The sequence below is a fragment of the Passer montanus genome, unplaced genomic scaffold (genome assembly GCF_014805655.1).
Source record: "Passer montanus isolate IOZ18808 unplaced genomic scaffold, ASM1480565v1 scaffold8, whole genome shotgun sequence".
NCBI lineage: Eukaryota > Metazoa > Chordata > Aves > Passeriformes > Passeridae > Passer > Passer montanus.
The window spans coordinates 2,828,711-2,966,604 of NW_024373256.1; the positions used below are offsets into that span (position 1 = coordinate 2,828,711).

The 137,894-nt window shown below is 54.2% G+C and overlaps 5 protein-coding genes and 1 long non-coding RNA gene across 8 annotated transcripts in view; 3 read left to right on the forward strand and 3 right to left on the reverse strand.

Annotated features, from left to right (window-relative positions):
• Window positions 1-1,293: 1,293 nt before the first annotated feature.
• On the forward strand, window positions 1,294-11,995 carry DHRS7B (dehydrogenase/reductase 7B). 2 transcript variants are annotated; one of them, XM_039731926.1, is made up of 7 exons: window positions 1,294-1,384; window positions 5,828-6,003; window positions 7,481-7,596; window positions 8,257-8,467; window positions 9,093-9,185; window positions 10,458-10,610; window positions 11,247-11,995. In XM_039731926.1, exons 1-7 carry the CDS (start codon window positions 1,365-1,367, stop codon window positions 11,450-11,452), a joined length of 975 nt encoding a protein of 324 aa, XP_039587860.1. In that variant the 5' UTR covers window positions 1,294-1,364; the 3' UTR covers window positions 11,453-11,995. The 2 variants fall into 2 exon arrangements, with proteins under 2 accessions (XP_039587860.1, XP_039587861.1); XM_039731927.1 differs by lacking the exon at window positions 1,294-1,384 and adding an exon at window positions 2,058-2,262.
• Window positions 11,996-15,489: 3,494 nt separating this feature from the next.
• On the reverse strand, window positions 15,490-24,108 carry TMEM11 (transmembrane protein 11). Its single transcript, XM_039731928.1, has 2 exons — window positions 23,961-24,108; window positions 15,490-16,421 (listed from the first exon to the last, which is right to left on the reverse strand). The coding sequence occupies exons 1-2, from the start codon at window positions 24,023-24,025 to the stop codon at window positions 15,905-15,907; spliced, it is 582 nt and encodes a 193-aa protein (XP_039587862.1). The 5' UTR covers window positions 24,026-24,108; the 3' UTR covers window positions 15,490-15,904.
• A 1,771-nt stretch (window positions 24,109-25,879) lies between these two features.
• Window positions 25,880-36,939, reverse strand: NATD1 (N-acetyltransferase domain containing 1). The gene is made up of 3 exons (XM_039732268.1): window positions 36,725-36,939; window positions 30,148-30,266; window positions 25,880-29,154 (listed from the first exon to the last, which is right to left on the reverse strand). Exons 1-3 carry the CDS (start codon window positions 36,819-36,821, stop codon window positions 29,038-29,040), a joined length of 333 nt encoding a protein of 110 aa, XP_039588202.1. The 5' UTR covers window positions 36,822-36,939; the 3' UTR covers window positions 25,880-29,037.
• Window positions 36,940-40,689: 3,750 nt separating this feature from the next.
• MAP2K3 (mitogen-activated protein kinase kinase 3) lies at window positions 40,690-70,892 on the forward strand. Of its 2 annotated transcripts, none has more exons than XM_039732266.1 (13): window positions 40,690-40,772; window positions 57,457-57,489; window positions 57,869-57,938; window positions 59,702-59,750; window positions 62,156-62,269; window positions 62,971-63,090; window positions 63,240-63,356; window positions 63,497-63,548; window positions 64,351-64,478; window positions 65,049-65,126; window positions 66,901-67,040; window positions 67,740-67,785; window positions 68,165-70,892. In XM_039732266.1, the coding sequence occupies exons 1-13, from the start codon at window positions 40,757-40,759 to the stop codon at window positions 68,246-68,248; spliced, it is 1,047 nt and encodes a 348-aa protein (XP_039588200.1). In that variant the 5' UTR covers window positions 40,690-40,756; the 3' UTR covers window positions 68,249-70,892. The 2 variants fall into 2 exon arrangements, with proteins under 2 accessions (XP_039588200.1, XP_039588201.1); XM_039732267.1 differs by lacking the exon at window positions 40,690-40,772 and adding an exon at window positions 52,458-52,912.
• An 8,653-nt stretch (window positions 70,893-79,545) lies between these two features.
• On the reverse strand, window positions 79,546-82,362 carry LOC120513339. Its single transcript, XR_005630248.1, has 4 exons — window positions 81,765-82,362; window positions 81,530-81,678; window positions 81,110-81,401; window positions 79,546-80,628 (listed from the first exon to the last, which is right to left on the reverse strand). It is a non-coding gene; the product is annotated as an uncharacterized LOC120513339 (long non-coding RNA).
• A 23,541-nt stretch (window positions 82,363-105,903) lies between these two features.
• LOC120513069 (ATP-sensitive inward rectifier potassium channel 12) overlaps window positions 105,904-137,894 on the forward strand; it is a 34,848-nt gene continuing 2,857 nt past the window's right edge. Inside the window, exons 1-2 of the mRNA XM_039732048.1 lie at window positions 105,904-107,065; window positions 134,973-137,894. The exon at window positions 134,973-137,894 is cut by the window's right edge and continues 2,857 nt beyond it. Of these exons, the coding sequence (XP_039587982.1) occupies window positions 135,131-136,420 (1,290 nt within the window). The 5' untranslated portion in view covers window positions 105,904-107,065; window positions 134,973-135,130 and the 3' untranslated portion in view covers window positions 136,421-137,894. The remainder of the gene's footprint in view (window positions 107,066-134,972) is intronic.

Consider the following 137,894-nt stretch of genomic DNA (forward strand, 5'->3'; position numbering starts at 1 on the left):
ATATGTGTAAATAAAATTATTGATTCTTCCATTTCATTACATATTGTCCCTGAAGTCAAAAAAGTGCATTATCATCCTTCCTTTCAGACAGTAATTTTTAGGAAGATTTTGAATTATTTTCTCATCTTCTCCCTGAAATATTGATCCCTTACTAATGATGAATTGGCACTGAAGCTTAGAATTAATTTCAGTGTTTTCCCTATTAGAAGAGAGGACCAGAAAAAAGTTACCATAAAAATTGGTGATAAAACCACCTTTCAAAGAACTGCTGCAAAAAGCTGTCCTTTATCTCCCTGCTGTCCACAGGGAAAGACATCTGGGATTAACTTGGAAATGTTTAAATATCTCTGACTCCTCTGTAAATGTCCCTTCAGCTCTTAAAACCTTCACAACGAGCTGCAGGAACTCCCTGTGCCTTTCCTTCCCCAGGGCAAGGGCTCTGACACGTTTGGACTTTGGGCTTTTGGGATCACTGGGGCCACTTTGTGCCTCTTATCAGAGCCAGGGGATTTAAAGCTGCACAACCTGCAGCACATCCAGGCCCCGTTCCTGCACAGAAAATCAGAGAAATCATCAGAGAAATCATCAGAGAAATCATCCGAGAAATTGGAGAAATCTGGGGTGGGTTTTTCCCCATCACGGGTTTGAAAGAGGCTCTGCAGAAATGTCTCTTTTCTGCTACAGGAATTCACTGCTGTTCCTCACAGTCAGCCTTGCACAGCCCTGTCCTGTGCCAGTGTCACCCTCACAATGGGATTTTGGGGTGTCCTGTGCCAGTGTCACCCTCACAATGGGATTTTGGGGTGTCCTGTGCCAGTGTCACCCTCAGGTTCAGGGTGGGATTTTGGGGTGTCCTGTGCCAGTGTCACCCTCACAATGGGATTTTGGGGTGTCCTGTGCCAGGGTGACTGTGCCAGTGTCACCCTCAGGGGGAGATTTTTTGATTTTGGGGTGTCCTGTGCCAGTGTCACCCTCAGGTTCAGGGTGGGATTTTGGGGTGTCCTGGCCATGAGAAGAAACCTCCCCGTGCAGCGCCCGAGCTCTGAGCACAGAGGAGCCTCCGTCCCTCCCTCGCTGGCCATATTGCAGAGCAGTCCTGTGCCGTGCTGAGCAGGGGCTGAACGCGCCCCACAGTCCCTTCCAGCCCGGCCCCTCGGGGGTTTTGTGATTCTGGCGCTGAGCGAACGCCCACCGCGGGGAACCGCGAGAGCGCGGAACCCCTGGTTGGCGCCGCCGCTCCCCGGCCGGGCGGCACAGGCGGGAGGACAGCTGAGGGCAGATGCCCTCCTGTAGCCACTTCCGGTTGGCGTCAGGGGGAGCGGAGTGCGGGCGGAAGCGGCCGGGGCCCACTTCCGGCGGTGGCCATGGTGACGGCGGCGGGCAGGTGGGGACAGGAGGGGACAGGAGGGGACAGGGAGGGACAGCAGGGACACCCGGGAGGCCGCGGGCTCTGGGAAATGCGGGAGAGCTGGGGGCAAGGCGGCGCTGGGCGCCGGGACAGAGCTCACCGCCGGCACCGCCATTATAAATCGAATTAGCGATAAATCAGGGGCGCCGCCCGCCCTCACGGCGGCCCTTGGCTTGGTGAATGTCGGCAGAACGCCTTCTTCGGAGCCACAATGTCTCGGTTTTGCGAGCAGGCCGCCTGTGTCCGTGTCCCGCCCGGCAGCAGCAGTCCGTGTGGGATCAGCCTGTGCCCGGGCACGGAGACAACGAGAGCGGCTCCGAGCACCCCGGGCCGGCCCGGGGGAAGGACCTCGAACCCGCCCGGTTCCACCCCGGCCAACGCCCCCGCTGCCCGGCTGGATTCCCGGAGGTTCCACCTCAGGAATTCCGCCCGCCCAGGCGGGGTTTGGGTGCTGAACACGGAATTTTCGCCCTCTCGCTGCCGCGTGGGTTGGAGCGCTCGGGCGGGTGCTGAGATCCGGCAGAGGCTGGTGCCTGGCTGGCAGGTTCCTTTGGGAACTCCAGCTGTTCCAGCTGTTCTCCCGCTTGTCCCTGTTTGGGTGAGCAGCTCTGCGTTCCCCTGAGGAGCTTTCCCTGCTCTCGGAGCGTTGAGTTCGCTGCTCTTTTCCCAGTCTGGGCTTGCTCCGAGGCTGCCCTGCCCTGCAAAGGTCAGAGCTGCGCTCCCAGCGTTTGTTTTTAGGCTGGGCTGGCACCGGGCACGGCTGGGCTCGCTGCCAGCTCCGCTTTTAGCTCGGGGCTCTCCTGCTGCTGCAGGGGCAGCTCCAGCTCGGTCTCTGCAAGTCAGCCCTGTCTCAGGTAGGACCTTGTGCTTTCTTCACCCCCTCGAGCCTCCGGGGGCTGGGCTTTTATCCTTGGGAAAAACAGGGGGTTTTCCCCCTCCTTTTATCCCCCCAGACATTGGATTTGGGGTTGCAGCCTCCCAGCTGGTGCCACTAAAGGACAGTGTGATTCTGGGAGCCTGGAGCTGCACAGTTTTATTTATTATTTATTTATCATTTATTTATTATTTATGTATTATTTACTTATTATTTATTAATTAATTATACATAATTTATTAATTATTTATTGTTTATATTAATTTATTTATTTTAAAATATTTATTATATACTCATTATATACTTATTATATATTTATTAATTAATTATTCATTATTCATTATTTATGATTTATCTTAATTGATTTATTTTCATTTATATTCATTATGTATTATATATATATAATACATATACATATATATATATACACATATATATAATATATTTATTATATATTTATTTATTTATTATTTATTATTTTCAGTTTCACTCCCCCCTTGCTTGGGGAAGCTTCCAGGGGTTTGGCTCTTCAGGGTCTGGTCTCACCCTTGCAGCCTTGAGCTCACTCATGAATGTCCTTGTTCCTTCAGGAACCACTGTGCTGGCTGGTGTGGGAGAACACCCAGTTTTGTTTAAAGGGAGAGTTCTGGGTTTATTTTGAATTGGATAAATGTGATTTACTCTGTGGGAAGCCTTTGAAAAGCTTCCTCCCCCTGTGTTTGCTGGCACTGTCAGTGTTCCCCTTTCTGCCCTGCTAACCTGCAAGTTCCAGTGCTGCCCTTTGGGATGGGGAATTGGGAATGTCAGCTTTGCTTTGCAGTTAATGAGCAGAGGCTTCTCCAGGCTGCAGTAACCATCACTGACAGAACAGAGGGCTTTTCAGTGTGGATGCCCAAATTACTGAGCAGAGGTGACAGCAGCAGGAGGCTGAGCTGGGCTCCCACCCTCACCCCATTTCAGTGGCACATTTTCTGCCCTGGGGCACCTGCAGTGGTACCTGGAGTTGGGCTGTGAGAGGAGCAGATCAGAATCAAAGCAAAGCTTTTGCTGTAGGTCTGGAGTGCTGCAGAAGTTCCTCTGTCCCAAATGATCTGTTCAGCTGGGTTGTGCTCTCTCTCAAGTCTGACTGAAATGAGATTTTCTTTGTTTTGGGGCTTTTTTAAGAGGCCATTTGAGCACCTTGGAAGAAGGCACTGCTTCTGCATGCCGATATAATATGATATAATATGATATAATATAATATAATGCAATGTAATAGAAAATATAATATTTTTATTATCATCTTAATTATATTCTATTAATTCTATTGTATAATAGATAATATTATATATATTATAAAAGAAATATATTATTAATCATTATTATAATATGTATAGGGATTTCCATCTCTGACTGGCAACTCCTTCTCCTCTCCCTCCTCTTCCCCATGCCATATTTCCCTCCCCAGAGCTGTTACCTGTTGGCTCAGGCTGCAGCCTGCAAGCTGCCAGAGCAGGCTGTTGTTGTTGGTTTGCTGCAGCCCTCAGGCAGAGTTGGACACTCTGCCCAGTTCCTGTGTGTGACACGAGAAAAAGGAAATACAAGAAAAGATTAGAAATATTTTTCAGATCTGGGTGTGCTTTAGTTAGGGGAGGTGTCAGGAAAGGCCTCTCTTCTCTTCTCAGTTACCTTTTCCCCTGCATTCCACGGGATCCACAGCAGGATCCACACATTTTTCCAGTGCCCAAGAAGGCAGTGCCAGTGCACGTGTCAGCTCCCACTTGGGAAACAATGAAAGGGCCTGAGCGTGGGCTGAGGGGATTTTGGTTCCAGAATGTCCTGTAAGGCCAATGTCAGCACAGCACCTGTTGTCCCTGCCCACACTTTGTGCTGTGAATCTCAAGAGACCTTTGAGAGAACTAAAAAAGGGGAATCAGCCTTTTTTGGCAGCTGCTGAGCATGAACTGGAGAACCTTCAGTCTGGAGAAGTCTGAGAGAACCTTCTCACCCAGCCTGAAAATGCAGTGGCCTCGTGTCAGAACACCTCTGTCCCAGGAATTGTTTTAGGGCAGATCCATTCTCTTCTGTCACACGAGCTGTCCCAGTCCCTGGCTGCAGAGCAGTGCCAAACACACCCTGTGTGCCCTCCCTCAGCACAGGATGCTCTGCAGAGCTGAATCCTCCCTCTGGGTTTCTGCTCTCCCACTCTGTGCCCTTTCCCACTCCCTGAGCCCTGAGGAGCTGCTGCTCTGGTGTCTCCCTGCATTGTCCACATGGAATCCCACCAGGAAGGACCTGAGACCCACACGAGTCACTTTGGGAATGGGAAGCTCCAAAGGAGCCCAAGAAGAGTTGTGTTCTAACTTGGTGGCTTTGTTTTTAGACCTTGCCAGGTTTATGTAGAGCTGCCTTTATGTGTTATTTTATTGTGTTCCAGCTGTACCCCCAGAAATAGTTATTTTATTCAGTTCACTACTATTTCAGCAAGCTGTTCACTGAGCAGCTATTTGAGGAATTCTCTCCAAGCCCCTGATGGAAGAGCCTGACATTTTCCACATTAGCTCTGTTCCCTGGCATGCAGAGCCTCTGCCATCCCCTCAGTGACACTGAGTTCTGCCTCAGCATTGTAGTTACCTCTTGTTTTCTGCTTCTCATGCTGTCCTTTTGAAGGAGCACAAGTTGTGTCCCAGAATTTCCCAGTATCTTCCCAGTAAAGCCTGTCTTGCAGCTCAGACTGCAAGAGTTCAAACTCTGCCTGCATGAGAAAGGAGAAGGGAAGGGAAAATTCCCTGGTGTTTGGTTCTGACTTCATGTGTGACCCAGAAGATTTCAGGAATGGGTTGTAATTAACTTTACTCTTAGACCAAGCTTTGATAAAAGCTCAGGGATATACAGAGGGAAAATCAGTGGCCCTTTCACAGGAGTCCTACTTGCTCTTTGGCCCTTAGTAAGCTGTCACATAAACTACTCCCTTGAAGGAATGGCTTAGCAAGGAGATTAGGGCTATGCCTTGGTATCAGAATCCCATTCCAGGATGAGATTTCAGTGTGTTAAGCAAATTACTGGCTCAGAGAGAAAACCTGGAGCCTCCAAAAGACAGACTGGCTTGTATCCATCTGGGATAACACAGAGTACCTGATCTCTGGCTTGGAGATATTCTGGTACTGGCTGTTCTAGAGAAGTCTGAACAGTTTTATACAATCAGAAAAATGTGGAGAAATATCCCAGCCCTGAGGAACTTCATCACAAGAGGGTGAATTTAGGGCAAAACATGGGAACAGCATCCCTGAACCCGAGTTTGTGACATGACAGCTGACAGGATGCAATGCCAAGTGTCCTGCTGGGATGTTCACATTACTATTTCAGTGCTTAAAACTGGGTACTGATGTGAACTTTCCAAAACCTAAATGAAGGGATGAGAAAATCTGCTGAAGCTACAGAGGCACCTTGGTGGATTATTGGTGGTCTAAGACAGGGTTAAAAAAATAATTTCAAAGTAGTTTTCAGGCCTTTGCTCACTTTCCTCATGGTGAAATGACCTCTTTCCTTTCCTCCTGTGGCTGCAGGAAGCCAGCTCAGCAAGGAAAGCTGATGGATTTCACAAGCACTGTCATCGTCCCGCTGCTCTTCGGCAGCCTGGGCATCTTCGCGCTCTTCCGGCTGCTGCAGTGGATGCGCACGCGAGCCTACCTGCAGGACGCTGTGGTGCTGATCACAGGGGCCACCTCTGGCCTGGGGAAAGGTATGGACCCAAGCAGGGCCCCAGGGGCAGCACAGGCAGGGGGCTGTGGCAGGAGCAGCTCGTGGAATAGAGCAGGAACGAGCTGGAAGTTCCTGTTGAGTGAGTTTTGAGAGACGCGGCTCCCACCTGAATTGTAACCACAACCAGTGTAGATTTGGGTGCAAGGAAGTCTCAGCATTTGGTACAAAAAAATTAAATCACCTTGTGTAAACTGGAGCTCATCAAAGCAAGGAATTAGATGCTGTTCTTGTGCTGTCAGGGGTCTTTTCCCTAAATCCTGAAAAAGCCAGGAAACCAAATTGATTCTTTAAAACCTCCCAGAAGTGGTGTTCTGCCTTCATGTACTTCCAGCTGCTCTGCCAAACTTTCCACTCCTCCTTTTCCCTCACTCTCAACTTAAGGTACCTTTCATGGTACAAATCCATCCACTCTAAAGTCAAGCTCTTGGCATTATTAACACCAGGGAGTATTTTTTTCCAAATGGAACTTAGGTTTTGCTTCAGTGGCTACATTCCCTAATTCTGCTTTCTGTAATTGCTTTAAAAGCTGCCTGAAGAGAAGACAAGGTGCTCTCTGCTATCAAGGCCTTTCATTAGGATGAGTACATTTATAGAACAAATAGAGCTTTAATTGATGCTGCTTTTGCATGTGAGTTTGTCCCTAAGGACTGGGGTGTTCAGGGACTGGCCAAAGGAGATGAACTGGTTCTCTCTGCCTGCCTCAACCAAAGAGTGGGAGTGGTAAAGGATCTTGTACTTCTCATCAAGAAGAGAGGAAATTAGTATTCCAGGAGAGACCTTCCAGCTGGAGCTCTGTCTGTGCTGTGGGCTGTAGAGACTTCCACCACTGTACTGTAAAGTTTCCTCTCTTTTTGACTCATTTGCGACATCTTCTACAACTCCCCCTACTTGCAGTTATTAATACACCAGACCACCTCTAATTACTGTGTGTTCATTGCCATCCACTGTCATCCCTGTGCAAACTAGCAGTTTGTCCCTCTGGCTCCCAGAAGGGACAGGAACATGGAATTAAGAGGACAACAGCCTGGCATCTCTTCTCCAGGCTTTTCCCAGTGAAGAATGCCACCTTGATGAAGGCATTAAACCCCAGGCTCCCTGAACCTCTGGAGGTGTTCATTAAAACTGAAACTCCTAAGACCTGTGTTAGATGACACACACAGAGTAACTGTGGTTAAGAAAGGCATAAAGTCAAAAATGAAGAGGCAAATGTGACCAGCTGAGGGGGAGGATGTGTGAACAGCACAGCAAGTGTCTAACCAGCACTAATCTGTGAGCACAGCAGCTGCTCATGTGTCTGTCACAGTCCCAGGAGAGTGGGACGTGGCTGTGACCTCTCTGTCAGTCAGCCTGGCCACACACAGCAGCAGCCAGCAGCACTGGGAGCTGTCACTGATGTGGAGCTGTCCTTGGGCTGGCACTCATGTCCCTGCTTTTCTCTCTTCCTTGCTTCTCCACAGAATGTGCCAAAGCTTTCCATGCAGCGGGCTCCAGGCTGGTGCTGTGTGGCAGGGACAGTGAGAAGCTGAAGGAGCTGGTGCAGGAGCTCTGTGCCGTGAAGAATCACCGCAAGAACGTGAGTGTGGGACAGCACACGCCAGGAGCCCGGGCTCACGAGGCCTGGGTTTCTGCTGGGGCTCTCACAGGAGTTGCAGAATTGCCTGTGGGTTGTTGTCTTGAGCAATAGGAAAAACGCAACTCTGTGGTAAGGGATGGATGCTGATACAGGAGTGCATTCAGCTGGCATGTGATTCCTTGTCAAAACCCCACAGAAGAAGCCAAGAAGCCATCTTGGCTAGAAATGAAAGTGAAAGCACACAAGGGCAGAGTGTCCAGACCCCTTACACCTGCACCTCATTCACTGAATCTGGAAAAGTGACTTTATTTCTGCTTTTTTTATGTCTGTGCCTGCTGACTGTGGCTAAGAAAGATACTGCTGGCTTCTGCAGAAAACACATGGGTTAGGTTTTGCCTTTTTCACATGCATTTCCTTTAAGACAACAGGAAACTTTAGTAGTTGAGGAACATCTCCCTTGTCCCTTTCCCAGGCTCAGGGATAAGGAACAGGCTACAGGAGCAGAGAAAGATGAGCACAACCTGTTTCTGCCATGAATTCCTGCCACATGGAGCAGGGTCTGCATGGCCCTGCTCCTGTGCCTCCAGAGCTGGGGGATGCCACCATGAGCTGGCACACCCAGCACTGAACTGTATTTTGCTAACTTGAGTTTATTCACAGACACACGAGCCTCACACCGTGGTGTTTGACCTCTCAGACACCAAGGCTGTGGTGAATGCTGCTGAGGAGATCCTGAAGGCCTCGGGTCATGTGGACATCCTGATCAACAACGCTGGCATCAGCTACCGAGGCACAATCGTGGACACAGGACTGCATGTGGATAAGAAAGTGATGGAAACAAATTACTTTGGGCCTATAGCCCTCACCAAAGGTACCTGTGGTCCACAGGATGTGGCTGATGCCTCTGCAGACCAGCACAGCCTCACTTGTGTTTGTCACTGTACCTGGTACAGCACAGGCTGAAGGGAGGTTTGGGGTTCTGGGCAGGCCTGAGGGCATGACTCTGTGGGAAATACCCCAGTGGAGATGATCCCTGTTTCCATCTCCTGACTCCAGCCTGGCAGGGGCTTGGGAAGAGGTCCAGTTATCCTGTCAGCACTGACAGAACACTGGAGGACATGGTGGGGGTTGCAGTGGAGCTGCAGCTCTCCTGGGAAGCTTTGGTCACACAGAAAGCTCAGCCCAGAGCGTGTCAGCTGCAGGAAATGGGAAGATGTTCTGGTGGCAGGAAAAGCAAATCCTGCTGCCCGCTGTGTGGAGATCAGAGCCACCACAGCAGCCCTTGTGCAGCCTCTGGCACAAGGAGTCTCCTCACAGGTGACCCTCCCAGGCAGAGACAGCTTCAGTCAGGGGCATCCCAAGCACTGTCCCCACCCCTGCACTGAAGAGGGATCTTGTAATTCCCTTCAGCATCTCTGAGTGCTCTGAAAGCTTTGATTCTTGACAGCAGCAATGGCAGGACTCTTGTCTGAATGGGTCTTTTCTGTCTTTGCTAGCACTTCTCCCCTCCATGATCAAGAGGAGACAAGGCCACATTGTGGCCATCAGCAGCGTGCAAGGCAAAATAAGCATTCCTTTCAGATCTGCATGTAAGTACCTCCACAGAAGATGGGAAAGACATATTTGGGGCACCAGGCTGAATAAATACTTGGCTCCTGCTTCCACATTTAGCTCTCCATGGAACTGGCTGTGTGCAGGGAAGGCAGAGCTGTGCATCACCCTCAATGGGGTCACAAACCACTGACAGCAACTCTTAAATACAAAATATTAGCTTTGTCCTAAAGTTTTTAAGGGATGGAGAATATGTTTTGAAAACAGCTTGATTGTCCTGTCTTGAGAGTCACTACAATTCCATAATTTAATGGTATTTTATCCTTGTCATTTGTCTGCATTATCTCCTCTAAGAAAGCAGGAATTTTTGATTTTAATAAATTATGAAGTGCTATAGTACAAACAGTGCCAGAACAAAATCCTAAACAATCTTGATCCGGCAAACTCTTCATGCTAAATCTGTTATGACAAGGAATATTGGTGGGATTACTGAAAAAAAAAGCCCTTTAAAAGATGGATGAACTAAGATGAGAGCATTTGATACACAAGCCTCTGTAAATCACTGAAAGTGAACACCACAAGTAGAGTGGTGATGGCATACAGTGAGCCAGGAGTGATGCTGAGTGGGGGAGAGCCTGGAATGTCTGAGCCATGGGGTTTTGCAGGTGATGTGGGTCCAATTGCTGCAGGAGAAGTGTTCTGAGGAGCTCCCAGGGTGCTTGCACAGGGACCAGAGGCACGTGGATGTGGCAGCAGGAGCTCAGCCCTTGCCTGGGTCCCTGCAGGGTGTGCAGCCTGTGCTGAGCTGCCTCTGGTGCTGCTGGTGTGCTGGTGGCAGCCACAGGCAGTGACCAAAAAGAAGGAGTCACTCAGCCATTTAAGGGGGAAAATCCTGCCCTAGGCCACGCTTCCCTGCTGTGCTGCCTGTGTGATCTGGTGTTCCCTTTGTGCAGCCAAGCCCTGAACCTGCCCTGCAAGTCCCCAGTGCTCAGGGCAGCCAGCTCTGCCTTCCAAAGGCTTTGGGGCTCCTTTATCAGGAGTGGGAGGCAGCTTGGGTTCACTCTGCAGTGCTGTGATACTAAGCTCAGGATCCCAGCCAGTTTTGAACTTGAGTTTACATTTTGTCTTCCTAAATTGCCTCTGACTCCCACTGCCTGTTGCTGGCATTCACTAAACAAAAACAATCGTAGAGGCTGGAGAGCAGCTCTTGCTGAGGAGTGGCTGCATTGCAGTGAAAAATCCATTCAGAAAGTGACAATCCCTTCAGCCCTGCTCCCCTCCCTGGTGCACAGTCCTTTTCCTTTTTCCAGATGCTGCCTCTAAGCACGCTACCCAGGCCTTCTTTGACTGTCTGCGAGCAGAGGTGGAGCAGTATGACATTGAAGTGACAGTGGTGAGCCCGGGCTACATCCAGACAAACCTGTCCCTGAACGCTGTCACAGCGGATGGATCCCGCTATGGAGGTGAGGTAGCACTCAGTGCCCCTCCTGGAGCATCTCCCTGTTCTCATGGTGTTTCTGCAACACTCAGTGCCCTTCCTGGAGCATCTCCATGTTCTCATGGTGTGTCTGCAACACTCAGTGCCCTTTGTAGAGCATCTCCATGTTCTCATGGTGTGTCTGCAACACTCAGTGCCCTTCCTGGAGCATCTCCATGTTCTCATGGTGTGTCTGCTACACTCAGTGCCCTTCCTGGAGCATCTCCATGTTCTCATGGTGTGTCTGCAACACTCAGTGCCCTTTGTAGAGCATCTCCATGTTCTCATGGTGTGTCTGCAACACTCACTGCCCTTCCTGGAGCATCTCCATGTTCTCATGGTGTGTTTGCAACACATGGCCTCTGGTGGGGACAGAGGTTTGATCCCTGAAGGATCAAAAACCAACTTTGGATGCACGGTAGGAGCAGCAAGCCCCAAAATTCAGCCTTTCCAGACAGCAACTGTTGCCTTCAGGGCCAGCCACGAGGAACACTGCCTGTGCTGCCATACACAGCTGAGTGAAAACCAGAGCAAGCAGCCATGTGCAGTTAGAGCATTGCTAGGAAAGGTGGGGTGGGGTTTACCTGCTGCTGGTGGTGCTCACTCAGCTTTCCCTTGGCAGTTATGGACAAGACCACGGCCGAGGGACAGACGGCGGCCGAGGTGGCTCAGGTGGTTCTCAGTGCTGTGGGACAGAAGAAGAAGGAAGTGCTTGTGGCTGGCCTGACCCCCTGCCTGGCTGTCTACCTGAGGAACCTCTGCCCCAGGCTTTTCTTCACCTTAATGGCATCTAGAGCAAAAAAGGAGAGAAAAGTAAAGGGCTCTTAGAACTCAGCTGCCCTGAGCAGGGAGAGGCTGAGCCCCTGCAGTCGGCTGGGACATCACTGGAGGTGCTCCTGCAGGAAAATCCTTTCTCAAAATGCTGTTTACCATTGCATGGAGACTGGGAAGTGGTTTCCCCCACACTGCTGGAAGACAGCACCTAAACCTCAGCTGGAGACGGAATGGTGCTTGGACAGTGGGGGAGAGCTGAGGTGCAGGGGAGGGATCAGGGGAACACTGCAGCCGGGGAGGCCCTGGCTGGGAGACTCCTCACCTCACTGCAGGCACGCTCAGCTTTACTGCCTGCCACAAATAAAACCCACCTGTTCTGCCTTCACACCAGCAGAGCTTGGCTGTCCCCACCCCTGTGAAATACAGTCCTCAGCTGGGAGCTCTCGTGATCAGTGTCTCATTCCCACTCCTTCCAGTCTGATCCAGGACATGCTGCTTGCAGTGGGAAACTTCACAGCCTCTTCCTGTTAACGTGCCAAGTCATCTGATAAATTAAGCTCAGTCCAGTGCCACTTTAAAAGAAGTAACTGATGTACAATTTGGGTGTATTTGGCATCATTTTACCTGTCTGAATCATGCCCTACTGATGTACTGGGACAGTCAATTCTGCAGTGAGAGCGCTCTGTGAACCCCAGCCCAAGGAATGCAGGGAAGCTCTGAACAGGCAGAGCAGCACAGCAGGGCAGCTGCTGCCAGGACACACTGCACAGGTGACAGCAGCACACCTGGGCCACCTGCAGCTCAGAGCAGGTGTGGTCGTGTGGGTGCCAGGCACTCTCTGGCACTAGAGAAGAATCCATGTGTGTGAAGTGCAGAGTGTAGCAGACAGACCCTTTGTTCTCATCTGCTGTAAAGCAATCACAGATGCTAATTAGGATCACATCCAGTGGGGAATGATACCTGCCTGTTCAGGTATCACTTCAGGGAGCCTGACAGCCTGAAGGGGTGCTGTGTTCCATTCCTTACCCCCTTCTCATGTGAGGGACACCAGCACCACTAGGAAAAAGGAAGTGCTGCACAGAGATAGGACAGAAATAATCTTAAAATTGAAATAAACTCTACTAATAGGAACCAAGGTTCAGACCCCTCCTGCCACCTCCATGCACAGCATTTTCCATGTGTCCTGAGTGTAGCAGACAGACCCTTTGTTCTCATCTGCTGTAAAGCAATCACAGATGCTAATTAGGATCACATCCAGTGGGGAATGATACCTGCCTGTTCAGGTATCACTTCAGGGAGCCTGACAGCCTGAAGGGGTGCTGTGTTCCATTCCTTACCCCCTTCTCATGTGAGGGACACCAGCACCACTAGGAAAAAGGAAGTGCTGCACAGAGATAGGACAGAAATAATCTTAAAATTGAAATAAACTCTATTAATAGGAACCAAGGTTCAGATCCCTCCTGCCACCTCCATGCACTTGCCAGAATTTTCCATGTGTCCTGCCTCACATGTCCGGCCTGGGAGTGCACATCTGATCACAAATAAATTACATTGCTATGAAATTAATCCCTTGGTCTACTTCAGCTCCTCACAGCATGTAACATAAGAGGAAGGGAACACATGAGGGTTTTGTTTTTCCTTACATCCCTGCAAGGTGCTGTTGTACCAGTAGCAGCTGCAGAACATGCTTTATCCCAGCCCTCTTTATGGGCCCTGTTAGCTTACACAGTGTGAATCCACACAGAGAGTCAGCCACACAAACTCTGCTGTGGGTGTGCAGGCTCAGCAGGACCTTCTGCTTCCAAAAGCCTCTTCTTAACCATTACAGATCTATAAATGATCTCTGAGATCCAGGACGTGTTTAATGATGACAGTGCTGCTGCTCTGTCAGGACATCCACCCTCAGCCACCTTCCCTGTGGCTGAGGCTGCAGCTGCCACAGAAAGTTCTGGGGTTGGACTGACAAGGTGAAGCTTTCAGGTGTGCAGACACCTTTCTTCCTGTTAAGACAGGAGAGCAAGGCATTACCTTCTCTGGCTCTGCACAAGGGCAGTGCTGGTGTTAGTTGTGCTTTTCCTTTGTGTTTCCCATGCTCAGCTCCTCAGTTTCTTGGTGACATGCAGTGCTCCTGCCAGGCTTGTTCAGCTGCTCCATGTTCTGGTGTTTCAGGTCGTGGCTACCCAGGAAGGACCAAGGGGCTGCTTTGCATTTCTGTGTTCCCATCCAGAGCACTGAGGGTGAAACACATCAGGCCTGAGGGAAAAATGATGTGTGGGGAGTTCCTGTGGGAGCTGCAGCTCCAGGGCAGAGGTTGCTGAGAGTGCACCCATTCCCTTTGGAGGTAAATTCCCTCTCTGTGACCAGGGGGGCAGCAGAGTGTGGGGGATTCTGAAGGGAGGTTTGTCCCCAGCCACTGTTGATTCCAGAGCTACTGGCACTGGGGACAGCAGATACAGCACCATTCCACACAGATGAGAACTTCTGGAAGTTGTTTTACCATTTCACTGTGCACTAGAACACCTCTCAAGGCCCCTCTCATTCTCCCAGGTCCCCTTGCACATTTACAGCCCTGACTAACAACCAGAATGTTAAAAAGCATTTTAGCTGTGTTATCACTGAGATTCCTTGGAAACAAGCCCCTCTGCCCCTCCACCTGAGAATGGAGTAACAGCTGTTTTCCAATCAGACCTACGCATTGTGACAGCTAAGCTGACTTTTCACCTTTCCTCCTGCAATAAGAGACCCCAGGAAAGTTGCTAATTTTTAACTCAAGCCTCTGATGCCAGCCCTGCATTTAGGGAACCTGCCACAGTGATCATTCCAGTCCAGGGGAAGCTTAACACAAAAAGGTACCAGGACCCCAGAGGTTTGGTGCAGGAAAGGAACTAACAACTCTGAGAATTATCCTGCATTGAGTGAAAAAAGACCAGGAACAGCTTTGGTGTGGCCAGCACAAAGGTATTTCAGGGCCTTCTGCAGCAATAAGCAGTAGCAGCTGTGGCAGATGTGCCACTGGCTCCAAATCCATCCAGCAGGGACTCTGGAAACACGTCAGGGTGGAAGGGCAGCCTGCCCAAACCACTGAGAGATGAAGTAGTTGCATTTCTTTGCCTCCTCTCTGCCAAGGCAACTGTACATTGTTGCTATAAATAGAGTTCTGGATCCCAGCTTCTTTTAACCTTGGAGGGAGAGAGCTCAGCCACTGTACAAGGGGCTGCTGCCACCCAGAAATGTCTCAGTGCCACTGGAGCTGCCCCAGCCCACTCAGGTACAGCTGCCTGTGCTGGTGCTCAGGGCTGTGACCCAGCAAAGCCAGTTTGCCCAGCACACACAGAATGGGCTGCGTGTCCTGCTCACAGAAAAACTGCCCCAGCAGAAGCACAACTCAGAACCGTGGTCAGAACAGCCCGTGGTGGTGAGAACAGGGGAGTCCTTGGTGCCTGCTGTGGTGATTTGGAGAGATAAAGGCAGAATTTGGGGTGTGACCCCTGTCAAGGTCAGTGTTTCAGCTGTGAAGGTCAGGCTGCAGCTCCCACTGGAGCAGGGAGCACACGGTGCACGGGCAGCTCTCACTGCAGGCCTTTGCTCTCCTATTCCAAATGTAACAGCTGGAGCTGTGCCAGGCTGGCCCTGCCAATGCCAGCCACACCTATTCCCCATGTGGTGGGAGGAGATTACAGACAGCAAGCCCCTATCTTTTAAAAATAACTGGCAGATGTCACAGAACAGTAAATGCTTCCCACTCTAAGAACAAGATTTTGAGTTTAGAGCTAAAAAATGGATTAATGCACAGGACTGAATTCTAAAATTTCAGGTAACACAGCTACAGGGTGCACTCACGTGGATGCCTTGCAGCAGGAGCAAGCAGCTCCTGTGTTCCAGGTAAAAGCAGTGGAATTGTGTGGTCAGGGCACAGCACAAAGGTAGGACAGGTGAACTCCCACCTTGGCAGCCCCCAGCCCTGCATGTGGCTCAAGGCATTTCAGAGATGTATCCACCTTAGGAAGAACTCTACAAGAACTGAGCAGAATGTGTTTGTACCTGGACACTTAAAGTGATATCACTTTGATAACAGTGACAAGAGAGCGAGAGCATTTGAAATTCTCATCCTTTAATGGTCAATGATAACTTCTGGCTGGTTCTGTGTAATACAATTAAACAATATACTTAAATGTTTCCCAAAAAAAAAGGAAAAAAAAGGAAAAAAAAAAAAGAAAGCAGCTCTCACACCCCTTCTTTCTATTGCTTTCTTTCACTGACATTCTGCTGCTGGATTGGACTCCCCTGGCCTAACATACGGATCTCAAGTCACCACACATCCACATCTCAAGTGTAACAAAGAGCTGAAAAACCTTGGTGCACCAGTGATGTGTTATTTGAAAAATAACAGCTCTATCAAACCAAATCCTTCCCAGTCTCCACCGCTTCTCAAAGAGGAAAAACAAAATGTTACTGTGGGAGTCTTAATACACTTGTCTTTGTGGGTTTCTCTCTTCCCTGCTGAAGTCATACAGCATAGAGTTCATAGATCTTCTTTACACAGTACACCAGGGCAGCGAGTGCTATTGTGTTGTGCAGTCTCTTTCTGTGCAGGTCGTCCTTCCTCACCAGCACCACGGGAGTGGACGAGGTGAGCGTATGCAGGGGCAGGCGCGAAAGTTTATAGGCATCGTACTCCACCTGGTACTTGCAGCAGGGATCAAACTGCCAGGAGATCCCGTAGAGGGTGCAGCAAGCCACGCTCAGCACTCCGGCGGGCAGGGAGATGTAGTGAGAATAATCTACTGGCAGTGCCAGGGGGGTGAAGAGGCAGGTGGTGCCCGCCAGCACGGCCGTCTTGTGCAGGCAGTTCCCCACGGTGATCCAGCGCGCCGTCTCGTCCCCGATGCGCGTGGGCTCGATCACGATGTACTTGTACTGCGCCTCCAGAGCCTGCTCCAGCTCGTACTCAAACTGGTCCTGGGCGTTCTCCCCGTTGTAGATCTCGTGCACAATGTAACAGTCCGTGGAGGACAAGGTCACCCTGGTGAGGGGAAATGGAGAATTAAAACGACGGGGCTGAAGGACGGGCTGTTCACCCGCCCGGATGGGAGAGCAGCACAGAAGTGCCCCGAGTGAGGGCAGCCCCTCAAGGTCACTGCCTCGGTTTCACAACCAGCAGCTTCTCAACTCAAGCTCCATTGCACATCAGCTGATTATTCCTGCTGTACAGCAATTCATCCCAAAAGAAGGCAACATATTTTTCTTACCTTTTCCTAATCTGGAGGATCTAGAACAATTTGAGAAACAGGGTCTTGTAAAAATCCTGAAATAATTTCTCACACTGATACCCAAGCAGAAGTGTCACTGACACTTAGTGACACAACACATCACTGAACAAACCCCACAGACTTCAGGAGCTTTCACAGCAACCAAGACAAGCAGCTCAGTGATCAGGAGGACAAGCTGCTCTGGAAGCATCTCCAGATGAATACATTTGCTTTCTGATGCAGCTCGCTATTCAGTCCTCCTAACACAGCCTAGTAAATCCATGGTAAATCCAACAAGGATGGCCAAGGAACACTGCTGAAAGGGAAGGTGAAGAGGCAGCAGAGTGTTCAGTTTGTGGCAGAATGCTTCCCTCCCTCTCCTGAAGTGGGATGCAGCAAAGCAAGACATGAACAAGTTTTTGTACTGCTTAAACAGAGAAGAGCTGCTCACTTCACCTGAGAGCAGACTGCCTACTCAGGGGATTCAGGGAACTTGTACTGGAGCAGCAGCTTTCAGCTACTTGATGTCACATCGGTTTCCACCTTCCCTCCACCCCCTTCACCATATCACCTTACATCTGCAGCTACCTTCATGTACAGACTGCTAAGAAATAGGATTCTGACTGTTCACCTGCTCTGAGAAAGGGTAAAAACCTGTCCATCAGAACCAGGCAAAATCCTCCCTTCTATGCAAAAATGAATATTTCTGGCATACTTGTGCTTAACCAGAGCAAAACTGAGCACGTGGCCTAGCAAAGATAAAAATATCTAGCAGATTCCTTTAGCAGAAGGAGAACAAATCACACATCTGACCTAATCACAGCAGACAAAACAGCCTCATCCCAGCAGCATTAGACCCCCGTGATACTGGGAGGAACACACTGCTGATGTGGAGAACAGAACGAGCACTTTTTGCTCCATTAGTACCGTGGTACTTATGTGCATGCACTGGAAAATAAGGGAGAAAAATACACATTCACAAGCTGCTGTTGCCAAACATTATCCTTAATGTGCAGCTCCACTCAGGCTGCAAAGGGGATTGAGCAGTGGCCAGCTGTAATCAAGAATATTGTTAAATTACAAGCTGTTGCAGACATGGCTGGGTTTGTAACAGCAGCAGACATCAACCAGCAGGACCTGAGAGGCACCACCCTCTCCCAAAGCACAGTCATAAGCAGTTTCATTAAAAATCCAGCTGGAATTTATATAACCTACAAGGAAAACTCATCTTACAATGCAGTTATTGAGTTCTTGCAGTGCATTTCCCCCTTGGCCTGTTCATGGGTAGAAAGAAAAATAAAAATCCACCTTAATTCCATGCATGCCAGGGGCTTCTTCAGGGCAATGAGTTGTCAGACATTGTTGGGGAAATTACCATTAACCCTTTCAGCACAGGATATGGTGGGCTCTGATGTTCTGCAGTGAATTAAGAGGTATTTAGAGAAAAAAATTAAGGACAGGATCTATATAAGGAGTTTCCAACAAGAAAACAGTTAAGCAGGTGTTACAGTGACACCAAGGACACAGCTGGCCATGGTTTCTGCCAAGGATTCTTTTCCCTGATAACAGCTGCTCCAAGTGCAGCTTCCTCCAAATCAAAAATTCCAGTTTCATTGCAAAAGACATACAGAGGCTTAAGGTAACTGCTCACCACCACCCATGACTTTGTGAAACCACTTTGCTAGGGCACAATGACTTCATGAAAAAGCTATTGCTGAAAGGCATTTTCAAGCTGGAAGCCAAGCCAGTGCTAACTCGACTCTCCAGACAAAATTAATATTTCCAGCAAGGAGCACTTTCAGTGTTTTGTAATACCTAGGAACATGCAGATGGGTGGGCAAAACAGAGAAGCAGAATCCAAGTTCAACAGAGAACTTCCCAGAGGCTTAGGCACAGCACAGTTGTCATTCCACATCTCCTGTCATCACTGGGAAAACAGGGATGAAGGGAGCCATTCCTTCCCTGCCTGTGCAAGAGCCATGGGAACTGAGCTTCTAACTCCAGGAACTCAGGATCTCCATTACATGGGATTTCTCCAGGCTCAGCACCAGGACAGGTGGCACTAACCCACCAGCCTCATTTCTCCTTGCTCAGCTCTTGCCTGGTCTTCCCTCTGAACACCCCTTTTTTTCATCACTGCACATGCAGGGCCACACCACAAACAGCCACCTGTCAGCAGGAATCCAACACTGGCCAGAGGCTGCACTGTCCATCTCCTCTGGAATTTTCTGGCTTGCCAGGCTCTGGGGCTTTATAACAATAAAGTTGAGAAAAGCACATGATTTTTTTTTTTTTTGGCCTCCAATGCCAAAACAAGCAGAATTTAAAGTATGTTCTGCTGGGAAAAATAAAAAATCACTGGGAACTGAACAGCACAAAGGCCCTGTCCCTGAAAGAGTCTGCCCCCCAACTGTGCTGTTTCTCCAGATGAGTCCTCTAAAATCAGAATAAATCTCTATCATAGTGCTGAAGCTGCAAATGGCAAAACAGCCAATCCAAAAAAGATACCTGCTTAAATAGGACATGTGAAGAGTCAGCAAAGCAGGCAGCAAGTCTCAATTTCTGCACAGGGAAGTGGGGTTATCATGTATTATTTCCACACAAGAACTGGCTGTCCCTGGAGCACGGAAAGCTGAAAACTGTTTGGATTTCAGATGATACAGAAAGAGACACAGATATGTGGGCTTGAGGAGGTTTCAGCTGAGGACTTCAGAGAGACAACTCTCCTGACACAGCAGCTGCACACCAACAAATCCAGTCAAAGCAGCTGGATTTGCTCAAGCACTGGAGGCCGTGCTTGAGTTTGCCTTTTGGAGCCTGTCACCCACCCTGGCCATGACAAACACAACTGCAGAGCTGTGCAAGCAACTCTGAGCTGGCATCCACCACTAACCCAGTGTGGGATTTGATATAAACTCCATTTTACTTAAAAGAATAGTGAATAACCAGAGAGCACCTAATGCCAGAGACATAAAATGCTGCCAGGTGCTCAGAAGCCTCATAGGCTGTTTACCTGACAGACCAGAGCCTAAAAGCAGTTGTTAGTATTATTCCATCAATTGATTTTCCAGGACCTGTCTCCCCACTCCAAATAAGAGGGCACAGTTAAAGAGTTGTGGAGCTGTTCTGTAGGAATAGTTCTAGGCCTTACATCCTACATTTGTTCTACTGCAGCTTCAGGCATTCTATATTTGAGAACTTTCAGTGTCTCATTCCTGGTGCTCAATGAATGCCTGGATGGGAGAATGTGACAGAACTCTCAGCTATTCAGCACACCAAGATGTAAATCACTTCAAACTCAACAATGTCAAATTTTGGTATTGCCCAAGTTAAAAATAAGGAATCCATTGTTAACAGAGCTGCAGCAGCAGGAGGGGCAGAAGTGTCTGTTAGCTATAGAGCAAGCTTCAAATTACATTTGGATTGTCTTCCTAACATGGGAATATGGGAGAGCACCAGGAGAGGGTGAACAATAGCAGCTCCAGCAGTTCATCAAATCCTGAAATGGTTTGGGTTGCAAGGGACCTCAAAGTCCATCCTGTTCCACCCCTTGCCATGGGCAGAGACACCTTCCACTGTCTCAGGTTGTTTAAATTCCCTTCCAACCCTGCCTTGACACTTCAGGGATCCAGGGGCAGCCACAGCTTCTCTGGGCACCCTGTGCCAGGGCCTCTCCACCCTCTCAGGGAAGAATTTCTCCTGAGGTTCCAGTCCTCAGAGCAGCTCCATTTCTCTGCCTCCACCCTGGAAACAGCAGCCTGCCTGGTAAATGGAAATGTCAGTTGGACAGTCTTTATGGACGAAGAAATAAGTAACATTCCAAAGAGGAGGCACAATGTCACTCCATGTTTTGCCAGGTGCCAAGTGGCAAAAGCAGAAACAAAGGAACAAGGCAGGGGAAAACATCCTGGGAGAACCCTCAGCATCCTCCTGGCACTGCCCACCTGCAGGGAGAAGGGCTGAGCCTCCTGAGTTTGCTGCCTTCAACCTAATGGCACCTGCCAGATTGACTTTTTTGGTGAGGGTTTCAAGTTATCCAACTATCTCAGTTCTGGACAAAAAGAAAAGTTCTTTTGAGCCCCTCCCATAACACGTAGGTCAAGTTTTGGTAAAGTTTTCTTTCCTGGGCAAGAATTTTGCTCAGAGCACCAAACAATCAGATTAACTGAAAATGGAGACCAGTCTGATAAGTAGTTAAAAAAATTAGAAGGGAGAAGCTTGCAGCAGTGTGATAACACCTGGCCACAGCAGCACACACAGCCCAGCTCAGCAGTGCAAGAGGGGTTTCGTGCTGGCTGTGCAAGATCTCAGAAAAAGGACATTACAGATGGCCAGAGCATGTCTGGGAGCATTGCTGGCATCTCAGCCAAGCTGGAGGAAACCAACAGTCAAGGCATGACAAATCCAAACACTAAACTTCCCTCCCTCCAACATAAATCCTTCCTGAAATTTAATTTTATTTCAAGATTAAGAAATGAGCTGTGGCCTGGCTTTAATTCTCAGTGGAAATATTCCACCTCCCAGTCACATTCCGCAGTGTATGTTTCTACTCAGGATATGGTGCACAGAAAGCACAAACACATCCCACCCTGAACACCTGGAGAACTGTTTCTCTGCTGAAGGTCCCCACAGGCCCAAGCCCTCAGCCAGGGCTGTCAGGCCCGGGGCTTTGAGAAGGGCACTCAAGCAGAGGAAGAACAGGAAATGCAGGGCTATAAAGCAAGACTTGAATTCAAAAGATGCACCTTTAATTCAAACAGGAAAAAGACAGGAGAACACTGGGAAGCTCTTCAAGCAGCCTTAGGGAGGGACAACATTACCTGAACTCTAAGGAAAACATCACCAGACCATTACAACAAATCCAGCCCCAGACAACAAGGAGGTGTCAATTTTAAGTCAACTAATGATTAGCCAGGCTGATGGAAATAGGTCAATCATTGCTGCAAGCAGAGCACCAGAAATCTGAGCAGTGCAGGTAGCAAAAGGGGAGCTCTGTGAGGGCACAGAGCAGCCAGTGGTGATGACATGGAAGCTGTTCTTTCCAGAGTTTGTCAGAACATCTCCCAGGGGAACAAACAACATGCTGTCCACTGCTCTGGCGGGCACCGGGCTGCCTTTTATACAAAAACACCAGTACAATCCTGTGTCTGTTCTGTATGAAAAAGTTGTTTTGGTCTACAGATTAACAATTCCCTTTAGACAGGCTCCATTAAAGAGTCTATCCAGAATGAAGAAAAACAAATATTTAGTTGGTTCTCTTCAGTGTTTTTGGTTATTTTGTTTAACATTATTATTTCACCACCAGAGCCAGCTGGAGTTCACAGTCAACATCCTTTGAAATTAACGTCCTTACATTCACCCCTAGCAAGGAAAGTATTTTTAAACCAATTATAGCTTTCTCTGTATCAATAAAGTCACTTATGAAGGGACTCGGTCTCCACAGATACGCTGGTCTATTTTTTTAAAAATAATTTTAAATGAAAGCTGCTCTAGTCTGGCAGCAGACAGGATTTTACTCAGTACTGAGTCTCCTCACACCACCTCCGACACACAGATGCCTTTTAGAGCGGCTGGCTGACAACTACAAACACTCCTTGAGACAGCTCAGCCACCAGGAAAACTGGATCAGCACATCCAGTTCAAAGGAACGTGTCTCTGGACAAGAATCCTGCCCAGAGTGAGAAAACTGTATTCACCCTGTGAAAAGCAGATGTCATGGTGTGATGACATCGGGTCTGTCAGCGCTGCCTTGGCTCACCCCACCCGGCAGGACGGGCGGGTGTGGTTTGGGATCAGCCTCAGGCACATCCACATCTCCTGCTCTGCAGCTGCCAGGAGGCAGCAGCACCTCGCTGGCATCACCCAGCACCTCCTGGAATTGCCCTCTTGTTACATTTGTACAGGGTGACACCTAAAGAAGGACCAGCTTTGATGGAGATGGTGAACGCTGCTCAGGGGAGGATCTGCTGCTCTGTTCTCTTCCATACCCTTCTGGCTGGCAAAGGAAAAATAACACATGCAGCAGGTTCAGGGAGGGACTCGTGTTTAGGAATATTTTTGATCATAAGATCAAGAGCAATCACAGCTTTGAAAAATGATCACCTCAAACAACAATTAGATTATTGTACAGGTCGTGGATGAAGTTACACAGTAACAACTCACTTTCAAGTCTGCGTCAATTTTCACCCTGGAAGAATAATTGAAGTTATTAAGTGTTCTTTTCCATATTCTGTTTCTTCCCTTCTGCTGGGAGGACACGTCTGCCACATGAAAACTCCACACCTCCCGTGCTGGGGCAGTGCCAGCACTGGGTGCAGACACTTTTACCACTGTGGTATTCTTAGCTGTTTATTTAAACCACGCTGATGCAGGAATTCCATTGGCCCTTCCAGTTCAATTACTTTTGAATTCCCTGAACACAGGCAGCATTCCTGCAGTTCACATTAGTGCCAGAATTTTCAGGGCTACTTGTGGCTCTCCTTGGCCGGGCAGATTCAACAGCATCAAAGCAAATGCTGCTGGATCACAGCAAGGGAACAAAGTGAAGCAAAAGCCACGAGACAAATGAAGGGGGATATCAGAGTTTCTAATTAAGAGGGATATCAGAGTTTCGAGGCGAGGCAGCAGGACAAAGGAAAACTCAGAGAACACTGCAGCAGCTTTCAGCAGCTGCCGGTTACATCAGTCAGCCCTGGGGCAGAACAGAAGAAATGCCAACGTCAGGAAATGCGGGATAAACCCAGACATTTTCAGCAGGTGGAGGGCTGTGCACACAGGTTTTAAAGTAGTCCGACCAGACACTGTCTTAAGCTGTGCCAGGGGTGGTTCAGGTCTGACATTTGGAAAGATTTCCTCACAGAAGGGATGATTAAACACTGGAATGGGCAGCCCTGGGAGGCGGCAGTCACCGTCCCTGGAGGTGTTTAAGGCAAGGCTGGGTGGCACTCAGCGCTCTGCTCTGGGGGACGGGGTGGGCATCGGGCTCAGGCTGGACTCCATGACCTCAGAGATCTCCCGAACCTATTTGACTCCGTGACATATCCCCTTGTCTCTTTCCCCATCTTAAAGCTACGATTCCCAAACTTCCTCCCGTGGGTATTGCCGGCCGCAGCGCGGTGCCGAGCTCCCTGCCCGCCGCGGCCCCGGCACAAGGAGGTCACCCTGGAGGACTCGCCGCTCCCTCCCCGCCTTTAAAAATAGCCGTGGACGGAAGGAGCCTCGCGGGGCCGGCCCTCCTCTACCCGGCCCCCAGGGTAGAGGCCGCGCTGACCGCAGCCCCCGCCGCCCCTCGCCGCCGCCCGGCCGCCCCTCACCTGTCCCGGCCGCCGCCGCTGTTGGTGCCGCCGGGGCCCGCGCGCCTCCTTCCCCACGCCGCCATCTTGGAGACACTCGACTCGCAAATGTCTCCGCCGGCGGCCCGCGGGCGCGCCGCGATGCCCGACGGGAGATGTAGTGCGTAGGGGAGGCGGCGGCCGCTGCTCGGGGTGGAGCTGAGCCCGCCGGAGGACTACAAGTCCCACAGTGCCTCGCGCCGCCGCACGGCCGCGGGGGGCTCTGGGACGTGTAGTCCCCTGGGCGGGGGCGGTGGGGCCAGGCGGGCAGCGCGGTGAGAGCCCGGTGGGACCCCCGGCCTCAGCCCCGTCACCGGCGGCGGAGCGGCTCCGACGGGCTCGGCTCGGCTCGGCCCCGCCGCCCGGGATCCTCCAGCCCGTGGGAGGAGCGCAGCGGCGAGTCCCGGCCTGCCCCGCGGCCCCGCCGTGAGGGGATGCGGCTGCCCGGGGTGGGCGCCGCTAGGGAGAATCAGCATCGCCTCCTGATCCAAAAAACCCAGAGCTCCTTCCCTGCAGGCGACCAGGGATGGAGCATCCCCTGTGCAGCACTTCCCTGCAAGGACAGGCGGTGCGGTTTTGGGGTGAATTTCGCCCCTTTAATCAATCTCGAAAGAGGGGCAGTGAATGGGGAGGTTCCCCTGCTGCATCTCTGAGGAGGAATAAATCACAGAATCACTTAGGAAGAGACCTCAAGATCATCAATTCAATATAAAGTTCGATACCAAACGCTTCTCTAGAATTGCGGTGTAGGTTTGGTGCTGCCAGAGGTTTCCCAGCTCCCGAGGATCCATCGGAAGGTTTTGTGCTGGTGTTATATTTGTTATATTTGTATATTGGGGTGCTTGGATGGTTACCTCCAAGGTGTTTGAGCCTCTGCAGGGCTCCCTCTTGCTCCTGGCTGGATTTCTCCCAGAAGAGGAGCCTTTTTATTAGGAATTTTACGTTTTCCCTTATCAAACAGCAGCTCCTTGCTCCTCACCCCCTCCTTTCTGGGAGCCCTCCTCCAGCCTGCCAGCGCTGCCTCTGCATCTCCCGTTCCTAGAAAAACCCTCTTTTTGACAGCATTATTCCCAAGTATGAAATGTGACTGAAGAGAGCAAGCCCCTGGCTGCCTGCACCTCCCCAGGCTGCTCTCAGCTGCATTTTGGGGGGCAGCTGTGTCGGGGGAGGAACAAGGAGGTGTTTGGGAAGCGTGCCCAGCCCGGCAGAACGTGCAGCAGCGCTGGGACAGGCCGGAGCACGGACTGTGTGGAATGTGGAATGTAAACAGTGTGTTACCAGCAACAGCCCAGCCACAGATCCCAACTGTCCCCCCGGGAGCAGCAAACCCCAGGCTCCTGCTGCAGCCCAGGGGCAGCTTGTCACGCTGGATCCCATCCTAACTGCTCTCCACACCGACCTCCCTGGCAATGTGAGTTATCCAAACTCTGCAGCCTTCACACAGCACTGGGAAGTGACACAAATGGCCTGCAAGGATCCCGAGTGCTCAGGCTGTGCTCCCAGCCCTGGGGAGTGCTGGCTCCAGCAGGGAAGTGCCTTGTGTCCCTCTGAGCCACCTGCCTGCCCACCTTGCTCTGGGCAAGAACAGCAACTGGATATTTAAATGTTTTCATGCCCATCTTAAAGCAGTGGACACAAACACTGAGTGTTTGCTCATTTGCAGGACAACTCCCAGAGACTGGCCTGAAATCCCAAGGAGGAATGATGAAGGAGAGCAGGGCTGGATCAGCTGGCAAAGGAGGGGAACCAGTTGTGATCCTGCTCACCCTGAGCTCTGCACAGTCATCAGGAGGTCAGCCAGCCCTGTGACCTCAAACAAAACACAATAATTTCAGCCCTTACCTACTGATCCTTTGCAGTGGGAGCACGCCGTCCCCCCAGCACAGCACAGCCCCCGCAGCTCAGTTAAGCCACACTTTTATTGAATTGTATTCCATGCATTATGTTCATGTTTTATAGTATGACAGAGGGAGGGATCAAGATAAATGTTAAACATAAACAAGAGCAGAAAGGTCGTTTGTAACAGGTCCTGAGAAGGAAAGGCACATCGTAACCACCGAATCCAACAGAACGGAAACCTTGGACAGAGGAAGACAACGCTGGAGAGCGGACGAGGGAGGGGGTGTTTCAAGTTGGGGGCTGTGGAAGCAGGTTTGACAGCCACCTGCATTCCCCCACCCACCACAGGTCTGTAGTTCAAACGGGTTTGGGGAGCTCAGTATTCAACCAAACCACTTCCACACTCCTGCTGCCCGGGGAGAGCCCAGGATCCCAAACTCCTCCGGGCTTAATCAGCACCAAGGGGCAGCACAGGACTCAAAGCTCCTTTCTGCAGAGACCAGCTGGGAAAAGGCAGCTGGTGGGGAGGCAGGGAAGGGCTACCCAGCACTGAGGGAGCCCGAGGTGGGTCCCCCCTGGCCGTGCAGGGCGACAGGAGCACCGCGGGCCGCGGCATCGCTGGTGAGCTGCGGGTATTGCTATTCACTGGCACCGAGGAGGAGGGCAGGCTGGCACAGAGCGTGGACACAGCAGAGAAGTGGTTGGCACAGCCGCTGGCACACGTCTCTGTCAGGCCAGACGCCGGGGGGTTGTAGCACCTCGAAGGGAAGCAGCAGCAGAACCGTGGCTGTGCGGATCGCGGGCAGCCAGCGCTGCGCGGATCCAGCGCCGGGAAGCTCGAGGTTCCTGCCAGAGCAGCACGGGGGCTCCAGAGCCAGGCTGGACACGAGACTCTGCCCAGGCAGTGGGCACAGCACACCCTCCAGAGAGCTGACACAACAGGGAGCTGCTGGAGAGTGCACACAGTGGAAGTGAGCACTAAATCAGGGCAGAGCTCAAGCATCGCACCCAGCCCTGCTGTGGCAAAGACACAAGTGTCTTGTCTTGTCTTGGCTTCCAGGGGACAAAAGAGCTCAGCTTCACCTTGGAAGCAAGAGAAGGGATGGTTCACCCATCACAGCAGCACCAGAGCCAGCCTTGCTCCTGTAACTATGTGTGGAAATGTGTTTTGTATGTTAAAGAAGGAATATTTAGCAGCCCACATTTCTTCTTGAGCCCCTTTAGTTTGACACCTGCCATCCTTTCCCAGCCCCTCCAAGCCACCCTAAAGGTCACAGCCTGGGTGAAATAAGCAGCAGGAGGGCAGAAATGAAGCAGAGGCAGGGCTGAGCTGGAAGCCTTTCCTGAGCAGCACAAGGCAGAGGTGGCTCTGCTCCTGGCAGAGGTGGTGGGCAGGGGTCTCACAGCCTGCAGTGTGCAGGGCAGGGATGGAGGTTGGCAGTTTGGGAAGCCTGAGAGGGCTGTGCTGTGCTGGTGATGGGCAGCCCAAAAGCACGGGTAGGCAGCAAGGGTCTGGTGGCCAGGGACAGCTCAGGCTGGAATCCTGGAATCCCTTTCCAAAGGGTCTCCATCTCTGGCCACCCCAACCAGGAGGGAAGATTGTGGGAATTTTTGCCTTTTCTGCCATGGATTTTGTGCTGGGCTCTGGGAAAGGGCTGAGCTGCCTCTCACCTGGGGCCTGTCACTCCGTGGCACAGATTGTAAACTTTAGTCCCTGCTGAGCTGAGCGAGGTCTGGGTTTGGTCTCCAGGTGAGAGGCTCTCCATGTCCTGCCTGACTGCAGCCCCAGTGTCTGCTCAGGGCTGGGGGTGTTGAAAACATCATCTCCCTCACCACAGCCCTGCCTTGGCAGGCTACAAAATCCTGAGAGCTCAGTGTGAGATGCTCTGAGGTGTAGCTCAGGCCCTGGAAAATGCAGGCAAGGCAGGACAGGCAGCAAGCTGGAGCCTGGCAGTGCCCTGCCATCATGGTGTTACCTCACATCCGAGTGTTGTGCTACAGAATCATCATCCACTGAGGTAAGAGCACGAAATGAGGGTGTTCCTGCTGCTGGCCAAGATCCCCACGATGCTGCCAGTGCCCTGAGCTTGGAGCTGTGAGGAGGCTCTGAGCAGACAGGTAATGCCATCAGCCAGGGCTTCTTTCCCAAGGCTGTAAGGAGAAGCCATTGGAATCCACGGGGATGCAGGCACCTCTAGCACTGAACCCTGGAGATGGGCAAGGAGCAGGTCCTGGAGGCCCCACCCTGCTGCTCTCAGGATGTCCTGACGGGGCTGATCTGGGGCACTGACAGGGATGCAGAGATGGAGGACAGGGAGATGAGGGGAGCCTTCCTCTTCAGCTGCAGGAAACCAGCCTGGGATGTCCCTCACTGCTCAGGCCAAGGCTGGCTGTGGGGCTGGTCTCTTCTTCTGAGCAGGCTGTGTCCACACCAAGGGCAGGGAGACAGGAATAACAGTCCATGACCCTCTGGGATGCCACTTCTGGGCTGTGTACAGAAGCTGGGCAGGAGCTGGCATCTTCATGGAGCAGCATCTGCAATTCAGCCACGTTTCTTCCTCTACACAGACTCTGCCACTGCAGTCCAAGTCCACTCCTCACACAGCTCTTGTCTCTAGGCGCAAAGGTGCCACCATCACAGTGTCTGCAGAGCCAGGGCAGCAAAGCCCCCGAGGTGCCACCGTGGTCCACATGTTCTGGGATGTGCTGCACGTGGCCTTGGACACAGCCTGGTGCCCACCAGGTGCTGCAGGGGATGAGCCTGACACAGGGCTGGGCTGCTCAGCACCTCCCTCTGTCCCACAGAGCTCAATCCACAGCATCTCCCCAGCTGCCAGGAGGAAAGGGGGGCTGGCACCCCATGAGCAGCCCTAACCAACATCCCCCAGCAAGTTCAGAGCTGTCGCCAAGCAGGGGGGAGAGGATGAGGTGCAGAACAAGTCATGCCCTGGCCTTGCGATGGAGTTTGGTGGAAAAATCACCCTCTTCTATCCCCTGGCTTGGGAAAAGCACTGGTGGGCACCACGTGTGCCCAGGGGCTGTGGCCATGCTCACACGTGGGCAGAGAGGAGGAGGAGGTGCCCATGCTCTCGCACCGCACGGACACGCTTAAAAAACCTGGGAATTGCCAGAGTGGGAAGGGGTTTCCTGAGACTGCAGAGAAGCCAAGGCCGCCTTGAACAGTCAGGGCCAGGTGTGCTGGTGTGGGAGCAGTCCTGCCTCAAGGCTGCAAGTGTTCCAGGTACTGCGGCAGCGGGTTCTCCTTGACGTATTTCTGAATGTACCAGCACGTCAGGTGGGCCTTCAGGTCCTCCTCCACCACAAAGTCCAGGGCTGCCTGCAAGCAGTGCACATCAAATGGGTCACAACCAACACCCCCAGCCTCGTGGGAGTCCTTTACCCCTCACCCAGGTGGGGGAAGCAGCAGGAGTCCCTCAGGTACCCCCTGGGTGAGGCAGGTGGAGGGAGAGGCCCGAGGGGAGAGCAGAGCTGTCCTGCCACAGCCACCAGCTCAGCACAGAGTCCCCAGTTTAACCCTCAACACATCCAGCCCCGTGGATGCTGTGCTGCAGGTGACCCAGCCCACCTTCATCATCCCTTTGTCCCTGCTTACAGGGCCAGGGAGCAGCTGGACCCCAAAGCAGCACCCCCCAGTCCCCCCACCATTGTACTTCCCGTTGCAGTGTGTTTTCTTTAGTTTTATTGCTATGCTTACTGTTCCATTTGTGATTTTGCAATCTCCTTATGCCCCTCCTCACCAAGTTTGAAACCCCCACCTTCCCAGTTGTCAATCCCTCCTATCCCTGCCCTTTTTCCCCCTGAATCCCCCTTGCTTCCCCCTCCCACTGGGCGTCAATTCTCCCCCAAACCTGTCCTCTCTTCTGGAGAATTCCCTATTTTGTGTCCTTTGGAACCTTATTAGTTTACCCAAGTTATTCCCCTCCCCTTGAACCCCTCCTTTATTGGTTCAAATGTAAAATACCCTGCCTTCAGCCCTGCAGAGCCCAGGGCAGGCTGAGGGCTCAGGAAGGTGTGAGAGGAGGGGTCCAGCCCGAGCTGAGGTGAGCCATCAGCCCCTGCACAAGGGATTTTTGCTGAGAGGAGGAACGGGCTGAACCTGGGCGAGTGGCTGCATTTGCTGACACTTACCCAGCTCCTCTTGCCACAAAACCCAGGAATGCCTGACCCCAAATTCCCACCTGTCCCTCCAGCCACCCCATGTCCCATCAGAGCAGGATTCCCCCAGGGCACACACGCAATTCCGACGTGCCAGGGCCTGCTTCAGCCAGGACCCTCACCACCCCTGCCCTTGTGGCAGGCTGGGCCATACCTTGGCCAGGTGCTTGGCTATTCCTCTCCCTCGGTAGGCATCGGGCACCTCCGTGTGCTGCAGGTCCACGATCCGCTTGCCCACGTACTCGTAGAGCAGCACGGCCTTGTCGTGGCAACCTGAGGGTGGCACACGGGGTGAGGGTTGGGGTGTCACCAGAGAGCCCCCAGCAGGGGATGGGAAAGAGTGGTGAGAGTTGGGATGTCCCTGGAGAACTCAGGGGGCTCTCCAGGCATGGGACAGAGGGGTGAGGTTTGGATGTCACCAGAGAGACCTCAGCAGGGGATGGGACAGGGGTGAGGCTGGGGGTGTCACCAGAGAAACCACAGCAGGATGGGCAGTTTGGGGGCTGCTACATCACCCCTGGTGCCATGGGAATGGCTGGTGCTGGGTTTCAGTGGTGGCTTTGCTTTCAGTGACACCTGGATGCCCTCACTGTCCCCCCGAGGTGTGAGCAGGGCCTTTCCAAGCCCTGGGGAAGGAGCAGGTTTTTGAGCCAGCCCTGAGTCAGTGATGCCAGCACAGCATGTTTAGGGTAGGGAAGCAGCTGTGGGGAGGGAGGAGATGTGTTGATGGTGGGGGAGAGAAAAAAGAAGAGGTGGAAAAGCAACAACGCTGACCCAGGTAACAGCCAATTAATTTCTCCTCCAGCACAGGTTTTTTTATTTGTTGTGGCACATAAAACAGCACGAGACTCCTTGGTCTGGTGTTGCAGCATTGTCTAGACAGGTTTTGGGGAAGATGCTGGGGAGGTGAATCCACAAACACACAGAAAAGAGCACACACAGGTGTGCAAGGGGGGCTGTGCACACAAATTTACATGTACACACACAGGCTTCCTGTTTCAACACCCTGACCTTTCCCACAGCAGCTCAGTTACAGGAAAAAAGAAGTTTCAGCTCATGTATAAATCAGAGGAGTCAGAACACCCCTCTGGTTTCACCCACAGAACCTGGGCCTTCAGTGCAAAAGCAAATGTTTCATTTCTAGAGAGTTTCTGTACTTAAAAGTGAGTTTCAGAAATGCAAGATCCTAATCAAAGAGACAAGTTTGATTAAAATAATGGGGACTTTTCCTTCTCTCCAGTGTTTTTTAAGGCTGGAGAGCTGCAAAGTTCACCTGCATTCAGGATGTGCTTTAGCTGAGCTCAATGCACAAATCCATTTCACTGCATTTCAGCTGACAACTCCAGCCCAGTTTGCCTCACCCCTGTATTCAAGAGAAACTAGAAAGGAGCCCACTGGAATTTTGTGTTTCCAGAGAAGCAGCTCAAGCTTTTATTCCTGCTCCTTTTATGCAGACACCCAATTCTCCTACACTGGATGGAAACCTTCACATTTCCAGCCCGAGTTTATTCCTGCTGGTTTCTGCCCACTCCTTCTTGTGCCAACATTGTTCTGGGGTGGACATAAATAATTTCCCTCCCTGCCATTCCCCCAAGTATTTCTAGGCTTCAGTCCTGCCCCTTTTAGCTCTGGCTCACCAAAAAGCTTTGAGTTTCCCCCAGACAGAAAAGAGGGAGCACTGCAGGGTTTCTCCCTGGGGATCCAGGCACCCCAAAACAGCCAAGGGAGCAGGTGGAGCCCTTCCCCAGCAGCACAGACCTGCCCAGGCTGGGGCATGAGGTGCCCTCACCCTCACAGAGCATTTGGTGGCAGCTCTCAGGGGTGGCAAGGGCAGAGCTGGCAGCACCAAAGGCTGTAAAATGATCTTACAGCAGCAGCTTTCACTCGTTCCAGCCCTTCCACACCACTCTCCTCCCAGGCTAAAACTTTCCATAGCCTCTGCCTCAAGCTTTGAGAAGTTTAAAACTAAATTGACCACAGAACAGAAGATCTTTTTCCTTTAAATACACTTTTAGAATATATGATCTGTTTAGAAGTATCAAAGACACAAATGCATTCTAAAGCAGGAGGTGATCAGTGTTTGGAGCATCTCAGACATGTCCTGGACAGGCTTTTCCTGGATATTCCCTGTACCACAGCAGCACCACAAAGCCCAGCCAGGACAGGAGCTGCAGAGTGCCACCAGATCAACACGCACACAAAGGATTTTACAACCAGCCTGATTTTACAACAGAGTGCTGCTGGAAACTGAGCCCAGCTCAGAAAAACATCCCAGCTCAGCCAAGCGCACAATCACATCCCCACCTCAGTGGCACAGCACAGGAAACCAAGGACACTGGTGCCACAGGGGGTGGTGTGACCCTGCAGGTCACAGCCATGGCTTGGGAAGAGCCAGCCCTGCTGCTGAGTGCTGCCCTGGCCATGGGGGCAGCTCCCAGGAGAGCTGGGGGGGCTGGGAGCAGTGCTGACCCTTCCAGCCCCAGCTTGGTGCAATCCCCCCCAAAGAGAGGGGGCACAAGCAGAAACCCACCAGAACATGGCACAAGAGACACCTCCTGCCACCTGCAGCCTGTGCCACCCCCTGGGCTGTGGGACAGGAGTTGATCAGCCTGCACACAGAGCTGGGCACACAGAGCCTGCCCTGGGGCTCGGCTCACTGACACTGAGCAAGAGGAGTGGGTGCAAACCAGCAGAGCCAGAGAGGAGCAGGATGGCAGCAAGGGCAGCACAGCTGGAGCCCTGCTGGCCCTCTGTCCCTCCCTCCACTCACGGGGGGCACAGGGGAAGGCGAAACTTTTCTGGAGCTGGGCAAGGACCAGGTCTAAGCTTGCTCTCCATGGAGGGTTTGCTTCCAGCAGGAGCAGTGGTGGGCTCAGGGACAGCCAGGCACAAGTGCCCAGGCTGGGTGGCTCAGGGGCCTGGGGGAGCAAGCAGGGAGCCCAGTCCCAGCCCAGCTGAGGAAGGGACACATCGGGCACCTGGCAGGACACAGGCACCCACCCCAGCCCACCCTTCACTGCCCCCCTCTCCTGGCACAAAGCACCCAGCAAGGGGAGGCTGCAGCACTGCAGGACTGTCCCTGTGCCCTCTCCCTGTCCCCCTGCACCAACCCCAGCCCATGACACCCCTTTGTGTGCCCAGGACCAGGGCAGGGCCCTGGCTGCTGCCTGCAAGGGCAATTTCTGTGCCTTTGGAGAAGGCCCTGAGCTCCAGCTCCCTTTGGACACTGCTGCAAAGCCATTCCCTGGGAGCAGGGGGACAGAACAAATGCCAGCCCCATCTCCCAGGAGCAGGAGCCAGCTCAGGTCTTCTGCTGCTGAGCCAAACAGTGGGGAAAAAAAATAAAAAAAAAGCAAAAGCTGCGTGTGGGGTGGGCTGAGAGGACAAGAAGTCCTGAGGAGGAGCTCGTGCATCCCAGGCTGGAGCTCTGCCTGCCACGGGCTGGCCTCACTCCCCAGGGAGCTACTGGCACGTTACTACGGAGAGAAAACACAACAGAGCACAACAGCCAGAGTGGAGACAGCAGGAGCCCCGTGGAGGGGCCCCTGGCAGGAATGGCAGCAGGGGGGGCTCCCTGGAGCAGGTTCCTGCTTAGGAGCTCTCTGGGGGTGCCCGTGGCACGGGAGGAGTGGGGATGTCCTTGATCCCCTGGTCCCCTCCTGAGAGCATCTGCCCCATCAGGCAGAAAAGCTCCAAGGCACGACCCGCTCCAGTTTTCCCAATAAACCTGAGCCTGGGCTGCTGGACAAGGAGCTCCTGAGACTCACATCAGCAGTGGGCAAAGCAGGAGCTTCCAGCCAGAATCCTGCCCAAGTCCAATCTGCCAAAATCCCATCCCAGCTGGGGAGGGGTGGGAGGTTTGGGAAGTGTGGTGTGCTGCAGCCAGCAGAGGTGCTGGAGCTGGAATGTGTGAGAAGCCTGAGCATCCCTGAGGAACTGGAGCTGCTCCATGCTCCTGGTGAGCCTGTCTCCAGGCTGGAGAGCCCAATGGCTGTGGTGGGCATCCAGAAGCCACAGCAGCTGCTGCTGAAAGCTCTTCCTCTGCCCCAAACATCTGTGCCAGCAGCTGGACCAACCAGCCAACTGCTTTGGCATGGGGGGTCCCTTTGGGTTTCTTGTTTTGACCTGAAATTTCATCTCAGATCCAAAGAAATTCCCAGCCACTCCTGACAAAACCAGCCTACATGATTCCCATGGAAGCTTTTAGCTTTGACAAATTGATGTTTTCCAAGAGAGTCTCTGCACAGGGAGGTTTCTGGCTGGCTCAGGCTGTTAGTCACATCCTAGCCCATTACAAATCCAGTTGGGCGCCTTTCTGCCCTCCTCTCCGGGGATAACGAGGCTCACTGAGGTCTGGTTATAATCAGCTTTACTTTCAGCTTCTAAATGCTCCTTCATTTGGGATGCAAGGGGAAAGGGAACGTGTTCAAGTGAAGCAGCTGTTCCTATCAGAGATTTAGCAGCTACTGCAGCAACGAGGGGAGAGAGGGAGGAACCAGCAGAGAAAGGAAGGGCAAGCCCCAAAAAACTCGAGTGCAATTCACCTTCCTTGTGCACAAGGAGGAAGTCCTGACACGAGGTCACACAGGGCACAGAGGCAAACACAGGATGATGCTGAAAATGAACACTTTCACAACCAGCTCACAGCTTTCACTGCCTCAGCCTCCTGCTCCAGGGATTTCCAGAAATTCATCACCATGCAAAGTTTTCTATGCAGCATCACACCACCATAAACCACCAGCTGTCAAAGTCTGGCTGCTTGGTCCACATGCCTGGTGCACCCATCTTTTCCAGGGTATCATCCACACTAGACATTTAGAAGAAATTAGGATATCACAGGAAAACTGACCCTGGAGCCCACAAACTGCTGCTCATCTCTGCCACACCTCAGTGACACGGGACAAGAGTGCTCTCTGAGGGACACGGAGGTCACTTTGATGCCAAAACCTGTGTCTGACCCATTTCTTGTCACTCCCTGCCTGCTGCAGGGAACACCTCCCGGGGCATTCCACACCAGTGATGCTCATCGTGCCAGGAGGGACAAAGAGCAGTGCAGGAAATAAACACCCTGCCACGCACTCCCACAGAGATGTTATCTCCTGACCAGCTTCCAGGGCCTGCCTGCCACCAGCGAGTGCCTAACAAGGAGCAGGAGAGGTGGATCAGCCACTCCACGTGGATGTTAGTCAGCACAGCAGCACGGACACATCGCAGCAGGACGCTGCTCTGCTCGCTGCCTTGCGTGGCTGAACTCACAAAAAAGGGCTCAGACCCCTAAACTCCCAGAAAAACACAACCTTGAGCATGGGGATTCACCTGGGTGAGGCCATGGCCACACTGGATGGGGCTTGGAGCAACCTGGTGCACGTGTGGACACACAGAAAGTGTCCCTGCCCAAGGGATGAGCTCTAGGACCCTCACAGGATCCTCATGGGATCCTCCCATCCCAAACCACTCTGGGATTCCGTGACTCCACGACCCCCTCCTGAATCAGGAGGTTCAGTGCTGATTCACACACGACTCCCACAGCTGATTCTCTCCCTCTCAAAGTTCACCCTCTCCAGTCACGACTCATCCCTGCTCAGCCACCAAACGCTGCTGGCAGAGCTTCTATCCAGAAAACCACCATGAAAGATTACGTTTCCCTAATAACTGTTGACCCCTGGCTGGGACAATGCTCTGGTGGTGGCAGCGGGGACCCGGCACTGGGAGCTCCTTTGATCCCAGGCTGAAATAAGCACTTGGTGAAATTGTTTTCTCCTCACCCGTCTCCTCCTTCCTCGCTCCACCACTGCCGAGCCTCCAGCCTGCACTTTGTAATTAGTGGTTGAAATGAAAATGGGGTGGGGGGGGAGGAAAAGAAGTCTAAAATAAAATCTGGACTATTCTTGTTGTTTTATCGATGAAGCCTCCTGCATTCCCCATGATTTCTGAACTAGACATTTTATTTATTTTTTTTTTAAAGGCAGCTACCCTGCAATTTCTGCAAGGCAGTTTCACCCAGAGTAGTTCTCAGCATAACAAATGGATGGGGAAGAGATGCTGGATCGTTGAATATCTGTAATTAACCATCAAGATGCAGGCTGGGAAAGAATCAGTGCACCGCTGAGAAATTTTAGTGGCACCTACTTTTTGTTTCCTTTGTTCACTCCCCCCAGTATGTGACAAAGCTTTTTGGGGGTGTCACTGTGTCACCAGAGCTCCACAGGTGCCTGTGGCACCTTGGATCGTGTCTCGGTCCTACAGCACCGTGGCACCGAGCCTGCTGGCGCTCCCGAGGGTTTCCCTGAAGGAATGTCCCCAGAGGGACTCCAGCTGGCACCTCCACACCCCAAAGCCACCTGCTCGGGGTGGGGGGACCACGGCAGTGCCCCCACCCTGCCCGTGCCCCCACCGGGCCCCACAGCCCGACCCAGCCACGGCGCCCAGAGCTCCTGGGAGGAGGTTTTGGGGGGACTGGGGGGGGGTCACACCCAGCAGGGTGGAGAGCACGGGGAAAACACAGCGGGACAGCGGCACGGCAGGAGGAGAAACGGGGGAAACGGCGTGAGAACAGGAAAAAGGGGAGGAACAAGGAGAAAAAGGGGGGAGGAACGGGGAGGGGAAAGGGGGGACAGACCGGAGGGGGCGAAGCGGGGGGGGACAGCGGCGAGGAACGGGAATGCGGGGTCGCAGCGAGGCGGGGCCGCGGGCGGCTGTAACGCCCCGGGAGCCCCGAGCGCCGTCCTTACCGTTGAGGCGCACGGTGAACTGCCGCCGCTTGCGGTCGTGCTCCACCTGGATGGGGCAGCCCTGCTCCAGGAGGCCGAGCGGCGCCGCGTGCGCCATGCCGGTGCCGGTATCAATACCAATACCAATATCAATACCGATATCGGTGCCGGTGTCGGTGCCGGAGCGGAGGCGCGGGCGGGCCCGGCGCGGCCCCGGCCGCAGGAAGCCCCAGCTGTGCGGCACGTGCCCGCCCCGCAGCCAATGGCCGCGCCGCGCTTTTGTTTTGGTACGGCCGCGCGGCCCTTAAAGGGGCAACGCCGCCGCCGCCGTGGGGACCGCAGCCAGCGCCCGGCGCCCCCGCGCGGGCGGGCGCCGCCACCAGCGTCCGCCGGCAGGGCACGGGTCCGGCACGGGTCCCGTGCTGGTTCCGTGCTGGTTCCGCACGGGTCCTGCACGGGTCCCGTGCTGGTTCTGTGCTGGTTCCGCACGGGTCCCGTGCTGGTTCTGTGCTGGTCCCGCACGGGTTCGGCACGGGTCCCGTGCTGGTCCGCTACGGGTTCTGTGCTGGTTCTGTACTGGTCCGCTACGGGTCCTGTGCTGGTCCGTCACGGGTCCCGCACGGGTTCTGTGGGGTTCGGCACGGGTCCCGTGCTGGTTCTGTACTGGTCCCGCACGGGTCCTGTACGGGTCCTGTGCTGGTCCCGCACGGGTTCTGTACTGGTTCTGTACTGGTCTGGTACGAGTTCTGTACTGGTTCTGTACTAGTTCCGCACGAGTTCTGTGCTGGTCCTGCACTGGTTCGGCACTGGTCCCACACGGGTTCTGTACTGGTCTTGTTCGAGTTTTGTACTGGTTCTGTACTGGTCCGGCATGGGTCTGGCACTGGTTCTGTACTGGTCTTGCTTGGGATTTGCACTGGTCCCGCATGGATTCTGTAGTGGTTCTGTGCTGGCCCCGCACTGTTTTTCATTGGTCCTTTACTGGTCCCTCACTGGTTCTGCAGTGGTCCTGCACTGTTTTTCATTGGTCCTTTACTGGCCCTGCATGCATTCTGTACTGGTTCTGTGCTGGTCCCACACTGGTTCTGTAGTGGTTCTGTGCTGGTCTTTACTGGCCCCGCACTGTTTTTCACTGGTCCCGCACTATTTTTCACTGGTCCCGCACTGGCCCCGCACCCGCACTGTTTTTCACTGGTCCCGCACTGGCCCCGCGCTGGTTTCCCTGCAGCACGCCCTGGCCCCAAGGCCTGGCTGCCTGCTGGAGAGGGGCCCCATTCCCTTCCTTCCCATGAACACGGAGGAGATGTCCTCCTCCCCGTGCCCTCCCTGGCACCCTTTGCCCCCACACCGCGCGGCGCTGCAGGAGGAACAAGCAGCAGAACCCGAGCAGGGGAGCGCAGGGCATGCAAACACTGCAGCAGCCCGGCCCAGCATGCTGGCACCGTGCAGGAAGGCAGGGCATCACGGGCACCATCCCGCAGCTGCAGGGAGGGCTGGAGTCCTGCAGCACGCAGGGATGCCCGGGACACAGCCTCAGGAGGGAGGAGAAGCAGGTTTTGCCCAGGGTCAGCAGCTCCTTGCTGCTCTTGGTTCACCTACAGCCCCTGAAAGCACGGACAGGCTTTCCATGGGCGCCCAAAATCCCACAGCCTTGCCAAAATCTCTGTGAGCACCCAGGCTCCAGTGCCTGTGATCCTTCCCTGGGGCAGCAGCTCACACCAGGAGGGGCAGAAGGAGCCAGGGGAAGCTGCAGAAGAGAAGGAGAGGTCCCCCAAGAGAGCCCCAGGCCCTGCCATGGGTGGGAGGTGACCTCGTGGCTGCTTCTGGTCCCTTCCTCACAGTATGTATTTGTATATAAATTTTTTGAGACTTTCCATGGGCGCCCAAAATCCCACAGCCTTGCCAAAATCTCTGTGAGCACCCAGGCTCCAGTGCCTGTGATCCTTCCCTGGGGCAGCAGCTCACACCAGGAGGGGCAGAAGGAGCCAGGGGAAGCTGCAGAAGAGAAGGAGAGGTCCCCCAAGAGAGCCCCAGGCCCTGCCATGGGTGGGAGGTGACCTCGTGGCTGCTTCTGGTCCCTTCCTCACAGTATGTATTTGTATGTACATTTTGAGCTAAATGTTGATTTAGAAATGTTATGGAATAGGATAGATCTTCCCGAGAGAGAAATGGAGTTAGAAAAAACTTTCAAAAGATAACCTTGCAAATAAGACTACAGAAATAAAATTGGAGAAATAAAATTATGAAAAGTGTATTGTATTGGGACCCACAAGGAGCAGCTTTGGATGATTGGTTTTAAGGCATCTACAGCATAGTGTGGCAAAAAGCTCATAGGCCAAGAAACACTTAGAGTGTTTTGTAATTAGGAAATAGTTGGGTTCTGATTGTGATGGTGTGCATTATAACACCTGTATATATAACACCTCACCCTTCTCACGAGACTGAAAATGGAATTAAAGTTTTTAAAACGCCTCTCAGCTGCCCCATCTCTGCGTCAGGAAAAAAATATTATCCAACACCCAAGCACTGGCTGAGCCCAGAGCTCTGTGGATCAGCTCAAACCCCGCTGCTGATCCCAAGATCAGCAAGATCTTTCATCCAAGATGTGGATAAATGCCAGAAAGGGCCCCTCAGCTTGCCCAGCCCTGCACTGACACCCACAGCTCCTGCATCAGCGCCGATGACCCACGGCTGGGCTGCAGAGCCCAAAAAGACTCCTCCTCGTCTGTGTGGAAAGACTGGAAAGGTGGTGAACCCGCGACGTCTCTGGGGAAGGTAATTGCTCTCCCCCTTAAAAACCTGTAATTTGTTTTCCATTTGAGCTCTTCCACCCTCGGCGTGCGGCTGGATCTGGTGCCTTTGGTGCTGGATCGCAGCCCTGCCCGCGGCACCCGTGCAGCCGCAGATCCCAGCCCTGCAGCTCCTTCCCTGCGGCAGCGATTCCCTTCCACCGCCTGCCTCTGAGGAGGTTTTTCCAGTCCCCAGATTCATCCCGAGCGCTCTGCAAAGCTGAGGGCTGGCTGTGGCAGAGCAGCCGTGCTCTCACCAGCGCCGTCAGCAGCTGCCACCCCTCCAACCCTCCTCTGGATCTTTACGGATCCAGCCAGAAAATGGCACTTGGAATCTGCTTTTTTCTTTTTGCTTCTTCGACTGCATCTCTCACATGCTGGTGAGATGTGCCTGGTGGCTGTGGGAGCATCCTTGCCCCGGGATGTCCAGGAGGGATCGATTCCTCAGGGACTCAGAGAGGAATTACCAAATTACCACAGCATCAAGATTGTCCTGAGCTGTGAGGGACACACAACTGATCCAGCCAGAAAATGGCACTTGGAATCTGCTTTTTTCTTTTTGCTTCTTCGACTGCATCTCTCACATGCTGGTGAGATGTGCCTGGTGGCTGTGGGAGCATCCTTGCCCCGGGATGTCCAGGAGGGATCGATTCCTCAGGGACTCAGAGAGGAATTACCACAGCACCAAGATTATCCTGAGCTGTGAGGGACACACAACCCCAGGCCCAAATCCACCCTGTGCTCCAAACACCGCTGGAGCTGCGGCAGCCTTGGGGCTGTGCCCATCCCCTGGGCAGTGCTTGATCGCTCTCTGGGGACAGAATCTTTCCCTGACACCCAACCCGACCCTCCCCGGCCCAGCTCCAGCCCCTCCCTTGACTCCCCGGCCATTTCCCAGCCGGACACACCGCTGGCACCCGTGCAGGACCCACAGAGAGGCGGCGAGCTGGCCATCCCTAGCTGACAGGAGAGGTGCGTGGGTCGAGGAGCAGCACAGCACGGGGATCCCTGGGGATGCCCCGCGCCCCAACCCCGCGGGTTCCTCGGGGACACCGAGCCACCTCCCCTGAGGAGCACCGCCCGCCCGCCTCGCTTCACCCTCACAGCCGCGCCCAAGAACCGCAAAGCCGTTTCCGCGCGGATGCCCTAGCCACGCCCCGCGCGCGGCGCTGGCCAATGGCGGCGCGGGGGCGGGGCGGCGGGGCCGCGGCGGGCGGGACTCGCGGCTCCGCTCGGGCCGGGCCCGCCGGGCTCGCACAGCGCCATGTCCGTGCCCAGAGGTACGAGCGGGCCGGGGGGACCGCGGGGCCGGGGCTGTTACCCAGCCCGCCGGGTTTGGGCTGCGGGAGTCCTCCGGTGGTTCCGGAGCCGCGGTGCGCGGGGCTGCGAGCCCTCGGCGGGGATGTGCGGAGGGGAGCGGGGCGAGGCTGCGTTTGGCGTGGGGAGAGCGATGAAAGCAGGCGGGTTCTGCTTGCTGCTGCTGCTGGAGGCTTTCCCTGCCTCGGGCTTGCGCTGCTCGGGATCCTCGGGATCCACTCGCCGCGGTGGGAGGGAGCGGGCTGGCATCCCGGGCTCGCCCCGTGCCGGTGTTGGGGCTCGGCCCGGAGCCGCTGCCGGCGGTGCCTGGCTGCTCTGCCGCGGTCCCCGGGCGGAGAACGTGAGCGTGTGTCACCGGGGTGATTTACGGAGCGCGGCCGTGACTCAGGCGGCCTGTCCCCAAAGCAAGGGGAGCACCGGCCGGCAGGTATGGACCTGGATGGATGGATGGGTGGATGGATGGATGGATGGATGGATGGATGGATGGATGGATGGATGGATGGTGGATGGATGGGCGGGCACAGGGGGTGGCTCTGCCCGTGTCCCGGTGCTCCCCGGAGCCCGCTCCATCCCGGAGTGTGCCTGCCGCCCCTGGAATCAGCGGAATAAAATTCCAGGGGTTTTCCCCGCGCGGGAGTGATGCTCTGGAAACTCGAAGTCAGGAGCCATGTGAGCAGATGAACGCGCCTCCCGTGACTTTTTTTTCTTTTCCTCCTCCCCCCCACCCCGGTTTTAAACGATCCGTGTCTTATCCGGAGGGAATGTGGACCTGAGTTTCCTGTTTGCTGTGTAAGCAGGGGGTGAATCAGCAGCGATTTTCGGAGCTGCTGAGTGGAGCTGCTGACTCACAGGTAGGAGCACATGCCTTCAGCCATCCAGCCTTGGAAGGGATCATCCAGGCTTCTTAAAAGGCTGGGACACCTGAGCCCAGACCTTTCCTCGGCTGCCTGTGCCGGAGCAGTGGATGTGTGCATGGAGGGACGAGGTGAGCCTGCCCCGGGAACCACTTGTGCCCCACGGGAGATGATGCCCGAGCTGAGCCTGGAGGATTTTGGAGGATTTTGGGGGAAGCAGCGTGGCTGGCATCAGGAGGTGATGCCTGGAGGAGCACCTGGGAGCGTGGTGCTCTCCTCAGAGGAGGTTTGGAGCTGCTCTGTGTGTGCAGGTTGTTGTTGGCTGTGATAAAGTGGTTCATTCATGCTGTTAGCCCTGCTGTCCTGTGCTGAGAGCACCTGGTGTCTGCTGGCAGCTCTCAGTCCCTGTCTGAGCTGAGCTCCTTTGCTTCCACCAGGGCAGCAGCAGCAGCACGAGGGTGGATCCTGAGTGTGTGGCACACATCTGCCTGCTCTCATCCTGCCTCTCCTTGGCCTGCACCTGCCTCCCAGGGGGTTTTTCCAGGGATGCTCGCAGGTCTGACTGTGTGCACCTGCTGCTCGTGGCAGCTGCTTCCCTCTCTTTCAAGCAGCCTGAATTTAAGCTAAATTTCCCTGGTTTTCCTTAAGGAATTTCAGTGAACAATCTCAGGTTTTCTTTGCTGGTTCTCCTTGGGTTTGTGTTGCTCAGGGTTGTAAACAGAGGCTGCTGTGTTGAAGCTCTTGTTGGCTCTTTTGGTGACAGATGCCTTCCAAAACTCACCTGCCATCACTTTGGCTTAGTCACAGGGCTGTCTCCTGCCTCGGGAGATTTTTGGGATACGTGGCTGGCCGTGACACTGGTGACAGGAATGGTGCTGTGCCGGGGCTGTGCTCTGCACTAAACATAGCTTGGGAGATAAACACCTTCTGGGGATTTTGTGGAGCTTGGGGAGGATTTTGGCTTTCTTTCTTCCTCTTCCCATTGCTCCTGTCTGCCTGATCCAAGTTATCTCGCAGGATCTTGTATGTGGGAGAGCTTCTCCTGTGTTATCTTGCACTCTTGAGGCTGATGTTTACTCATGTATGCAAAACCTCCCTGTTTCCTCAGGTCACCCAAGTTCCCTTGAGCTGTGTCTCATGGCCTGGGTGGCACTGCAGGAAGGAACTGGGAACAAAGCTCTGGAGCTGTCCCCGTGTCCTCCTTGCAGAGCTTTGCAAGGGACACAGCCTCTGGTGCAGCCTGCAACATGTGGCTGGGCCTGGGTGTGATTTTCCACCTTTTTCAGGGAGTGGATGCTGTGCAGGGAGGGTGTTGTATCCCAGAGGTTAAAGCAGGAGGGGATGAACCCTCAGGGAATTTTCAGCCTTTGTGTGGGTGCAGAAACACAGTGGAGGATGCAGGGTCTGAGACTCTGGGGATACAAAACCAGGCTGTTGCCTTTTCCCTGGGCATCAAGGTGTGTCTTCTGCCTGCCCTGCACGTGGAAATCCCTGTGCCCATCCTTGGGGCTGCTGGCTGTGGCTTGAGTGGCCCCTGATGCCTGGAAGCCTCTCCTGGAGGGACAGGCATGAGCTGCAGGTGGGGGAATTGTTATTTCCCAAAATTCTGGAGTTTGCTGGGAAAAGCAGCTGCAGGGAGGGAGGGAGGGTGAGTGCATGGGTGGGATCTGGAGGGAGAAGACTTGCTTCTCCTCTCCTGGCTCACCCAGCACTGCTGCCTGAGTAATTAAAAACCAAGTGTTTTTCCTTAGCAGGGAGATTGTCCTTTGGGAATAGAGGTGCTCTTTGGGAGAGGGATCAGGATCTGTCTGGAGCCAGGCTGTGCCTCTGGGGAGGCAGCTCTCCTTTACCACAGAGGCTTGGAAAAAGCAGCAGTGAGGAATGCCAGGACCTGGGGATGAACTGGTGCTTGTTCTCGTGGCACGTCTGTTCTGGGTGGGTAAATAAGTGGTGGTGCCTTGTCCCTGCCGTGCCCTGGCTGTGCCCTCCGTGGGAGCACACCACTGTTATGCAATTCAGTCTGTGAATCCAGCACTGTCTCATCTGCCATTCACACTTTTCCAGCCGCCATCCCCAAAAAAAGGCGTCTCTGCCAAAAATACACGTGTGGGTCGTGACCTGCTGAAGCAGGACTTTGGCCCTGGGCTCCTGTCATGTCCAGGCAGAGCAGCCACCAGCCAGCTGTTCCCAGGGTGTGAGTGCTGGGAGAGCTGGGAGCTCTGATCCCATGGAGCCATTCTTTAATTCTAGCTGAAGCATCACAGAGCTCCAATCCAATGAATTGTAACGATCCTAGAGCAAACACAGCACTTTGCTCCTGCCTTCCTCCTCTGCTGGCATAACCATGGGTGCCTGGAAAATATCATGCTGGATGTGATAAATGTTTAGCTGTGCCTCAGCAATCCATTTCCCTCCCTGGAGGGATGCTTCCCTGCTTTTCTTTTAGTGGATAATGAATCTCACTGCAGGCTGATCCCTTTGTTTTCCACCTCTGAGCTGTGGTCCAGGGCTGAGCTGGAGTTTGTTTGCAGAGGTTGTTGTTGCTGGAGGAAACTCACCTGTGCTTTGTAGAGGCTCCCATTGGGAGCAGCTTTCCGGTACTGGTGATTTTGTGTCCCAAAATGACACCTCTGCAGGTGTGGGGCTCTGTGGGTTTTTGGACAGAAGATGGTTTTTGCTTGTGTTGATTAATAAGGCACGGCCTGGGCTGGCTGTTTGCTGGGGAAAGAGCTTGGAGAGGAACTTGTGTTGGCTGGGGAGGTGATTTTACTGTATCAACAAAAAGTTTGGGGTTTTGCTGGCATGACTCAGGATGGCTTGTGGCTTCTATGGAGCTGGATCTACCCGCTGCCTCTTGCTGACAAACCTCTGTAGCACAGGTCAAGTGTTAGTCAGGGATTCGGAGTGGGGGAAAGGGCAGAGAGGATTTTTTTTTTTAATGATGGAAACTGGAAGTTTCTGTTGGTTTTTTCCACCTGGGAGATTTTTCATCTCCTCACAGCCTCTTACCTGTGTAGAGGCAATGCTGCAGTGGTGCTGTGAGTCCCAATGTTCATTGTCCTGAGGAGCTCTGGAATGACTGGGCACAACTGCAGCAATCTCAGATGTCACAGTGCTGCTTTGTGGTCTCAGTGAGCCTCAGTTTGCCCTGGATCCGAGTCTGCTCCCTTTTTTTGGAGCTGGGACAGGGCTCCCTGTGTGCTCCTTTCTCTTGCAGCCGCTTCTCTGCCCAGCAAAAGGCTGGAGCAGAGGTGCTGCTTGTGTAGAACGTGGTGGGTTATAGTGTGGCCAAAGAGAAGGGCAGGATCTGGGGGTCCCAGTGGGTAGGGGAGGAAGGAAATCATTGCCTTATGCTGGAGACCTACAGTGGGGTGAAGGTGAGGATGGGCTGGACCCTCTCCAGCACCCACTGAGCTGCCACAAACTCCCTCCTCTTGGCTGCACTGTGCCCAGGGAGTGGCACTGCTGAGTTCATCTGTGCTCTAAGCCTTAATTTCATCATTTCAATTGAAATTATATTAAAAAAAAATTAAAAGATAAATTTCCACTCAAAGCAGAACTTGTGAGAGGAGGCAGGATGAGGAGGAGACAACACTTACCAGAAGTTGTTTGTGGAGCATTCACCCTTCCTCCCCCCTCACCACCACCAAAGACAAATCTGGGTTTGGAAAGGAAGAAACCTCCAGAGTGCTCAATACAAGTAATTTCCCATCAGAGGCTGCTAACCTTAGCTGTGGTTTGGCACTGGCAGCAGCCAAGCTGCTCGTGTCTGATGGAGCTCTCTGGGAATGGCCTGGACCCTGTTCTCCCTGGGATCTGCCTGCTGAGCACCAAGTGCCCCCCCTTGTCACCAGTTCATCCCTGCTGCCTCCTCTGCTGCTGTGGTGGTGCCTTTTAGGAAATGTAAAAAGCAGCTTTTAATTCTTGTATTTCATTCCTAAACATCTTGGGGGTCTCTGGTGAGGATTGTGTAAATCCCTGCAGCTGGGATGGGGTCCTGCCAGCATCAGGAGCCACATCCTCCCTCAGCATCCACGGGTGAGGGGTGTGGATGGGACCAGCAGTGCAGGACAGAGGGACAGGAGGGGAAGAAGTTGTCCTGCAGGGCCTGGCAGGTGACAGTCATGTGTGTGACAGATCATAAACACCCAGGGCTGGTTACGTGGACGGGCTGGGGGTGGTTTAGGGGAGGGTGACGGGGTTATCTAGGGTGTGTCAGCTTGTCTGGGCTTGCAGGCCAGTTAGAAGCTGCTTTGTGGTGTGTGAGTGTGTATGGATCCCCTCCTAGCTGGGGTCCCGTGGGGATGGCTGACGCAGCAGCCTGGCTCTGCTGCCGTGGGTGTCTGCCCTGGGCTGTGTTAACAGCAGCTTGGAGGTGGCACAGCCTGACCCTGCTGCCTGGAGGGTGTTTGGCACAGCTGGAGCAGATGTTCCGTCTTGCACTCATCCCTCCCTGCAGGAGACTGCTCCCTCTTCAAGCTGGTGAAGGGCAAACACGCTGCAGGATTGAAGAGTTTTTTTGCTGTAGCACGAGGATCTTGGTTTACTTGGTGTGGGAGTGGGAAAGTTGAGGCTTGAGAGGGAGGTGATGAAGCAGCAAAGTGTGCAGCCCTTGGGATGGCCCCTCTGAATCAGCCCTGAGCGTTGGGGGCATGGCTGCAGGGCTGTGTGGTGCTGCAGACACCAGGATGTCTTTGCAGCTCGTCACCGACAGTGACGTGGCTCCTGTGCTGAGGGCCAGATGTGCTCAGGGTCAGGGCTTTTGAGGAAAGCTGCTCTGCACAGTTCCCAGTGCCCTGCTGCTCTGCAGCGCTCGGTTTCTCTCCTGACGTGCTGCCAAGTTGCACCCCGGCCAAAGCTGAGGTGATCTCGTGCTGATTCGTGGCTTTGGCTGCTCTTTGTCATCCTCCAAACACCTCTGAGAGGTGCTCGGGGGTAGGTGACAAGCCCAGCCCCACGTGCCTGTTTGTAAAACCCCCAGAGAATCCCTGCTGGCACGGGGCAGGGCAGTGTGAGACACCTGTGTGTGTGTGCACGTGTGCTCAGCTGACTTCTGAGATTCCCCTGGTGTCCCCAGGACTAAAATCCTCCAGCCTGTGCCAAATCCTCACCTGTTTCACCCGTGGTGCTGACTGCCACCCCTGTGGTGGTCAGGGAAAAAAAAATAAGTTATGTGATTGTGCAGAAAGAGGGGTGAAGGTGCTGGTGGGTGGTGATGCTGCTGGAGGACCAGCCTGGACCTGACCAGCCCCTGTGCCAAGCTCTGTCTATCTGTCTTGGGCAGCACCCGTTTTCCTTAAGTCTGGAAGCAGCTCCACACTGCTTTAAGGCTGCTATAAAGAGGGATGTGGTGGGTGTTTCAGATTATCTGCCTGTACAGCTCCCTGTGTTCACTCTCTGTTAGCATCTGCAGCCTGTTTCCCTCAGGTTTTTGGTTGATCCCTGCAATTTTTGGCTTTGAGCATCAGAGGTGAGCGCCAGGTGCCAGCCAGGGCTGGGGTTGTCCTTGGAGCCCAGGATGCCTGCAGGGCTGTGCTGTGCTGGGGCTGCTTCTTGTGCTCTGCTGGTGCTGCTTTCTTACCCAAGAGCAGCTTTTTGCAGGTATTAATTACACCTGTCCCTGGTTTCTTAAAGGGTGATGAGAGTGAAGCGAGGGCTGGAGGAGGTGCCTCCAGAAATAACCAGGCAGAAATTGTGGGTGAATTTCTAATTCTTATCAGCCTCGTGTGTGCTGTGCTAAGGTGCTTGAAAACCACTCAGCTTTTCCTCCAGCAGCTCCCCTGTAGGTGTGATGTTTTTGTGTACATTCCAGGTAGCTGCGAGAGTTTCCCCTTAATTTTGGATCCACAAAGGGCTTTGTGTTTGGTAACTGTGGGTTTCCCCGTGGGGTTTTACAGCCTCAGCAGTGAGGGAAACCATGTGTAACCATCCCAGGGACAGGAGCCAGGGTGTGTTTCCCTTGATCTCAGACAGGTTTGACGTTTCACACATCTCCTTCCAGCTCCTCTCCACACGACAGCCTGCAGAGAGAGCGCTGCTCCTTTCCCCAGAACACGGATGTGAGGCTCGCTCTTCTGAGAGAAAGGGGATTCTTAAAAATTGATTTTCTCTTACTCAGATGGAAATAGTTCTTGGAAGCCCTGAGTGTGCCCCAAGACAGCTGCAGGCTGGGCTGGGCTGAGTCACTGCGAGCTCTCGAGCTGGGATGTGAGCCGGATGCGTCGGGACCAGCCCGGCTGTGGAGACCTCTGCCTTCCTGGGATGGAGAGGCAGCCCTTCAATCTGCCCTTACTGGGAAAAACTGCAACTCTCACTTCCCTGAACACTGCAAAAAGTGCAGTGTGATAGGGTGGATGTGAGAGAGTGACAGAAGGAGGGGAAAGAAGATCAATCCCACCCAGAGGAGCAGCTGTGGTGGTAAAACACCACTGAGCTGTGGGCACGTTTCCTGCCGAGCTTTTCCTTGTCATGAATCAAAGCTGCCCTGTGGCTACTGGGCAAATCCACCAGAAAATAAGTGTTTTCCCCACACAGACCTGCTACAGCCTTTGATAAGAACCTGTGGAGAGGAGAGAGGGCAGAATGGGGCTGGCAGTGTGCTGGTGCTCCAGCCTTTAACTGGAGCATTTTTTAAGCTTTGCAGCAGGGAGTGTGAGGGGACAAAGGAGAGAAAGGTGATTGCTCATAGGCCAGCTGGACACGGGGTTTGTTCTGGGAGTGTGGATGCAGTCTGTCCTGTGGGGCAGAGGAACAGTGATGGGAGGGAGGGCAGGAGGTACGTGGTGTGGGCCACAAGGATGGTGTGGTTAATGCCAGGAAAAGAGCCTGCAGGTCCAGCTTGTTGGGGCTGAGCTCTCTCTTTGTATTTGTGTCTCCTGCCTGGTTCCCTGGAGCAGAGAAGGGATGGGTGAGAGAGGCAGGGAAGAGGAATATGTACCAAAAAGGGTAAAAATTTGGCGTGGGACAGCAAGAAATTCAGGGAATTTTACTGCAGCACTCTCCTGCTGCTTTCTGTGAGCTGCTGGAACAGCACCCTGCTCCAAAGGGAGTAATCCAAGGTTTTCTCTGCTCCTGCACCTCGGAGATGTGCTGCCAGTGCTGGAGGTCAGAAGTTTTCCTCTGAGGGAGCACAGGCTTTGTCCCCCTGAGCTGTGGTGGCACCCTGGGAGTGGGAAGCATTCCAGGTCCCTGGGGAATCATGTCACTGTGAACCCACTGAGCAGCTGCTTGGCCTGTTCCCCAGTGCAGATGCTGCTCCTGAAAGTCCTGCCTGAGGTCTGTGGGCCAGGGAAGCACCTGGGTCAGTCTCTTGTTTCTGCCTCTCCCCCAGAGCAGGCAGCTGGGAATGTGAAGGGGTTTTTTTTCCTCCATAAATTCCATTTTCATAGCAGGTGCCTGCTCTCTTACATCATTTGCAGAGATGATGTCACTATCCCTGCCCAAAGCAAACTGGAGGGAGGATGGTAGAAATCTTTTTTTTTCTCATTTTTCTTTTTTTAAGAACCAGAGAAGGGAATACTTTTCTCTCTTTATAAGTTTCCAAGGACACCTGGAAGTACTTGAATTATGCCAGTTTGGATAGAAAAAGTGTCTGTTGATGCTGGAGTTGAGTTACTGCTGACAGTTACAAAGTCAAACTATTCCCTTTCCCACTGTGCCTCCTGTCAAGCTGATCTATTCCAAGGACAGTTTGAGTTTTCTCTCCCATCAGGAAACTGTCACTAGCCACTCACATCAATTCCAAGCAGATTTTATTTTTCATGGCTTAGCCTATGGAGTGAGAAATCAAAGGAAGGATTGATGCTGGTACCTGCTGGCAAGGAGAGGGGCACAGGTGATGATGCTTCTGGTTTTTTTTTTCTTCCAGTGTGTTCTTTGCTCTTCTCTAAGCATTGTCTCCTTTGCCTTCCCCTGACAATCCCAGGGAATCAGGGCTGGGATTCCTTCCAGATCTTTGTCTCAGGACGAAGCTGAGCTTTGAAGAGGTGCAGCCTCAGCCACTGCTTTTTTTGGGGGAAAATCCAGTTGAAGCAAAGGATGCAAAGGAGGCATTGCCCATCCCAGAGGATGCTCTGCCTGCGCCCCAGCTCAGTGCCTGCTCTGAATAGCTGCTCCTGTGACTGTCACTACCTTTGCACAGGGGTTTTGCACAAGCTCTGGTGCAAAGCACCACAGCTCTGGGCACCTACGTGGCGTGTCCTGTAATGTCACCACGTCAGTGTCTGCCACACAAGGGCTTTTCATCTTCCTGAGGGGAGTCTGGCCTCTGGTCACATGTGGGAGTGGAGCTGTGTGTTCCATTGGCACGGGGCTGGGCGAGGGCAGGCTGACACATGGGGACAAAATCAAACGTTTTTTCCAGCCCTCGAGGTTGTGCAGGTAACCTAAAAATACAGCTGGAATGTGGCTGGGCGGTGACATCCTCCCGGGGCTGCCCCGCTGTTATCTGGCTGCTGCACAGAGCCCGGGTGTGGCTGTGAGCCCCAGAGGTGCCTGTGAGCCCCAGAGGTGCCTGTGCCAATGCCTCTGCTTGTCAGAGGCTCTGGCTGAAGTGCCCATCCCCAAATTCCTCACTGGACACCGGGAGGTCACATCCTTCTCCCTTGCACAGTCTCATCCAGAGCTGGTGGCACTGTGGCTGTGACGTCCTGCTCTGATTGTCCCCAGCCTCATGGGCAATGTCATGCCCCATCCGAGGGGATGAGAAGGATAACACTGTTCCCTTTCCAACTGGATTCAGTTCAAAGGCTCTGTTTCCAAGCAGAGTTTCCAGCCTGTGTGGAGCACGTGAGGCATTCCCGTGGGACGTGTGCCTGGTGTGTGCCACGAGCACATCCTGGACTGGGGCAGCGCCTGCACTGCAGCCTTGGCCAGGGAAGCTGCTGCCATTCCTGGGAGATGTGGGGTCGTCGGGCACTGTGGTGTGGGATGGGACAGGCAGCTGGTGCATGGGCTTGTCTCTGAGCAGAGGGAATGAAGTATTCCGTGAAAATCAGACTGTCCACGTGGTTAGACAGCAGCTCTGCTTAGGGGACAGGTGAAGTAATTAATTTTGTGGTCTATCCCAAACACACCTATAAAAAGCTTCTTTCCAGCCCCAAATGGGACACTTCAAGCAGCTCATCCCCTTCTCCAGTCCCTGGCTGTGATGGTGACCCAGCCTTAACTGAAGTGGCCTCGGGAGGGGTTGTGTGTCCACAGGGGAAGGGTGGGGAGAGGGGCCCGGTGTTGGCAGGGCACTCTTTGAGCTCATTGCTGTTTTTGAGGGTGTGCTCTTCCCCTTATTCAAGCCAGCCCCCTGGCAGGAGGCTGCTGGGAGGGATGGGAGCCATCCTTGTCCCTGGCTCTGCCCTGTGCAAGTACCTGAATTCTTCCCAGGATTTGCTCTCCCAGCATCCCTCACCTGTTTTGGGGTGATGTCCCTCGTGGGGAGGCTTTGTTAACACCAGTGAAACACCTGATGCTTTTTGTTCCCCTGGGATTACCTGTGCCCTATAAAGGATTGGATAATTTCTGGTAAATGGTGCACGCCTGGCTATTCCTACTGCACCAACAAACCTTTGAAAGAGTTCCCAACAGCGAGACTTGAAAGGATGGTTGGGTTTGTTTTTGTTTCTTCACTTTTTTTTTCCTTGTTTGTTTATTTTTTAAGATGCTTTTGAGATGTCAGGAAGCTCAGCTTTACACCACCCCGGGTCCTCGGGCGCTGAAACCCAACGGGACAAATTCAAAGTTAATCTTCTTTCCCATCCCACCTGCTGGGTTAGGGACTTTCTGCTCCAAAGCAGCTCTGACTCTGTGGGTGTCTGTAAAGATCCTTGGAGTGTCTGTGTCTGGGTGAGAGGGAATTAGCTGTTAATAGAATGAGTGATGGGAGAGCAGCACTGCTCTCCCCAGGAGTGCTGGGGACGGGTGCTGGTGGCTCTCAGTGCCATCTGCAAGAGCAGCTCCTGCGTCAGCATCCTTTATGTGCTGATGATCTGTGCCTGAAACTATACCCTGGGAGTGGAAATGAGCCTGAGAAAATACCTTCCGCAGTCCTTCTGGGGCTTACATAAACACTATTTAAAATTAGAGCCACTCATTATGTTGGTATGTGCGTTTACCTTGACCTCTGACTTTTCAGCCTGCAAATGTGCCTGGTCCCGCACAGACTGGAGTGGGGAGAGAGCTCAGCAGCAAAGCACTGCTAGATTTCCTATAATTAGTTTAAGGTAAAGAATCTGGTACAGTATCTCCCCTCCAGGCTGACGGGGAAATCGAAAACAAAACTGCAGCCTGTCAGAGCTGAGCCTGGCTTTGATCAGGAACATCAGTGCTGGCTTCTGCTGGAGCGGCTTTGAGGGAAAGGGGAAGAGCAGCAATTCTTGGCCATGGCTTTTCTTGCACGTGCTTGCAGAGAAATGAATGCCTTTATTTTCCCACTCTCCCTTGCTATTTCCCAGCCAAGTGCATGCAGCAATTTATATTTTGCTACCAGAGATGCCATCTCGGTTGTCACCCTGGAATAGCTACTGAGCTCCGAGCTGGCATTGTCATGGAACAATATTTCTACTATTTGTTGTGGTAATAGTTGTTAGTGGCAGAGCAATTAACGTGTCACCTGCAGCACGACCAAATGTGACCTCTTTGCATCCCAGCACCCTTTTGGTGCCCAAACCAGCGAGCCTTGGCTCTGCTGGTTGGTGCCAGGGCTGTCCTGGAGCAAGGGTCACTCCGGTGGGATGCCTGGGCCCGCAGGCTGGCTTGGAATGGTTGAATTTGTGGGAAGAGAACGTGTCCCACCGGGATGCACTTTAGCAATCCAGTGCTTCAGCAGCTCCCGGAGCTGGAGTTTGGCTCCCCACCAGTTTCCTGTTGACGTCACCTGCTATTTCTCTGCTGCAGTTTTTACAACTGTTGAGCTTTCAAGGGTAATCGGAGCCGAGTCCGGCCAACCTCGGCAGCTGCCGATGAGGGAACGCGGCTCTACCTTCCCCAGTCCCCCTTGCTTGCCTTGGCTGCTGCTCCCAGCCTTGGGGACCCCAGGGATTTGGGGACGCCCGGCGAGGAGGGCTCTGTGAAGCCAGCGGGTGCTTGGGGCCATGCATTCCCACTGAAAAGAATCATCGGTGCTTGCAAGAAGTGCCTTGCGCTGGATCCTGCGGGAATTTTTTCCCCTCCCTCCTCCAGTCCGCCCCCATCCCTCTCTTGTGCCAGGCGTGCCGGCGCTGCTCTTCATTTCTGGGAAACCATGGACAAGAAGCAAGGTAGATGTTGCAATTTCCAAAACACGTGGTGGGGGAGAGCAGAGGGCTGGTTTTGGTGCTAAAAGGGGCTGAGTAACTTTCTGGGGTCAATGCACGCGGTTTTGTTTCTCCTGGCTTGGGCAGGGGGTCGGTCTTTGCAGCTGGGATCTATTTTTAAAGCGCTGGAAAAGTTGCATGTTCTGTGGGGTTAAAACTCTGGCGTCTTAATTGCTAAAAAAAAAAATCAAATCCAGCATGTCTGAAGGAAAATATGCAGAGGGTGAAGCTGGCTTCTGGCTCCGGTTGGAGTCGCATTCCTGGGACTCAGGGTATTCCAGCAGCTCTTGGTGGCTGTCCCCTGCCTGTTGCATGGGCAAGGTGGGTGCCCGTGGCCCCAGCAGTCAGCAGCTCTGATTCAGCACAGGCTGCGAGGCAGTTTTGGGGCTGCAAGGGGCTTTTTGTGCAGCGTGGTTTTTTCCTGCTGCTCGCTGGCGGTTTTGCAGAAGTGCGGAGCGCGCTGACCCGCCGGAGCCCCTCTGCAGCGGGACCTCGGCGGGCTGATGAGTGATGGCTCTGGGCAGGTTGAGAGCCCTTTTTCCACTTCCATGGATAGCTTTTTCCACTCCCAGCAGTGGAAAACAGCACAAAGTGTGCCTGTGAGGAGCTGGCTCTCATGACCAAGCACCCAAATTCCCCTCTCTGCTCTGCACACTGCCTCAAATTTATTTCCTTTATTTTCTTCTTTTTTTTTCCCCTTCATGCTTTTTTGTTCCAGCTCTTTTTTTGCAGCAGGGCTGGGATCCACCCTCCAGCCTTCTCCCTTATCCATGGCATCTAACTCTCCCCCTTGGATTGAGGAGAGCCGGGATGCATCCAAAACATTTCCCCCAGCACTAACAAAGCAGCACAGCTCTCAGAGCAGCCTCCCGTGCCCAGGACTTCACCTGGGGCTACAACCAGAGCCCTGGAGAGGCAGTGGTGAGGTTTAATTTCAAAGGTCGACTCAGGCAAATAGTTTTATTTGCAGTTCTTTAGATTGTCCTGTTCATTTCTCTCCGCCCACGCCAGCGGAGTGGGAAGGAAAAACCTCCCGTGGAGAGGTGCAGCTTAACAGGGCTGAAGTTGGTGGTGGCAAAAATGAGGATTCCGGTGTTGAATTAGGCAGTTCCAGGAAATGTCTGGTGATTCTTAACTGGTGGTGGTTATAGCATGAGAAAAAAATCTCGTTGGGGTTTTTTTTTTTTTTCTTTTCTCTTTAGGAGGAAATGGTTCCTTTCTTAGCATAAAGGATGCAGTTACGTGCCTGCAGCATCACGTGGGTTGCAATTTCATCCGCACCAGGAACTTCTGTCAGCTAATTTTCCCCTGCCTGGGTGCAGGGCACTGTGCTGTGTGTGTCTGTGGCTGGCAGCCCTTTCCTGTGCCCAGAATGGTGCCCTGCCATGCCATGGGCTCGGGGCTGGCAGCAGAGCCCTGGAGCTTGCAGGGGTAACCAGGACATGTCCCCAGATTGCCTTGTCCTGCTGCTGCCTTCCATTCAGCCTTTGCAGGGGGATCTCTTGAGGGGAACTTGGCTTGCAGACACCCCTCTTGCAAGAGCCCAGTGCCCTGGGAAGCTGGAGCATTTCCGGGATTTTCAGGTGACATAAGCAGTTGTGCACATTCTAGCAATTCCTCCTGCAGGGATTCTCACGGGATCCCAAATGTGGGAGGGATTGTGCTGAGCCTCAAGGGTAGGAGAGACAGTGCCAGGGACTCTCCAGTGGGAAGGAGCTGACAGCAGCTGCCTGTGGGGGCTGAAGGCTTGAATTGCAGGGTCATGTCATGCCCATCCCACTGCCTTTCTGCTTCTCTCTTTTTTTCCTTTTTTAAATTCACTTCCCCAGTTTTTCCTGCATTCTCATTCAGCCTGAACGGGGCATGGGCTCTCCTTGGGGAGAAGCACTGGTGCCACAAGCAGTGGGAGAAGCTTGCAGCAAGGAGTAGTTCAGGCCAGCCTTTGGGAGCTGGAAATCTCATGTCAATTTTTAGGAAAGCTGTAACAAGCAAATCCAACCTCTGCTTCAGCTCCTGGCTGCAGGGCAGCACCCTGGGTGATTTTATTCCTGCAGCCACGGGCTGAGCTGGATTTTCTGCCCTTCACAGGTGGTTCAGGCAGAGACTGGGAGTGGTGGTGTAATACCTCTGGTTTAATCAGTGCTTTTTCACGTTGGAGCTAGGAAGTGCTTTTGGGGGCTAAGCAGGACAGGCTGGGAAAGGGATGGTTGCTGATTCCACCTCTGGGAAGTCAAGGGTGGTAGTTTGGGAGTACAGGGAAGTGTGCAGGGTGCCTGTGACAGCAGAGTTCATGGCCAGTGCACATCAAAAGACTCTCCTGTATGGAGCAGGGGCTTTGGAACAGGGAATCTCTGTGTCCCTTGCTGCCCTGATGTCCCATGCTGCAAATCCTGCCTGCAAGCTTGGGCTCCGCTGGGCAAAGCACCCTGTGGTTCCCAACCCCACACTGGCTGCTCCCAGCTCCCTCCAACCCCAGAAGGGCTGAGGAAGGGCTGAGACCATCCTGCAGAGGGCTGGCTTGGGTGCCTGTGGACCCTGCTGTGCCCTGTGAGTCAGGGCCGTGGTGCCAGGGGAGCTGCTGGTGGCACAGAAGGCGCTTTGTGCCGGCTCTGCAGGGTTACTATGGCAATTGGGGAGAGGAGAGCAAACAGATGGAGCAGAATCCCAGCCAGCATGGGGGGGTTTCAGGGCTTCGTGTAGAGGTCTGGCTGGTAATGCTGGGAGGGGGGGAGCCTGTGTGTGGAGCAGAGTTTTGGAGCTGAGTTTTGGAGCAGGTTCTGGGGGTGAAACGCTCAGCACGGAGCTGAATCCATCCCTGGCAGAGGATGGGTGCCCACAGCAACTCCTAACTGAGTGCAGAAGGACTCAGGGGACCCCAGCTTCTGGATTCTGTTCTTGGCCTCCCACACTGAGTAGCACAAGCTGGGAGTGGGAAGGGGAGGCACTGCTGAGCCCACGGACAGGATCTTTCCTCTGGCTCTGTTTTGTTTGCTCCTGTTGTTGCTCCACTGGGTATTTTGCCAAGTGCCACCAGTGGGTGTGTGGGGCTGTTCATAGTGCCCCTTCCAGCCCTGCTGGGTGGGCAGTGGGGAAGGGGAACTCTGCAGGCTCTCAAATTAGGACTTGTGACTGCTCTGACATGGTTAGGTGGTTTCCATCCCAGTGGGATTGGTTGGGGTGGAGTGGCTCGTGTGCTGGTTTCACTGAGCTGGAAGTTCACATCATGGAAACTGTGCTGGTCTTGGAGCTCATGGCTCAGCTGTGATGCAGGAAAAGTGGCAGATAAGGTGGGGGTGTGGACTGATCTGTGCTGATTCCCTCAGCAGGGAGGGATGCTGCTGGTCCTGCAGGTGGGACCTTTGCAGTGTGCTGCAGACCAGCTTTAACCACAACCTCAGCAAGGTTTGCGTTTGGGGAAGGACAGGGCAGGAGAAGTGAGTCCCAGGCACCTGATTTATCTTGGAGCTGGCAGGGCTGGGGGCTGTCAGAGCTGGGGACATGTGCATGTGTCTCCCTTCTGTCCTGCAGCAGCTGCAGGAGCTGTTGCATGGTGCTGTCTGCTGCTGAAATTGCAGCTCCTCGCTCTCCCCTCCCTTCCCTGGCAGCCTTTGGAGTGCTGGACTTTGTCCACACGCCTGCTCCCAGCAGCCAGGCAGGTAGGAGCTGTTCTGAAAGGCTGTCCAAGGCCACGCTGAGCTGTCTGCTCCCAGCCCCGTGCCTGGAGCACACCTTGATATTCCTGCTTTGAATGGATCCTGCAGCTGTGTGCAGCCACAGCAGCTTCAGCTGCAACGTGCAGCTGCCCCCTTGTCTCTCCTGGAGGGATCAGGACTCGATGCTCTCACCTGCTGCACTTTCAGCCCCTTGGGGTCAGTTTGTTTTCCCAGAGAGCCAGGATGGAATTTTCACCTGCAGGTTTCTGGCCCTGCCTGAGCCCTGTTTCCCTCTGCAGCAGTGGGTGTTGTTATCTCAGGGCTGTTTGGAGTGGGAGGAGGGGCACAAGAGCATCCTCTTGTCAGTCACTCCTGGTGCCTTGTCCTGGTGCCTCAGCCCAGATTTGTGAGGAGTTCACTGCTGGCTGACAGCCATTCATGTCTGGTTTTTCCCTGTTTTCCATGTGGATGGGGTGTCCCCTCTCCTGCTGGGGCCAGCTCCTTGCTTTTGCTGGATTTTGGAGTGCTTTTGTTGGATTTCTGCTGGATATCTCATGGTCATTGCTCTCCATGCTCTGGCTCTTCCCAGGAAGGCCAGGCTGGGGCTGGGGCCCTGGGGGTCAAGGAGCCTCTGGGCAGGGAAGGTTTTTTGGGAGCCCTGCACATCACTAATGGCGTGGGGACCTCTTGTGGCTGGAGAAACGGGGATGGGGCCAGGCTTGGCTGTGCTCCCAAAGCCCAGCTGCCTCCCTGTCCTGGAGCTCTGCTGGGTCCCTGAGCCATGGGGGGACAGGGCTGCTCTCGGGTTTGGCTGGAGCATGAAGGCTGAGCTGGTGTCTCGTTTTTCTCTTTCAGATTCCAAAGGATCCTTGGAGCCACACAAACCAGGTAGGTGCCCAGCAGAAATTGCAGCTTTCACCCCAGGAAGGGTTTAAATCCCAAAGAGAGGGGAGGGTTAATGGCCATGAAGGGTAAAGAGCACTTTTGGGGTACAGTGCTTGGCTGCAGGACCTGGAAAATGGTCTGTTAGTGCACCCTTGGCTATTTCTAAAGAGCAGTGCTCAAGAGTGTCATTGAGACCCATTTGTGCCCTGGCTCTTGCCTGAAATTTTGGGCAAGTGGTCCCTGTGACCTTCCTTGCATTTTGCTGACCTTGGTGAGGGGTCCAAGCTGTGCATTCTTGCCTAGTAGCTGCTGGGAAGAGGGTGCTTGAAGGAAAAAAGCAAAAATCCATTTGCTCACCTCCTGTGTGCATCTTTTCTTCCAGTGAAAGGCAAGAAGAAACGGGATCTGAGGATAACATGTGTCCCCATCAAACCACCCGTGGCCAACACCACGTAAGGATCTCTGCTGCTTGGAGCTTCTCCAGAGCTGCATTTGGCATTTCCTTGAGGGGAATGGCCTGTGAAGACTTCCCAAAATCAGCATAGTTATTAATTTCTCTTAAGCTGGGTCTTGTGGGTGATGAGAAGGAATTGCACACGTGTGTGCAGACATGTGCACAGCGTGTGTCACTCTGTTGGATAGGAAATGTCCTAAAGGCAAAGACTCAGAATCCTCTGGGGAGCTCTCCCCAGTCTTTCTGCCATGGCTGTGCCAATGCCAAAGGGCCAAGACGTGGCAGAGAGAGTGAATCTGCCTGAGGGAAGAAGAGGGAAGAATTTTAGTGCAGGGGAAGAGAGGAGGTGGTAGCTGGACCAGGACAGAAGCCAGAGGCACAAAGGCTGGGGAGTGTTTTACACGACCTGAGTATCAGGTTTAGTTTGAGTTGTTTGCAGCTCCTTAACCCTGCTAAAAGGAGGACACAGACATCTTGCACTGTTGTGCTGTTTGGGGCCAGTGCCCAGCAGTATCTCAGGGCACTGGAATTTCTTCCTGCCCTGTTTGCTTCGAGCTGCTGATGCTTGTTATGCCATGGGGGAGAGCCCAGGCTAGCAGTGCTTGGTTTGACAAAGAGCAGACTGCTAAAATTCCACTTCCATGGTGCTCTTCCAAAACACTTGTGGCTGCATCACCACTGCTGAGCCTTGTTTGCTCCACAAACCTGTTCTACAGAACTCCAGGAGAGCAGAGAAGTCCCCAAAAGGGAAATAGCACTGCTGAAAACCCCAGGTAGGAAGGGGGAGGCCGGGGAGCTCTCCCACTGATGCTGTGCAGCCTCACACAGCCCTGCCCTGCCTGTGACAACCACCTCCTTCCCCCACGGGCATATCTGTCTCTGCTCCTGCCAGGGCTTGAATTTCCCCTGGAGAAGGCCTCATGCTGGAGTCTGCAGGGCTTTGCATGCCCAGAGGCTGGTGCAGGCTGCCCACTGCTCCTTTTCTCCCTGCTTTTCAAGCTGCAGTGCAAATATTTGCACAGTGCAAGGCTTTTGCTCAGAGCCCAAAGTACTTCCTTGAAGCTGGAGGCTGCTCTGATGGGAATTGAGACTAAAGCAGTTGGGCAATCTCTGCTCTTCAGAAGCTCCCAGGGGATGGGGAGAGCCCAGAAGTGAGGCACAAGGGGCAGAGCACTCACGGTGGCTCTAAAAGTACCGTGCTGCCCAGAATGGGAAGTGGGCAGCAACAAGGAAAAAAAGCTGTAAAGGACAACTTTCACCTGCCTGGTGTTGTGCAAAGGGTGACACCAAAGTGCTGCCTGCTCTGCCTGCCTGGAACAGGCAGCAGAGTGTACACAAATGACTCACAGGGGAGGAATTACCTGTTGTTCCCTCGCGTGCGTTTCGGGCTACGTGGCTGTGCTGGTACAACACCTGCCTGTCAAAACATGACAGCTGAGCTGCTCTGCCACAGAAACGTCTCATCTCAGCTCCTCAGGCTCCTCTCCTGAGCAGGAATGGTTTCACAGCCTGGTGGTTTGGTGCATGTCTCACCTGGCTGACTCCCCGGGGTTCTCCCTGTGCCCCGTGGGTGTGGGGTGAGGCGTTCCTGGCACGATGTAAAGCTTTTGTGGGTGTTTGGAGGGCGCTGGTTGGAACCTACAGTGAGGCATGGGGGGGAAAACAGCAGCTGAAAGTGCTCAGAGGAATGTGAAACCTGGCTCTGGCCAAGATGGTGAATGAAACTGGGCTTTCTCCTGACTCTTGTCTCATTCCTTGCAGACCCCCGAGGAATTTGGACTCCAGGACGTTCATTACCATTGGAGATAAAGTACGTGTGATTGGGGTTTCTTTTTTTTCTTCCTTCCAGTCTGGTTTTCCCTGGGCATGGAGAGTTCTCTGGATTGTGCCTTGCAACCTGTCAGATCAGGAGTGCAGCCTCGTGGGATACAACTTTCAATCTAAAGCATTCTAGGATGATCCAACTTATCTGTCCTAAATGAGGGTGGCCTCACCAAGGTCTTAGACTGCCCCTAACAAAGTCCCTTTACCCTACCTACCCACAGGTCTGTGTTGCTGCTTGAGGCCCGGGAGAAGCTGGGCACAAAGTTTCTCTCTGGTTCTCCAAAGTCTTTCCTAGTGACCTGATGAAAAACACTGCTAGAAATAGCCACTGTCTCTCTTTTATTTCGTTCTCTTGTTATGGGCTTTCTTGGGGCTGCAGAAGCTGTTTGCAAACGAGCTAAAAATACCCTGCATTGGATCAGCCCTATATCTAGACCCTTCCAGACTGGGAGGTGGCTTGGCTGATGGGATCTGGGTCCCTTGGCCTCAGTGCAAGGATTAGGATTGAGGAGAGGAAGCTTTGGCTGGGTCCAGGGAACAATCCTGCTGCCTGTGCTGTTTTCTGGGCCTGGTACAAGAGCTCTGGGAGAGATGCTCTCTGTGACAGCTTGGGCACTGTGTGTGCAGGGGGACAGTGCTGCAGCCTAGGGAGAACTCTCTAGAGTCACTTCCTTGCCTGCTCCAGTGTTTGCAGGAAGGGTCTGGTCCGGGTATTTTGGAGTGACATGATGGAGAAGAGGACTTGGGCAGAAGTCCAGCTTCAGGAGTGGAGGTGGGTGGTGACCTTGGGTCCCTGGGATGTGCACAGGCCATGCCATGCATCCCATTGTCCTGGGAGGGCTCCATGGGTGCATCCATCACCTCCTGTTGCTGGGCAGGGCAGTGCTGGTTCCTGGAGCGTGCTGGGAACCGCCAGCTTCTGGGGAAGCCTCGGGGCAAGTGCCAGGAAAGGAAAAACACAATAACCAGGAACAACTGCAGAACACGTGTCCAAAAAGCACCACCAGATCCTTCCTGGAGGCCCCTGCGAGCCTGCACTGCTCCTCTGCCAGCTGCCCGTGGCAGGAGGTTGGATGTGTCCCCTCAGCCCTGCTGTCCTCGTTTCAGGATCCACATCCTGCCCAGGAAAGGGCTGGCACCTTCCTGTGCCAGGCAGGGCACAGCTCAGTGCTGAGCTCAGGCACAGCCCTCCCTGCCCGCCACATCTGGCTGCAATCAGCTGCCACATCTGGCTGGAGCCAGGGCTGGCAGGAAGGTCGGGCAGAGCTGGTGGCTGCTGCCTGTGCTGAGGGGACAGTGCTGAGGGGACAGTGCTGGCCGGGGGCCTGGCAGCCACATGTCCCAGCCAGAGCCATTTCCTCTCTCCCTGCTCAGGGCGTAGCTCGCAGGCACCGTATCCGGAGCTGTGCCCTGCTCGTTTCCCACCCTCGCTGCCTTTGTGGCCACTGGGGCAGTTTGGCATCCTGGTATTATTTTCGTTCCCTGAGACCGGAGGAAAACTGGAGGCTGGATAAAGGCTGGCTGAAAGGAGGCCTGTGACTTATTAGGAGCTATGAATGCAGCTCCAAAAATAGCCCGTGTGTCACTCGGTTCGTGCCCTGCCCAGCAGAGCCAGCAATTACAGGGGAATGTGTCTTTAGGGAAGCTTGTTTGTGGCTTGTGCAGGAGCTCGCTGGCTCCCTGCAGTGTCAGGCACTCGCTGGGGTGAGCACTGGCCATGGTTTTTTCACAGCTTAGGTAGTTGTTTTCTTGGTGTTAACTCAGGTTTTACCTTGCTGGCAGCTTTTTGGTGGTAGGAGAAGGTATTGAAAGTGGGTAAAACCTGTGTGAACTCACTGATAATTAGAAATGGAGTTGCTGTGTGCACGCCATCCAAGAGAGGCTTTGCACAGGTGTTGTCAGACACACACAGGGGTTTTTGTGAATGATGATTTTAGGGATGTGGAGAGAGGTGAGGGATCCCTGGCTGCACACAGGGGTTTGGAGTGTGGTGGAGGCTCCTGACTGCTGCCCGTGTTGGCACAGGAGCTGTTAAAATCCTGCAAATAGTTCAGCAACTGCAGAAATACCCTTGTGTGGGTAATCCCCCACAGGCAGAGAGGCACCAACCTTTGGTGCCCTTTCTAGTGGCAACGTTCCCTGGGCTTAAAGGATGAAAGTCCTGATCTCCAGCTGCAGAGGAGGAATTAAATGAACCCTGGTGAATGTGGGGTGAGAGGGTTTGGGCTGTGATTCAACAGAGCCAAAAATACCCCCATCCTCTTCAAGTGTGGTGCCTCTGGAGTCCTCCATTGTTTGAATCGCTCTGCACGAGCGAGCTGACAGTGTTGCAGCTGTCCTTGTTGATAATTGTGCTTGTCCCTGACGCCACTTTGTCCTCTCTCCCTGAAGAACTTCGAGGTGGAAGCCGATGACCTGGTGACCATTTCGGAGCTGGGCCGTGGGGCCTACGGCGTGGTGGAGAAGGTGCGGCACGCGCAGAGCGGCACCATCATGGCCGTGAAGGTGAGGACACCTGCACGGGCTGGGGACACCTGCACGGGCTGGGGACACCCCCTGGGGACCACGAGGGACAGCCCCAAGGGAGCAGGGGAGCTGCCGAGCTCCGCTGGTTGTGGCAAAATGAGGACGGGCTTATCTGGCTTTGGCAGCCTCTGGTGTTCCCGGTGCGGTTTGGGCAGTGGATGGTCTGTGCTGATACTGGCTGGGCACGGTGGGGTTGATAACAGGCTTGGAAATCCAGGATTGGTGCCTGCAGTGCAGGGCTGGGATGGCAGAGTGTCTGTCCAGGCTGCTGTCCTGGCCCTGCACCTGCTGCAGAGCCTGCCAAGGGTTTGGCATTCGTTAAGGTTCTGTCTGGCAGAATTTGGGCGTCTCCTCCTGGGTGCTGCTGGCTGCAAAATAAGGATAAAACACCCTGGCCCCAGAACTGCAGCTCCTGAGTCAGGCTGGGGGATTCAAGGAGCTCAATCAAAAGTCATGCTTATGCTTTTTTGCTTTGCTTGATTTTAGCCATGCAGATTGGCCAGTTAGCCAACGTTTGAATATCTACTAATGCCTTCTACTGTTTGAATATCTACTAATGTCTTCTGCTGTTTGAATATCTGGTTTTCTGCTGTTTGAATATCTGATTTTCTCCTATTTGAATATCTGATATCTGGTTACCCCACCTACACCAAACTCTTGTTGTTTCATATTTGTCTCAGAGGATTCGAGCCACTGTGAACACTCAGGAGCAGAAGAGGTTGTTGATGGACCTGGACATCTCCATGAGGACAGTTGACTGCTTCTACACAGTCACCTTCTACGGAGCCCTCTTCCGTGAGGTACTGACCTGCTGGCTGCCTGGGGGCACTGGGATTGCACCAGGGACACCAAACTGTCCCCAAAACACCTCTGTGTTCTTCAGCCCAGCTCTTTATCTCCCCTGGGTTTCCAGGGAATTCCCTCTCAGCTGCTTTCTCTCCATCTGCAGGGTGACGTGTGGATCTGCATGGAACTCATGGACACTTCCCTAGATAAATTCTACAAGAAAGTACTGGAGAAGAAGAAAACCATCCCTGAAGATATTTTGGGGAAAATGGCTGTGTCTGTGAGTGGCTCTTGGGTTCTTAGATGGGTTTGTGCATCCCCCTCCCTGCTGGAGGCCTCTCTGAGGCCTGTGGTGTGTTTGCAGTGAGAGGCTGCTGCTGCCTGTGACTGATGGGTGCTTTTCCACTCTTTTATCCCCAGGTTGTACGAGCTCTGGAGCACCTGCACAGTAAACTGTCTGTAATCCACAGAGGTAAATGCCAAATGGGGTTAGTGGAGTGTGGCTGGAGACCCAGCCTTGAAATAGGCTAGGGGAGGAGGGCTCCTTTCCAGGTGTGCTGTGTCCCTGTGGGATGCCTGAAGTGGAATCTGCTGCTGCTTAGGACTGTGGTGAACAGATCTAGGTCCTTCTTCCTGAGATGCTTCCCTTTCTGCAGGGTTGTTCTCTTCCTCCTTTCCAGATGAAGGGTTGAATGTAACAACAGAATTCCTCACCACCTGTATTTTATGAGCATCTCTGTCTCTCTTGGAGTACAGAAGTGCCTTGAAGGCAGCTCTTGGAGATAAAATCCCCAAATCCTCCTGGCTGGGCAGTTTTAGCAAAGTGAGGGCTGAAGGAGACCTTAAAAAATCACAGATGGGAATTGTAACACCCAGGTCTTGCTCTCTGTCCTGGTCAAGTCCCTTGCTGTGGACAAGTCCCTTGTAGTTGTGGGCACATCAGGATGTGCATGAGACAAACTCTCCTGAAGATTTGGTAGAGCTGTGCTGGGCACATAAATCTCTCCTAAAGAGCTGGGGATAAACTCCTCAACACTTTATTTCAACCTTTTGACCTGCCTGGTTGGACAGGGAACTTGTTCTCCCTAAGGACATGGTTGTAGTTCACCTGTGAATGATTTTTATTGTAATAAGGGTGGTGGGGTTTTGTCTCCCTTCCCCTGTGTTGGGGCCTGCCTGGTCCCTCCCAGGCCTGCAGAGAATTGCCAGTTTTGTCTCAGACTCTTCAATACCCCTGCAAACACCCACATTTTCCCTCTTGCATTTCCTCTTAGACGTGAAACCTTCCAACGTGCTGATCAACAAGGAGGGGCACGTGAAGATGTGTGACTTTGGGATCAGTGGGTACTTGGTGGACTCTGTTGCCAAGACCATGGATGCTGGCTGCAAACCCTACATGGCTGTAAGTGCAACCCCGTGCAGCCTCAGCCCTGGCTGTGAGAGGCAGCTGCTTAGAAATCAGTCTGTTCCACTGCACCCTGAGATAAAAGCCACTCAGGGGTGCTCTGGTCTCCCTGACTCAGCAGAGCCTCCCTTTCAGCCCAGCTCTGTGTGTTAATCCCACTGTGACTCTCCCTCTGCCCCTTCCATTTGCAGAAGGACACAGGACTGGTTGTGGCACTGCTCCTTGTTGGATAGAAAGTGCTGAGGCTTTTCTTGGCAGGATTGTTTAGTTTCATCCTCAAGTCAGTATGAATTTCCCTTTGCCATCTGTGGCAGCCATGTGGGAAGTGTGTGCTCCTGAGGCAGGGACCATGCAAGTCTCACTCTCCTGCAAAGAGGCAGAGTTGATGTGACTTGTGTGGAGCAAGATGTGGATTTCATCAGGGCTAGATTTAACCTCAGACCCTGCCTCCCTGAGGACATGAGCCAGGGAAATCCACCCAGCCTGGCTTTTGGAGGCAGAGATGTGCTCTGTGGGGTTTGCACTGGGAAAGCAGGAGTGGTAACATCTCCCATTTTGCTGTTACAGCCAGAAAGAATAAACCCTGAGCTGAACCAGAAGGGCTACAACGTGAAGTCAGACGTCTGGAGCCTTGGGATCACAATGGTAAGACCAAGGGCTGGGATCTGGATCTGCAGCCCCGGGGCTGGGATGGGGTTTGGGCAGGTGGGGCTGTGCCCTGCTGGGAGCCCTGGCAGCTGGGTGGGTGCCCATCAAGCAGGACTCAATTTGAGCATAACAGCTCAGGGCAATGAGGTTGACCCAGGGAATTCAGGCTCCCAGCAGACAATATCAGGATGACAGTGAGTATCCATCCACAAGTCTGGCTTTTAATTGCTCTGCAGTTCCCTGCCTGCTGGCTGAGGGGTGGTCATGGAGCAGGGTTTGCTGCAGCTGGGGCTCAGCCTTCCTGCTTCACCCCCCATGTCCCCAGAGCCTTGCAGGGGATTCCAGTCCTGCTGCAGTGAGAGCTGCTGTGTGTGGTTTGCAGCAAATCCTGCCTGTGGGGTAGCTCAGAGCAGCCAACAGGAAGGGGAAATGCTTTCAGTTCCAAAATTGCAGCTGCTTGGGATGGTTTATCTGCCTCCTGCAAGAAACAGATCTTGCAGAAAGCAGCTGAGATCCTCTGGCGCCAGTGGACAAAGGAAATCCCAGCTGTTGGCTCCAAGGGATGCTGCCTGGGAAACAGCTCCTGCTTTCCAGGAGACTCTCTCTCTGAGGGTAGATTATTTTCAGGAATTTTTCCTGTGCCCTCTTAGCCGTGGCTTTTGATTTGGGGGCTGCATTCCTGTGTTTGTGCATGCTGTCTCTTGGCAAATATTCCCTCTTCCCCAGCGTGGTCTCATCCAAACCCAAGTGCCAAACCCAAGCTCCTCTCCCTGGTGTCCCCATGCCAGTGCAGAGCTGGTCTGGCTGACTGGAAATGTCATCAGCTCTGAGCTCAGGAAGCTGTGGGATGGGAGACTGAGTGATGGAATATCCAAACCTTTCAGGACACCTTGCTGGAAGCTGGCCAGCCTGCAGCTGAATGGAGCCCCAGAATGTTTGGTTCCCTCTTGTGTCTTCCTCCTGGGGTTTTTTAGGTTTATTTTCTTTATGAAGGAGTTGGATTGCTTTCAGACCAGACAGTTTGTGGGCCATTGAGTTGCAGGGCCATTCCAGGCCTTCCTGGGCTGCTGGCTTCATTCAGTTTTGCAGCAGCAGGAACTGAGCTCCCCTGACCTGAGCCAGAGGCAGGGAGGGACACTGGGCTCTGTCCCCATCTCTGTCCTTTCAGGTTTGTTATTCCTCCCATCCCATCACACCCCACCAGGCAGGTCTCAAGGTTCTGTTGTCCATTTTGAGACAGGAACTGATCCTTGGCATGAGGAGACTACCCAAGAGCTGTGACCAACTTTTTCCTGCTTAAATGAGGGATGGAGCAGAAGTTGTAGGAAGAACCCAGTAATTGAGGTGGTTTTGGCAAAATTATGTTCTAGCACTTAATTTTTCTTGGGTTTGTGGATTTTTTGTGTGTGTACATTATGCAGTGCCAGCCCAAGGCCCAGAGGCTGCCTTAGGGCCAGCAGAGCACCTTGGAAACCAGTGCAGAAACTGTGTGCTGTTATTATTATCTTTTTAAATAATCCCATTTTACATATCTTTTGTGACTTCCTGTAAATGCATTGATATGCTGAACCAACCTCAAAAGGAAGTATTTTTGGCCTCTGGGGCTTTGTATTTAAAAAAAAACAAAACAAAAAAACCAAAAAAAAAAGTGGTATGACCCAAATTGAAGATGGTTTGTAAGGAAAGAGGGTTTTCCTTTGAATCTGAGCTGGCTGAGCATGGTGGGGTTGTGCCTGGTGTGTGTCTCACGTTGCTCTGCCTCCACCCCCAGATTGAGCTGGCCATTCTCCGCTTCCCCTACGAGTCCTGGGGGACTCCCTTCCAGCAGCTCAAGCAGGTGGTGGAGGAGCCCTCGCCCCAGCTGCCCCCTGAACGCTTCTCCAAGGAGTTTGTGGACTTCACAGCACAGTGGTGAGGCTCCAGCAGGGACTGCTGGCTCTCCCAGCCTGCCTGAGGAGCAGCCCTGATCCTTAGGGGTTGGAGTGAAGTGTGGGGCTGGCTTTGCTGTCCTTTGGGAGCCCATGTCTGCCCTCCCTGCTGTACCTGGTGCTCAGCAGGGCAGGAAGCGCTGCCCAGACTGGTTTTGCTCTCAGCCTGACTCACCCAGGCTGGCTGGAAGGTGCAGGGGTTTCTCTTCCCCTTCTCCTGTCGCTGCTGCTGAAATGTTGGTGTTTTCTGGCAAAGTGGCAGTGAAACCAGAACCAGCCCCTGGCAGCCTCTGGGTGAAAGCTGCTTTGTGGTTTTGTGGGAAGCTGCTCCCCCAGGGTGTCCCCTGCTCCCTGGGTGCTGCCAGGCAAAGGCAGGCTCGCCCTGCAGGTGCTGGGAAACCATATCCTCTCCTTGCCTGTTGTTCTGCTCTGTGTGGGGCAGACTGCAGAGCTGCTTGGCCTGTGCTTTTTGTGGCAAAACACCGAGTTGTCCTTCCCCAGTTACCTGCCTGGCTGCTTTGCTGGTGGTAAAAACCTGCTCAGGCAAGGAGGGAGAGGGATGGGTGCAGCCCATGGGAAGCATTTCACGTTGGGTGGGAAGGGGAGATCCCCTGTGACAGACCACATAAAGCAAAAGAAAACGATCCTACAGCCTTTCTGTCCCATTTTTTTTCCCTTCCAGCTTAAGGAAGAACCCAGCTGAGCGAATGAACTATTTAGAACTTATGGTGAGTGCAGAGCTGCTTCTGCTGGTCTTTAGTCCCTGTTTTGAAACTCAAGTCAGGGTCCAGCATGGAAATGGGTCAACACATGGGTGATTTTTCAGGCACAGAGTGGGATGGGTGTAGTGTGTCAGAGGTGGAAGGGTGTGTTGATTTCATGGCTGTTAAGGTCAGGGTTTCCAGGTGTTTCCTCCCTCTATCCTATCTGCTCTTGGAGAGTTTAGACCTGGAAGGATGGTGGTACAGGTGCCAAGGTGGCAGAACTGAGAAATGCCAAAGTTCACCTTTTAGCTGAAGAATGGTGTCCGTGGGAGGCTGGGGAGGAGGGTGGAGGTGGGTGACACCCCCCGGGGTCAGCTGACGTTTTCTTTGATCTCGTTGGCAGGAACACCCTTTCTTCACCTTGCACGACACCAAAGAGACTGACATGGCCTCCTTTGTGACAGAGATCCTCGGGGAAGACTCCTAACTGCCAGCTCCCAGCTCCCTGCAGTCCCTCCATCCCGGCTTCCCCGCAGGAGAGCGAGCGAGGACTCGAGTTCAGGGTGGTTTGCACAAATCACAAATCCACCTCCCCGGCCTGGGGGCATCTCTGGCCCCATCAAATTCTCTTTTCTCTTTGCCCTGAGGAAAAAAAAATCCCCGAGGAGGAGCCTTTTGAAGCCAACACCTTCCCAGCCAAGCCAAGGACTCTGAAGGCTCAGGAGGTCCCTGGAGAGGAGCAGTGCCTGAGCAGGCAGAGGGTGCCCAAGGCCACCTCCCCTCCCCAGTACCCAGAGCACAGCACAGGGGCTTGTGTTTCTATGCTGTCGGGGGAAGACAGAGAGAATCAGTGCTGCTGTGCTTCTCCCACTGCTCTCCTGCCTGCTCAAAGCCCCTTCCCTGGAGTCTGGTCTTGCCTTCCGTCTGTGCCTGGCTCTCTGCCCCCAGGAGCTCACACAGCTTTAGGGGCTCGTGGGGCTCCCTGGGCTGCTGCTCACACCTGAGGCTGTTTTAATGCCTGGCTCAACACCTTAAGGACCCTTTGAGGCAGCACCAGCTCGGGCATCCCTCTCCCTCAATCCATGCTGCTCTCTTGAGGAGAGGGGAGAAAAAGGCATTTTACCATGAGCCCACTGTGCCACAGCTGCAGCCCACACTGTCCCCACCCCTGCCCGTGGGACTTCACCCAGCATCCATCCATCCATCCCTTCCCTCGTGGGCACAAGGTGATGCAGACACAGCAGCTGCCTGTCCTCCCTGTGGCTCTGGGCTGGGAGGTCCCATCCCTGCCCTGGGCATCGCCTTGCACAGCCCTGGCTGCCTCACCCTGCCTGGCTCCCTGGGAAGCCTCTGCTCCATCTGCTTTCCAGCCGGGAGCTGCTGTCAGACCTCGCACTGTGACGCTGTTCCAGAGGCTGAACTCGCACCCCTGGTGTCCCAAACTGTCCCCAGCCCCTGCGGGTGCCAGGAGAGCCAAACCCCAGGGACTGGCCCGGGGCTGCTGGCCGTTGTACATTTGATGTCTATATATAATGGACTTTGTAACGCGTTTCCTAGGTTTGATCTAACTCGCTATAAATTAAATCCCTTCTGTGTGGGAGGAGGGAGGAGCAGTTCCTTCTCTGCTGACAAATCCACTGTGAAAACCTGATGTGTTTCCCCAAGCTCCCAGCCTGAGGAGCCAGGGGAGCAGGAGGGGTTTCTGGCTTCTACTGTACGTGATCATGGATAAACGCACCGGCTGTGGATTTTTTTTTTTTTCTTTTTTAAAAAAAATAATGGAGTTTTTCTGAAGGATTTTTTTTCTTTTCTAATATATATTTGTGTGTGTGTATGTGTGCTCTATATATATTATATATTTTTAAATCAATGATGAATGTGTGGATGTCTATGTGGCCAGCAGATCTGGTGTAATAACATTTTTCTGGCTAAATTTGGGCAGGTGGGGAAGGGTTCACTAGAAAACACTCTGGCCTAAGATTACTTTTTTCTTTCTTTTTTAAAGAAATGCATCTATTTTTTAACTGAATCTTTTAAATATGTTATTCCTGAAATTCATGCCCTGGAGGTCTGGATTTCAGGGTGAATTTCCAGTGTTCAGGGTCCCCCTCAATGAAGAATGATGTTCCCTTAAATTCATTATTCCCCCTCCTGCTCCAGGGTTTGATGCAGTGCTGGGGACCCTCTGCCTGGGAGCTGGGGTGCTCCACACCATCTATCCCCACCAGCTGCTCCTGGGAAAGCTGCTTTGGGGCAAATGGTTTTCAGCCCTTGATGCATCACACAGCCAAGGCTTTTCTTGTGCCATCCCTCTGATCCCCCTCCCTGAGTCAACAAAGCCTGAGGAACCCAGCCCAGGTGGAGCTGCACAAACCCTGTTCAGCTTCAGTTCGACCCTGACCCCCAGCCCAGCTCTGGATGGAAATTAAGGAAGTGATTGATGTTCTCCACGTCTCCCTCCTCCTCATCCTGCTCTGCAAACCACCCCACACTCACCTGTACCTGCTTGGTTTGACAGCTTTGCTGCTGAGATGTACAATTGTATTTTTTTTTTCATAGTTGGTTACTTTGAATTATTTTTGTTTTGAGTTGAGCTTCTGGGTTTTCTCCCATCTCTCTTTGTTTAAACTCTTTTCCCCTTCCTTTATCTCACCCTTTTTTGGTGCTTTGGGGAATGGTGTTCATTTTTGTAAAATTTTTTTTGCATGCTTTTTATTTTTTTTTTTCTGTATTTTTCCTCCTGGAGAAAGTCCTGATTTCTGTAATTTGGGATAAGGGAGCATCTGCCCTTTCAAACACAGGGGAGATGGCTCTGGGGTGGGCTTGGGCCCCTGTGGAAGAGCTGAGGCTTTGCTGAGGAGGCAAACACACCACACCTCCTTGTGCCATCTCTGCTTCATTCTACACAGGTCTTACCTGTCCAAATCCCGTGTCCCTTGTCACCTCCCTGCTTCCCTGTCCCACCTCGTTCCCTCTGCAGTGGCAGTTCCCTGGGGAGAACCAGCTTGGCTCTAAGGTGGGCCAGGATTTTGACTCACATGGGAAGCCCCTCTCCCCTTGTATTTTTGGGAATGGTCTGTACCCCTCAACCCCCATCCTTGTTTCCAATAAAAATTCACCCTCAAACCTGCTGCTTGTCTCTTGCTGTTTGAGCATCAGTGGGGCTGTTTGGGGCAGCAGCTTGGAGGGGGATCCTGCCTTCTCATAGTGTGGCGTGATGCTGCTGCTGATTTGGGGGTTGTACAGGCTGTGACCCTTGGGATGGGGTCCCTGGAGCAGCCCCCCTGGGAGCGGGGCTGCAGGAGGCTGTGGGGGGCTGCTGGTTCCAGTCTGGGCTTGCACAACCCGGGAATCCCAACTCGGCATCCCAGCAGCGGGACCCCGGGAGCGCTGCCAGGGGTTCTGCTGCTCCTGGGCCGGGCAGGGGGTCAGGCTGTGGGTTTTTGGGGCAGGGAGAGGCTCCATGGATTGGGATCCGCTCGAGTCCAGGGTCCCGGGGCAGCAGGGGCTGCCCGCGGCCGCGAGGGGGAGGCAGGGACCGGGCGGGATGAGCCTGGATCCACGGGGATGAACATCCACCGGGACCGGGCGGGATGAGCCTGGATCCACGGGATGAGCCTGGACCCGCGGGGGTGAACATCCACCGGGACAGCCGGGAAGAGCCTGGATCCACGGGGGTGAACATCCACCGGGACCGGGCGGGATGAGTCTGGATCCACGGGGATGAACATCACACACTACAACACGCCTGGATCCGCGGGATGAGCCTGGACCCGTGAGCATCCACCGGGACCGGGCGGGATGAGCCTGGACCCGCGGGGGTGAACATCACACACTACAACACGCCTGGATCCGCGGGATGAGCCCGGACCCGTGAGCATCCACCGGTACCCGGCGGAATGAGCCTGGATCCGCGCCGGGACCGGGCGGGATGAGCCTGGATCCGCAGAAATGAACATCCACCAGGACCCTGCAGGATGAGCTTGGACCCACGGGGGTGAACATCCACCGGGACGAGCCTGGCTCCGCAGGGATGAGCCTGGATCCACGGAGATCAACATCCAACATCCACCGGGACACGCGGGATGAGCCGGACCCACGGGGGTGAACATCCACCGGGACGAGCCTGGCTCCGCAGGGATGAGCCCCCACCGGCGGCGGGACCCGGCGGAGCCCCCCTTTCCATCCCAAGCCGCTGTGACCCCCCCTCTCGGCACCTCCCAGCCCTCCCCCGGCCGGGATTAGGGCAGGGGGGTCCGGGGGATCAAGGAAACAGCTCCTTCCCAAGGATTTTCCCCGTCAGCCCTCTCCAGGCAGGGTCAGGTCGGGGACACCGCATCCCTCAAGCACCGGGATGTTGGTGGTGGTTGGATGCTTTGCCTGGAAATAGGGCCGGGGGGGGTCAGAGGTGCTGGGGAGAGCAGGGATCCTGGAACACCCATCCTTGTGGTGTGGGGACACGCTTGGAGGGGGCCCGACCTGCTGGGAGCTGCAGTCTGCTCTGTTCCAATTACCAGCTTAATAGCTACATCGAGACCATTAAAAATGCATCAGTGCCTCCGAGGAAAGAACTTCAGGAGAAGTGGAAAATTCATCACTTTGAGTTCCCTTATTAGGAGGAAAGGTGTTTTTTTCCCCCCCATTTATCTCAAACAGAGGCAAAACCAGGTTATTTCTGCCTGGTGACTCCCCCATGGGACTGTCACGGGGTGTGAACAGGCAGTGCCCAAACCTGGGTGAGAAGGACACAGCTCCCACTGCTGAGAAGAGAAAATTCAGCACACCCAGCACAGGCAGGGGCATAATGACCGTCAGGGCTGCAGCAGCTCAGTCCTCCTCAGATGAAGGACCAACAGCTCTCCCTGTGCTGAGAACACGTGCTGGGAGCATGGTGCAATAATGAGCGAGGCAGGGACTCTGGGCAGGGGTGAAGGAGGGCTCTTCATTGCCAAAAACCCCAGGCAGGTGTGAAGGAGGGCTCTTCATTGCCAAAAACCCCAGGCAGGTGCAGAGGAGGGCTCCTCAATGCCAAAAAGCTGGCCTTTTTAAGCACTTGGCTAACGTACATGGTTTTAAGGCACAACACGGTTACATGGTACATGGTTTTAAAGCACAACAAGCCCAAGTCAACCAACCACCAGACACCATGAAGTGGACACACGTGGACATGAAGCAGTCATGCAGCCACGTTAAAGCACAACAAGCCCAAGTCAACCAACCACCAGACACCATGAAGTGGACACAACGTGGACATGTGGCAGTCATGCAGCACCTCTCACATTTCTCTCACCTCTCACATCTCTCTACCCCTATTCCAGCTGAGCCACTCCCCCACAGCTCCCTTCTCCTTAGCCTGAGAAAAGGCTGGAGCCATGTCACAAGGCCTTCCCTTTATAAAACCTCACAGCAGTCCCTGTAAAAGGGCAGGCCCTGATGTGCTCCCCCAGTACACTGCAGGTGTTTGTACTGGTCATACTGGCCCTTTGCAGGGGGGCTCATCAGGAGCTGTCGTGGTAGGGCAAGGAGTAATGGGTTCAAACTAAAAAGGGGAATATAAGGGTTTGAAGGACATAAGAAATTCTTGGCTGTGAGGGTTGTGAGGCGCTGGCACAGGGTCCCCAGAGAAGCTGTGGCTGCCCCATCCCTGGAAGTGCCCAAGGCCAGGTGGGATGGGGCTTGGAGAACCTGGGGTAGTGCAAGGTGTCCCTGCCACGGCAGGGGGTGGAACTGGGTGATCTTTAAGGTCCCTTCCAACCCAAACCCTTCTGTGCTTCCATTCTGTGGAGGTTCTCTCCAGGAGCTCCTGAGCTGGAGCTCACGCTGTTCCTGAGAGCCGCGTGCGGAGGAGGGCTGGCTAATGGATTAGCAGGGGGTGTGATGATGCAGCCAGTTTTCTGGGGCTGAGGGTTATTTATTTTGCTTAATTTTTCTTTTTTTCTTTTTCCTTTTTTTTTTTTTTTTTCAGATGGTGGCTGAGCCCGTATCTAGGACAGGGGTGGTTTTTTTTTGGTTCGGGTGGCCTGTGGGCACCTTGTCGCTCGATGGTGTAAATTAGGAGCTCACCCAGGCCAGGGGTTTGTACCAGACGTGTTCAATCCTCCCCTAATAGCTGCCTCACCCAGAAACTTCCAAAGCTCTTGTAGCACCTAAGCACTAATGAGCTGAGGCTGCAGAATAGCAATGAGGCCTCAGGAATATGGATCAGCCTTTCCTGGCCCAGCCAGAGGCTCTAAAATCGTTTCAGCCGGTGCCCAGAGGGACCAGGGCAGCCCAGCAGGGAGGGAAGGGTTTAAATGAGGTGCACTGGGTGGAGAAGCCTTTGCTGCCCATGAGGAGCTGCTGAGGGTGTCTCCCAGCTCTCCTGTCCTAACAGAAGTGTAGGTGCCTTGTGTTGAGGTGAGGAGAGCTCAAACTCTGGTTGAACCACTGGTGTCCAGGCGTGTTGGTGCCCTGCTTTTCCCCCTGATAATTGATCATCTCTGGCTGATCTAAGTGTGTTTCTGAGTTTTGTTTTTACTGCTGGCTTGGACAAAGCATCTCCAAGCCCTTTCTGCCTGTCCCAGCAGCCTGGTTTGCACATCCAGCCCCGGAGATTGTATTTATGGATTGAGTTTTGCCACCCACCCGTGCACAGCTGCTTTGCTGCTCCATCCCCTGGGAATTCCACAGCACCAACACCAACTCCCCATCAACAGCCTGCTGAAAACTGGGGTGATTTCCGCTGCAGCCCCAAACCAGGGGGAAAACTCCTCTCTTCCCCAGCAACGCCAACCTCCATCCTTCCCTCCCAGCTTGAAACTCCCATTGATTTTTCCGAGGCGGGAATGCTGCTGGGGGAACGGGGGGGTGGGAGAAGCAAGCTTTAGCAGCACAAAGCCTGGAAATATCAAAGCTCGACGCCAGCCCTCCGGGGGTGACCGGGGAGGTCACCTGCCAGGCAGGGAGCCCCGGTTCCCCGGCGCGTTGCCGGGAGCCTTTCCAGCCCCTCTCATGCTGCGTTAACCTTTCTGGAAATGCCAACGGAGCTGGAACAGCCTGTTTACTTCCAGACCCGGGCGCTGCAGGCACACAGGCAGGGGGTGAGAGGAGCCTGGAGAGCCACGGTGGCTTTTGCACCTGATTTACATCTCGGGGCAGCTCGGGTGGAGGTGGAGACAGAAACCTTGATGAGCCAAAGGTGCTACCTTGATATCAGCTGTGTTTTCCTCAGTGTCACTCCCGGCTCGGTTTCTCCTGGAGGGATACACTCCTCTCCTCTGATTGAGGCTGCGATTTCATAAATAAACCCCGAGGTTTCAGAAAAAAGCTCTGCCTTGGGTCCGAAGCTGCCACGAGTGGCGTGTGGCTGCTCTGAGCAGCGCTGCTCTGCTCAGCGAGGCGATTAATTAGCTTTTCCCAGGTCATGCCGACCCTCTTCTCCCTGCTCGGACTCTGCAGAACATCGTGCCTGCAACAGGTCCCACTCTGCATCAGCAGCAAGGAGCTGATGGATGATCCTGATGGTCCCCGGGATGTTCCTGTGGGCTGCGGAGCCCTGGCTGGGCCAGGAGGTGTTTGGCTCCTGTGCTGCTGCCCCATCCCTGGCAAAGGGAGCCCCAGGGACGCTCAGTGCTCGTAAGGGCTCTGTGAGTGCCCAGCAGCACGCTCCGGGCACGGACCCGACACGGTTGGAGGGAATTTTGGGAGCCTGGGGTAAGGCAGCAGGAATGCAGAGGTGCTGGTGGCTCCCAGGGCTGTGCTGCTGTGAGGTGTAGGGGTGTAGGAGTGTGGTTTTTGTTGACAGAGTGACACAACTATCTTTTGTCTCTCAAAAAAGGAAAGAAGTTCGGAAGTTTCATCGATTAGGGTAAAAAGCCACTTCACAGGACTTCAGGGACTTCAAACTTAAAGGCAGCTAATTGGATAGAAGCTAAAATGTTTTGCTTGACTAATTGGGTAGAAAAAGAAGAGGACAAAAGAACTGGGGGCTTCTGAGAGGAGTTTTTACCAGGAACAGACCTCTGCACCTGGCTCGGGTTTTTCTGTTTGTTGTTTTGCCTTTTATTAAACCCTTTTGTTTCCAACACTGCAGCAGAAACCATCCTGCTTATTTTATGCCCCCAAAAGCAGCTGATCCATCTTGGGTGTACTATATGTTCCTCCAAGAGCTTATAAGACCTGGCTGGAGGAAGAAAATACAATACAGGGGTGGCACTGGGATGTCTCAGGCAGTGCTGGCCCCAGCTTGTCTTCTTCTCACCCCGTTGTTTTCCATAAGGGTTGTGGGGTTTTTTTTGAAACTCATGCCGTGACTCTTTTCAAGAACCTCTCCAAACAGCCCAAAAGTGGTCTGGGGGTTCTGGTGACTCCATCCCACTTCCCAGATTTTTCCTGGGCTCTGACCTGGCCCCTTTTGGCTCAGAGGGGGAGAGCTGGGGTCAGGACCTTCAGCTGTGAGGACCCTCCGGCCTCTCCCTCGTCTTTGCCATAACTCAGAGTGGATCCACAGGAATTTGGGATTGCTGTGGGCTGCAGCACCCGATTGCCCTTTGGGAACCTCAGGCAAGACTGCAGGGTTGTTTTGGGGGGTGCAGGGCAGCCTCTGTGACCTGCACTTGGGGGATCCTTCCCTCGGGGAGGGGGGCATTGCCTGCCAGGGCCGTGATGGGAGGTCTGCCCTCCCTGAGCCCCAGCAGCAGCAGGACGTGTCCTCTGTCATCATCCTGCCCCACCCTGGGCTTCTTTAATTACAGCTTTGAGAGAGATCTTCCCCTTTATTCCCCCAAATCTTCTCCTTAATTAAAATCTTCGATCTGGGCCAGCGGGCAGCAGCTGTTGCTGGGTGTGCTGCAAGCTGCCAGCCCGACTGTGGCCACGCAGGGACAGCACAGGGACAGTGTGGGGACAGGGGACACTGCCACTGTCACTGTCCCTCCTGGTGATGCCGAGGGGAGCCTTGCCCTGCCCGTGGCGAGGCTAAAATCATCTGAGCTGAGTGGGGACCGAGCACTGTGTCCCTCTGCTCCTTTCCCACCATGGAACCCTTCCAGTGGGGCTGCAATGGCCCCAGTGCCACCAGCCCAAACCCTTTTTGGATTTGCCCAGCTCCTGATCTGGAGAAGGAGTGGATGATGAAGGTGAAGCTGGGCTGTTCCTTGAGTTTTGTCCCTGGGATCCATGATGTGTCTGGCCAGGGGCAGCTGTTTCCCATTCCTCCTGTCCTCCAGAGGAAGGACAGGGGGAATGGACCCCAATGGTCCCTCCATTGGACCCCAATCCACAGCTGGCACCTCTCAGGGCTCGTGGGACACCCCTGGACCCCTGTGTCCCACAGCCTGGGGACATCCCCTGCCATGTCCTCGTGTTTTCTCCCAGGATTAGCCCAGGGAGGTGATTTTACTCTCCCTTTCTGCAGAGATCCATCGTCACAGCAACGGGGAAGAGTCGGGAACAATTAGTGAGCTGGTGGTGTCAGCTCTATCACAGCTGATGTGTCTCTTCTTAATGAAACTTGTGGAAGAGAAAAGCAGGAAAAAAGGGAAAAGGCTGCTGACAACAGATGTATTATTTCACCTCAGATTTACTGGTGCATGCATTTTTCATTCATGGAAGAGGCTGATATGCAGATTTATTCAGAGCAGAGCAGGTACACCCTTGGTGGATCAATTCCTGCAGCAGGCTCAGGAGAAAAGGGCTTGGCTGAGCAAACAGCCATGCAAGGCACTTCCCAAAGCCAGCCCCAAATTTTGTGCCCAAGATGGGCTAAAAGGCCAAATTTTTTTTTTTTCCTCCAAATCCACAGACTTCAGCCCAAATTCTGTTCCTGTTTTTGGCCAGGGGAAACTTCCACTGACATTTACAGCTTGTGTTTCCCAAGTTTTGGAGAGGATGAATTTATATTATGGACTATTTATAAATAAATAAATAAATACATACATATATATATACATATATATATAATCTTATATTAAAAAATTGTTTTATTTCTATTGAGATGGCATCTTCAGGAGACCCTTCTTTGTTCTGGCTCCTTGGGCACCAAAGTCATACCTTGAACCTCAACACCAGAGCCAGGTGTCTCTTACTGGTAACTAAAATTTGGCTTCCAGATGTGTCTGAAGCTCTTCTCCTTCCATACACAGCGCGTTGTGGTTTCTCTGTGATTTTGGGGGGCTCTGCTGCCCTGGGGGAGGACACCCTCTGGAAGCCAAGTAGAATTTAATCTCCCTGCAGTATGAAAGTGAATCCAAGAAAAGTATTTGAGGTGTTTTTCCCTCTCATTAGGAATGGGAGACAGGAGTCTTCTGTCTTCTGGGTACTATACAACCAGCATGAATTATTTAGGACCAAGCATCTCTCTGATAAATAATTTTTTTATGTGGGGAGATTAAATCTGAATTTTTAAAAAAATATAATAACAAAAGCAATTTCTCTCTCGTAAGTCCTCATATTTCACCCAGCAAAGAGATCCCAGGCATCCATTCCTGTATTGATCAGCAAATAGGTCCTTTTATAGATTTAGTTCACCCAACCTTGTTTAATTTTGGATTCATTGATTCAATGCAAAGATCTAGATGAAAAGCAAGTGGGCTGTTTCCAGTGCTGGTGATGCTATTTTTAAATAAATCTAGTGCATGCTAAAATAAATATGCAAAACATTTTGTAAGGCCGTGTACGGGTGGGGAGACCAGATGTACTAAAATATTTAACAAACTTTTCCCTGATTTCTCGAAATGCATGTTTTATTTACTAAACACCAGTGGAATTTAATCTCACCCAATGTTTGCTCCAACCCATTGTCTGGGGTGAGCAGGAACGTGGGACCTTGGAGGAACTGTCTGTGCAGTGACATTGGTGGCACATTTAAATGCAAAGCTCATTAACCGTGTCTGGGATTTTTTGTTTGTTTCTCCCTTTTTTTATGTTCACGTTCCTTACAAGAGCAAGAGATGAAATACCCATCTACAATTCCCTTTCATCTCCAGGCATGTTTGGCTGGGCTTTTTTTTTTTTTCCCTCTTCTGTTGCTCAGATGACAAAGTTTCTCATTTGGAATTTTATTTGATTTCAGAAGATGAGAAAGAATTAAAAGCGTCTTCAGGAGGTTGGGCTCACCTTACTCTATCCAGGATCCTTCAGAAGGAGGATGAGTGACTTGGCAAAGGCTCCTGCCCCAAAAGGAAGGAGTTCATCCCAGGGTCAGAGCTGCATCCTGGCTTTTCCTTCACCTGGGGTGACCATCTTGCAGATCCTGCAGATCCCAGCCTGCTTTCCTGGGCATCCCACTCTGGGTGTACTGCCTGTCTCCTTCAAACCCTCTGCTTTCAATCCAATCACATTTAATTGAATTGTGGTTTTGATCACATCTGACGGTGGCAGAGATCTTGCTGATAATCAGATTCCCATGGGGAACATGGAAATGGGGTTGGTGGAGGAGGGAGGAGAGACAGGGGCTTGTGTGGTGCCACTTGGTCCTCATGAGACACCAGGGAAGTGACACAGCAGCCAGGCTCTGTCCACTCTGGGGACAGTCACATTTTGGGGACAGGAGAATTAACTGAATGTCCCAGTGGGGGGTGTACCCCGCAGGTTGTGTTGGTTTTGGTTAAAAAAAGGCAATTTCCTTGGCAAAACCTTCCACCTTGCCGAAGGTTGGAGCAAATCCAGCATCCCCCAGCACTCCTGGTACCCAGCCTGGCCTCACCCTGCCCTGCCTGGGGTCTGTGCAGGGATGTGCTCAGCTCTGCACATCTGCCACTGCTCACACACGTGTGTGGTGGCTGAGGCCTCACCCTGCCCTGCCTGGGGTCTGTGCAGGGATGTGCTCAGCTCTCTGCACATCTGCCATGTGTGAGGTGGCAGCAATTAATTACAGAGATTCATGGGTGATTTACATGAATTCAGCTGGAAGTGCAGCCCCTGGGATGGGGAATATTCCTTGCAGAGCCGTGCTGCCCCCTGCTCCAGATGCCTTTCTGTCAGCAAGTGCTTCCGGGGGTGCTTGTTGTGTGTGTGATTTTGGGGGTACCAAAACAGGAGGGGCAGAGCAAGCAGCAGCCCCTCCTCCATCCCTTGGTCCTTTCCAGGGGCTTGGGCATGGCAGGGAAGGCCTTGGGTATGCTGAGACGCAGGAATTTCCCCCCAGATTGAGATGAAAACAATATCCTGCACCCTGACCTCACCTTTCCCCTGAGATGCTGGAGGGACACGTGTGCCCCATCCCCGTGCCAGTGCTGCTGGCCCAGGGCACACGGGGAGGAGAAGATGAGGGTCCAGAGCACAACCCAGCCCCTGCAGCACCGTGGTGTGGGGCTGCCACTGCAGGAGATCACCTTGCACTGAGTTTGCAGGTTCCCTGGACAGAGGCTTGGTGGACTGAACTGAACTGAACTCTCCTTGACCTTGCACAGCTCTGCCTCCCTTGGTTTGGGTGTCACAGCAGCTTTTCCCATCGAGCAGGTGGCTGTGACTAATTTACCTGGTTTACAGCCCTGTGGTTTAATGCACCCAATCTCCCTGGATCAGAGAATCCCAGAGTGGTTTGGGCTGGAAGGGACCTTCCAGATCATTCAGTTCCAGCCCTGGGACAAATCCCACTAGACCACATTGCTCCCAACTGCATCCAGTCTGTCTTTGGACACTTCCAGGGGTGGAGGCAGAGGAGATCTAAGGCAGTGAAGTGCCAGAGGAGGATGCAGGGCTGTAGCTGTGGGTGTTCATGAGGAAAGAGAGACTCCTGCAAGGACCCTGCAGTGTGCTGGCTTGGTCCAGGAGAGCTAGCAGCAAGCCAAGAGACTCAAATATCCTGGCCAGAAGGATGAGAGAACATTGCCAAGACAAGCAGGTGTCCAAGAGAGCAGCTCTGGGCCTGGAGGAGACGGGGGGAGACTGGAAAGGAACAACAAGATAAAAAAACCCTGAGGTGTAAGGTGACAGCTAGAAATAGAAGGGAGCAAGTGATATTTGTATCAGAGGTATCCTGGGGAAGGCATGAAGGAATCCAGCCCTGAGGTCCCCAGCTCCTCGTGTTCAAGGCTTTCCTCTCAAACTCAGCATAAACCATCTTAAAGGCTCCTGCCAGCTCACCACGAGAGAGGAGGGAGCTGGCCATGGCAGCCAGGCACTTCCACTGGTCCACTGGCTTGGTTCACACCTCCACTGGTTTGGTTCTGATCAATAATGAGCTAATTAGTTGCTATGGAAATGTAATGTGGGAGAACTTTGGGGAGGAGAAATTATAGGTAATTTTTATTTGTTTGGGCCCTGTTCCTATAGCAACAGGAGAACTTGTCACTGACTACCAGTTGGTTTCCATGGAGTTGGCTGCTAGTTCTGGGTTATTAATGCCTCCAAGCATAAAACAACTTACCTAGTAGGGCTGGTGGATTGTCCTCCATCATCCATGGGAACTTTGCAGTTTGCCAAAGTCAGGGCCTGGAATGTGCACGCTCCCAAAAGTTGGGCTGGAGTGCTCATCATCAATAAACAGTGTGGAAGTGCTGGGAGGATCGATTATTCTGCCCCTCTCTTGAATTGAAGACATCGTGGAATGAATAATCCATCACTTCATAGCTTGTTCTACTCGCAGCATTGCCTGATTTTTAATTGGATTTTCTCTGTCTTTGGCTTCCAGATGCTTGGCGTTGATCTGCCTTTCTCTGCTAAATTAAAAAGTCTTTTAGCACCTGGCAGTTTTGCTGTAAAGGGACTTACTGTAATTAAGTCCCTTCTCGTCTCACCAGGACTGGTTCTCCTGAATGAAGCCGTTTGTTTTCCTCCAGCCCCTCACCTGACGCCTTCCCCGTTTTCCTGCTCCTCCGAACAAAAGGGATGTGGTGGCTGCTTTGCAGAGGGCTGGAGCTCTGTCGAGGGACCTCTCAAACTCCTCCAGAAGCCGAGCCTTGGAACCAGACCAAACACTCCTGAGCACTGAAGAGACTGGATTTGGGAGAGATTGGTTTTATGATAGGTTGTAATTTCCCTCCCACCAGCTAATTCCTCAGCTTTCCACGGGTGATAATTACCCAGTAGGAGCTAAAATGTCTCTCCCCACTCCCCCCTTATCAACCCATTCTCCACTTTGAAGGCATCGCCACTTCTTCCCAGAGTGTCCTGGCCAATCTCTCGGAGTGCCCGCACATCTTGTGTTGTTTGGGAAGATGGTGCCACATCCACCACCTCTCCCCTTGGAGACCGACCTCGCTCCAGCTTTGGAGGCAAATAATTTGATCAGCGTATGGATAAACCTTTAATGGTATTTGGCTGAGAGCACCACGCAGTCGGAAGGGAGGCACGAAGCAAAGGGCAGCTCCTCACAAGCAGCCCTTCCTCGGATCTCTTGGCAAGCTCTGCTGCTGGCCCCCAGCTCTGCATGCTGTGCTCGCAGCTGCTCCGTCCCCGCTGGTGAGGCACAGCCCAAATGTCTCAAAGGAGGGTGCAGATGGGGATGGAGGATGAGTCTGAGGATGAAGGCTGGCTGTGGAGATGGGAGGAAAGTCCTGAGCAATCCAGGTGGGGTCCGGCTGGCAAAGCCAGCAGAGCCAAACCTTCAAGATGGAAGAAAGGCTTCATCCAAGAGTTCTTGCATCTCCGTGGTGCCACTTGACAGATAAATTATGTAAGAAATCCCTCTGCAAACTCTGTTTGTTCTTCCATATGCTTCTTTCCAAAAGTGGAAAAAAACCCATGGAGGGAGAGGCTTGGGAAGTTCTGTATTTAGGCAGCTGGCAATAATGGCTTTAGCAGAGACGGGCTGTTGGATGGAGAGTGTTAGCTGGGTGAAGGGGGCACATCCAGCACACCAGAACCCAGCTCTGGGTTGGCAATCCAGGCTGGGGACCCAGGAGACGAGGGCAGTGGGTGCCCAGGAGGTGACGTGCTGGCAATGCACTGTGCTTGCCTGCCTGGGGCAGCTGCTGGGGTCTCTCTGCCCATATCAGTGTGGTGGCTGTAAATAACAGGGATGCTCTGGGTGGTCACCTCCAGCCTGGCTGTGATCCATGACTCACCAGCTTCCTGTCCACAGCAACGCTACCGATTGACTCATGGCTATGGGAGTGTTTCACCCTGAGCCCACAGCCCTTTGATTTCACCAGACACCCTTGTGTGTTTACAAATGAGAGGTCTCCACTTGATCAGGGCTGTGAAATCTGGTGACATCCTGCAAAGCCACGCGGCAGATGATGCTTCATCCTCAGCTTCACCTGGTTCTCCTCCTCCCCTTCCCTCATGTGTGGCTGGAAAGAAATTCTTCCTGGCTTGCTTTGAGCTGCAGCTCTCCCAAGATGGGCTTTGCTTCACCTGTGTTGGTGCAGTCCCCTGAAAAATCAGTTTTCCCACTTAATGTCTCAGCCTTCCTGAGGCTGGAGCAGCCGTGGCTCTGCACCAGAGCAGGCATGGGGCCTCATGGAGGTGTGGGAAGGCAGACGATGTGGGCCTTGTTCAGCCACCCAGAAGCTGTTTGAAACAACATCTGAAGAAGGGTCTAAGCATGGAAATTACCCAACACCTGGGAGGGTGAGACCGGACTTTGGAAAATGGCTTTGAGTCACAGAATAGTGGCATGGTTTGGGCTGGAAGAACCTTAAGATCATCTAGACCCAACCCCCTCATCATGGGCAGGGACTCTGTGTCCCTGGTGGCAGTGGAGCTGTGCTGCTTGGCTCTGAGCATCTGCCACCACCAGGGCCTGGCAGGGGAAGGGATGGCGTGTGCCACGTCACAAGGTAAGGCTGGTGGCAGCTGAGAGAGCCATCCCTTGGGGTGTGATGGCTCCTGGCACGTCCGTGTAGGGCTCCTCTCCTGCAGGCCGTGCCCCAGCTCTGAGGGAGGTGGTGGAGCCACCTCGGAGGGGTGTGATGGGAAAGGCTGGCGTGGCTGTGGTGAGCCCTGGAGATCCCGCCCGGCTCTGCGGGGACTGTGGTGGGAGGAGGACGCAGGGTTTGTTTGTATGACACACGAGCACATGCTTTTACTCTGAGTAACCTTCTCCTGGCAGAGAATGGAGCCTTCTGCCATGCCCTGTGCTCCCAGGGGCGTCCATGGCAGATCCATGGGCGTTGTGTCCTGGAGCAGGGTAGGCTCATCCAGCACCTGTCCATGAGAGCTGGCAGCAGAAGGTGGCCATGGAGGAGCTCCATGCTGGGACAAGCCTGGGTGGCTGCTCCTTCTCATCCAGCAGCTCTGCCATGACTCTAACAGGCAGGTTTGGGTTGTTCTCCACAAAGTAGGCAAGACCTGTTTGGGTACGATGTTGTCCCAACCTCTTGCTCCAGCTTTCTGCTGTCCCCAGTCCTTTGTGACACCTTCAGCCAGCTCTCTTGGGAGGTTCTCTAGTGCTGAGGTGTCCAGATGGGCTTATGGTGAATTCTGGGGTCCTTCCCAACACTTACCTCTGGACACCCCCAGGATTTGTGCACGCCCTAAAGGTCAAGCAAACTTTAGAGGAACTGAATTAATCACAGAATGGTTTGGGTTGGAAGGGATCCCAAAGATCATCTCATTCCCATGGGCAGGGGCACCTTCCACTGTCCCAGGTTGCTCCAAGCCCTGTCCCACCTGGCCTTGAACACATCTTCACAGTCCACCCATTTTTCAGCCTTGCTTTTAACCAGCCATAGCTTGGCTTGGAGCTGTGAACCTGCAGATCCTGGTCCTGGAGAGAAGCATTTCTCCAAAAGCCTCACGTGTCACCTCACAGCTTCATTCTGAAATAAAACTGAGGAGCACAAAGGTGTGTTAGAACACCAGACACCAGAGCAAGCCCAGGCTGGATCAGTCCTGGATGAGAGAACCCTTTCACCCTCAGGAATGGCCACAGCAGAGCCCATCCTGCACAAAGGACTTGCTGGCAGCCTCCTCTCCCCACCAGCAGTGGCCAAGAGGAGGTTGCATGTGCCAAGGGGTGGATCTGCTGCAGCCTCCCGTCCCCTCCCTGCCCGCCCTGCCTCACTGGGAACATGTCTTTCCAGGTGAGCATGGCAAGGTGTTTCCTGTGCAGCCACTAACCAGTGGTTGAGCAAGCGTTGCTGGCTTGAAGGCAGGTTCTCCTCCTTCCCCAGCCCTTTCCCTGCTCTGGGTTCATCTGGAGGAACGTTCTCTCCGAGCTGCTGATGTTCCCCAGCTCCTCAGCCTCGCCCAGGGCAGGAATGGAGGTGTGCTGGTCTCCTCTGGGCTCCTGAGGCAGAAGAGGGTGGTGAGGGCTGGCTCCAAAGGGCTGGCTCCAAAGAGGTGAAACTTCCTCCAACAGTGCTTGGGAGGTAGGAGCAAGAGGAGAGCTCCAGGAGCCATCTCAGGAGCTAAGTGTGAGTCTGGGATGGGATGGGATGGGATGGGATGGGATGGGATGGGATGGGATGGGTGAGCCTTTGCAGCTGCTCCAGCCTTGTTTCACCTCCCACTGAGCTCCAGAAGGCTTTTTGATTGCCAGGAAAGTAATTTGGAGGTTCAAAGCAGTGATCTACAGCAGCCCAGCTCTGCTGGAAGTGCTCTAGAGGCTCAGGGGATGAAGCAGCCATCTCCCGTGGGACCTGGAAGGGTTAGGAGGAAATCTGGGGGTTTTTCTCCAGGTCTGGGCTCCTCATCTGCTCCCGGCAGTGAAGGGAAGAGTGGATGTGGTGGCCTGGGGGTCACCTCAGTGCTTGAAGGGACTCAGGGTGCAGAAATGTTCTCCAGCCCCAAGCAGGGCTTTTTTTCCCCACTGGGCAGCAGGGCCAGAGCAGGAGTCTGCTTTTGTAGGAACTGTTTGTGCAAAGGGATTTCCTTGCTCTGTCCTTCCCCATCTCACCAGAGGCTGTTCCATGGCTGTTCCTGGGGCTGTTGCTGGGCTGTCTCTGACAGGACTCCCTGGATTTTGAACACTGACAGGGATTTTGTTCTCTGTGTATGGACAGCTCATTTTGTGTCCCCGTAACCTGCAGGGCAGGTTGTCCTGGGGCTGGTGGCTCTCTGGGGCTGCCACCCCCTGTGTCTGTGCCAGTGAGGTGCTCACAGTGCCTGGGGTTCAGGGGGTGCTGCCATGGGGATCTGACTCTGGGTGGGACCCGAGGCTGTGTTCCATCTCTAGGACACCGTGCTCCGTTCTCCCTTCTCCATCCTGTTTAAACTTCCACCAGCCAATCAGCTTCTGCACCAGAGCAAACATCGTCTGGTAATTAATCTGCACAGATGGGCTTTGTTTGAGCAAGCTGCTGTGCACTGGCCTCAGAGGGGGCTGGGCTGGGGGCACTCACCACACCCTGCCCCAGGCTCTTCGCGTGTCCAGCACATTCCTGGCATCACCAGACCTTTTGACCAGTGCTTGGAGCTGGAGGTGGTCCAGGACATTTGGTTTTGTCAAGGGAGAGAGACATGACAAAATAGGTTTTGTGGCTGTGAGACCCTGATGGAGCCAGGGAAGGAGGGAGGGAGGAGACTCCCACTCCTCTCTCAGGTGCTTCTTGCCTCCTCTTGAGCTGCTCCATGTCCTGTGATCAGAGCAGCTGGGTTTGGACATGGAAGATGTTAAAATGGAAAGCGTTAAAATGTTGTCAAAGATCTCATCCAGAAAACCTCAAAGTAAATGGGAATCTGCATCTCCCAAGGGGAAAAAAAAACCAAACCACCTTTTGGAAGCCCTCAAGTGCTTCAATACCCTTGAATAATTTTTGCTCCCCTGGTAATTATTGCCTCAGTTTGTGCTGCATTGGCAAAGTGCTCCTGTTGCCCCAGAACCTCATTTTTCAGGTGAATCACTGTTAGCTGAAGTTTTATTGCTGCAGTGGTGGCCACAGGGTCTCACAGCACCATGGCCACAGCTCAGGGAAGAGGAGGCAACTTCCCAAAACCATTAGCACCAGATCCAGTCCACTGAGCACTCAGGGCCCTGCCTGCCCCTGCCCTGTTCAAGGAGTGCATTTTTGGGGACAAACTGGAATCATGGAGCTGTGTCCCGGGCCCTTTAGTGACTGAGCCCAGGGAGGGACACATCTCCCCCACCTACATGTGCTGGCTGCAGGTGACAGATGCCACGGGCAGCTCCATCACCCACAGGAGAGCAGAGCAGCACTCCCAGCCTCAGAGATTGCACCTCCCTGGCAGCCAGATCCCAGCCCGAGCTGCCCTCCTCCCTGGCCTCCATTCTGTCAGCTGGGGCTGCTCTTGTTTTTAATAGAGCATTTCTAGATTACAGCAAGCGACAGCAGAGTGATTTGTGATGGGTCAGGTTTCCTGCCCTTTCTCTTATAGCCCTGGCTTATAAAAATATACTCCCTCTGGGATTGCTTCAGGTCCATCTCTGTTGGCTGGTTCAAATCCCTCTTTTTTATTTGTGTTAGGAGGGCTTGGGAAAGCTTGATGCCTCCTGGTACCAGTGCCCAGCAAAGCCCAGTCCTTGCCAGGGCTCCAGGATGGGGAAGGCTGATTTCCATCTCTGTGGAGATGAAGGGAGGTGCCCTGGGACCCCGAGGCAGGGAAGGATTCACCCTGACACCCCTTGGCCATCACACAGGCCAGTTTCACAAAGACTCACCTCATGTGCCCTGTGTGTGGTCCTGCTCTCACTGCCTTCATCAAAATCCCTGGCTTGAGAGGGAGCCTGTTGGTTTTGGTGCGTGCATGAGGCTGCTTTTGGTGGGGAGTGGTGTCTCAGGGCGTTGAGGAGGCCAGGACCTCCTGCAGATCCCAGAGACATCAAATGAACAATTAACTGAGGCTGATTAAGGGATCTGGGGCAAGAGTTTGATGGAGGAAGCAGCACAGATCACATCCATGGTTCCCCACCACCCCATTGTGCCCCACTCTGCCTCCTTATGGTTTCTCCTTGCTTTGGGAGGTCTCAAAGGGCCTCACAACCACCACCAAATGGAGATTTTTTTTCTGGACAATCAAGACTGTCCCTGTTTCCAGGGCAGGGAGATGGGATGGGATGAAATGAAGCTGTTCACCCAAGACCATGCAAAGCCTCAGCAGCAGATCTGGGTCCCAGGCTCCAGCATGGCTGCAAATCCTCCTGCTAATCTCTGCTTTGCTGAAGAGCTCCAGGGGATTTTTCGTGGTCCCATTGAGATTACTGTCATTTTTCTCTCCTTACTTCCACTCCACCTTGGCAGAATCGATTTCCTTTACTTGCTTTAGGCTTTCACTGTGGCAACAAAGCTGTAAGATCCCTTTCTTCTGCAGGAGCACCCCTCTTAAAAAACCCAGGTAGCCTCCTTAGCACTTAGGAGTGGATGCAGCTCTGTTTCCCAGTGCTAGAGGTGCCAGTTCTTCCCTTTGAGAGCACTTCAAGCCCTTCCACTCCAGCTTGTAAAAGTACAGCACAGATCCCACCGAGAACAGAACATTTCCAGGACCTTCAGGAGGAGAGAAGCACGGCAGGACAGGCAGAGGAGACCACCTGGGACATGCTGGGGACAGAAGAGGCACCTTGCAGGAGGAGGTGGCCGGGCTGAGCCAGTGCTGCATCCATCCCAGGCAGGCTGGATGTGCTGGCTGCATCCCTGTGCCGTGCTGGGGCTGGGCTGCCGAGCTGGAAGGAGCCCAGGGAGAGAGAATTGGCTGGCAGAGGATCCAGAGAGCAGCACAGAGCTTGTTGCTCCGGCAGGAAATTGCTGTGTCCTGGAGTCCCTGCTGCAAGTCCCCCTTGTCTGGGGATGGTGTGGGCAGAGCTGTGGTACCCACGACCTGCAGACCCACAGCTAAAAACCAACTGGGAGTCGTGGAAATGCAACTCCTGGCTGTTGTCACCTGCAAGGGGACTGAGCTGCAGTGTCCCAGCACGGCACAGCCCTGAGCTCAGCTGCTGCTGCTCCTCTGCCCGGGCTCCAGGGCAGGGAATCATCCTCTCTTGCAGCACTTGGGGTGGCTGAGACTCTTTTGCAAGAGCAGTAACTGGCTTTGAGTCTGATTCTGACCCGACAGAGCCCTGCTAATGCAGCTCCTGGATCAGAGCCAGCAAAGCCAGGGTGGAATTTCACCTTTCTCCACAGAGGGAGGTGCTCAGACTTGGATATGTGCAGGCAACATCTCTCTCCTGCTCAGACATCACTCCCATGCCAAGCCAGCAGTGGTGGGAGCTGCTTTCTGGGGTGGGATTGGCTTGTGGCACAAACATGGGCTCAGCCTCCCAAAATCTCTCAGGAGTGCAAATCTTTGCATGCTGCAGGCACAGCATGGATGGGTGTGATGAGTTTTTTGTTGGGATGGAGGAAATGTGTAAGCCATGGCAGAGGAAAATGTTCAGGGTCTGGTTTGAGAGCCAGAGCTGTAAGCAGCCTCCTCTCTCCCCCTGAGCTGTTCCCAGCCCTGTGAGCATCTGCTGCCAAAGACAGGTAGGGAAACCTCCACTGCCTTTTGAGGATTTTATAGAGAAATGGGGAAACCGAGACAGGGGGATGTGCTGAAACTCATGCCAGGAATTAATCTGAAATGCTTGGGATCCCTTGGCTTACATATCCCTCTGCCTTGGCCCTCCTTCTCTGGACTAAAAGGGTCATGGAAAAGGTACAGTCCCATCTTCATGAGGAAAATTGAGTGCTCCACATCCACAGCCTGGATGAGCAGCAAAAACATTTGCAAGATGGAAAGGGTCTGGAGAGGCTGGTTTCCAGGAGGGGCTCTTGGATGCTGAAAAACCCAGAAATGCAAAAAAATCCAATGGCTGTAGCAAATCCAGAGATCCAGCAGGTTTGAAGATGCAGAGGTTGAACCCTTTTCCAAAGGGAGGGAAGGGAATTCGGGGGCTGGGAAATCTCCCTGGCAGTCATGCCATCCCTTTAGGAAACAGGGTGCCAGTCTGAAAGAAGGGGCCCCAAACTCACTTCCACTCCCGGATTAAGCAGGAGGAGACAATAATGTAAGCACAGTGTCCCGACAAATATAATTAACAGGCAAAAAAGGAGAGATTTTTCAAAGTTTGGGTCCTCAGCAGCGATGTTTTATTCATGGCCCGGCAGGGAAGTGCTGGCGGTGCCATTAATTACGGGAGCTGCGCCTGCTCCAGGAGCTGGGCTCGGCTTTATCATCCTGACACTGGAACAGGGAACTGGGGCAGCCTCTGGGGCACCACGCTCAGGGACACGAGCCTTGCTTCTCCTCCCTGCAGCCATCCCTGCTGCTGGATGTCCTCAGCCTTCCCGAGGGTCCTGCCACCCCTGCCGTGCTTGGAGCACCTCATTCCCAAAGGAGCAGAGGGTGGATGAGCAGCCCCAGGGATCACCACCCTCCCTGTGGCTGGGAAGATCTTGGCAGTGCCACTGAAGCAGCACAAGTCATGGCTTGGTCAAAGAACCGAATCAAAAGGGATAATGGTGATGATATAAAAAAGCACATTCAAAGCATAACTGAAGAGCTGGTTGGAACCATCCCCGGGCTTGGTGCAGCCCCCAGGAGCAGCTCACAGCTCTGTTGATTTCCTATTCTGGGAAATCTCCCCAGTAACTTTCCAGAGAGGTAATAAATAAAATATTTAGTGCTCAGCAAACTAAAGCAGGTGCAAGAACAGCACAAGTGGGAGAAGGGACCGGGGAAGGGTCCCTGTGGGAGCTGGCTGCAGCTTCCAGAGATGTGAAGGAGAGGGACCAGCACAAATGGGGCCAGTCTGGGAGAAAGGTGACCTTGCAGCAGGACATCTCTGTGCATCACATTTATACCCCTGGAAGTGTCCAAGGCCAGGTTGGATGGGGCTTGGAGCAACCTGGGACAGTGGAAGGTGTCCCTGCCCATGGAAGGGGGTGGAACGAGGTGAGATTAAGGTCCCTTCCAAGCCAAACCATTCTGGGATTCTGTGAACACATTGCCCTGAAAGAAACTTCTCCAAAAATCTCTTTGCAATACAAAAGTGGCAAAAAAAAGCTGGAAACTGGGACAATAGCCTGGGGGTAGAAGAAGAGGGTGACCTGTGGCATTGTTAGATCCAGTCCAGGGCTGTACCCAGGGGTGCTGGTGCACCTGCTTGGTGGCATCGCACAAAGGACAGGGCCTTTTGTGTCTGCAGTGCCTGAAAAGGCAGGGCACAAACCAGGAGAAGCTTTGAAACAGCAGGAGCACCCTCAGAGGAGCAGATGCTGGGTTAATGAGTGGAACCACCTCTGTCTGCCTGGCAAGCAGGGATGATCCCTGGGAGTGTCGGATGGCAGCGGGGACCCGCCAGGCTCCTGCTGTCACCTGTGATTGCAGGAGATGATGGTGGGGGACAGTCCTGGCTGGCTCTCCTGGGAGGCTGCTGGGACCCAGTGCTGCATTCACCCATCTCTTTTAATCAAGGTAATGCTCAGTTGTGCCCGGGCCCGGGCGGTGTCACCGGAGGATTGATGGCCTGGCACACCCAACCCCAGCCCTGCTCATCTGCACTTCCAAATGCAAACTGCATTTCATTTCTGCAGGACAGGCATAAGGGAAGGGGCTGTCTGAGCACTCCTGCCTGCATTTTCAACCCCAAACCTTTCCTGGCTCTGCTACCCCACGGGCAGGGCTCCACCAACTCAAATCTTTGCTGCTCCATGGAGGGATGAGCTCTATTCCCAACCTTATGGGTTCTGGTTTGATTCAGTGTTGTTTCTTTAGGAGCAAATAATGTGTCTAAAGAGTTTCATGTGGGGGATTCCATCCTACACTCAAGGGACTCATATCCCCCAAAACGCAGGGACCCAGAACCCCAGGGCTGTGTGATGAGGGAACCAGCATCAGCTACTCAGGGGGATGCAATTAGCTTAACTGGTGTCAGTATTAGAGGGAAGATGGTGTACTCTCACCCAGCACAACCTAATGAGAGGAGAGGCATCCTCCTCCCCAGCCTGCTGGGTATAAATAGGAGGAAACAAGCGGGGTGGGTTGGATGCTGGGCAAGGCTTGCCTGGTGTGGGGTCTGGTGGTGGGGGGATGAGCTGTGCCTGTGCTCAGCCCCTCGCTGCCTCCCCCAATTCCCGCAAGGGGGTCTCAGTGCAGCATCTTCGGGGGAGGTGGCGTGGGACAGTCTGTCACTGCAGCAGGGCTGGGCTGGCTCCCAGGCATGGCAGCTCCATCTGCTCCTGCAGAAAGCCCTCCTGTTCCGCCCCCACAGCCAGCCAAAGGTACCTGGTAACCCTTGCTCGGAGCTGGCTCCACGCAAAGCCGCGCTCTATAAAAAGCCACGCTCCCTGGGAAGAGCCCCCCCTCTATTAGGATTATTTTAGAGACACCCGATGATGAGCAAATCTCCCCTGCAGTCTGGAGTGGATGATCTTGGAAAGCAGATCTGGGAAGAAAGGATTGGTGAGGAGAAAAGAACACGTCTGTGGGGCAGAGGGGCAGGGACCTGCTCCTCATGGACTCAGCTGCTCAGGGGTAATCAGCAGCAGCCCTTGCCTTATCCCTGAGCCCTTCATCTTGCTCTGAACGTGTCAGTCCCTGAAACTTTAATGCTTTTACACTGATGCTTTAATTATTAAACGTGGAGGTAATGGAGAAGCCAAGCTGGAAGAGGTGGCTGCTATGCAGGGGTGCAATCCTGCATCCCGGGTGTGCAGGAGGCTGCAGCGTGGATCTGAGCATCCCAGGGCTGCTGTGCTGAGCAGCACAGATCAGACACTGCTCTGGCTTCATTCTTAGTGCTTTTTGGAATTTCCCACATTATATTCCCACCCTGCAGGGACCACGGAGGGTCTTGGTATCTCCTGCTCTCTGCCCGTGGCGTGTTTGTCTGGTTAAGTTTGCCAGAGGGGATGGATGTTCTCAAAGGACCAACAGAGGAGATGTTTGTGATCCCTCTGAATGAATGTCTGTGCCTTGGTTGTCTGTGATTTGGGAGAGAACTGAGCTGCGTGGCTGCTTCCAAGGTTCTTTCCCAAAGGGAACTGTGTCAGATTGAAGTGGAGAGGAATGAGCTCGTCTGCAGCCACGATCGGAGCCTGATGGTGCTGGGGAAGAGCCTCCCTCTAGCTACAAAACTGCACCGTGCTTGCCAAAAAATGTAAAGCTCTTGTGCTAACAGGGTAATTAATTAATTACAGCTCATTAGAAGAATTACAATCCCATTAGTTCCTTTGGATCATGATGAGGGGGAGCTGATCCTCAGAGGATGAGACTGAGGGCACTCCAGGCTGCTGAGAGCTGCTCTGGGGAAACTGGGGGTGCTCTGAGGCTGATTTGTGGGGATGGGGTTCTGCTCAGACCACCCCAAAATGATGGCCCTCTGCTTCCAGGGAAGCAGACACTGAAATTGCTCCTGCCTTCCCAAAACAGGAATGCCAGCACTGCTGTGTCCCAGTCTGCTCCCAGGAGCTTGTGCTGGTTGTCAAACTCTGCTCTGTCCTGCCGTGCTCTGCCTACATCCCCGTTTAGAGATGCCTCATGAGACTGCCTGAGGAGGGATGGATCAGGATAAGCATCTGATCCCGTGTGGGACAGGTCATGGGGTCCTGGCACCACAGCTCTCTGCTCTCTCTGGGAGCAAATCCTCCCTCCTGCCCTGCTTCTCCCCTTGAAATCCCATTAACGCTTCCTTTATTCTTTGCTTCACATTGCTGTCACCCGCCTGCTCGGTTCTTTGATCCCTTTAATTTATTACTTTTATTTCACAGAATCTTTTATTATAATTTTTTTGGGGTATATCTATAAGAAAAAGGCTCTATCATCCAGGCTGGGTGAGTGGGGACCTCTCTGAATAAATATAGCACTGAGACGTGCTGCTCACTGCGTGCCAGCCCCGGGTGTAGTGCTTGTCCTCCCAGAACTTGGGCTGTTTCCCTCCTCCTCCTCCTTCTCCCTGCTGGGACATGGAGGAGTTCTCGGGCCTGCCACAAGTCCAGATAAATTGCTCCAGACCTTAAGCCCTGACTGGAGCAAACTCCAAGTTTCCTCAATTTCCGTTCCCTGAGCCTGATGCTCAGAATCTGGGTGTTTCTATAATGCAGTAACACACCTCATGAATAAAGATTAAGTTGATTAAAAAGGAAAACCCAGAGCAAGGCTGAATAAAAGTGATTTGCAGAGATTAGATGCTCTAGCACATCAGGAGTTCCCTAAAGGGCTGAGCTAACATGTTCAAACATAAGAGCTTTAAGCCCTCTTCACTGTTTTGTAACTAATGGCTTTGGGTTGGGAAGACTGACTCTCCCACTTGATAATTGTCCCTGTGGGACACACTGAAGTTTTATGCACTGCTCCAGAGGTCAGCATCCCTGTAACCTGTTGTCTGTTTCCCATGGGATGTGCTTTGGGCAGCAGTTGCACAATTCCCTTCCCAGTGGCCAGGTGTGGGGGGAATGGAGCAAAGAAGGGGGATGAGCCTTGTACCCCAGCAGCCACAGCTTCTTCCATGCTCCTGGGTCCCCAAACTGGGGATAACTCCTTTGTGACTGAGTCTGAGGAAGAGAAATAGTGAAAATCAAAGTTTCCTTCTTATTTGTGAAAGTGAGACTGAATAAGAAGTGTGTCCATGTGATGCCCCAGCAGACAGTGTCGTGTCTCAAGCACCTGGAGCAGCCAAGGAAAAACACCCACCCCCTTTTTCTGTGCATCAAATCCAATGGGGTGCTGCTGTCACACCCTGAGCTTTCCCTCTGCCACATAAAAATAAAGATACATCCTCTCTGACAAATGGGGAAAATGGGGGTTAAAAAGCCCCACAGTCTTTTATTTCTCCAGGGAATCTCCTTCCCTGGATAGCCCTGGGCCCCAAAGCTTTGGACCTGCCTCTTGCATGCCTGGGGTGATGCTCTGGGAAAGGGGCACACTGTGTTCTTTAATGGGACAGCAGGGAAAGGAATGTGCATACGTCATCTGGAAAATCTTTTGTCTGGGATTTGCAGGGGTAGATATACAGGCAGAATCCAACTCGCTCCATTTTAATGATGCAACCTCTGTCTTCATCAGAATTTCCCATTTGTGCTCAGGGCTGCAGCAGTGCTGCTGCTCTGGGCCAGGGCAGTGTCTTGCAAAGCCCTGTTTGAGTGAGTGAGACCATCCCTGTACCCGAGAGATCATAATGCAATTGGCCTTTTTAATTCTGACCTGAAAATGTGAGGTTTTCCACACCACATATCCCACTCCCCTGTCCCCATTTCTTTTCCTCTCTGGAGATGCTGTCACTGAGCTGATGCTGGCTGTGCCTGACTGGGAATCCAGCCCCAAGGTGAGGCTTTGTGTGTCCCAACACGTGGGGAAGCCCACCCTGAGGTGGCACACCTGGAGTGGAGCATCCTCAGGAGCAGCTCCAGAGCAGGATGCCAGCAGCAGCGAGGGGTAGAAAACACAGCTAATTTAAAGATTTCCAGGACAGATTTCTGAACCTGATTATGCAGCATGGCAGCTGGTGATGGCAGGGTCTGGACTTGGCAACTCAGGGTCCTCCTCCTCATCCCTGCACGACCCAGGAGCTGCGATTCCTGCTGGAGTATTTTATTTTGTGTGAGTCGAATTCCATCACGGGTAGTTACACTCAGTCTCTTCAAACTCCTCGGGGAGCACGGGGGCATTTGCTGGTCCTGTGCCTGCCGAAGGAGTCTCAGGTGTTGGCGAGCTGCAGCCTGGAGCTGGCTGCATTGCAGCTCCGCGCCGCCGCGGCTGCTCCACTCTCTGATTTCTTATCAAAATAAAATGCCTGTCTTCCTCCGAGCTCCCCAACAGCAGTGGGAGGGGGGAGGCTCAAAGTGTGTATTCATGTGCTGCCTGTGCAGTTGGGACAGTTGTGCTCCGATGCTGAGGGATGCTGCCTTGGGAAGGTGGGAAGAGCTTTGAATCCAAGTGGAAATGCAGCTGGTGGAGCAGCAACTCCCCCCTGCTCCTCTCCCTTCTCCCTGCAGTCAGAGCCATTCATCCCAAGCAGTTGTATCCAGCGCTGTGCTTCAGCAGGAATTGCTTCCCCATCAATCCAGCTGCTATTTCTTTCCCCCCCGAGGTTTCCAAAGGCTGCAAGTCCGCAGCAATGTGCAAATATTGGAGAGCTGCGTGTGGGGATTAGTGACTTGGCAATTAAAATATTTGACCTACATCTTGTTGAGTACCAGCAAGGTCAGATGGAGCTGTGCTTCTTCCCAAAACTTCTTCCCAAAGGAATTTTAGTGTTGCAGTTACTTCTGTTGGAACAGGCTGCTACTGAATATAAAGGGAAGGGCTCAGGGTCTGGATCCGTGGGGCTGTGTGAGGACTGGACCCCTCAGCAGGGATTTTGGGGGTGCTGGGAGATTCTGAGGGTGGGTTGGAGATCATCACTACAGCACAAACACCCCATAATATTTACAGGACTCTTCCCACAAACACGACAGAGAACAAGCATCTCCTTTTGTTCCTGAGATTGTACGTGCTGAGAATCCCTGTCCAAACAAATGAGTGGGTTTTTTTTCCAGCAAACATCACAGATCTCTCCTTTCTTTTTTTTTTTTTTTAAATTTTTTTTTCTTTTTTCCTTTTCACGTGTTGTTCACTCTGTTCTGCAAACAATGTGCTTTTTAAGCCAGGGCAGAAAACTCCGTGTGTGTCCAGAGCACGATGTGACGGCAGGAGCCGGCGATGGCCGCTTGGCAGGGAGATTAAGAGGAAGTCTTTTATAAAGCTCCTCTCATCCCAAAGCAAGGGGAGGGGGAGCAAGAACAAAGCCCCCCCAGTACTGCTGGATTTGGATGCTTTGCTCACAGCTGGGGCTGCAGGGACAGCAGTCAGAGGGTTCCTGGCCACCCCCAGGCTGAGGTCAGGCACAAACCCTCCTTGGGTTTGGATGGTGATGAGTGGCTGTGACAGGGCTGGAGGAAAACTGGGAATGTGCTGCTTTGGATTGTGAGCTGTTGATTGTTTCTCCAAAATCCACTTGTATAGCTGGCATCCCCCAACAACCTGGGGAGGATGTTTTGGGCTGTAGTTTGAGTTGTAACAGGGATGCCTTGTTGTGACTGGGTCCAGCAGCTCTGTGTGTTACTCCTACCTTGGAAAAGTGTCTGCTCAGAGCCTGCCTGCTCCAGGCAGGGCTGCTAAGACACCAACTTGCTGCCAATCTAAGGGAGTTTGGAGTTCCTGCCTCCTGAGGCTGAACAGAGGAGGCTGTTGGTGTATGCTGAATAAGCCTGGAGGTGATTGCAGCCCCTTGGGTGTGATTGCAGGGAAGGGCTGTGCAAAATCCCTGGGGCTGCTCTGGGAGTTGCTGCTGGCTCTAACACTGGGAAATCCCAATGCTCCTTCCCCTAGCTGCTAAGCAGGTGCTCCAGGATGCTGAATCAGACAGGAGAAGCCCAGGCCATTGCTGGTCCCTGCTGATGCTCAAACCAGAGCCCAAAAACTGAGTGGATCCTCACCCCCAGTGAAACCCTGACCCTGAGGTTTTACCTGCTGGACCCAAGAGTGTGAACCTTTACCAGAGACTCAAGTAGCAGGTTTATCCAACAGGAGCAATGCCAGATTTTGGCAGAAGAACAGTTAGAAAATTGAAACCAATAGGTTTTCAGAAACCTCCGTGGTCTGCTATTCCCCATGGAAACCACTCACCCATTTTTTCCATGGGTGAGTGATTTACTGAGGGGTGCACCATAATTTTTTTTTTTTAGTGGGGTGATGCTCCTCAAGAGGCGTGGGGCTGGGGTGAGAAATTCCCAATTGCTGCTGAGGATTCACCTTAGTGAAGGTCATTGGTGCTGTTTGCAGTTACACTGCCTGCCCTGGTCCTGCCTGGCCTCCCTTGCCTCCCCAGGATCACTCCAGGTGGGATTTGATAGCTTGTCTTTATTGAGTCGTGCTGTCCTTGGAGTCTGATAGCAAGAATTTCTTGCACAGCCATAAATGTCTTCAGGGCTACCAGTCTGTGAGCCAGCAGGGAGCAGGGAATTGCTGAGTTTGGGTAAACTTGTCATTAGAGAGAAAATAGTTCTTCAGGTTCCTCCCTGAGCAATACACGACTTAAAATAAACCCTCAAAACAACAACAGCAAAAAAAAAAAGAAAAGAAAAAGAAAAAATACAAAAAACCCAACCTCTTCAACAACATTCCCCAACTTAAAAAAAACCCAAAAAAAAAAAAAAAAAAAAAAAAAAAAAAAAAAAAAAGAAAAAATACAAAAACCCCAACCTCTTCAACAACATTCACCTCAGCATGGCTCAAAAGAAAAAGAACATCTTTTTTCATTCAACAAATTTTCCTGCAACCTCTCCCTGATTTTCTTTGGGAAATGAACTTCTGGCTAAACCTATTCAATCTCACAAAACATTTCAATTTTGACAAGAGTGCATATTCTGAAGGAACGTGGTTTCATCAGAGTTTCTCCAGCCAGCTCTAATCCCAAATGCCTCGCTGTGACTAAACCTCATTTCTATGTTAAGTACTTGAGCTTGCCTGTAAGGACCAGGTAAAAACTCAATCAGTCGAGTAGCCTCCCTGCAGCTGCCTTGTTAAACAGTGGGCTTTTAAAACTTTTCTCCTTTTTATCTTAATGGAGAAGAAGTGGAAGATCCCCTGGGGAGAGGCACAGTTTGATCCCTGATAAACCAACCCCAAAATTTACACTGGAACCTTGCTGACATCCAGGGAGATTGGGGGTCGCTGGGGACTGGGCTCTGGGAAGGTTTTGCTGCTTTGTCTTTCATCATCCAGCATCCAGAATGGAGGGGAAGAGAGGAATTAAAAAAGGAATTCTTGAGAAGCACCTTTGTTGGGAAGCACAAAGTGCTGGCCTGGAAGGCAGTGCCCTCCTGCTGGCTGCAGTCCTTAGGGAAGGACATAAATAATTTCTGCCCTGCCATGGGCATTTACAGCTGGTGACAGCCCAATTTCCATCCCAGTGGCACTGGATTTGAGGCATGGGCTGCTGTAGCAGCAGGAGGAGTTTCCTGCCCTCCCAGAGACCTGGATCACACCTTCCGTGGGTGTTCCACCTCACCTTGAGAGGTGCATGTGCCACCTGAGCATTGCAGAGGGGCGAGTCCCTCCTGAAAAGGAGGGGTCTAGGAGGTTCCACAGCTGTTGTTTTGCACTAAATAGTTATTTATTTATTTATTTATTTATTTATTTATTTATTTGCACGGGGTGTTTGCTAACAGCTCCACGTGGGACTCAGCCCTTCTGTGTCATCTCTGGAGCATCCCAGAGCAGCAGGTTCCACCTGATGGGATCTGCTGTGCCACCCCTGCCTCCCTAACAGAACTGATCCCTGGCTCACCCCACAGGGATGAACACCCCAGAAAAAGGGAAAGGGTATTTCCTCAGCCCCTTAGGAGCTCCCTGCCCTGGCTCTGCTGGGTGCTGGGGCTCTGGCAGCTGCGTGTGCTCAGCACTGGCACTGCAGAGCCTGGCACCCATCCCAAGCTCATGCAGAGCTCAGGAATTACGTGTGATTGCTCAAAATGGGGGAGAGAAACAACTGGGAAGACCATGGTGCTTTACCTTGTCTTTTTGGGAATGTGAAGTTTCCAGGAAGAGTCAGAATGCTCTGTTTGGTGATTAATTTTTTTTTTCAATTGCCTCTTCTGCTTTGTAAAATGTATTTTAAATGATCTGGAAGAGAACTGTGATTCATAAATGAGTACAACAACCTGGTGGGGAGTTGGTGCCTTTTGGATTGAGCAAACTGCTTTGAGGCTCATGATAAAAAACCTTTATAATTTAGCCTTTCACTTAAAAATAATTTGTTTCCATATGAATGTAGTTTTATTTTGCTCCACAACACATAGAATAGCTCAGCCTTTCATCTGCCTGGCCCTGGGCACTACTGAACCTCTGTTTTCTAAGACTCCACCCTCCAGAAGCTCATCACAGGCAGGTGATCCCAAAATGCAGCTCTGTTTCAGGCTGGCCTCTTGGCTTCCCTGGCACATCCTGGTGTTTGGTGCTCGAGGCTTTGGGCAGAGGGTGCAGACTGGGGGTTTTGTGCCAGTTTTGAGTGTTTCTTCACTTATAAATTCCAAGCACTTGGCTCTGGCACCTGCAGCTGCCCAGTGTCACTTAGTGCCGTGTTCTTGGGGACAGGACTTGAGCAATCCTTAAGGTTTTACCTTTATTGCCATACCCAGATCCGAGGGCTGCCACAGGCAGCTGCTGCCTGGACCCCTCTGCCCTTTCCCAAACCCTGAGAGCTGCCAGCAGCAGGCAAAGAGGCCTTGCCAAGGGCAGGAGAGCACAAATATTTGGCATATGTTCCCCTCTGCCTGCTACAGAGACCCAAATTCTGTCTGCCTCCCTTTCCCTCTCCTGGGGCTGCTGGCTCAGCCTGGAGCTCCAGGGCTGATGGAGGAGCTGCTGGTGCTGATTCTGCAGGGATGAATTTAACCTTGCTCCGTGCCCAGGACTGCCCCGGGAGCTCAGCAGCGCTGGGGATGCTTTATTTAGCAGCGGGGGCGGGTGTGAAATGCCTCCTGTGAAAGGCAGGGAGGGTTTTCAGTGGCTGCAGTGTTTAAGTGACCTGTCAGAGAGGAGCAGGAGGCTGGGGCAGGTCGTGTCCTGTCTGCTCCCTCGGCCTCCTGCTGTCTGTGCCTCCCAGCATCTTCCAGCTGATGTCTGAACCCACCGAGCTCGGGTGTGACCTGGTTTGGCACAGGAAGGGATGTCCCATGCATGGGCCAGTCCCCCAAGGCTGGTGCTGACAGGTAAAGGCAAAATCCCACTCATTTGGGATTTTCTTTGGCCAAAACCACTGTGAGTAAATCCTTTGAAGAAGATGTGAGCCTGGAGAGAGGGATCAAATAGTATCTGCCAGCACAGCCCTTACTGTAGTTTTCACTTCACTGAGCAGCCTGGAAGATGCTTTGGTGCTGAAGATGCTCACAGGTTACCCATCCTCTGCATCCTGCTAATGCCCCAGCCCCAGTAATGGTTTTACCCCTGCTGTGTCCATCCATGGGCTCTCTCCAGCCTCCCAACTCCAGCTGTCTCCAGAAGGCTGCTCAGGACAAAGAGGAATCTCTCTCTCTTTCTCTGGCGGTGCTGAGAAATTTGGGGACCAACCTGCCCCAGGGGAGACTGAGGTGAGGAATTTCCCTCATGGTGGGAGCTGAGCACTGGCAGAGTCTCCTGGCTTGGTGTGATGTCTCCATCACTGTGGGATTTATGGTCCAGCCAGCTGTGGCTGGGCTGGAAGTGCTGGCCTGGTGGAAGGGCTGTTGGGCTCTTCCCAGCTCTGCACTCAGCCACCAAATCCTGGAGGACAAATGGCTTGGGGGCAGAAGTGATTTGTCATTTTGACCCCTTCTTCCAGTGTTTTTTTGCCTCTGGGGATGGGCAATTCTCCTCCACACACAGGGTTTTCCCTGGAGCCTGCTCTGCCCAGCTGTGAGATGGGTCACCCAGGGGCTCTGACAGCTCCATGATGGGGAAAACACCTTCAGCCCCCCCAGGCCTCCTCTGTGCCTCTGTCCTGCAGGGAATGGCTGCGTGGCAAGGCTGAGCTGGCTGCAGCCAGGCCAGGGGTGCTTACATAAGATATTTGCTGTGTCCCCAGGAGTGCCCTGGGAGGAAGCCAGCGTGCTGATTAGGTGACGTCTGCCCGCGCCGGGTGGATTTGCCCTGGCAGCATCTGCTGGTGGTCCCGCAGGCTCTGCCCTCAGCTCCTTTATGTAAGAAGCCACTTGGGCTCTCTGGCTGCAGCCAAACCTCTGGGTTGTGTGAGGAGCCTGTCTGACCCCCGTGGTGTCCAGCCTGGGCTCTGCTGTCAGCAGCTCATCACTGCTGCTGCTTTTTCCTCCTCCCTTCCTGAAATAATCCACCCTGTGGATGAGGGGAAGGGCAGCTGAGCATTGGTTGTGGAGTGAGGAGGGCTGGAAGGGCTCCATGGTTTCTCCTGGGTGCTGTGAGCCCCCAGGGGAGCTGCTCTTTGCTGTTCTTTTGGAGCATCCTGTGGTAAAAAGCCAAAGCCAAGCTCATCACAACTGGCCCGGGCCATGGAGCTGGCACTGGGATTGTGCACAAAGTCTAGGAATTCCCATCTGCTGCCCCAAATCCTCCCCCCAAACACTGCAGGCCATGACAGCAGCAGATAAGCCTCTTTCCTCCTGCTTTATCATGTTTTTTCCAGTCAGGATCCCAAAGTGATGCAGTCTCTGGCCTGCTCTTGGAGTGGTGGCACGCTGAGGGTTCACAGTTTCCAAACTGGCTCTGGTTTTGCTCTTCAGCTGTGGATAAGGAGCAGGCTCCCACCTCTGGCCACGATGAAATGCACTGGCCAAGGTCTCCTCAAGTGTTTGTCCATGGGCTAGACCTCTCTGTGTGCAGCAGGGTGGGGTCAGCACCTTTCAACTCCTAAAAAGTGTAACATGACCAGCTGGGAAATCCTCTGGGACTGTGCAGGCAGGGGTGTATTTTATGGAGGATTGGTTGTTTGGACCAGCACTGCTCATGGTGAGCAAGGCTGAGCCACCCTGAGCTGAGCTGTGTGCACACAGAGAGGAGAAGCAGAGGAAGAGTCAGAGGAGGATGCTGGGGAGTGACATTCCCCCGGGACCCTGCTGAAACAAGCTCTAATGGGTGAAATTAAGCTGAGTAAAATGGGAAAATTCCCTAAGATATGTTAGAGCCTCCCAAGGGACACGGAGCCATCCCAGCAGCACGGTCCCCAGGGCAAACACAGGGGAGCAAACTGGCAGTGGGGTCTGTGCTGTGGGGCAGGGCTTGGCTTTGCAGGGAGCCTGAGCCCGAGCTGGGATGCGACGGGGATGCTGCCAGTGTCCGTGTTGTGGCTGGGGCTGGGATCCAGCTGGAAGCTGCATGGAGCAGTCCTTCATTAGCAAAATCTGCAGAGTTTCACTGGCTACAAGTGGCATTTCATTTTGTCAACTGGCAGAAATACAAATGTCTTTTTTTTTTTTCTCCCCCTGTGCTAGCCATTCTGGGGAGAAATGGCTCACCTGCTCCATAGGTTTTCATGGAGCAGATTATTGCTCCTGGCTGATGGTTCCTCAGGCCAAATCTTGCTTTTGCTGTTCTTTCCTGGGTGAATGGATACAAAGGTGCTGAGCCAAGAGAGCAAGACCTGCTGGGCATGGTGCAACCAACCTATGGAGAGCTGCTCCACATCCCTGCATGGCAATGGCCAATTCTTGCCCCCTCACTCGTAGTGCCAAAAATGCACCACAATCAACAGACCTCAGCTGCTGTGCTCCTCCTGCCACCAGCTGGGCTCCTTCCCTGCCCTCCCTCCCTCCTGGTCCTGCTGAAGCACAGCCAGAAACCAGAGGTGCACAGGGATGTGCATTCCTCCATTTCCAGATAAAGCCATGGCAGTGCCACAGCTCACTGCTCCTCATGCCCTGGGCTTGTGGTTGTGCTCTGTCTGTGCCAGCACAGCCCTGGAGATGCTCTGGACATGGAATTGAAGGTCTGAGCATCCCCCTCTCCATCATCCAACTGCTCCTGGACATCCTTGCCTGCTCTCCCAGGCTGAGCTCCCCTGGTAACACAAACACCTTTTATTCTGCCCTGGGCCATCACCCCTGCTTTCTCCCCCGCCACAACCTCTGTGAGCGCTCTGAGAGTGGTGCCCACAAACCTGTGTCACCTTCCTCTGTGTCTGCCGCATCCCCTGGCCCGCTGTCCTCCCAAATCCCACCAGGGCTTGGCCCTCTGCTTCCCTTTGCTGGCCAACAGCGTGGCCTGGCAGGGCGGGCATCCCGTGCCGAGGAGCAGATGGCTCAGGGCTGGGAGCTCGGGGGGCTGGCTGGGCAGGGGAGAGGGGAGCCAGCTCAGATGGGGCTGGAGTGTCAGGGCGAGGCGTGGCCGTGGCAAAGCTCACGGCTATTTTTAACCTGGGTGGATGAGGGTTTATTTCCTGAGCTGGCACGTGTGGCTCTCACTGCCCACTGGATGGGGGGACAGGTTTTGGGTCGTCAGATGGCAACCCTGAGGCTGAAAATGACCTTTTCTAGCAGCAGAACTGGGAAGGGAGTGGGGTGCTGGGAGAGAGGAGCTGGTATTCCATAGGGGTGTCCTGCAGTGGTGTCGTGGTCTGGTATGGATTGGGTTCTGCAGGTTTTGCTGGGCTCTGGGGTGGGTGCTGCATCCATCAGCCATGAGGCTTTCTCAGCTTATACTTCCAAGTCCCACTTATCACACTGGAGCCTTTGATGAGGCTCCAAGCCTATTTCCCCCAGCACTCCACCTTCCTCCTGCTGCAAAACCCATTGGAGCAAAGAGGCGAGATGCCCAGGGGAGCAAACCCCTGCCCTGCAGGATTTGTGAACAACCCTGCACCTTCTGGGGCTCAGCAAACCCAATTTGCTTGCAGTCCAGCTGCTAGGCTTTCAGAGGGGCTGGAGGACGGTGGGCTGTGTCCCCAGGGTGTGCAGGACGGGCTGGTGGCAGCAGATCCGAGTGGCCCGGTGCCACCAGGAGGATGGGTGACTTAGCACGTTTTCCCCATCCCCGCTTCCCCCGCCTCCCCCTCGGCCTCTTCCTCTGGGAGCCCTGACATTAATGCAGCGGGAGTGGGGGATTTATGGACGGCAGCCCTCCAATCGGGCCATCCGTCTTGATTAAATTAGCCCTAATGGCTCAGAGCTGACTCGCTCACGGCCCTGCGCAGCCGCGCTGCGCGCGCCCGACCCCGCCGGCTGCACCCCTCCTTTCAGCCCCTCGTCCCCATTCCCCCCCTTGGACAATTCCTAAAAGAGTGGCTGGTTTGGGGCAGGGGGAGGTTGGATCCTGGCTGGAGCTGTTCCCTGGCTGGGAGCCCACAGGACGTGGGGGTCCCCAGGGCTGTGATTCTGCGCTGACAGAAGGGGACAACGAGCTTCTCCCCAGCCCTGGTGGGAAAACATGGGGAACTTCTTCCCAAAAGCAGAGGGCATCTGGGGTTTACTGGGATGGAAGTCCCAGGCTATTCATTTGCATTTCCTATAGCAAACTTGGGAGAGAAGGACAAGCCAGCAGCATGGGCAGGCGATGGGAGCTCCAGCCTGGCCAGCTCCACCCAGCCCTCCCAGCCAGCCCCAGTCTTGGACTGGGCACCCTGAAGCTGCTCCCCTCACCCCAGTGGGTGCCCCTGGCCCATGGCCAGTCTCCCAGCCCAGCTCTGCAGCCAATCTTTCAGTCTATTTTTGAAGAGAGTGTCAGGAACTTTGGTCTGGCACCTCTGGCTGGGCATTGGGACAGGGAGGTATTTGGGAACATTTCCATGGGCATGATGGGGTGACAGGAGAGGAGGAGCAAGCTGGCTGCCTGACAGACGAAAGGAGCAGTGTTTTGGGGTCAGGATATCCCTGGGTGGTCTTGCACAAGACCACCATGCCCAGTGTGTGAGCTGGTCTTCCCTCTGACCTGCCAATCCCAAATCCCTGCTGTTGAGTATCCATCACGGCAGGGGCAAGGCCCTGCAGAGCTTTTCATCCTGGGATTTTGGTGTTGTTTAAAATTCAGTGTTTCTGAAATGAGGTGAGAAGGGACAAGCCAAGGTGGAGAGGGGTGTGGAGGCAGCACTGGGAGCATTGCCCTGAGGTGCTCTGGGGTGTTTGGGAGCAGTGAGGAAACAATGCTTCATCTCAGAAGAGGATGGGAGCTGGGCGCCAGGAGAGTCACTGCTCCAGGATGCTGTCGGAGGGGAGAAGGAGGAATTGCTGGTCCCAAACTTGTGGTGGGAGCCATGGAAAAGTGAGGGAGAGGCTGCCAAAGGGCAGGGGCGGAGGCAGCCTCTTCATGCACCCTGTTCTGTGGGGCTTCATGTTTTCTCTGTGACCTGCCAGCTCGTGACAGCCACGCTGAGCAGCGCCGAGCATCGCTGGCGAGGCTGGAGGTCTCCTGGCTGTGATTATTATTTTTTTTTTTTTTTAACAAAGCCTGTGAATCCCCAAAAAAGGAGCAGGCAGCAGCCCTGGGATCTCGCGGGTGACCGAGTGTGGAGGAAGTGTAGCAAAAATTACAGACGGTGGCTGGTTTGCATCTCCCTCTGGCTGGGAGCCAGCCGAGGTTGTGAGCCCACTGCAGCATCCCTGTGCCTCCCGCTCCCCTCCGCGGGGGAACGACGCTGCTGGAGCAAGGTTTCACTTTGACCCTCTCCAAAAAGGCCTCGCTATTATAAGGGTAGTGTGGCCAGGAGACACCCAAAGCCTCCCAAATGGCTTAAAATAATGCTCACCTCCTGAGAAACAAACTTGGACTCCAGTCAACCTTTCAAAAATAATAATAATAATAATAATAATAATAATAATAATAATAATAATAATAATAATAATCCCTGCCTGCAATAAAAAGAAGTGGCTCCAATTCTCAGCCCTCCCTCTGCCCCCATCTCCCCTCCACACACGCAGCCCCCTGCCCCTTAAACCAGCCCCCAGTGAAGCCTTCAGGGACGCTGTCCCACCATTGATTTTTCATGGAAGGTGCCCGGGAAGGTCGGTGATGGGCTGTGGGGCCACTGCCCCCCAGAGCAGCTGCTGGAGCAGGGAGCTGAGGTGGATCCATCGGGAAAGGGCTGTTGCTTCCCGGTTCTGTGCCTGCCGGAGCCTGGCTGGAAAATCAAGCGGAAGCCATCAAGGTAGAGGAGAGGAAGCGAGGAAGAAGAAGAAGAAGCAGCAGAAGAAGAAGAAGGGCCGAAGGGCTGGGGCGAAGCAGCCATTAGGAAAGTGCTGATGCAGAGGTTCCCTCGTGTCTACGGGCAGAGTTGGAGGAGTTGCTGTTCGCGGACAAAGGCAGCAGGAGGGAGTGGAGCTTTGTAGAAGCCGGAGCCTGTCTCACTGGGTGTCTGTGTTTCATTCCCTGTCAAAAGCCTGGGAGCTGGGGGGGAAAAAGCAGGGAAGCGGCGAGCTGCAGCGCTCGCTCAGGATCAGATAGCAAGGAAACCAATAGCGGCGAGAAAAAAAAAAAAAAAAAAAAAAAAGAGAAAACCAACCCACATCAACCAACCAACCCACCCACCCTCCACGCTGAGGCTGGAACAGGCAGGTCCCTGCCAACTCCACAGCACGCAGCAAGCAGGGAAGAAGGGAAGAAGTCCACCCTCCCCGGGCAGGAGCGGAGTTGAGCCCGAAGGATATTTGATGACACTTTGGCAACGATGGGTCCCCCAGCATCTTCCACAGCCCATTTGAGGGTGAAGGCTCCGAAAGCACAGAGGGAGTTTGAAGCTAAATTCACCTGAGTCTGGATCTTTTGGTCGCTGGGATTTATCTATTTTTCTTTTTTTCTCCACGGGGAAACCAAACCAAGAAAAAAAACCGTGTTTGCTTCCTTTTTTTTTTTAATCTCCCTCTTTTTTTTTTTTTCTTTTTTTTTTATAATTCTTTTTTTATTTTCTTTTGGAAGAAGATTTTTTTTTTCCCCCTGTGGTTGGAATGGAGGGGTTGGGTCTGTGCCTGAGAAGCAGCAGCCGAACGTCGGTCCTGGGAGAAACCCGAGTGGATGTGGGGTGCCCTGCCAGCTAACTGTCCAGGAGCTGCAGCCCCACGGCCGGAGGGGCTGGATGCAGTGAGAGGTAAGTGCCGGCTCCGGTGCCTGCCGACGACAGCTCCTCCACCTCCGTCTTAATCCCAAGTCAGAGGCAAAAACAGCAGTCTCATAGTGAGTCAATCACTTCCACCTATTGCAGCCCTAATGGAGAAATAAAACGGGGAAGTTTCGCAGCGGCGGCTCCACGGGGAAAGTTCCCCCTCACCCCTGTGCCCCAAATGCCAGGTTTGGGGAGGGGGGGATGTTTTGCCAAGCGGCGTCACCGTGCCCGTGCCATGGGCCCCCTCCCTGCCCAGCCAGCACTGAGGGTATTGCTGCTGATTTTTGGGTTCCTCTCCGCGCTCCTGCTCCCCTCTGCTCGCTTCCCCCGGCCAGCTCGCTTCCTCACCCAAAACTTTTGCACAGCGGTTGTTTTGGGCGATGCCCACGCGGGGTTATGCCCCTGGGTGCCCACGCAGGGATATTCACATGTCGGTGTGACACACACACACACACAGCTCCTGAGCCTCTCATCCCCAAATCCCCGGGTGCTGCCGGTGGGGACAGGCTTGGGGTGAGCCCGGGAGCTGCGAGGCTGGGGGGGCTTGGGAGGCAAACTGCAAAGCACAGGGAAAAATCCGAGCGAGCCGAGCACGGCAGCAGCAGCAGCAGCAGCAGCAGCAGCAGCAGCAGCAGCAGCAGCAGCAGCAGCATAATTGCATCACTGTAATAGTATCGGCGCTGAGCACGAGCCAGGCGAGTAAAATTGTCCAGAAAATGAGCTGTACTAAAGTGCCTCCAGTTAGCAGCACCTGCACGCCTTCACTGGGTGCTCGAGGCCGTTCGTATTTTTAGAAGTCTCTCTTAATTATAGAGCAAAGAGTGTGAGAGGGAAAATGGTGTGTATTTAGCAGCATTCCCGGACAGTTTTGCAGTGAATATGAGCACAAAATCACCAAACAGGGTTTATTTTCTTCCCCCCCATTGCACTTGTGATTTTGAACCACCTGTTTTGCTGTGGTGTCAGCAAACGAGGGCTGGGTTCTTTTCTTTCCTGTTCTTAGAAAGCGTGGCGTGACTTTTCCCGTGGAAAAGATGGGAAGCGGTCCTGCTGCCTTCCCTCTGCACCCCAAATCAACCCCAATTTCTGAGAGCTTCCCATTCCCATCCCAGGGGTGACACTGCTGGGGACAGGGTGCTCACATGTCGGCGCCAGGTCTTCTGCAAGCAGCAAAGAGCTGGGGATGTTTTACAGGTCACTGTGAAAAAATAATCCACAACAAACCCTGCAACAACTCGTTTTGCTTCTACAAACCTTCTTCCCCTCATCCCCTTCTCCACAAAACTTTCCAGGGCCTTTTGTTTGGAACAGCAGGTGAAATTCCCTTTGTGTGAGCACAAAGCAATGAAGCCACCAGAAAATCATGAAAACAAGACTAAAAAAAAAAAAAAATTAAAAAAAAAAAAAAAAAGAAAACCCTTGCCTGCTCTTTTCAGGCCTGGAATAACAGCGAGCGTTCCCATCCATGCCAGATAAGCTTAATAAAGCTCTGGCTTTGCTGGGGAAGGCACCGTAAAGGCCACTTTACTTCTTGCCTCTGATCCAAAACACACTTTGAAATCCTGCGTTGCCTCTGCTGCTCTTTACCCAAAAGAGTTGCTTTGCCTGTGAAGTCAAAGCAGTTTTTTTCCTTAGCGCTGGAGTGACCCGGGGGGTTATGGCAATTCCCTTGGCAAGCTGGGCTGGGATTTTGGTGTTGCCCTGACTCTGGTGTTTTTGGTGGTGCTCACAGCGGGTTTCCCCTGTCCCTGCTGGCTGGGGTGGCTTCGCCAGCAGCGCAGCAGAAATGCTCCTGCTGCGGATAAACTTCGGAGGAGCTGTCGGGGGAGCTGCACCGCCAGCTGAAACCCGGCATTTCCACCCAATTCCCGTCAGCTTTAGGGGCTCTTAGGGTGGGAACCTGCTTGAGAGACACGGGAGCCTCACCCAAGCTCCGTGCAGGGGGAAGGGGGCTGGGTTGGCAGTTTTGGGGGTGCTGTCTCCAGGAGGAGCGGGAGCGCTGTCCCTGTGAGGGCTTGCTGGGGGGACAGCTCTGTCCTGCTCTGCTGTCGCGCTCGGGTGTGTGGCACTTGGAGGGGACACCTTATGTAAGCAGTGATGGCAGCGCCGTGCCCCGGCCGTGCCACCCCGCTCTGCCACTGCCAGGCCCCGTTCTGAGGGTCCCCTCTGGTGCAGGAGCTGCTGGATCACTGTGGAAGGAGCACAGCCCCCTGTCAGGGCAAACAGCCCCGAGCCCAGGGCTTGGCCTGTGGGTTTTGCAGAGTTCATGGCTGCACCCTTCCCGGCGCTGGCTCTGGCATCCCCAGCCCTGGGGAGAGGCTCAAGCCCCTTTCTGGGCTCTTTTGCACCCCTTGCCTGAAGTCCAGCCCCGTTTGGGTTTGGCAGTGCAGGGCAAGGGCTGGCCCACATGGGTGAGGAGGGAGAAATTGTCCTCTGAGTGTGGGGACACTGGTTGGCAAAGGACCTGTCCCTGTCCCAGATCGTGAGGCTGTCCCTCAATCCCCAAGTGCCCAGTGCATACCTGCCCTGACCCTGGTGTGCCAGAAAAGGAGGAAAGGAGAGGAAAAAATGAGCATTGGGGTCTTGGGAGCCCCTGTGCCCCAGGGAGCAGTGTGGGGACACTGGTTGGCAAAGGACCTGTCCCTGTCCCAGATCGTGAGGCTGTCCCTCAATCCCCAAGTGCCCAGTGCATACCTGCCCTGACCCTGGTGTGCCAGAAAAGGAGGAAAGGAGAGGAAATAAAGAGCTTTAAGGGTCTTGGGAAGCCCCTGCGCCCCAGGGAGCGGAGCTCAGTGGGTGTCTTGTCACTCCAGCTCCACTCCAGCTTCTGAGTTGGGCTGCAAGGGAGAAAGGTGGGAGTGTGGTGGCAGGGAGGGTCCCAGTGCTGCTCTGCACAGCTCTGGGTGACTGTGGGCTTGTCACCTCACTGGGATGTGCCCCTCTGTCACCATGCCTGGCTCGTTCCTAGCTTGTTTCCTGGTTCCAGCTTGGTCCTGCAGTCCCAGCTTGATCCCAGTTCCCAGCTCACTCCCTCGTTCCCAGCTTGCAGTGAGCCAGGACTGCCGGTGGGCGATGGATTTCTTGCAAAGCTCTCTCAGATTCCCCCGTTGGACTTTTGAAGCATCTGGTATCACTACCTCAGCGTCATTATGAATTAATTAACATTAATTTCCTGCTCTGGCATCTCCCATTGCTGGGACCTTTAGCCTGGGCTTTTTTCTCCCCCCCTGACATCCCCAGACAGAAATGGCCAGATCTGGACCATGCCTGACAGAAAGCCAGGGAGAAATCACCAAACTGTGGGGCCGTGGTGTCCCCATCCCTGTCCCCATCCCGCAGCAGGGCAGGGGATGCTGCCGGGATCCGATGGTCTGGTGGCCGGGATGAGGCTGATCCCGGGGGAGCCCCGGTGCTGCCAGCCCTGCCTGTCCCCTGGCCGTGCCCCGGCACGGGGGATGGGTGTTTTGGGGATGGGTGAGCCGGTGATGCCGGCTGTGCCATCCCTCCCCTCCGTTTCCCCGCAGCGATGCAGGGCAGGTGAGGCCGGGGCTGTCCCGCAGGGGAAGGATCTCCCTCCCCTTCAGCTCCGGGAAACCCTGACCGTGGCTCCCCAGCTTGTGCTGGAGGCACAGGGATGTTCCTCTCCGGGATGCTGCTCCAGGGACGCTGATCCCCAGGAGGGTGATGGCAGGGGTGCTGCCACAGGGACGCTGGCCCCAGGAAGGCTGTCCTTAGGGGTGCTGACCCTCCAGACCTGTGAGGATGGGGACACAGAGGCAGCGGGCTGGGATCAGGCTGGATCCTTTGCATCCTGCCCCGTGAGTCACCCCGAGGGAGGCACAGCCCGGGAGTCACAGCCTGGCTCCTTCCCTGAGCTCCCACCTGCACGGCCGAGCCCTGGAGAGCCCAGAGGGACCCAGCGGGATGTGGGGGCAGCCCCATCCCACCCCACCCCTTGCCCCATTCCCCGCCCCACAGCGGCACAACCCTGCCGTCCCCACGCCTGCCACCCCCGTGCCACCCCCGTGTGCCACCCCGTGTGCCCCCTGGCAGGGCCACATCCACCCGAGGGCCACCCCAGCCCCTCCCGCAGCCCTTGCAGCGGGGGCTGAGCTGATGGGGGGTTCCCCCCAAAACTCCCAAGCCCCGTGGCTGGGGCGGGGTGGGGGTGGCAGCCCCCGGGGGGGGGCCGGGGGACAACCCCGGTGTCCTACATCCCCAGAGCTGGTTCGGGCTTACGTAACGGCCGTGCTGCAGTGTGTGCTCTGCTCAGCGCCAGTGCCACCGGCGGAGCTGCAGCGCGAGCCCTTCTCCCTGGATATTTGCTTTTTGGGGACAGCGGGGAGGGAGGGGGACACCTGCGGGGTAGCCGAGCTTCAGGAGAGGCCAGGATCTGCAGGGGGTGGTTGGTAGGGCTGGCTGGAGTGAGGCTGAGGTGTTTGCTCCCAGCTCCTTCTGGCAGTGACCTTGGGGGCCAGAGTTGCCCCCGGGTGCTGCACCCTGTGGAAGGAGGAGCTGGGGATGGGGACAGCAGAGAGAGCCCTGCCCTGGTCCTAAGGCAGAGGTCAGGTTGGAGTTCCTGCTGCACCCCCTGCCACCCACAGTGCTGCCTCTACCCTCTCAGAGAGCGCTGTGCAGGTGGGGAAACTGAGGCAGGAGGCTGTGACATCCTGTGGGAGCAGGTACCAGGGACCCTCTGGGTGGGGAATTACCGCTCCTCAGAGAACCCTGGGCTGGAGATGCCCCAGCTCAGCCCAAGCTCTGTCCCCAGAGCTGCTGTCCCCACTCAGGGCTGGCACAGGGCACAGGGACGTGCTGGCACTCGGAGCAGCCTGGCAGGGAGGTGCAGCTCTGGAGTGTGTGTGACAGGACACGGGCCATGGGGGTACTCCAGGCTGGCTGCAGCACCCTTCGTGTCCCAGCTTGAGCACCCAGGAATCCACGGGGTGCTGGAGATGTGGGGAGAGACCTCCCTGCCAGGCTGTGCCAAGGCCGTGCTCTGGCAGGGGACCAGTGTGCCACCAGTGTGCCACCAGTGTGTCACCAGTGTGCCACCAGTGTGCCACTAGTGTGTCACTGTGCCTGACCACTGCTGGGTGCACCTGGGGTCTGACCCAGCCCTGGAGCCCCAGGGGCTGTGGGTGGGCACAGGGGCTCAGGGTGGTGCCTGCTGGAGGTCCTTCCCCAGCTGAAATGTCACCACAGTGCCCCTCAGTGACAGCTCTGCTCCGGCTGGCAGCAGGAGGAGGGTCTGTGTCCCGGTGCTCACCGGGGCTGTGGGGACGTGCTGGCTCCCTGGCCTGCTCGTGCAGGGCCATCCAGTGCCACCAGCAGCTGGGCTGTGCCTCCGTGGTGCCTCATGGCAATGCCACCAGCTGCGAGTGCCACCTGCCCTCAGGGGTGCCCGGCAGGGCAGCATGGATGTCCCTGCAGGGCTGTGGGAAATCCCAGTGAGATCCCAGTGTGGAATATGTGTTGTCATGTCAGTGACAGCCAGGGTGGCCCCAGGGACCGAGGCAGTGAGACCACCCTTTTGTCCCCCCCTTTGCCCCTTGTTCCCAGGCTCAGCTGGCATTCCTGCCAGGAAATGGGATGGAGCCCCAGCACCCCCAGCATTCTGCTGGGTCCCCTGCCCTCCTGGGCATCCCTGCTGGGCACGGGGACCCCTCACCCCCAGCCAGGGGGAACCAAGGACACCAGTGAGCTCATCCCTCCTGCCTGGGCTGGGAAAATCATTGCATTGTGCTCCCTGCAAGAGGCTCAAAGGCCTTTGGTTCCCTTTTAGGACGTGGCTGGAAAGGAGCCACCAAAACAAATGCCAGGGGAAATCAGCCTCCAGTAGTGGCTGCTTTCTTCCTGGGATCTGAACATGGATCCCTCACCTTAGGGAGCCCTTTGGGGACCCCCAGTGCTTGGGCTGTAGGGATGAAACTCACCCCAACACAGGCCCTCCATTTCTGCCAAATTCCAACCTGTTGGATGATTCAAATGTTCGGGAGAAGTCTCTGGATCGTGCTGCCCTTTGCCTCTGCAGCAGCACAGGGCAGCCCTGGCACAATCCCCTGAGGCTTGGGGCACCTGGCATGGGGGGATCTGGCAGTGGGATCTCTCAGCTGGGCTGAGAACACCCTCCAGCTCGTTACACACATGGGCCAGCTAATCTCCATCTGACAGCGAGTCATCCTTCCCACCGTGCTGAGGGCTGCACTGACAGCGTGCTTAAAGGGGCTGATGAATTAAGTGCATCTTATAAATGCATCAGATATTAAAATTCCCGTGTAATTACAGTGCAATGGGTTGTGTGTGGTGCTGAAGGGGAAGCAGTTCAGCAGAGCAAAGGAGTTACAGTGAGACAGGAGAGGCAGTGGAGCATAATTGCACCCAGCTCTGCTCTGCTGGGGTAGGCAGGGGCTGCTTTGGGCCCAGAGCTCTGCTGGCATCCAGGGCTTGTCCAGGACACTGCAGGGATTGGGGAAATTGAGCTGGACCTGCAGAGTTTTGTGGAGGGGAGTGAGAGAGGGCTGTGCTCTGCTTCATCCCTTGCTCTCCCAGGGAGGAAGGCACCCTGCTCCCAGTCTGCCTCTGGCCACACACATCCACAAGCTTTGGCCATTGCTCACTCCAGCATCCCAGCACTGCTCCCATGTGTGACCAGCAGTCAGTGCTTGAGCAAATCTAAGACAAGACCCCTTCCCTTCCCTTCCCTTCCCCTTTTCTTTCCTCTTTGCTATCTTCATTCCATTACTTTCTTTTTTTTTTCTGTCTCCCCCTCTCTTTCCCCTTCTGTTTTTTTTCTTCTTTTCCTTTTCTCTCCCCTTTTCCCCCTTCCCACTCCGTGCTCCCAGCCCCGAGGCAGCTGCAGGTGTGTGAGCTCCGGGCAGAGGCAGCTCCAGGTGGTCCAGCAGCCCCCCCATCATTCACATCCTCACATTCCAGCACTGCTGGCACACGGGGAGTTTTTTGGTGCTTTCAGCCCCCCTGCCCCAGGGAGGGGGTGCCACCTGCAAGGGACAGTGTGGTCAGAGTGTCCCCAGCAGGATTTGGCTGTGGAGCTGCGGGAGCAAAGGCTTTGCCTTAATGAGCCGGTGCTGATTTGCTCGTTAATGATGTGGAGCGGCGCCATGGCCAGACAATCAGGGAGTGCTGCCCCAGGCTCTAAAGGGCACAGAGCCAGCGGCTGTGGGGTCCTGTGGGACACTGTGGGGTGATGTGAGATGCTTTAGGATGCTGTGGGATGCTGTGGGATGCTGTGGGATGCTATGAGGTGCTGTGGGATGGTGTGGGGTGCTGTGAGATGTTGTGGGATGCTGTGGGATGGTGTGGGGTGCTGTGAGATGCTGTGGGATCCTGTTTGATGGTGTGGGACATTGTGGGGAGCTATGGGGTGCTGTGGCCAGGCACCCACCTGGGAGTGCCTGGGGTGCCCCACCCCACCACCATCCACAGTGCTGCCTCCTCCTCCTCCTCTTCTTCCCCCACCCCAGAAGGGCCGAGAGTGACACAGGACACTGTCCCCATCGTGTCCCCACGCCTGGTGAGGACACGGGGCCGTGTGATGCCTGCCTCTGCTCGTGCAACGGCGTTTGCTCACTAATCAGCACAATCTGGCAGCCCACACCATCCTCCCGGCCCTTAATTATTATTAATTATTTGTTATGCAAATAGGGTTGAGGAGCACAGCGCTGAAGGCAGCACAAACACAAACAGTCCCGGGCCTGGTGTTTATGTAATGGTGGAGGGGCTGGAGCCACCCCAGCTCTGTGTGCTGGCCCCTGCCTGGGGTCCCCTGGGAGCTGGGGACGTGCTGGTGGCATCGGTGGCAATGGGTGTTGCAGGGCTGGTGCTGGAGGGGACTGCAGGGCTGCTGGGTGTGGGCTGGTACAGGGAAAATGGTGCTTTTCAGGGTCCTGGGGGAGGAAGGGGATGGCCCAAGGGAGGTGTGTTGGTGGTGGGTGGCTGAGGAAGGTGCTGCTGGCAGAGGTGGGAATGGAGATCTCTGTGTTTTGTGGCGCTGAGGATGTCCTGCCCCACTCTTTTCCCTGTGGTCCATCCCTAGGAATGGTGTCTGGGGAGGGGCTGGGAGGTTTCACCAAAGCTGGTTCAATAAGTGGCAGTTTCCTGCCTCCACCCCTCACTGGATGGTGGATGGGGCTGGGATCCTGTGCATCTCTCTCTGTTCACTGCCTGGTGCTGGTGGGGCATTATTTTGGTGCTCCCCACCTTCCCCTTCCCCTCCATCTGGGGCTCTCAGCTCCATCCATGGCTCCCTTCCCTCTGCATGGCTCTGATCTCACCCCCGACCCCAAATGCAGCCTCCCATCACATCCCTGTGCCACAGAGCAGCACCAGTGGCACCGTGCCTCAGGGACACAGGCTGGCAGCAGCAGGGCCCTGCCCAAGCCCTGCTTGAGCAGTGGGGAAGGGAACTGAGGAAAAAAAAGGAAATTAAAGAGAGGAAAGGATTAATAAGGATCCTGCCTCAACCACAATGGCTTTGTTTCAGGAGAGCTGATACCACACGCTGGCTAACGCTGCTCCTCAGAGGGTTTTGGGAAGCAGAGAGGTTTTGGCCATGCCCAGGTACAGATCTGGTGTGCTGTCAGTGTGGTCTTGGTCCCTGCCCAGCCACTGATATTCCCTGGTGTCCTGCTGCTGTCCCCAGGCAAGTGCTGCACCATGAGGCCAAGGTTGGCATGAAGCAGAACCCTGGCAGAGCGGAGATTTGGGGGAAGAAATGTGCTCTCACAGGCCAGCCTGGAATCTGGGGGGCTGCTGCTCCTGCTGCACAGCATCACCCCACAGCCTGGTACACAGCCTGACTGCCCCAGCACAGAACCACCCGTGTGTTTCTAACAACTCCCTCTTTCAGCCACCAAGCTCCGTGTGGATCACCTGTACATCCGTGTGTGTCCCTGTGCATCCCTCCCCAGGGTGGTGTTTGCTTTTTGCACTTCCCAGATCCCTCAGTCAGCACCCCACAAGGCTGCTTCCTGTATTTCCTCCATCCCGGGGTATTTGCCCTTTATAGGAACATTTCTTTAGAGGTATTCCCAGCAGGGACGGGAGAGGAGCAGCACTTTGCACAAGCTGTGCTCAGAGCTGCAGCGATGTCCCGACAAAGCTCTCCCATTATTCCTGTGCCTGATGCCCATGGGGAGCTCAGCCTCTTTTCTTCCTTCTCCGCTGCAGGAATCAGCTCTGGCTGCTGCCAGGGTTATCTCCATCCTCCAGCTGGCAGCACGCTCTGCTGCCTCCCCGTCCCTCCGGGGGCTGGGGCTGGACCCCGGCCGGGCAGGCGGGCTCCTGCAGCGGAGCACCGGCGCTTTATTCTCCCACCGCCAGCAATAACCTCGGAGATAAAATCAGGAGAAGAACCGGGCACTTGTGGAAGTTCCCTGCCTGCCGCCTGGGCACCCGTGCGTGCTCCGTGCCCCATCCCGATGCCGGGGCTGAGCGGGGGCTGCAGGGAGGGATGCAGACAGATGCCTGCTTCTAATAAAGCTCGGCCCCCGCCGTGAGCCGCGCTCAGCCTCGCCCGCTCCAGATGACCCCGGCGGGGAAGCGGCGGCCGGACGGACCGCGTGCTACTTGTGAAAAGCGGCTGAAGGTGAAAGCACCTTGAGCTGGCAGTGGTTTGTGGCATAGGGATGCTCTCAGGAGCATCTTGCCCCGGGGCTGGCCCCCGTGGGGGGCTCGGGGCGCTGCGGGGAGCGCGGCAGGAAGGAAGCGCTCGGCGAGGACACCGCCAGCACTGCGTGCACGTCCTTACATGTGTGCTATTTTCGGCTTGACGGGGAGCAGGCCAAGTTCTCCAACAGATTGAGTTGGGAGCTGAAATCCTCCTCTGCTCCTCCCCGCTGCCCAGCACCCACTGCCTGCAGGCGCGGCGGGTCCGAGCGCGCCGCGGGCAGCTCGGATGTGCTCCCAGCCCGGGTGAAGGCACCGCTCCCTCTGCCAGTGGTGCTGCTGCCCCACCTCGTAGCAAGGCCACAGCATCTGGCCCTGCTCAGGAACCAGCGGCTGCAGCTTCTCCTTTCCCCACTTTGGGCTGGTCCAGACACCGCCAGCAGCATCCTCCCAAACCAACCCCATCCCATCACAGATCTTCAGTCTCACCTGCCTTTGGCTCCACTCATGCACATTCCCACCTGCTGCATCCTTGCTTTCTTCTCTCCTCCCCTCCTTCCTCCTCTTCCCAAATTCCCCCTTCCTCACCCCCATCACTGTGACCCCTCCAGAAGTGCAGCCATGTCCTTGACCTGTTTGAAATGTGGGAAAGAAACTCATGTGCAACTTACTGTCTCGGCACCCTGTAATCATTTTGTCAGCCAAAGAGCACTTTTGTCAAACCCTCACAGGCAAACTGGGAGGGGATGGATTGGGGAGAGGCATCTGACACCACTCCCTGCTTTTCCCCCCCTTTCCCTATCCGGGATTTTGTTTTACATGCGGGACAAGCTTTGGGTTTTTCTCTCCTCTCCCTCTCCACGTGTTTCAACAACTGTCCAGAGAGAGTGAAAGGAATAAGGGAAATGTTGCAGGAGAGCAGCAAGGCTGGAGAAAATGTATTGCCAGAGGCTGGGTCTGCTCAACAAAGTGCAATTATGCAATGGGAGGAGAAAGCTGTTCTGCCCCAGAGAGGGGTTTCCAACCAGGACTAATGGAGCCCCAGGCGTGGTCACCTGGGATGGCCCCAAAATGTTCAGGTGCTGGGGGGGCATTAAATGGCTCCTTCTGTCCAGCACATGAGCTGCTCTGAGGGGTTCTACAGTGGGAGGTCAATGGCATTGGTTTGCTCCATCCTCAAAGCAACAAACTCAGTGACAGTGGCTGCCTGGCCCAATCCTGAGGGCCCAAACCCTTCTCCAGGCCAAGCCCCTAAAGGATCCAGGGTTGTCCTCTATGTCATCTCTCCCACTGCGGCTTCAGGAGGGGTGTCCCTTTCTCAGCCCCTTCATCTCCTCTGATGGGTGTCTGGGGTCACAGCAGCAGCTGACAGCAGCCCTTTCCTCCAGGAAAAGGGTGGAGGCACTTGGAGTCAGCACTTCATACGGCCTTGAGGACAGATGGGCTTCCCAGGGACAGGCAGACGGTGTGGGGGGGACAGGCTCCTCTCCAAGTATGGGGATCTCTGATTGGGGTTCTGCAGCCTGGGAATGTGGCTCTCCTTTTCTTCCCTGCTTTTCTTTTGGTGGCACTTGTCCGAGCACAGGGGCGAGCTGCCTTTGCCAGCCTCTGTCACATGAGCACCACGGGGAGTTTGCACAGAGCTGATCCCCTCTCCCTAACCTTTCCACTAATGAGGAAGCAAATTCCTGGGATGGCTGCAGCGCTGGAAGGTCAGAGCCATCACAGCCTGGCAGCCCCACGGCTCTGCCCATGGTTCCATCCTCCTTTCCCACATCCATGGTGGTTTGGGATGTAAAGAGGAGCTGGGAACGGGATGCGCTGGAAGGCCAGAGCCATCACAGCCTGGCAGCCCCACAGCTCTGCCCATGGTCCCATCCTCCTTTCCCTTAGTGGTTTGGGGTGTAAAGAGGAGCTGGGAATGAGATGCTCCAAGGAAATCTCATGTCCAGGATAGCACCAATGACTGGAAAAATGATGCGCCACAAAGCAAAGGCGAGCCCTGCCTAACGAACAGGCGGTCGTTAACTCTGCGTTGAAGTGTTTGCAGGTCTCCAACACAGGAAAAAAAAAAAAAAAATCCCCAGAACCCACTTGCAAATGCTGCTCATCTAATTAGGGTAGCAGGAAAGGCTCATCCATCCTTATGTGTCCGGCGTGTCCTCAAACACGCACGTGAAATCCGGGCCATCAAACACTCGGAGCCAGCGTCGCAGCGAGACGCTCCCGTCCGGAGACAGGTCTTTAAATCATCCCCGAGCTCTGGGAAAACTGCAGACAGCTCGAGAGCGGAAAATGAAAAGGCAAAACGTTGCTCCTGGAGCTCTTGCCCTGAATTATTTGCTCAGCTTTAATAATAAGTTACACACAAGCCGAGCTGAAGCTGCTCAGATGGTTTGATGGGGAAAACCAGCCTGGTGGATGCTGCCGAGCAGTGCCTGGGCCCTTGGTCCTGCAGCACCTTTGGGAACTGATGGGCTCTGGGAACACAAGCTGGGAAAAGAGGGGAAAAAAATCCCAAAAATCCCTCTTTAATGGGCTTTTGTGCAGTATGCAGGTGTGGGAGCTGGGATTGAAGCTTTTCATTGATCATCCTGGAGCTTGAGGTGACAGTGATGCTGGGGACGATGTTCTCTGTCTCCTCTTCACTGTCCCTGTTGCTCCCATGGGTGAATAACTGGCAGGTACCAGCAGGGAAAACTCTGGGCTGTTTCCCTGCCCTATTCTAGGCTAGTTTGACTGAATCTGGCTCATTTAGGATGAATCACTCCAGCACTGCTGGTTGTGACCTGCTGGCCACTGTGCTTGCTGAGCTTCTGCAATTTCTCTTTTATTGGTGAAAATGAGAAGTTGCTTTTTCTGCCCTTTTCTCTGGGATCACAGATTGCAAATAATGATTGCCTTAAACACAGGCTATTTCCCAGCTTGCTGGGAATGGGATTGCTGGGTGTTCAGTGCTCCTGGCACCAGGAGCCAGGCCAGCTCTGTGTTAACACAGTCCAACAAGCATCTTAATTTAACTCTCTGTAATTTAACTCTCCTTTATTTAACTCTCCCCTTTCTCAACTTTATCTTTTCTAATGGAGCAGAGTGGATGAGGTCCTGCCACGAGCCATGTGTTGCATCCTGCACTCCAGGCTCTCTGGGTGGGTTTCCTTGTGTTTCTCATGGAAAGGTGATGTCTGGGCTGGATCCTGCTCTGTTGAGCTGCAATGGATCCCATTTTCCCTTGTGCCTGATCCTATGGGATCACATGGAGCACAAGGAGCTGTTCACACTGAGTGTCTCTAGCTGAACATATCTCCCTGGATTTATTGGTTTCTGTTTGCTGCTTTTTCTTCTGTTTCTTTCCATGGGATTATTTATAGCCAAGCCAGCTCTGCTCCCACCCTTCTCTCCCTCTGACGTCCCCAGGTGTTGCCTTGAGGAGGCAGGTACCTTGTTCCCAGTGAAAGATGCTGTCAAGGCTTAGCCCAAGGGCACAGGTAGAAAACTTCCTGCAGGAACAATTTGCTGCAGGAATTGTGCTGAACCAGCCAAACTGGGTGGTTTCAGGGGATCAACCAGGACTGTGCTGAGATGATCTCACCCGCTTGCTTCCAGCCTGATCCCATTGCTGGTGTAACTCAAACATGTTTTGTAAGGAAAATATAACCTGATGATCCTTCCCCCTATGGACTAAGCCAGGATCTGATTTTGGTGTTTCTGGCAATAGCAAAATATAAATTTTTCCCCACAGCTTCCTCTCTTGGTGACTCCCATAAGAGCCCTGAGGATTCTGCTGGTGCCCTGAAACAGCAGCAGGTCTGGGCACATGGTAAAAGGTGTAGATGACACACCTGGGGACATGGATTAGTGGTGGCCGTGGCAGTGCTGGGGGTTAACTGGGTGATCTTAGAGACCTTTTCCAGCCCTAATGATTCTGTGTGGTGCAGAAGGACAGGGAGGTCTCCAGGAGGCCAAAGAGTGGCTCCACATTCGCCTTGGGTCTGTCAGGACCCACCAACCTTTCCCCCAAATGGAAAATGTGTCTTTGGGGTAAAAAACCCCAACAAAACACGTGAAAAAAAATCAGTAGCTGTGATGCCATCTGTGTCTGCAGCGTGGCACAGCGGGGACAAGCTGTGCCCAGACTGCTGAGCACCTATGCCAGGGAGCTGAAAGAGGTGGCACGAGCCTTCCTCCTCATTTTCTCCCCCTGGGAGAGGAATGTCCTGTTTCTCTTGGGAACAACATATCTCCTTGGCATCTCTCTCTTTAGAAGCTTTGATTTCTTTTCCAACTGCAGCTCTCTAGCCTCAACAGCATGTCTTGGATATTTTTTTCCCCACCGGTCCCCCTCCTGTTGATCCCAGGGGGAAGGCAGGTTGGAAACCTCTCCAGCAGCCCAGGCAAGAGGCAATGGAGGGCTGGGGGCAGCAAGTTGCCAGTTCATTTGTTTTCCTCGATGGGGTTTCAAAAAAAAGTGATGGGCTGATGAGTTTGGAGTCTCAGGGGGGCAATTTCCCTGGCAGCATCCAAGTTGTGTCACCTCTCTGCTTGGCTCTGTGACGACAGTGTTGATTTGAATTCTTCCAACTTAAGACTGATTTAAATGATGGTGAAGTTGGGGGGTGGCGTGTGGGAGTAGAGCACTGAGCGCTATTCTTTTTCGGTTGTCATATGCCTCCATAAAGACTTCTGCCTTGGGGATTTGCATAGATCCGTGGTCCAGATTGTGCTGCAAAACCCACCGGTGGTCCTCAAAGCTATGGCAACGCTTCTGTGCTGGCTCCTGAGGCAGATGAAGCTGGGAAGTTTAGGTGTGTTTGCGAGTCTGGTGCCATGGTTGTTCCTTTGTGGGTTTGGGGGGATGCAGGCGGGGCTTGGAGTGCAGCTGGGAGACCCCACTCCCCTCCTGACCAACAGCTTTCCCCCTCCTCTGCAGCCCCATGCCCTGAGGAATATCTGGCTGCATCTCCTATTCTATTCTATTCTATTCTATTCTATTCTATTCTATTCTATTCTATTCTATTCTATTCATTTTCTATACTATTTTATTCATTTTCTATTCTATTTTATTCTATTCTATTCATTTTCTATTTTATTCTATTCTCCTCAGCATGTTCTTCTTCGCTGAGCTCTCCCAGCCTTGCACTCCAAACCACTCTAATTTGATGGCAAGATGGTGAGGTCAGGAAAAAAACCCCGACATTCTCAATGTTTTTGTGAAAAATAGGTGTTTGGGTAATGACCTCATGGGGAGGGAGGCTGCAGAGTGAGCCAGTCTCCTACCAGTGAAACCGCAGGAGGCGAACGAGTGGGATTGTGCAAATGTCCCAGCCACAGGGAAAGCTTAATTCCGTGGTTGTAATAGCTGAGGACACGCACATCTGTAGGGAAGCAGGCTCCCTTCCTCGCGCTGCTCCCAGAAGGGCTTGTTTGTTTAATTTTATCTCGCCGAGAAAATTATAAAAGGAAAAAAAAAAATACAACCACCACTCTGTGGTTTTACTCAGCTGCAGCACAAACCCTCCCCAGCGGAGCCCGGAGAGCGCCGGGAGCGAAGCCCTCGCCTGAGCCCAGGTATTTCCGTGGGGAAGAGGGGCAGCGAGGGGCCGTGCGACAGCGGCAGCCCCCGCGCTCTGCCAGGACCCCGCTGCCTGCTGGCACAGGGCCAGGCAGGATGGAGCCGGCCGTAGGAACCATCGGAGCTGGAGAAATCCCGACAATCTACTCGCTAGTCTGCCCTCCCACCTCCGCCCCGCTGATAACCCCAGCGGTACCCTGCAAGGAGGGAGATGTTTGTCCTTTGAGGATGGAGGAGGATGGGGGCCCCCAGCACAACAGCCTGGCTTGCCCAGGTGCCACCACTGCACCTTCTGGCCGAGCAGAGCGGGCGAGGCTGGATTTTGGGGCAGAAAGTTGAGATCTTTGTGGTGGCTGGTGCTTTGCAAGCTGCCATGCAATCCCCGGCACAGAGATGGCTGGTGCGGCTGGATAACGTGGGAGCGCCTGTGCTCTGCTTTCAGCTCATTTTCCTCGCTGTCATTAGTTTAAATTTCCGAGGGAGCCTGGGCTTGGCATCAGACGCTGACATCCTTTAATTTAACAAATGCAAAAACGGGAGCGTTTCCAAGCGGAGCGATTAGAAGCGTCCCGCAGCCGCGGTGTCGGGCGCTGGCCGGGCCGTCGCCCCGCGCTGTCACCGCCGCCACCGCGCTCCCCCCGCGGGCTGAGACCTCCCACACTCGTCACACGGGTGTGACATGCCATCCTCGCCATCCCTGCCCTGCGCTGCCCATGCCCCGGCTGCCGAGGAGCAGCAGGGGGCTGGATGCAGGAGCGCATCTCGCCGAGGGCAGGGACGGGGCCGTGCCCCCCGTGCCACCCCCACAGTGCCCACTGCCATCCCATCGCCCTGGCAAGGCCTTCTCCCCCTCCGGGCTTGCGTAGGACGGCGCGTGTCCCCCCTAAGCTGCTTAATGAGGGTTAAGAAGCTAACGGGCTTATTTCCAGCGATGGTTTCCACAGCTCTGCAGGTGTCCCTGGAAGTGGAGAGGCCCTGCTCCCACCCGCGAGCATCCTGCTGCTGTTCCCACCAGGCAGCCCGCGCTGCCACGAGCTTGTCAGTGCTCAGCCAGCTGCCTGAGTCAAAGCCGTGGCTGTTTTCAGGGCGTTTTAACACCCTGTGACAGAGATCCAGGCGGTGGTTTGGGTAGGGAAGGGGAGTAGGGGGGTGGCATCCCTATGGATACATCCCCCACCGCCCTGGTCCCTCTGGCTCTGCCTCCAGAGCATCTCTGCAGCATCCCCGGGCGGTCGCCTGGCGACGGCCGCCGCGGGTTGCCACAGCGACGGAGCCTTCGCTCAGCATCCCTCCAACTCTGCAGCCTTGGCCGAAGTTGGGCGAGAGAAAAATATCCCAGGGAAGCGACTCTGTCCTCCCCTGGGGTAGCAAGCGCAGGGCTGGGGAAACTGAGGCACAGCTGGTGGAGTTGGAGGCAGCTGTGAGGCGATGGAGAAGGGTTTGGGAGTTGCCTGTGAGGTGTAATGGGGTAAAGAGTGGTGGGAATGGGGCTGGTGGAGGGCAGGGGGTGCCTGCAGTCTCTGGGGTGGGGGTCAGCACTTTGGGGTCAGGTGCTGGTGCAGCACCTCCACACGAGCCCTCCCAGCAGCAGCCATCGATTGTCACCATGGCAATGCCAGCTGTGCTCAGGTTGTCACCTGCTGTGACATCCAGCACATGCTGGTGGGCTGCATGGATGTGTTCACCCTGGGGGGCTCAGCCACCCAGAACCCAGACTAAAACCTGGGGTTCCCTACACAGGATGGGGAGATGGCCACAAAACCACCAGGGTCCCTCAGGAATGGGGTTCCACAGGGTGACCCGCTGGCACAGGCTGGTGCCTGGCCCTGGGGACTCTCTGTAGTGAGGAAGAGGAGGGTGAGACCCTTTGGGGTGACCATGTGGTGGTGGCCCCCACCAGCCCCAGCACGGAGGGCTCCCCCCCAAACCAATCCTATAACTAAAGGCGATGTCCATGGAGGGCGAGGAGAGCTTACGTAACTTCGGCGTTTGGAAAATTCTTTCTGCTCCCTTATCGGCTTTATAAATATCTCGACCTGGGGCCAGGCCAGCCAGGGGGGAAGGCGATGACAGGGGCTGCTGCCAGTCCCCACGCTCAGGCCTCTCCTGCCACCGTGCCTCGGTTTCCCCACCTCTATGGACAAAAGCATCCCTGCTTCTCCCACTGCTGCGCTCAGGCAGCTCCTTGCTGGAGCAGAGAGTGTTTTTCCCTCCAACAGAAACAGAGGGGGATTTTTCTTCCTCTCCTGAAATAGGCTTGAGAGTGGTTTTGGGTCAGAGACCTCAAGTGACAAGACCAAAGAACCTGCAGCCCCTACTGCCTCACCCTAACCTGGTATCACATCCCCCAGGTTTGAATTTGTTGTGTCCTCCGTGCTGGTCTTTGATGTCCTGGAAGTCCCTGGGCGGGGGTCACGCAGTGCCTTGACCATTGCTTTCCCAGCAGGATGCTGGGGCTGGGTGCCTGCCCTGTCCCCCTGCTCCACAGAGCCCCTGACCCCCTGCCACGGCACAGCCCAGCCAGGGCACAGTGGGATGCTGCTGCACGGCTGCTGACCACTGCAGCAGCTCCAGGCTCGGGGGGGGCTGGGGCAGGCCCCCTGCTCACGTGCCCTGGCATTTACGCCACTCGCAGGGCTGTGTGCCCGCGGGGGTGCGGGAGGGCGGCCGGGGCCGTGTCGATAGCAGCACGCACGGCACACACGGCCGGGGGCGGCGGGGCCGGCGTTGTGTAACTCTCCGTGAGCTCTTCACCAGGGGCATGTCACCCTGTCCCCATGCCACCAGACTTGTCATCCTCCCCAGTGCCACCAGGCTTGGCCCCTGCCCCAGCCACGGGGTCCTTTTGCTCTGTGCCCTCCCATTGCCATCGCGGCCGCCCAGCCAGGCCAGGATGCTGTGTGGCTTGGCCCCTGCCCCAGCCACGGGGTCCTTTTGCTCTGTGCCCTCCCATTGTCAGGCCAGGATGCTGTGTGATGTCTATTTCTACTGGGCAGGACCAGGACCCCAGGGGTTCTGCAGGCTGTTGTGGCTGGCAGCAGCATGACACCACTGTTACCTCCCCAAATCTTCCTGTGGCAGCATTTTGGGTTTCCCTGCTGGTGCCCTTCTCCCTGTCAGCCCGTGTGTGCACACAGCAGTGCCCGGGCTCGCCAACGCCAGGCTTTGCACTCGCCTTGTTCACTGTGGGGTTGCACAAGGACACACGTGGGGGTTGTTATTTTAGGGCTGGCCAAAAAAAAGTAGGGATCCCTTCATTGCTGTTGTGATCCTGCAGTGTGTGCCTGAGTAAGCCACCCACCAGTGACCTGCTCTGTGCAAAGGAGCAGAGGGGGAACACGGGCAGATGTGCACCAAACCTTGATGGTTTAAAAAATGACCTTTTAAATGCCTTAAATGCCCAGATCTCTGCCACAGGGTCTCTGTCTGCTGAGCCCCTTACAACGGAATCCGAGGTTGGGATAATGAAATAATGAATCAGAAATAATGAATCCTTTTAGGGATGTCTGTCTGGTTCCTGCATGGCCACCTCAGTCTGAACAGGGCTTTCCAAGCAAGGTGGGTGGCCTGGGAGGAACAATGGGAGCCCTGGGTGGTGGCAGTGGGTGCCCTGGGATGTGGCAGTGGGGTGTCCCACAGCAGGTCACCCCCAGGCTGTGGGCTACCAACATCAGCGGATGCTGACGTCGGGCAGAGGTTTGACTTCTTGCTGCCAGGGCCAGGCTGAGAGGGCACCCATGGCTGGTCCCCGTGGGCAGGGAATGAGGGAGGATTAATTGAGTCTCTGATCTCTGACGGCGAGAGGGGACAAGAGCAGTGACCCCCCCCAGCGTTACGCAACGCCTGTGCTAAATCTTCATGCAGCAGATAAAGACGGTCCCCAAAATACCCTGCCCTGCCTTTGCTGCCCTTCAGCTACTTGGGTTTGGGGTCATGGCTGAAGTTTGGGGTTGTCCAGCTCTCTGGTGACAGCAAAGAAGGGTTGAAAAGGCAGAAAATTGGGACAGAAACCTGTTATCCCTGGGAAGATGATATCCTCCAAACGGGCTTTGCTTGAGGAATGAGAGCTTTAAAGGGAGCCCTTGCAGGATTTTGAGGACACTGAAACTCATGAACTGCTGCGGGCAGAGCCATGAGCTGGAGGAAAACCAATAGCTGCAAAACCAGTGTGAGGGCCTTTTTTGTCTTAAAGATGCTGGACAGCATCACGAGTGTGCCAGGGGAGCTGGACATCCCCAGCAGAAAAGGAGGGTGATTTTTCATCCTCTCCCGAGAAGATGGGGTTTGTGTCACGGCCATCATTAAACAGCAAGAACAAAGAGGTCTTGCCTTGGAACACCGACTGCCTGACACCACTGTCTGATCCACCAGTTTGGAATGCATCTCATCCTTCTGGCTGCTCCTTCCCTTCCCAAAAATCTCTGAAACCTCCTCCAAGCTGCTTCTCTTCCAACGCCCCTGGGACCGCCGAGGCGTCGTGGGCTCCCCACCCTTGTCACAGGGCGATTCCCCTCCGTGCCCCTTGGAAATGCCCATGAAGGTGCACATCCCCCTCGCTGGCGGTGGCTCCCGGGGCCGCGGCCGAGGTGCCATCTCCTGTACATGTAGGGAAGAAGCGAGGCTGTAATCTGAGCTCGGGAGCAATTAGGCAGGACCTCGGCAAAGTCCCCGCTCCGCTCCCCCGGCCGCCGGCACCGCGCTCGGCATCCGCGGCTCTCGCTGCCACCCGGGGTAAGTAGAGCCAGGAGGGCGGCTCTCCCCGAGCCTGGCATGTCCTTCCTCCCCGTTCCCTTCCTCCTGGGGTTAGCAGTCACGTTTAGGGCTCTGCTGACACCTTAATCCAGGCCGTGCCAAAGAGCACTGGAAACGCGGCACTTCAGAAATGACAAGTTCAGCCTGGCACTGCCATGGAGCCGGGAAAACTGCCTGGGATAGCAGGACACGGGATGCATTTCTCACTGAGAGCTGGGAAGCTGTTAATGTTTTGATGGAGCAGGAACGACAGTGGGTTTAAGGTCCGAAAAAGGGTGGAGGGTGCTGATGAGCAGTGGATGGCTCAGCCTTGCTTACATCCCAACTCTCCTGGCTGGGAGGGATGTGTGTGTCCTGAGCTGGTTCTCATGGTCATCCTGCTCCTTTCCGTGCACATTCCCAGCCGGAATGTCACCACGGGGAGATGCCATGGCTCTCCCCACGGCCCCTGGCTCTGGCTGGCAGCTCCATGGCTCCCGACCTGCCTTCAGGATAAACGTTTCCTGGGCGCGGGCTCTGCCCACACTCGCGATTTCCCAGGAGCAGAGACACGGCTCCTGGAGTGGGGGGGTTGTGTTAGGTGAGAACAAGTGAAACCTGCCTTGGGAATAATGGGATTTGGGAAAGAGGCCTCCACTGGAACCTGGCAAGAGGGAGGTACAGGGTTAGTCTTGCTGAGCGAGGATGAATGGATCCAGATCCGTCATCTCCTGCCTCTGACCCTGAGGTGTGAGAGGGCTCTCGAAGTAATCCGTGCCTGTGATATCCCAGGGATGCTTCCAATCCCTGGTGTTGCCTTCAGGATAGGAAGCCCTCAGCACTGCGGCCCTCAGCTCGTTTCCCTCTGGTTGGTGACAAAATCCACTTGGAGACATTCCCCTTTCTGCCTCGCTTTTCCCTTTCTTCCCACGGTGGTTTTTAGCAGCTGGATGCTCCCCCTTGGTCAGGGCCAGGGCTGGGGCAGGGCTGTTGCCTCTCCCCTGAGCCTCCTGGCATGTGCTGGATGGGAACCTGCCATTCCCAGCGGAAATCCGTGTCCCTGCAGAGGCCCCAGCTATGGCAGGCAGGAGCTGATTCCAGCCCTGCCATCGTCTGCCTCAGCCCATCCCTGGGAGGTTTGGGGCTGGAGCTGGAGCCCGGCAGGTATCCGGATTTGGGAGCATGCAGGAGGGACCAGGAACGTGTGATGGAGACACCCCAAGGTCACCAACCCATCCAAGGATATCCTCTGGCCCACACAATCCAGGGATGGCTTTTTTGGGAGGGAGGCACCCACCACAGCCTGAGCAGGGAACAGGATTTTCTTGGGAACCTGTACAACCCTCTGGCACCTTGGGTATGGCTGGGCTGGGTGGTATTTCAGTTCTAAGCCCTGGGAACCTCTCAGCCATGAGTCCCACCTAACAGGGCTCCTCTTCACCCTCCAAAGACCCCACTGATCCAGCTCTGGCCATCCCCATCACCAGAGTTCCAACCCCTCCAGCTCCTGAGGCTCCTGGGACACTGTCCCCATGGCAGGACACAGGGACAGGGCATTGCTGCTGCAGAACTTTAATTTGCAGGGCCCTGAGGCTGCTGGGAGCAGATCTCTGACGTCCTGTGGGTCAAATCCTGCTGGGTGCAGGGTCTGGAGCATCAGCAGGCTGGGAAACCTCCCCTCCCCCTGGCTAAATCCCTTCCCCGGCACAGGACAGTAGGTTACGGGACTCGACCAGAGGTTGGATTTAAGGAGATTACAATTTCTCCCCCAGGATAATCTAGAAATTCAATTAAAACTCTCTGTCTCCTGCCTGGGCTGCAGCAGGGCCCCGGGGCACCCTGTGCCCTGCAGCCATGGCCGGGGAGAGCTGGGGTCCCCCTGGGCACACGCCAGGTAAGGACTGACCCCTCCCCGGGATCTGCTGAGCCCCCCCTGCCTGGGGATAGCTGGGGCTCTGCCCCTTCCCAGCCTGATTTCCTGGGATATTTACACCCACCCTCTAAGCCAGGGCAGCTGGGGGGCTGTGGGGGTCTGCAGAGGGCTGTGGGGAAGGGTAAGGGGGTACCCCAGGGGTTTGGGTGGGTGTCATGTGGACAGGGCAGTCTGGATGGGTTTTGGGGCACCCTTTGGCAGCTTCTGGTGCAGGTGGTCCCTGCCAAGGCCTGCAAGCCCCTTGCCCTCATCCTTCCCCCCAGCCATGTCCCTCTGTCCAGGTGTATGGATGTGAGGGGATGGAAAAAACATCCATCCATCCATCCTGAATTTTCCAGGAGAATGAGATGGGACTTCAAGCCCTGTCAGTGCAGGGTGAGGGTGCTGGAGCAGGGATGGGTGCTGGAGCAAGGATAGGTCCTGGAGCAGGATGGGTTCTGGAGCAGGGATGGATGATGGAGCAGGGATGGGTGCTGGGGCAGGGATGGGTGCTGGAGCAGGGGAGGGTGCTGGAGCAGGGATGGGTGCTGGGGCAGGGGAGGGTGCTGGAGCAGGGTGGGTTCTGGAGCAGGGTGGGTGATGGAGCAGGGATGGGTGCTGCAGCAGGGTGGGTGCTGCAGGAGGATGGGTGCTGGGGCGGAGTGGGTGCTGGAGCAGGGGTGAGTGCTGAAGCAGGGATAGGTGCTGCACCAGGATGAGTGCTGGAGCTGGAGCAGACACAGAGGCAGCTGGACTGGGGTGTTCAGTCCCCACATCACACCATGGATTCTGGGGCCAAAGGAATGCTCAGTGCAGCCTCTGAAAGGCTCTTTCCCAGGATCTCTCTGATCCAGGGCACATTTAGCAGGAGTCTGAGGGTGCTTAAGCACAAGCCCATCACCCCTCAGAGGCCACCTGGCCCCAGTGGTGACGAAGGCTGCACGTGGCCCTTTTTCCTGTTCCCGTGGCATCCACACGTGGCTCAGGGGGACAGGGATGAGCCAGCATCTCTCCGGGCACCCTGTCACCTCCGGTCCTGCAACTAAGGGCCTTCCTTTTCCCATGTGCCTCAGTTTCCCTTCTGTATGTGCCATCAAGGCTTGCAGACATCGATTTCTCAGCTGCTTGTTGGAAATAGGGGGGTATGTGGGTGTCCTGGGAGGGGTGTGTGCCTGTGGCTGTTTTCCTCCCGTGTCCTTGCCAAAATGGAGCAGTTTTTTCTCATTAGGGATTCACTGTGGTGGGAACCTCTTTCCTGTCCTCCCTGGCAGTGGAGGGGAAACAGGGGGCCATTTATTCTCATTTATTCTTTATATGTCCTGACCTGGCCTGCTTTGTGCTGACCCGTAATTTTTTGGCAGTGCTCAAGGACAGGGCATTGTAGGAGGGAATTATTCAGGCGTTGCTGCTGCTCCGGCACGGCTCGGGGAGCCTCCAGCCCCTGAGCTGCCTCCCTCGGTTTGGGGTGCCTGGTGAGGGGTGGCTCTGTCGGGACGGGGCGAGCAGGGGATATTTGGGCTCTCTCGGCTGTGCCGCACACGGAGCTCCCTCCTGGCAGCTGACATTGCTGTCCTGCTGCTGGGCCATGAAGGGCATCGCCCGGGAGATAGCGGCGTTATCTGCCCGAGCAGGGCAGCGCTATCTCCGGCTCGGGGCAGGCAGCAGCCCCGAGCGTGACCCGCTCACGCCGTCCCCTCCCGGCCGGTCACCTCTCCTGCCCCGAGCACGGGGCACTGCAAACTCGTCACCCCCAAACCGAGCTGCTGGGAGCACAGCCCGCCTGTGTGCACACTCCCAGGGGAAAATCCACTCTGGGATGCGGGTGGCAGCCGAGACGCGCCCTGTCTAGAGGCGCAGGGAAAGGTGTGATGATAAATCGCATTGACACATTCAGCCGGCTCTAACTAATGACATCCCCGGCACTCAGCACATTTTCCCAGCGTGCTGGCTGTTCCGAATATTGTTGTAACATTTAACATCCCCTTTTAAGAAAAAAAATAAATAAAATTTAGTGTTCAGTTGGCAGATTGCTGGAGACGCTCGGGTTCTCGGCGGGGATCCGCTCCGCCGTGGGAGCTGGGCTGCTGCAGTTTCGTGGCAGGAGTTGTTGCCTCTCTTTTCAGCTCATTAGCTGGGGCAGTCCTGCCTTCCGAGCCGCGGGGAGCCGGGGCCGCTCATTCCCGAAACTCGTGTGATGAGCCTGTTTTGTTTCCCATGTGTTAACGCTGCTCGCTCCGCGCGGGACGCGTGGCACCGACAGCGGGGCTGGTCCCGCTCCTGCCCCGCACCCTGCGGGGTTTGCCTGCGCTGCAGCTGGGCTGGGAATGGCATTAGCCGGCAGGGATTGTCAGGGAAGTTTTCGTTTTGTTCCTGTGAGGGAAAATTGTGATAGGCAGGTTTGTGGGAAGCCGGCAGGAAGGGGGATGTAGCTCCAGGAACAGGGGGATGTAGCTCCAAGATCACGTCTGGGGATGTAGCTCCAGGAATAGGGGGATGTAGCTCCAGGCACAAGGGGGATGTAGCTCCAGGAACACCTCTGGGGATGTAGCTCCAGGAACAGGGGGATGTAGCTCCAGGAACAGGGGGATGTACTCCAGGAACACCTCTGGGGATGTAGCTCCAGGAACAGGGGGATGTAGCTCCAGGAACAGGGGGATGTAGCTCCAGGAACACCTCTGGGGATGTAGCTCCAGGAACAGGGGGATGTAGCTCCAGGAACAGGGGGATGTACTCCAGGAACACCTCTGGGGATGTAGCTCCAGGAACAGGGGGATGTAGCTCCAGGAACACCTCTGGGGATGTAGCTCCAGGAACAGGGGGATGTAGCTCCAGGAACAGGGGGATGCGCGGGACGCGTGGCACCGACAGCGGGGCTGGTCCCGCTCCTGCCCCGCACCCTGCGGGGTTTGCCTGCGCTGCAGCTGGGCTGGGAATGGCATTAGCCGGCAGGGATTGTCAGGGAAGTTTTCGTTTTGTTCCTGTGAGGGAAAATTGTGATGGGCAGGTTTGTGGGAAACCGGCAGGAAGGGGGATGTAGCTCCAGGAATAGGGGGATGTACTCCAGGAACACTTCTGGGGATGTAGCTCCAGGAACAGGGGGATGTAGCTCCAGGAACAGGGGGATGTAGCTCCAGGAACACCTCTGGGGATGTAGCTCCAGAACACCTCTGGCAGCCCCTGGAGCAGTTCTGGCTGTGGGGATGTGCCAGGGTGGGGCTGGAGGATGCACTCCCGAGCCAAGGGGATGCCTTGGGGATGTTGTCCCCGGCTGGTCCCCTGTCAGAGCCCGTCCAGCCATGAGTTTCCGTGTGTTTGCATGAGCACTCTCCCAGCCCGAGCCTCCCGCAGCGGCAGCGTGGGGCTCCAGCCTTCAAATTTAAACCAAACCAGAAATTCAGCTTTCAGCGAACTCGAGAAAGTGTATTTCCAAACAAAACTGTGCTAAATAAAGGACGAGCCGCAGGCGGCCGCCTGCTCCGGCACATCCACTTTGCTGCCTTTATTTAGCTGCCGTCTCCCCAGGCTGCCTGGGACGGGGGGGTCTGTCCCCCTGGAGCTCCGGGAAGGGCTCGGTCCGGGAGTGTGGGGTCCCAGATGGGAAAGGGGCTGTGCCACAAGAGCGTCCCTGCACCCAAACCAGACTCGGCTCCTGGGGGCTGTCCTGGCATCACCCTGCAGCAGAGGGGTCCCTGAAACTCTGTGTGAGAGGAAAAAGGGGAAGGAAGGGGAGGAAGGGAAGGAAGGGAAGGAAGGGGAGGAAGGGGAGGAAGGAAGGAAGGAAGGAAGGAAGGAAGGAAGGAAGGAAGGAAGGAAGGAAGGAAGGGGAAAGGGGTGCAGGGGTGCAGACAGGGGGGAGCAGTGATGGGGATGAAGAACCTGAGGGCCCCTGGAAACTCCACCACAGGTGAGGGCAGCTCTGCTGCCTCTGCAGTCACCCGGGCACAGCTCCCCTTCCAGCACAGTTAATCCAGACCCCAGCTAATCCTCTCACAGGTCACTGGGGGCTCATTGTGTTTTGTTCACTTCTCAAATGCATCTAGAATTAATTTAAAAAGCCCAACTCTAAATTCCTCTTGTGGCAAAAGCATTTGGTGTGTTGCCCTGGGGCAAGCCAGAGGGGTGATAGAGGAGCAGCCTTTTCTGGCCCAAAATGCTCAGATCTCATATTTTAAAAAAAGAGGAGAAACATTAATGGATGCAGCCAGGATGGACAGGAGGAAAACTCAGGGTGGGAGACCAGGTTGGTGCTGGGCATCTGGCCTGACAGATCAGCTCAGAAAGGCAGCTTTGGTCCTGTTTCAACACTTGTTTCAATAAGATTGTAAATATTTACTAATATTTATTTATTAATATTAACTCTTTGTGCCTATTTTACTCTCCCCTGTGGCTCCAAAGAGGGACAGGATCTTTGTCTGTGTGTGAGCAATTCCTTGGTTGCTGAGATGTGGCTGTGGCTCTCAAAAAATCAACTTTGGGGATAAAAATGCTTGTGCTTGGATTGCAGCAGGGGGAAATGTGTTGTTTGGTGTAAGTTGGTGGCACACATGGGTCTGTGTTTAGCAGCTGGGGGGTTTGGGCAGGCTTTAGTTCTCCTGCTTGTGGTGCAGTGCTTCTGGAGGGTTTCTTGATTCTCAGGCTGGATTTGGGGAACATTTCAGTGAAAGTCAGTGCAGGGTATCATTGCGAGCCGGGATGTTGCAGCCCCAGGCAGGCTGTGCCTGGCAATGCTCCCTGGCGCTGGCTGGCCCTGGACACTGTGTAATGGAAAGGGTGTGTTTGTCCCAGCGTGTCCCCGGGCACTGGAGCTGATTGCAGGAATCGAGCGCATCGACGGGGCCGGCGGATCCGGCACAGCGCGTCCAGCCCGGCGGCTTTGCTGTGCTCCAGGCACCAGCTGGGCTCTCACGGGGGCTCAGTGCCCGCTCCCCCACCACGCTGGTGCCTTGTGCAGGACTCACCACCAGCAAGGCTCCCCCACCACGCTGGTGCCCTGTGCAGGACTCACCCCCAGCCAGGAGGTTCCATCCTCAGTGGCATGTCCCATAGCACTAAATAATAGGGTGATCTATCAGGGGGGGTAGTGTGTGGAGAGTTCCTGTGGTGCCATTTCTTTGAGGTGCTTGGGGTGTGCCACATGGCTTCTCCACAATCGTGTCCACTCCCTGGTGCAGCCCCACGAGGGGCTGGGGGGGTCCAGCAGCCTGGCAGAGTGGGTTCCCCCACCATGTGCTCACCTCCACCAGGGAGCCCACCAGGCTTGAGCCACCTCTCCCATGTCCTTGTCACCTCTCTCCCAAGCAAAGCTGAGTGTAGGTTCTTGACCCTGCAGCTGAGCCTTCCAGAAGGGACCAAAACAGCTCCCCATTCCCCAGTGGCAGTTGTTCCTTCATGAGACTTGGCCAGCTAAACCCATCTGTGACCGTGGATGGCTCCATGTCCCAATGGATACGTTGGGAAAGTTGCTCCTCAGGACATCTGCCCTGAGCAAGTACCTTCCTGGGAGCTTCTCCAACCAGATGCGCATTGGCTGTGTCCTCTCCCATCCCCGGGCAGGGGGACAGAGGTTAAATCCACATCTCCCTGTGCTTTCCCTGGAGCCCAGAAGAGCTGGTGCTCTGAGGTCGGCGCTGGGCTGGGCGCCGATCCATCTGGCACGGGCAATGTGAACTGATGGAGCTGCTTCCAGGAGTACCTTTATTGGTATCTGTGTCCCACGGAGAACAGCTCGGCCTCTCTGCTTTCCTCTCTGGTGGCAGAGCTCGTGGGAAAAGTGAAGTGGAGAAACTCCAGGTTTTTCATCTGCTGAAGTTGTTGAGTGTCCCACAAATGCAGTAAGATTTGTTCACTCACTTCGTATCATGAAAGAAGAAACTTTAACACCTTCTCCTTTCCTCTGTGTGGTTTTTGAGAGCAGCCCAGCCAAGGAAGGGAGAATTAGAGCAGTGTAGGAGGTTGTCACTCAACATACAGCCCATTAGAACCACTGGCCAAGCAGCCCCTTGGGTCCCTGTGCCATGAGTGGTAATGGCCCTGTCTTTGTTTTCTCATTGCAGAGCCTCTCACAGGATCCACGTGGTGACGTGGCAGCCAAGACGTGGAAGTTTGGGACTTCTCTTCCACCACAGGAGAATTTGGGGGGTGGGCAGGGGTGGGTCAGGGGGACACTGGGAGTCGCAAGACTCTTCACCTTCACTGTGGGCTTGGCTCAGGGATGACAACGGGCAGAGTCAACCCTTACAGCATCGTGTCCTCCGAGGAAGACGGGCTGAGGTTGACCACCATGCCTGGTATCAACGGCTTTGGCAATGGGAAAATCCACACCAGGAGGAAATGCAGGAACAGGTTTGTAAAGAAGAATGGTCAGTGCAACGTGGAGTTCACCAACATGGATGACAAGCCACAGAGGTACATTGCAGACATGTTCACCACGTGCGTTGATATCCGCTGGAGGTATATGCTCTTGCTCTTTTCCCTGGCATTTCTGGTGTCCTGGTTATTGTTTGGGCTGATTTTCTGGCTAATTGCACTCATCCATGGAGACCTAGAAAACCCGGGTGGAGATGATACTTTCAAGCCTTGCGTTCTGCAGGTCAATGGCTTTGTGGCTGCTTTTCTGTTCTCCATCGAGACCCAAACAACGATTGGGTACGGCTTCCGCTGCGTGACCGAGGAGTGTCCGCTCGCCGTCTTCATGGTGGTGGTTCAGTCCATCGTGGGCTGCATAATCGACTCTTTCATGATTGGTGCAATAATGGCAAAAATGGCCAGGCCCAAAAAACGGGCCCAGACATTACTTTTCAGCCATAACGCAGTAGTGGCAATGAGAGATGGAAAACTCTGCCTGATGTGGAGGGTTGGGAACCTACGGAAAAGCCACATAGTAGAAGCCCACGTACGAGCTCAGCTAATTAAGCCCAGGATCACAGAGGAAGGGGAGTACATCCCGCTCGACCAAATAGACATTGACGTGGGGTTTGATAAAGGCTTGGACCGTATTTTCTTGGTGTCTCCCATCACCATTCTCCACGAGATCAACGAAGACAGCCCCTTGTTCGGGATCAGCCGCCAGGACTTGGAGACAGATGACTTTGAGATCGTCGTCATCCTGGAGGGCATGGTAGAGGCCACAGCCATGACGACGCAAGCTCGGAGCTCCTACCTGGCCAGTGAGATACTGTGGGGCCACCGCTTCGAGCCTGTCCTGTTTGAGGAGAAAAACCAGTACAAAGTAGACTATTCCCACTTCCACAAAACCTACGAGGTCCCGTCCACGCCCCGTTGCAGCGCCAAGGACTTGGTGGAGAACAAATTCCTGCTGCCCAGCACCAACTCCTTCTGCTACGAGAACGAGCTGGCCTTCATGAGCCGCGATGAGGAAGAGGAAGATGATGACAGTCGGGGTCTGGAGGACCTCAGCCCAGACAACAGGCACGAGTTCGACAGGCTTCAAGCCACAATAGCGTTGGATCAGCGGTCGTACAGGAGGGAGTCAGAAATATGACGCTTGGTCCTTCCGTTGACTTTTCCAAGGGTATTTTTTTTCCTCCTCTAATCTCTTCCCCTACAACCCGCTCAAATTATGCAGAACAATGCAAGTGCCATAGGAATGCTTGAGAAATTAGTATCGTTCATAGTTTTCAGTTTCATCGCAATAACCACTGAGCGGTCTGCAGAGGGGACGGTGGCAGGCCACGGCGCGTCCCCCGCGCCCAGCGCCCGCGGCAGGGCCCACGGCTCTGGGGGATGGATGGACAGATGGATGGATGGACAGCAGGAAGGATGAGGAGAGGAGGGTCCGTGGGGCGTGGGCAGGAGCTCGCCCCGCACGGCCCCGTGGGGCTTTGCTCTCCCCGCGGGGAAAACGCCAGCGTTTTCCTGGAGCCGAGCACTGCGAGATCCAAAAAGAGGAAATATCAGGAAACAAATCTTACTCTCTTTCTCTTTTTCTTTTCTTTTCCTTTTATTTTTTAACTGAGCAGTAACAACAAAACAATTGCTCCTTCGGCAGGCGGTCTGGTTCAGTTGCACAAGAACAACACTTGAAATAACATGCAACATTAATGTACTTCTTTTTAATTTGGGAAAAAACGGGGGAGGGAGGTGAGAGGGTTTTTAATATTTTCACCACACCGTTTGGGAGACTGTTTACCAAATAATAATAATAATTATTATTATTATAATTATAACAATAATAATAATAATATTAAATCTGAAAGAAGTCATTCAGTATTTTTTAAAAATGAACAAGGGAATGAAGAAGACACCAGGTCCTTTGAGGGGATGACTTGTTAGGTAAATTCAAGAGCTAAAGGTTAAGACTGTATCCAATTTTGGGGTGGTTTTTTACCACTGGCATGGCTTCATATGCAGAAAACAGATGTAAGTGACTGTAGGTCTGTGGCAGTGAAAGAAAGTAGTGGAATTATTGACAAAGGGGGTAATAACGATAAGCAGGGCTGTGAGAGAAAAAAATTGTAAACACGGTAATTAGCCAATTTCTGGAAATGTTGGATTTCAGGGTGGAAATGGGGTCTGTAACATCAGCTGCTGAAGTGTTGGGTCTCCCCAACATCTCTGATGGGGAATTCATAAGGTTCACTATAACTGGGACATTACAGTGAAAAGCACAAAAATGAGAGTGGAGAGCTCTCAGAATTGGGTATTTCCCCACTTTTCTGACCAATTTGGTATTTTTGTTCCTTGAAGAATATTTTCAAACATGGAAATCAATGGGAAAGTCATCTTGTTGGGCTGCACTTCTAGTCCTGGAGTTGTGTCCGTGCCAGGCTGGGCTTTATGAATTCCCAACCCACCAGAGAGTCCTGCTTCAGAGGCAGATGTTCTCCCCAAAACAACAGATGCCAGTTGAGAAAATCACCCCATCCTGCGCTTCAGCCCATCCCTGTGTCCCAGCCTCAAGGTGGATTGTGCCTTAGAGATGCAAACTCATCCCGTGTCCCAGCCCTTCTCCACAG

Bases quoted from the DNA above. Each gene is read 5' to 3' on its own strand.
- MAP2K3 (XM_039732266.1), top strand. The intron at 57,939-59,701 runs GTAAGGATCTCT...CATTCCTTGCAG, and splicing joins CCACCCGTGGCCAACACCAC to ACCCCCGAGGAATTTGGACT. The intron at 63,357-63,496 runs GTGAGTGGCTCT...TTTTATCCCCAG, and splicing joins TGGGGAAAATGGCTGTGTCT to GTTGTACGAGCTCTGGAGCA.
- TMEM11 (XM_039731928.1), bottom strand. From the start codon at position 24,025: ATGGCGGCGTGGGGAAGGAGGCGCGCGGGCCCCGGCGGCACCAACAGC. The intron at 16,422-23,960 runs GTGAGGGGCGGC...TCCCCTCACCAG, and splicing joins AGCGGCGGCGGCCGGGACAG to GGTGACCTTGTCCTCCACGG.
- NATD1 (XM_039732268.1), bottom strand. From the start codon at position 36,821: ATGGCGCACGCGGCGCCGCTCGGCCTCCTGGAGCAGGGCTGCCCCATC. The intron at 30,267-36,724 runs GTAAGGACGGCG...TGCCACCCTCAG, and splicing joins GTTCACCGTGCGCCTCAACG to GTTGCCACGACAAGGCCGTG. The intron at 29,155-30,147 runs GTATGGCCCAGC...CACTGCTTGCAG, and splicing joins TAGCCAAGCACCTGGCCAAG to GCAGCCCTGGACTTTGTGGT.
- DHRS7B (XM_039731926.1), top strand. From the start codon at position 1,365: ATGGTGACGGCGGCGGGCAG. The intron at 6,004-7,480 runs GTATGGACCCAA...GCTTCTCCACAG, and splicing joins CACCTCTGGCCTGGGGAAAG to AATGTGCCAAAGCTTTCCAT. The intron at 10,611-11,246 runs GTGAGGTAGCAC...TTCCCTTGGCAG, and splicing joins GGATGGATCCCGCTATGGAG to TTATGGACAAGACCACGGCC.